This window comes from Rattus norvegicus, chromosome X, assembly GCF_036323735.1.
Source record: "Rattus norvegicus strain BN/NHsdMcwi chromosome X, GRCr8, whole genome shotgun sequence".
Taxonomy (NCBI): domain Eukaryota; kingdom Metazoa; phylum Chordata; class Mammalia; order Rodentia; family Muridae; genus Rattus; species Rattus norvegicus.
The window spans coordinates 135191986-135336164 of NC_086039.1; the positions used below are offsets into that span (position 1 = coordinate 135191986).

The 144179-nt window shown below is 41.3% G+C and overlaps 2 protein-coding genes across 4 annotated transcripts; one reads left to right on the forward strand and one right to left on the reverse strand.

The window, feature by feature from the left end:
* Window positions 1-3190: 3190 nt before the first annotated feature.
* Window positions 3191-68009, forward strand: Stk26 (serine/threonine kinase 26). Of its 3 annotated transcripts, XM_063280092.1 has the most exons (15): window positions 3191-3324; window positions 5838-5952; window positions 16796-16843; window positions 17135-17506; window positions 17627-17777; window positions 45493-45723; window positions 52841-52897; window positions 60156-60264; window positions 60354-60511; window positions 61286-61471; window positions 62465-62613; window positions 63607-63700; window positions 64309-64371; window positions 64453-64589; window positions 66184-68009. In XM_063280092.1, exons 2-15 carry the CDS (start codon window positions 5840-5842, stop codon window positions 66206-66208), a joined length of 1893 nt encoding a protein of 630 aa, XP_063136162.1. In that variant the 5' UTR covers window positions 3191-3324; window positions 5838-5839; the 3' UTR covers window positions 66209-68009. The 3 variants fall into 3 exon arrangements, with proteins under 3 accessions (XP_063136162.1, XP_063136163.1, NP_001178665.1); XM_063280093.1 differs by lacking the exon at window positions 16796-16843; NM_001191736.2 differs by lacking the exons at window positions 3191-3324; window positions 5838-5952; window positions 16796-16843 and having other exon boundaries at window positions 17401-17506.
* Window positions 68010-69286: 1277 nt separating this feature from the next.
* On the reverse strand, window positions 69287-116193 carry Frmd7 (FERM domain containing 7). Its single transcript, XM_017602404.3, has 12 exons — window positions 115860-116193; window positions 89969-90073; window positions 89042-89084; window positions 86329-86407; window positions 83566-83663; window positions 76643-76757; window positions 76353-76500; window positions 75112-75207; window positions 73609-73772; window positions 72298-72366; window positions 72104-72179; window positions 69287-71106 (listed from the first exon to the last, which is right to left on the reverse strand). The coding sequence occupies exons 1-12, from the start codon at window positions 116049-116051 to the stop codon at window positions 70045-70047; spliced, it is 2247 nt and encodes a 748-aa protein (XP_017457893.2). The 5' UTR covers window positions 116052-116193; the 3' UTR covers window positions 69287-70044.
* Between the last annotated feature and the right edge of the window lie 27986 nt (window positions 116194-144179).

The window sequence follows — 144179 nt, forward strand, 5'->3', positions numbered from 1 at the left end:
TAAATTGTGGGATTTACAATACGCACGTATGCCCTAAGGCGAGCCCAGCAGCCCCTGTGAAAGTGTTTGATCTCCGGATGAATGCTGGTTCTCCTGGTCTATTCTCCCACGGATGAGAGCAGTGCAACCAGGAAGGCTCAAGAGGACTGCACAAGGTTCAAGTCGGATAAGTAATCCTAAGTGCCAAGTCCTGGGGTGAGGCAAGGCAGGCGAAGGAAAAATGAGTCACAGAGTCAGAAACTTTAAGAGACTGAGGGAGTTCGGAATCGGAGTCTAAGATAAGCTGGGGTGAATGGTTCAGGACAGAAGTCATGAATTCTGAAAGAATGAGGGAGGCCTGTTTTCAAGTAGTGTGGGCAGGTTGGTACAGGCAAGTACCTGATAGCTTAGCAGCACTGAGCAGGCCCAGACACCCTGTATGGAATCCCTAAGCCAAAGTGTCTCTGCCTGGAGAGCTGAAAAAAAAGTACATTCTTATAATTAGAGCCGAGTTTCATGTGTGCGTTTCAGTTTCCCAAGATTGGCCGTTGAAATATCCAACATCATTAAAAAGCAAGATTCTCCAAGACCTCCCCATCCCCTCAAAATGCACGGGACGTATGAGTTCCGATCTGGAAGCCTAAATCTAAGGTTAGCTTTTCTTCTATTGGCTGGCTGTTTCCAAAAGAAAAATCCTCTAATATATAAACACGGGCAGCTGCACTCATTGTGTTTAACACTAACAGATTAGTTGCAGACAACTGCCAGGCAGTGACTTAGAACACAGCCTTTGCTCTGCACCTTTGCTGTAACGGGATATACAGCACACACTTTACCCCAGAGAGATGGCTACTTTAAAACAAGTTTGAGCTCAGGCCACCATCATCTATGTTGCTGTCTCAGGCTCCCCAGAAGGTACATAGTGGCCTTGTGCTAGGAACAGACAAGAGAATCGGGAAAATAAAAAATTTTGCTTGCACCCACCACCAAATATAGTCTCAGCAAGAAAAAGAAAATGTTTCAGGAGGAAATACTCAGGAAGGGAAATCCAAATCTGGAAAGGGTTGCTAATCCCAGTTGTTGAGCAGGGGCTCATGAGCTCCTCCCCTCTCGTGAGCTGGAATGTTGACTGGCTTGTTTTTGTGCAGGTATTATGCAGGCAACCGCAGCTGCTCTGACATCATTAGAGTGGTGGTCCTGTCATGTCTAAAGGACACTGTTTGACTTTTGTCCTTTCTGACCTTTTCAAAGATTGGCCATGAAACTTGAAGGGGGTTGATATAGATGTGGCTGCACACTCCTTGAGCACTCATTCTCTGCACTGTCATTAGTTGTGACTCTGTGTTAACCATTGGCCACTGCTCTAAAGAAAATTGTCCTAGAATTTTCTGAAAGCTGCATGCATCCACTGGTAAAGAGATATGTGTTAAGAGGGCAGTTTGACACTATGTCCATTTAGCAGAATAATTATAGCAGCTTGACTTCTAGGTCCTGTGAGCTCCCCAAACATGGGTTAATGGCCAGACTTACAGTACCAGTCACGAGTTTCCACCCGTGAAGGCCTTAAATTCAACCAGAAAGTAGTTGTTTATCTACATAACATGTGTGTCACTATTATTCACACAGGTGTACCTTGCCATGGTAGGCATTCGTTTTGTTCACAGGGGTTCCAAGTAGGTAAGACTATTGGAAGTGTTATTCCCCGAGAAGCCTGCATAACACTTTCTAGTCCTCTAAAAGTTAGGCAGCAGACAGGAAGCTTCTAGGTCAGTACCAGCTTGATTCCTCCATATCCAGAAACCTAAACGTGTGGTGGTAAAGCAGCCTTATTGTCCTCATGTCCCACAAGGAAGTGTAGACTGAAGGTGCAGCCTCACCCAGGACATCCAGACTAAGACTCCAATATACTCAAAACCTTGATGCCATGGTTCATGTGCCACGTATCATGACTCTCTGATTGGCAGATTCTCTAAGTCTATGCCAACTCAGCATCTTAGAGAGATAACTCTTCTCCTCATACACTGGCCTTTTCATATGTCATTGCAAGAAAAGATTTTTAACCTTTAAGAACTTTGATTCCTTTGTTTGGAAAATGGGAGACACAATTACTACAGAATGGCTTCAAGTATTAAATAGATGGACATACACCCAAGTGTTCTAAACTATATTTTTGTTGTTGTTACTGATTTTGAGACGGGATATCATATATTGCCTGTTGCCCTTGAACTTGTCATATATCAAAGGATGACCTTGAATTTCTAATCTTGCTGCATCCGGCTTCCATTTTCTTGGATTATAGGAGCATGCTGTCATGCCTAGTTTTTATGTGAGATCAAACTTCATATATGTTTGGCAAGCACTCTACCAACTGAACTACATCCCAAGCCCCTAAAAGGTATAATGGAAAGCAAAGGCATTGTCTACATTTTATAGATCAGGAAATACAAGTTCCAAGTGGTGAACTAACGGGCAAAAACTAATGACTGTATGAGGGCCAGAAGAGATTGTTGCCTCTAAACTATCTCTTCTTGCAACTTCAAATAAGGCACTATATTTACTGAGTATTAACATTTTTCTATTTTTAAAACTTATTTCATTTATATAAGAGCTATGGAGGGGGTTGGAGCTCTTCCCCCATTCCCCTTCCCCTTTGCCTCTGAGAGGGTACCCCCTTCCTGGGCATCCTCCTCCCTGGGGCCTCAAGTCTCTACAGGATTAGGTGTGTCCTCGCCCACTGAGGCCAGATGAGGCAGCCCTCTGCTACGTAGGTACCGGGGCCTCAGACCAACTTGAATGCTCTTTGTTCACCAGCTCCCTCAATCAGGGATTGCTGCCAAGGGAAGTACTGGCTTCCCTGCATGCTGTCAGAAGTTAAAGAAGCCAGAGGCTAGACCAATTAGCTTCATTGTTTTGGCGCAGGGGCTTTGGCCCAGCTATCTATCTACTTATACCAACATTTAAAACGACATTTAGTTCCCATCTTTTTAAAGAGGAAGATTTATGCACAAATATCCTCCTAGATCAATGATATCTTCAAGTGTTTCTTTAGCTTCCGTTGCTTCTCTGCTCTCCTAGTTGTTTGTTTCTTTTTGTATTTCCTGCCGGTTGATAAGAGTAGCAGTCTATGAACTAGGTGGTCACTCTTAATCTTTCTCCTTTTCTTTGTTCTCACAGAACATATACAGTGTTTCAATTAGGGTAGAGGCCTTAAACTTCAAGGTAGGGTGCTGGATTAGTCCAAACCAGCAGTGTCGGAGCCACAAGGCAGAAGACTGTGAGCCGGGGTGAGTGGACAGACAGGTCTGCTGCATTTCGTGAGGGCTGGTGCACCGGAGAAGCCACTATGTAAGTTTTGATCAGAGAGACTTTCTTCTTAGCTTATTTTCTGATGTTCCTGAATGCAATGAATTTGTTTGAAGTGGGTATTTAAATATATATAGGCACAAAACAACCCCCAAATAACTGCTGACTTAGATGATAGTTGCTAAACATGGTGCGGGGGTCCCTCTCTTTGGGCTAAGTGTCTTTTGGGACTCTTCAGCATGTCATCTTTCCAAACGATTTCATTTCTCCAGAGTGTAGCGCTTTGCTTTTAAATAGAAGTCTGTGTGCATAATATAATTTGCTATCAGCTTGTTGGAGTTACAAGGAACCGGTGTACTCTTGCACCACTTCCATTACAAATGCCACACATGGCCAGAATTTGGATTCATCCAGCCAAAAGTTTTAAATGGAATGTAGAGATGTATTGATATGAGAAGTAGGCCGTCATCCTCTGTGACACTCTCAGGTTGATAGCAATTTACAAGATCCTCTTATTACCATGTCCTGCCTTTTACCTTTTATTTTTTTTCTTTTTTCTTTCTTTCTTTTTTTATTATTAACTTGAGTATTTCTTATATACATTTCAAGTGTTATTCCCTTTCCCCGTTTCCGGACAAACATCACCCTCCCCCCTCCCCTTCCTTATGGGTGTTCCCCTCCCAAACCTCCCCCCATTGCCACCCTCCCCGCATAGTCTAGTTCACTGGGGGTTCAGTCTTAGCAGGACCCAGGGCTTCCCCTTCCACTGGTGCTCTTACTAGGATATTCATTGCTACCTATGGGGACAGAGTCCAGGGTCAGTCCATGTATAGTCTTTAGGTAGTGGCTTAGTCCCTGGAAGCTCTGGTTGCTTGACATTGTTGTACTTTTGGGGTCTCGAGCACCTTCAAGCTCTTCCAGTTCTTTCTCTGATTCCTTCAACGGGGGACCTATTCTCAGTTCAGTGGTTTGCTGCTGGCATTCGCCTCTGTATTTGCTGTATTCTGGCTGTGTCTCTCAGGAGCGATCTACATCCGGCTCCTGTTGGTCTGCACTTCTTTGCTTCATCCATCTTGTCTAATTGGGTGGCTGTATATGTATGGGCCACATGTGGGGCAGGCTCTGAATGGGTGTTCCTTATTACCATGTCCTGCCTTTTACCTTTTAAAAGGTAGTCTAAAGCCTCCTTGAGTTGCAATCTATAAAATTTGTACTGTCACGGGATGTGGTGAGCTCAAGTTTTACTGCCCACTGCATAGTCTTGCTTCCTTTTGTTTGTCTTGGATTGACTCTTCCGAGTTTAAAGGTCTGTGCCGAGCTCTTGCCTGTAAATAGCTTTGATCATTATTTACTCTGTCCACATCCTTCATGACATCTTTATAATGAGGTGAGCTGTGGAATCTACGTTATAAAGTAAATAGATACTGAATGATCCAGTGCCTGTATTGTGCTTAGACATGTGGAACACACGACATGTGTCCTAAATATGTGCCCACTGTTAAGGGTTCTAGCATCCTCATTAACTTTGGCATTTCTTTTATTTCTAGCTTTTGCGGTTTACTCTGTGTCTCTGTGTGGCTTCTTCTTAGTCCACCATCTTGCCGTTCATCTGTTCAGCACTTCCACATCATTTTGCCTTTTTCTTGATTTGGGATTCCTTCAACCAAACGTCGTGTTCCAGATATGGCTGCAACAAAGTTTTAATTTTTCTCCAAAGATTGGATAACATGCCATTTTTTTCTAGCTTATTTTCTATCATTGCACCAAATTTTCTTGGGCTTCCTGGCCAAAACAGTCCAGCGAGCTGAAATCAGTCCAGAAAGAACTTTCAATTCCTACATTACCTTCCAGATTCCTGGATAACAATACATTTCGTTCTTGCTATTGCATGGGTTTTTCTTTCGTAAATGCTTTGCCTTAGACAGTATGGGTTACACATCTGTAACCCTAGCCAGGGGAGGACTCAAGTTTAATGTCAGCCTGGCTGCACATAGAAGCCCCCACACAAACAGCATTTTATCATACTGAGATAACATTTTTCCCTCTGACCCTACTTTGGGACATTGTCTTATTATTCTCCCTCCTTCAGCTTCACATTTCATTGGGAAGAAGAGGTGAGTGTGCAGACACAAAAATACCATTTCTTTGTGTCTTCCTGTGTACTGGACCTTTCCTCATTTATAATAATGAACAAACATGGGCTCACATGCCCTTAGCCCGAGAAGCACCCGCTTCCCTATCCTCTGGTCAATTCTGCCAGTTTGCTTCCCTTCCTCCAAACCCCACAGGGACTCATTTACAAATAACAAAATTTCAACAAAAGAGAATCTTGTCAAGGGCTTTAAAAAAAATAGAAATTGCGTCCCTTGGTTTCTCATGTCTGTTCTGTACTTGCTTTCTCAAAGGAGCACTAATGGATTTGTCTGACAGGAGTCCTCCTCACAGAAATCCCTCTTCATTTAGAAAAAAGTCATGTTTCACTGCGACTCTAGATTTCCTAATCAGCTATAAAATAATTCTTGTAAATTTTCAGACTCTGCTTTTTGTTTTTAAAGAAATGTTTTCAGGGGTCAGCAAGATTGCCCAGAAGAGAAAGATGTCTGCTATTAAACCTGATGACCTGAGATTGAGCCCCAGGACCCAAATGGTGGAAAGAGAGGACCAATATCTGTAAGTTGTCCTTTGACCTTCACATGAATGCTGACATATGTGAACAAACAAATACACTCTTGAGCATGCATGAACATACAAAATTCAGTATAAATAATTAATCTGAAAAAGAAATATTTCTAGAAAACCATTAAATGTCGCTGCCGGCCCATGAAATCTCACAATATGGTAGCTTAAACAAGACCTGCATGGGGACAACAGCAGCTGACATGCTGACAAGTCTGAAGGAAAGCTCACAAGGCCCCACCTCTATAAAGAGCTTAAGACAATCAATGACTGCTGGAAATGGGAGAAAAATTCTGCTCCCAGGATGGATTACCTAATAGATTATCCAATTACAAGGGTCATCCCTTAACACGTATACACTAGAGCATCACTAAATGGACACAACAGAGGGGACGTGCGTGTGTAACAATAATCATTGAAGAAGAGGTCGTGAATTGGAGACGTAGTAGAGGGGCATGAAAGGAGTTGCAGGGAGGAGGGAAGGGCTCCAAATAATACCAATATGGTATGCATATATGAAATATCTCAAAAACAAAAAATAAATTTAAGAAAAAGTCAGTGTTGTGAGTCACATTCGAGACAGCCAAAATCTCTTTCATGTAACAGTAAGGAAACTGAGGCATTTGCTAGGCTTACTTTTCATCTATTAGTCAGTCAACAATTTCAGAAAAGTTTTTAACTGGATCATGCTGAACCATACTGGCAGATACAATGGGTGTGTTTTTCTCAGGAAACACACTGGATATTATTCATAGAAGGAAGTTTGAAAACTTCAGCTTGCCAGATTGGCTTCCTGCATTTAACTTATCATCTACATTGCTTTCATCTCAAAAGTTTCCTTTTGTTTTATTATTCTTTGTATGAATTCTATCTTTGAACCATACAAAGTTTCTTCTTGTTGTGAAAATCCAGCTGCCAACTTTATTTAGTATTCACTATGCACCAGACTCTCTTCTCAGCCTTTTATTGTAGAAAAATTCAAGTGTGGATTTATAAACTTTGAAGACAAAGAAGAGGACAACATTGGGCTGAGGTGACAGTGTCCTGATAGCATCTGGGTACAGGTATAATGCTTTCTGTTGAGGTTAATGACAAATTCATGGATTAAATGACTTTGTGAAAATTGACTGAGCTGTTGAACCCTTCACATGTGTGCAGCTTACTGTAGACATATCATGCTTTAATGACGTTTAAAGAAGAAGAACCTTCATTTGTAACTTTAAGTCAATTTTGAGTATTTTTATTTCTTTGTTTTTTGGAAAATGATGAATCTGTGGTACAGGTTTAAAAAAATACTTCACTGAAGACCATATGTGCATACGTGGGGTGCACATGTAGACTAAACTGAGATTTGGCCTTTAGTAGTCTAGTTCCAGACCCTTTGTTTTAAGCTAGTATCATATATACCACCTGTCAGAATTAATTCATTTCTTTGTAGCAGTTATTTGGTATCTATTCATATGATAATCTTTTTATGGTTCTTACTGAATCTACTTCTGCATAATCCCTCATCATATGTCATCACTTGTTAAAATGAAACAAAACGAAAAGAGGAAAATACTACAATGACTTCAGTTCTCTGACCTTGCCATCTTCCTTGCTGTCCATTAAAAGAGAATAAACTATGAAATCCATAAATTGCAACTCTAATAGTATTTTTTATAGGGCTGGAGAGATGGAGCAGCAGTTAAAAGGACAGGCTGCTCTTCCAAAGGTCCTGAGTTCAATTCCCAGCAACTACACAATGGCTCATAACCATCTATAATGGGATTCGATGCCCTCTTCTGGCCTGCAGGTGTACGTGCAGATAGAGCTCTCATATACATAAATAAATTTTTAAAAAGTATATTATCTATGGAAGCCACTCTAAAAATCCTCCTAACCTGTCCCTAAGAGCAGAGAATGTGTTGCAGTGTCTTCTCTACCCTTACCATGATACGAGTTCACACCAGACAAGGTGGAATCCACTTAGTTTAATTTGACCCTTGATTTTTATGTGATTCAGAGTCACACAAACTTTGGTAAATAAAGATGATTCAGAGTCACACAAACTTTGGTAAATAAAGATCAGCCTCTCCAAGACCCCTGTGTGCTGGCTAAGAGTACTAGAATCTCAGAAGAAGGGGGAAATGGACAGAAAGAAAGAAACATTACTTCTGTGGCGTTTTCAATTCTCTATCAGCTATTTTACAGCAGATCCTGTTAAGTGATTGGTGGTGTCCATTTTAGAATAGGAATATCAGAAGAAAAGAACATGGTGTAGCACTTTTTATGGACAGCACAAAGCTACGTTGTGTTAGAAGTACAAAGTGCTTCGAACAAAAGTACCAATAAGCTAATATTTTTCGTTACAGTGGATCGTGAAGGTGAGTCACACTGCTTTTAATCTCTCTGTCAGGGAACAAAAAGGAAAATGAAAGTTAAAATATTATAGACCTTATCACTTTGGAAACACAAATTCACACTAAGACATTATTAGTAGATTATAGAATAATTATAGTAAACTCTAACGAAGTCAAAGTTATTTTAAACCCATGATCCTTTGAGTCTTATCTACTAGTAGCAACTGTTTTCTCCACTCCAGATATAAGCTATGTGGCCCTGTCTCCTCTATGATTGTAGTGGGAGAAAGTCTGAATTCTGATGCCTTATTCCTTGGCTCCAATTCTCACTTCCCCTCTTAATGACTATTTTACCATGGTTTATAAGATTGTCTAATTTTTGCAAATAGGAATATATTTGAGCTTCAGGGAAATGGTCATTTTTCAGTATAAATATAGATCATTCAGAATTATGTATCATTGATATAAAATTCAAATTGAATTTTCATTCTACATTTGTCTTAGATATGCTATTTAACCTATCCGTCCTCGTCTTTCTTCACTGTAAACTGGAAATGGTAAATTACTAGCAGTACCTAATTCATAGTCCTGGTCAGGATTGAGCAGGGTTGTGTATAAATTGTAGTCCCGTCTGATTCAAAGTAATTGCCGCATCTATTATAACTAATTCCTCAGGTTACATCAATTCAAGCTTGGCTTGGGCTCTGCTTTATGGACAGTGAACGAATTACGCTGCATCTCACTGGCTATGTGTAGAACCCAAGCAAAAGACTGAGCATGTAACCTTTGGTTATGCGCACTCCCTTGGATGGCTTATATTTTGCTGAGAACTATATTCCCTAACCCAGCATTTTACAATCCAGACAGTTTCTTCTGCTGTTGGTCCATATAAATGACCTTTCCATACAGCAATAATCTTTTACGTTTTCAGAGGCTGGAAAATTTTCTTTTAAAAATACGTAGAGTTTCTCAACTTTAGTCTACTTTTATAAGCATCTATTTCTCTGTATTTGCACGGCAGGAATCTGTCTGTTGTCAGATGTAAGAGAGATGTTAAATTTAAGAGCTGGTATGCTTGTGTTTCTTGTAACATGGGGAGAAAGCCCAAACACATAATAAAATGTGGTGTACAAAACATCTAAAATACAGTCTGTTTGTATCTGCTTTCCTGATCTCATTTTGTAAATGTCTACCACTATTTTCACAATTTATATGGGAAACATGATTTATCTATGTTAATTTCAAGCTGGCAGCCAGCCCTCCGAATGCTTACCTTCCCATATTGTAAACCACAGGGATGTGTGAAGGCTCACATAAGGGCAGTAGCACAGAAAGAATGAAAGAATCAGAGCCTATGAATGACTCTGAAAAGATTGAAGCAGCACTAACAGCACCACACACTTTCACTGCAAGCAAGTATCATGATTTTACCAGTAGTCCGTGCTTTAGATTGCTAAAAATTGTTCCTGTTTTTCTTTCCATTCTGGAAGACACTAAGTTGGCTTCGTGAAACCAGGCATGCATGTCATCTCCCACCTCATTTTCTTGTGAGTGTAGGAGGGGAAATATAATACAAACTGTTCTGGCTTACAATAATCTATTTTACAGTTGCATACAAGAAAACCATCCCAGAAATCCTGGCAACATAGCGTTTAGACTTCTTCATATCATTTCTCTTTTACTCCCCTCATTTCTTTATTGTCAGTACCATGCAGTCAAAGGCAATTTAAGGTATGCAAGCACATGGCGAAACATTTAGTAACAGGGCCTTATACACATGATTTTTAACGCTTGCTACTTTGAAGAAAACATCGTTTTCTACAGCTATCCTGATAGATACGATGTCAGTAGGCACGAACAGCTTTTGACTGTCCCCAAGCAGAAATGAACTCTTTAAGAAGTGGTTTTCTAAATAGGAAGTGAACTTACTTTCTATTTTTTATGCCTTTTATTAACACTTTGTCATGGGGTTGTACAGGATTTATCTCTGCAATTGTCAAACCTATATTTGCAATTTGATTTCTTGGTATTTTCAGCAGCTCTCTGGATCTTTCCTCTTCGGTGCCTTACAGGCACCTCAGATTCTGGATCCCAAAGTTACCTCTTTATCTTTTCTTCAATCTTGTTGCTACTTTAATGTTGTCAGGTGTCACTTACCCAGTCCCTTAAGCTCCATGTTGCTGGCATCTTACATCTCTTTCTCCAGTGATGTCCATGTCGAATCAATTGATCGCTGCTTATTTCACCTTCAAATCCTTTCTAGAATCTATCCCCTTCTCTTTATTCTTTTAGCCATTAATTTAGTTCATGCCCTCTCTATGCTTTTAGGATGACCACCTAACGATCTTTTAATAGCTTCCTAGGCTTCAACTTTCCTCCATATCCAATCTGCTCTTTATGTGTAAAGGGTTTTCTTTTGAAAAAAATCTGGCTCAAATCCCCCTCTCCCTACACTCCAGGCCTTCTAAGAGCCTGTTGGATCAAGTCTAAACTCTGCAGAAAGGCATATGGAGCCCACAGTCTGCCCCTAACTTATCCCAGCCCTAATACTGGGATGCCTCGTGGACTCTGTTTCTGCCTGTCCAAAAGTAAACCCACAGCTAGACCACAAGGATAGTGTGTCATTTCTCTAAGCTAGTTGTTCTTAACAGAGTACATATTAACAGAACCTCAAAAAGGTTCTCTTTCTCTATTTGAGACGTACAAATTCACAGCCTCTGTATTAATGGATGCAATAGTCTATATTATCTAGGCTCTAAGGGAGTGTGCATGCCTTTTTTTTTCCTTCTTTTTTCTTTTTTTCGGAGCTGGGGACTGAACCCAGGGCCTTGCGCTTGCTAGGCAAGCGCTCTACCACTGAGCTAAATCCCCAACCCCGTGTGCATGCCTTTTTATGTGTTTATTCATGTCTTTCCTTCCGTCTGGAATGCCTCCTTTGCTCTACTCTTGCTTCTCAGTTGTCTCCTTAGCTATTTACCACTTATTTTTCAAGGCTTAGCTCAAGTGTTTCCTCTGTCATTTCTTCCAGAAAATCAATTGCTCTTTGGCTTATTGCCACATTCATTTTACTTTTGTTTCCACTAAGTATCTCACAATGTGGTCCACACTGGCCTCAAATTTGTGCTGATCCTCCTGCCTCAGCCTCCCAAACGATAATGTTACAGGCCTGTAGAACAATGTCTAGATCAAAGCATTTTTAAATGGACTGCCATCAAAATCAATTCTTCTCTTGAATGTGCCCACTTCTGATATTCTTGTGGAAGAAAGCAAACATCTTATATATCTTGGTGTTCTCAGTGTTGAGCATAGCCCCTGGCTTTGTGATCAAGAAATGCATCAGAAAAGAAAAGTGAAGAAAACAGGCAAAGTTGTGTGTCTTGGGCAGACTCTAGAGTCAAAGTGAAAGTACAAATACGTATGGTGTCTGCTTCTTCGTAACAACTCCAACTTAACCAACCATAGAGTTCTCACAGCAGATGTCATCACTTAGCACACGGACTCTTACAAAGTCCAAGTGGCCTTGGGAAAAAAGTTGGCGAATGGGAGATTTGGTTGTTTTTAGTGTTGAGTTTCTGTCCCTCAGATACTTGTCGGTATCTCTGCAATGAGTGCCTGTCAGGACGGTACTCTGTTCATGATCTCTAAAGTATAGCTGTAACAAAACCATGAAAGTTTTTCTCCCACAGTGTGACAGAACTCCGCTAAGCCAGTTGAAGGTTGGTAATTTTATACAACTGCCTTTCTTAGAGGTCCTGGCAACGACTTCCTTTTCCTCAGTGTGAGCTGATGGCATAGTCACTTCCTATTCGGTCTCAACTGCCAGGTTTTTTTTTTTTTCTGTTTTTAACAGCCACCTTTGACTAGAGCTGTTCACATGAGGAGCCTCTGAATTAAAGAACAAGTAGCCAATTCAGTAGACTTTAAAAAGTCAACCCAGAGGGGAAAATATCACCCAGAATGGCAGTCGAGCATCACTTCATGGTGACACATGAAAAGGCTCTCCTGTGACTAAAGTCTGCAACCCCAGGAGCAGAGAGGTACCCGATCTTATTACAAAGAGCCCAGTTTCCCAAATCAACTCTCTTAAGAAATGCCTTTCAATGTTCTTCCACAGAAGTCTCTCCACTACCCTTGTGGCAAGACAAAACTGTCATTATGGAGTGACCCATGGAGCAACCAGTGTTTCTTTTGGCACATGGAGAGCTGTGAGGGCTCCTGTACAGGCCTGTGCCACTCTACAGCACGACTCTGTCACCTAAGAGGGTGTGGGTAGACAAATTGAAACCAGGGAAGGAGCCATTCTACCTTTGGAATCAGACAGATAAGTGCATGAAGTGGTCCAGACCACATTGTCCTCTCTCAGCGCTGGAACTAATTGATGCAGGCAATGAGCTCGTTTCTTTCAGGGCCCAAGTGCAAGCATTTCAAAGAGTGTCAGTACACATGTAAAGAAATGCAGCAAGCAGGAAGCTACTTAAGCAGCATCTGCTCCCACCCATTTCGTCTGTTGCTGTAGTCCCCTCGGTAGCATCAGGAAGTGACTCTACTGACAAGATAGTGCTGTGTAGAGTCCTACATACTTTGATCTCTATTACAAATGATACTGTGGTAGACTGTCGCATAATACCCCAAAAGTACAAGGGTATTCTGGAGAAATCAGAAATTATACAGGTTTAACATTCTCTGACTAAGAATGGATTCCATAGGGGCTTTTTGTTTTTGTTTTGTTTTTTGTGTTTTTGTTTTGTTTTGTTTTGTTTTGTTTTGCAAAGGATAGTGGTTAGTGCAAAGGTTAGAGCTATTGTATCATCCATTTCCAATCTGATACCCACAAAATGTAAAGATCAGGTTGGAGATATCACACATTCTTTTACTAAATAACAAACAAATGAACAAACTGCTGGCCATGGTAGGATAGGCCTTTATCCCACCACTTGAGTTTAAGGTCAGCCTGGTCTACACAGTGAATTCCAGGCCAATCTGGGATACACAGTGAGATCCTGTCTTTAAAACTAAGAAAGAAAGAAAGAAAGAAAGAAAGAAAGAAAGAAAGAAAAGAGAAAGAGAGAGAGAGGAAGGAAGGAAGGAAGGAAGGAAGGAAGGAAGGACAGTAAGAACAGCAAAATGAAAAAGACCCTTGACTGTTTTACCTTCATGTATCTCTTCAGCGCCTTATAGCATGAATCCAAATATTCCTGTCACTGGATGGTAAGCGTCAAGAATACCAGGTACTCTGGTTTAATATATTCCAACAATGAATACAATTCTGACATTGTATCACATTGCCACTACACTTTGCACATTTCATATATTTCAACAGAGACATTAGGCAGAAAATGTGAAAGTTCATAACATGAGCCCCTTTCTTTAAACTTTGTGGACTAAAGGCTCACATTTTGTCTTGATGAATTATTGTGTTCAGAAGCTCTTAGGTAATGCCTGGCACATTTGAACATGTTTAGTGACTATATTTTAAACAAACCAATATTTTCCATAAATGACTCTGTTTGATATCACATTGAGCTAAAATATGCAAGTCTCCTGTGGGGGGAGTGGGGCTCGTAATAGTTATTTTCCTTGCCATTACATTAACTCTTTGGGAAAAGGTGGTTTATGGTACAAGGGTAGCATAATAATATTTAGTTGTTTCTAGGACCCACTTGACATGACCTCATAATTATATTTTATTACAGGCAGAGCACTGGACTAAATATACCAAAGAACACTGATTCCCAGGCATGCTACTCCATTAGCAGTTCCTCTATCAAAGGTCGTACAACACAGTCCGCCAAGCTTTGGCCCACTGACATTTTGAGTTAGATACTGCTTTGTTGTAGGCATTGTTGTGGATATCCCTCACCTCTACCAACTAGAGAGTAGTAGCAAGGCCCTCACTCTTTATTAAACCAAAATGTGCGATCTATCCGAGGTAAAACTTGCTCCTAGCTATAGACATACATATTTGCTATGAATCAGTCAGCCCACTAATTACATTAAATGTGGGGAAAGTTCAATATTTAATATTGAAGTTATGATAAATATCAAGAAATCCAATCCATAGATGTTAAATTTTATTTATTTATTTTTGCATCTCTGTGTGTGATTTTGGGCCTGCACGTGCGATACCGTGCATATGGAGACAGCTCATTTTCTCATTTCACTATATAGTGCTAGGGATTGAACTGGTGCCGATTGATGTTCAATTTAATTTTGTTTTAATTTGGAGGGTTTGTGGATACTAACATGGAATTCATTTTCTTCATGAATTCTGCATATAGTCTTAATTTCTCTAGTTGCTAAACATTCATAATTACCTGTGGTAATGGACTATACAGGCTGAGTTTCCCTAATCTGTAAATTTCAAATCCAAAATGCTCTGAAGTGTGAAAATTTTTGAATGTCAACCTGAGGTTCAAAAGTTTTATATTTTCATGTTCAGGGTGTCAGCTCTTAAGAGTTCATATCAATAACTCCATATTTGAAAAACTCTGAAATCTGAAACACTTCTCTCAAGCAGTCAGATGCGAGACACTCAACCTGTATTATTAGTATTAAAACAGTCAACCATTCTCTCTCTCTCTCTCTCTCTCTCTCTCTCTCTCTCTCTCTCTCTTTCTGTGTGTGTGTGTGTGTGTGTGTGTGTGTATGTGTGTGTGTGTACGTGTGCGCGCGCATGTGCATGAAGTCAGGAAAGTCATTTCTTCACTTGTTTAGAGTTCATTTGTTTACTAAATCCACACAACACTCTCTTAGGTAGTTATGAAGTTACAACTGGGAAGAACACAGCAGGCCAAAAGTGAATTGAATAACATAAACAAGGGACCATGTTGAAGGTTAACCAAGAGCAGTGCCTGTGAGTCTAACCTGACAACAATACAATAAAATATAATATCCCCAATATATACCTAATATCATCAAAGAATACCAAGGAAGTGCATTTGCTTATCAACAAATATTTATTGAGGACCCACTTTGTGGCACAGAACATTCTAGACTCTGAGAATAACCCTAATAGCAAACATGGTCCTCAGAAAGATATCGTTCTTCCAGAATAATTCTCATAGAAGAGAAGCTGGGTCTCTGGCTGGCTTCAGTGAGCAAATAAATGGCGTACAATTCCTAAAATACAAAGACAGAGCAACCCTGTAAATGTTTCCACATGCACACAGCCCAGTTTTGAAAATGAGCACAGGGCAGGTGCACATTGGCTGGTGGGTCTGAGAACCTTCAGTGGACATGCTTGAGGTGGGTCTTTAATGATGGAGCTTGATTCACATCGTACTAACTCAAAAAAAAAAAAAAAACCCACCCTTAGAATCACTATCTGCTTCATCCTCTCAGACCTTGTTCACAGTGCAAAGTCTTGGGTTCACTCCACACTTACAGGTTCAAAATCTTCAGAATAAGAATAAAAAATAGTTTTCCTTAAAAAAAAAATCCTTTCAGCCCAGCATGGTGGCACATGCCTTCAGTCCCAACATTCAGAAGGCAAAGGGAGACAGATCTCTGTGAGTTTGAGGCCAGCTTTTTCTGCATAATGAGTTCCAATCAAGGCAGGGCTACATAGCAAGACCATGTCTCAACCAAACAAAATAAGTAAGTAAGTAAGTAAACAAGCAAACAAGCAAACTCCCTTGAGGTCTCTATGAACATTAAAGTTTTGGTGGCACGGTATGTGTCTGGGTAGGCTAGGACATACAGTGACTTGAGCTGGTGAGAAATAGATACTAGATCTGGGCCTACCATTGGGAAGAACAGAGAATGCCAAGACTTGGGGGACTGTGAGTAAGGTAAAGTCAATGCCATCATTTAATATCTTTCTTCCATATAATAGAAGGTAGCAAGTGTCAGGGGGACCCAGACTGAACGTCTCAGATGCATTGCTTTTTAATTGCAATATTTGAGTCAAATATTTACTTGGCTGAACCTTTTGCTCTAGTTGTTCAATGGGGAGAAAGAAGTGTGACCCAAGTGATCTCTTGTCACAATAACTCTTTACAAAACACAGTGCATAAATTTTGGGCTCTCTGTCACAACAAAAAAGAAATCTATTAATAATAATCATGTTGATAATAACCAGATACTTTTCTTGGAGAAAAAAAATTATAAAAGAAAAATAATGTTTCCTGAGTGTGCCTTGGTTGCATAGGCTTCTAACAAACTTCAAGGTGAGTTCTCATTTTAAACGTGCATTTTGTCCTGTAACCTCATTAGCCCCTGTGTGTTCATATAGATGCTTCCCTGAGATTCCTGTGACTGGTATTATCACTGCCACTGTTGTGTTATTGGGTCCTCGAGAAAGGGTATGCCTCACTCCTGGAGTTGGACTTAAATTGGAAGAACGCAGGGAGTTGCAGAAGTCAAGGCGTTGTATGCTAAATTCAACTATCTATACTACAAAAGATTTAGTCTCATGCTCCTTGCGTCTGTAATCATTGTTAAGTTTTCTGCCGATACATGATCCCTTTTCCAATTTGTTTCTTTCACACGCGCAGAAATTGTGAGAAATTTCAGCCAGGCCATTCCACAACTGACAGCCTAAGGTAAGAACAGACTCAGGTTAAACTAACTTGAGGTTTGTCTAGGGGCAAGGAAGCTGAAAATTGCAAGAGAGAAGTAACTTAGGCACGAAAGAGCAGGTGTCTGGCTTGGTGGCCCCACCCTTGGCCAGGTGGGGGAGCCAAGCAAACTTTTGCAACTCCAGACCTCTGGGCGGCTACAAGCACCCTAGCCTCCCAAGCCTGTCTGCAACGTGGCCGTGTTCGTTCATCTGGGTCGCCCTCATATCCCCCACCCCACTCTCGCTCCCGCAAACTCTTCTGTTCTTTCTCCAGGACCAGTTATGTTCCAGGTTTTTCGATCCCGGCCTTCTGTTGCTCTCCGCAACCCCTGAGAGCCCCATGCTTCGCCAACTCTGACTACTTTAGCCAACCCGGTTTGCAGCTTGAAGCCTCAGCTCCCCTGACACCGCCCGGCAGCGGGGTGGAGGCAGGGCCAACTGCGGAACCGCCCCCGGCCGCCTCCCAGCCTAGGCGTTCGGGCGGGTTGCTGGGGCGCCTCCACCTCCTCTTCCTAAAGCGGCGAGGCGCAGCAGAGCCGCATCACTGGAGCCCAGGTCCCAGCCACTGCCGCACGCACAGCTCTGCATTCAGGAAGAGGAGCGGCACCGCAACTGTCCGAAAGCTAGGCGGGCGAGCGTCAGAGAGGTAAACTGAGTCCGGGAGAGCAGCGCCGCGAACCGCTCACCTCCCCGCAAGGAGGGCGCAGTGGGGGAGTGGAGGCTGCAAGCACCAGCCCACTAACTCCACTTCTCTGCGTCCCTCCAGGCCCCGATCGAGAAGCCTGGGAGAGCTGCAGAGCTACCCCCGTAGGAGGAGCCAGTCTGTGCCCCAGGAGCCACCACCGCAGAAGCAGCGCGAAGTAGCAGCCGCCTCCATGGCCCACTCACCGGTGGCTGTTCAAGTGCCCGGGATGCAGGTGAGGAAGCCCAGGCCTTCCCTGCCGCCCACGTGACTGCCCCAGAGCCCCGCTTTGGGCACGGGGCACCGGGGGACCAGGGGCAGCCACGGAGCAAACCTGAAGGCAGGGCCGGATCTCTCACCAGGTGACCCCTAAGTGAAGCTCGAGGTGTTTTCTGGCGTCCTGGCTAGAAGGTGTTTTGCTTGGGAGAGATTGGGGTGACCGAGAAGCAACAGAAAATGGGGGTTGGGGTTGGCGCGCGGGGGTGAGGAAGGGGGGGCACGTACAAAAATAGGCCAGAACCTTAGGCACCTGTACTTGTTGGCTTGTTAATCGTGGCACAGTTGAGGACTCAGAGTGGGGGAGTCCCAGAACTTAACCTAGTTGAGATGAAGGCATCTTGGACTATGTGGGTTAAAACACCCAAGCAGTGCCCCACACGGTACACACAGAAGTTGGGGCGGAGCGAGACCAGGAGTGGTGGTGGCATTGAGTTGGGTGCTTCCTATGTGCAAAGGGAGAAGAGCAAGATGACTTCTTTTTCCCTTTCGGTGCCATTTACAAGCAAACTTCTATGTCACTCCCCTACCTAGCCCAGTGGGCAGTGCTATGAGGAATGTGGCATCCTGTTCTGAGGTGAGGACTGCTCAGGCCCTTCGCCTTGTCTGTCTGCTAAGGTGGTTGGTATTTAAGCTTTTGTTCATTGCAAAGGAAAAAGTGTGGGACCCAACTTCTTACTCAAAGGCTATGCAGTTCTCCTTCCACTATATTATCATTTCATTAAAGAAAAGTTATGTCAACAAATGTTTTACACATCTCGTTTTTTTAACCACTCTAACATTTTAAAGCATTTACTTGTGGGGTACCCCCCATGGTCACCTAAACAACCCTTTATAAGTAATAGATTAGAGGCTAAAAACACTAAAAATGGGTTCCTTATGATATTCTAAATATGCTAAGTCAAATGAATTATTTCAAGTTATAATTATAATGTCGAGAGCCCTGCATAGCCTATGCTTTTATTAGGAATCAAAACGTGGTAGATTGGAGTCTCAGCCTCCTGCCTCGTGCATGGATTCCATCGTTTGCCTTGGAAATTGGTCTCATTTTTATTCATGATAACAAAGGTGATTTTTAAAATATCCTTTCTCCTCAAAGGGGCCATGTGTACATCTATCCTGCGTTTAAGGACAGGTCTGGGTTGAGACTCAAGAAGGGGAAGGAAAGCAGTGAAAAGGAGAGTTGGGCTTTTAATGGCATTAACCCATTTAAGTTTTTCCTAGGGTCCCAAAGTTTTTTTGCTCATGCACTCTCATTCTCTGGCTCTCTTTTCCATAGCTACTCTGTCCCACACCCCATTCATTCAGTGCTAGCTTTGCCTGTATCTGGACAAGTAGTAGTTTGCAATAGGAACTTTTGCTCTGATCTGGAACAGCATGTGAGCATTTCCCTTTGTGCACAGCTTTCTATTATGTGGAGAAGTCGAAGTTTACATATGGTTGCTGCTTGAGGGCTCCATGCTTCTCTCTCCATTGTGAGCAGGCGCCTGCCTGCCTGCAGCCACACTGGTGCATCTCCTTCATCAACTTTGTGCGATTCTGGGGAACTCTGTGTGCTCAGGAGAAAAGAGTTTCTGCTCTTTATTTCATTTGCCCTGACTTTATTTGATTTATGTGGTTTCTGGTCTTTATTTAATTTGTTCTGACTTTATTTGATTGAGATGGTTTGCGAACTGCTCGCTGTTCAGCATTGGCGTATGGCTCGCTGCTTTGTTTAATTATGTGAGCTGGCTATCTCTTGGAGGTTTAGATCTTAATTAAGGTGGGTTGAAGTGTGAATCACAGATTTGGAATCATCAACTTTGCCTTGCGTCGTATGCTTTCCCAAAGTTGTTCATTTGTCAAGCAAGCCTTAGCGATACAGGGGTACTCATCTCACACCTAGCAAAGATTATTGATTATTGTTCTGCCACTTTTCCTCTAAGTGAAATAGCACATTCTCCAATTATTTTCATTTCTATTTCTAGATGTAGTTCTTAAGCACTTGCTGTGACCTTTACAAAAAACACAACTTTTCCATTTTTAAAATTATACAGGGACCTAAAACACATTTATAGCATGCAGTGTGACCCTTGAGCCTAAAGTAGGTTTGTTTCCTTTTCCAAAAACTATAATGTAAAAATATATTCTGAGATCATAATAGCTTCCTAGAGTTTTGTTAGAGTTAGGAGCAAGCAACTTTTAGGTTGTTTAACTAGCAAGAAAACTTGATTTTGCCATGTGTTCTTTAAATTAATGTTTCCCCAAGTCACGGTGAAGTGATTGACTGGCCCATACATTTTTAACTGTTTATGTTGGAGAGTTATGAAGATTGATGGGAAAAAATGAGTTTTCCAGAAATTAAAGGGGAAAATGACTTTCTCCACAATGTTTTCCTCCCTCTGAGCAGAGATGCAGTGCATAAACAGAGCTACCTGCTGTCTCACCCAAGTCTTCAGCATTGCTTACTTTCAAACAAAGACATTCTTGTTGCCACTAGTTTAAAATGTAAAAGAAAGTTGCAGTGAAGGAAGAAACCCCAGGACTTGGTCCAATTCAAACTCATCCTTGTGAAATTAGTTCCTCAAAACATATATTGTTGATATTTCTCAATGCTGTACTGAACATTTTTGCCCTACTACACCCAATGTCGAGGACATGATTTTTTTTGTATTTAATTTGTGTATATTTCATGTTTATAATGAAAGGGATTTTCCATTCAAGGAGCTTTTCTCTTGAACCACATTTAAAGTACAACCTTAACAAGGTAATAAACCAATAAACTGTCTTTCCACCCAAATCTTTACTCTTTAGTGATTTAAAATCTGTTTTTGACTTTGAAGTTGTCAGTTAAAAATATTTGAAAGTTTATTTCCCTTAAAGCTTAACATTAGTGTTTTAAAATAAATATTTACATATTTGTCATTTTCAATCTTTCCTAACATTTAGGTAAGAGAAAAAGTTAGATGTTCAACCAAATTTAAAATGTTATTGTGTTTCGTATGCTTTACATGGTATGTACTAGTAAAGAAACATTTTTTGCTTAAAAGAATTCTAAAATTATCTCTCTTATACCTTTAACTGTGAAAAGGGTGGTACAGCTTAGCAATGCTTGTTTGAGATCTCAGTGGAAGTGAAGTTTTAGTATTAAGAAACACTTTATTGAAGACTTTTAGCAAGGAGTAAAAATATTATCTGACATTGGTGAACTTAGTAAAAGGTTCCAGGAAGGACCAATAGAGAGATCTATGATCTGTGCTTAAACAACTATCAAGTCTGTGACCTTACGTCTGTAAGTATCAAAAGAGTGTCTGACTAGCAGAGTTGAAGGTTTCTAGAAGGTCAAAGTGTTAGGATTTGAGGTAGGTATTTCCACATAAAGAAACCTTACATGTATAGACAAGGGCTTGCCTGCATGTTTAAGCACACATACACATACACACATACACACATATACACAGTCTTTGAAAACAGAATAAAACCACTTAAGGGATTATGAAATATTCCATGAGAGAAATAATAAGTAATAACTTTGGAAAGCTAGAGTGGAGGCCTTTAAATGCAAGGGAAGGATTTTAGCCTTTGAAATGGCCATTGAACCTTTCTGTATAACGGACAAAATAAACAAAGTCCTGCATAGGAAAATTCCTTATTGGATGAGTGAAGGTACTGGAAAGGTATAGTATTTAAGACAGTTTGATCTATGCAGATTAACAGGCTGCCTTCCATATCCTTGGGTGCCATAAGGAAAAAGACATCACTTGATTTAATAATTTGCTAGTAACAGCAAGACAAGTGAGGTAACACTTACATCTGAAGAAAATGTAATGCAGAAGGGCCAGACCTGACAGGAAGCAAATGATTTTCAGGGAGCAATGGGCTGACAACTTAAGATTGTCCAACACAGTCTGGAGATTTAAAACTGGAACTTTATTCAATCGTTCATTGTTGACCAAGCAAGTACTGTATACCAAGCACTTTACTTAAAGAGAAAAGATGGAAAGCCATTAAGATGGGAGAGGTCTATAATATCAGTGAGAATATGTGAAAGCAAAGGCCCTCGTGGGATAGGAAACATGGCCTGTAAGTGAAGATGCATGAGAAGATGAGAAAATAGTCTAAGCTAAAGAGGGAGTTATTAGCTAAGGCAAATTCTTTATTAACTGTCAGATTTGCTGCATTAAGTAGCAAGACATTGGAAGCATCGCCTTGAACATAGGACCCCTTTGTTAAGCAGCTGAAGCTGAATCATTAAATATGATATCGATAATAGCTGGAAGAAAATAACCCAAGAAACTGGTGTACTGGAGAAGGAGGTGTAGTTGTAGTTTGGAGGCTTGAAAATAGGGCTTACAGGCTGGGGCCTATTGTGGAAAGTAAATAGGAATAGGGCAGAATATAGCATGTGAATTAGATGGTAAGGAGGGCTTGAAATGGTGCTTGAATAAAAGAGGTCCATCATGTGCTTCCACTGCTTGAGCCATAGAAAATGAGAGCTTATAATTGCATGGTACTTGGGAGCCAGCGAGCACTGCGCTGTGCTGCTTTTACTCTGCCTTTCATCTATTCAGTGACCTTGTCCAAATTGTCTACATAATTGGGAAAGTAAAAGCTACATTTCCTTTGCCTCAACAAGAGATTATTATGATGAATTAAGTATCCTCTATGGAGTATATTTGGAGTTCACGTGGACAGTTCATACTGCAAACACCATATCATCTCATCTCTCTTCAGCTTAATAACCCATTTTTTTTATTAAACCAAATCCTGACTACCCCACCTCCCCAATCAGATCTAAAACCCTATGCTCAGTTTCTCTATAGATATAACCTATATAGTTTCTATATAGATATAGATATAGTAGTGTAAATACTTCCCACCAAGAAATCCTGTTTGATCCACTGCATCAGTTCCAAATCAGTAATCACCACTCGGCCAAATCTTACCCGATTTTTTCAGGTCATATTTTACTTTCTTCAAGGATTTCCTGAGAGTGTGCCAAACTATAGGACCTTCCATTTTTATATAATTTGTATCTGTTGTCAGCAGCCCACTGTGTTCACTTTATATCCTGCCTTCGATTTTCTTTAAATATGTTTGTTCGGGCTGGAGGGATGATCTAGTGGGTAAAGTCTTTGTCATTGGAGGACTTGAGTTCATATCCTAGGACCACATAAATGCCAAGTGGGTGTGACTGTCTGTCTGTAATGCGATTAGTGTTTGGGATGCGCACGCATGTACAAATGAAGAAAGAAATAAGCCATATATGTGTCCAAAAGTAGACTGTAATTTTTTGAAGTTCTGGAAACCATGCATTTTAATTTTTTATGGCATTAACTAACTACTTTTACATAGATGAAATAATAAATATAAATAATAGATATTAAAATATATCTACAAATCTTTATACACAGGGTTGGCTAATAAACATAGTACAGACTTCCCTGCCTTTTATTGTCTGACTGCTTCTTTAAGTAGGTGGTGGAATGCTTATGTTGTGTAGACTGTAAAGACTAATTTGAATGTGTACAATAGTGACTTTGCTACTCATTTAAATGATTTTAATGCATAATACTTCGTCCAGCATAATATACTTCGAGACTAGTTGGCCGTCCCAACTCTGGCTCTCTCACCCACTTGCCTACCCAGGTCTTTGAGATGAAAAGGAGTCTCATAGAGTCTCCTTCTGAGTGGAACTGATTTCAGGCAAACTTTTGTCTTTGGGAAAAAATGGCTTCCTCTGTTCTTATCTCTTCTGCTTTGGGTTTTCATTTGAGTTGTAGTTTCCATTGCTCCTTTTGGATTGTTTGCCTGGTGATTCGGACCTATCCATCTCGTTTGTGTCTTCTCCATTTGCCTAAGCTATTTTTGAGATTCCTTTATTTTCTTATCCCAGCTATCTATTCCATTGGAATCTGGTTTCATTCATATCAGTCTACTTTTAGAATATGTCTATTGTCATGTGTATGAGTGTCTGCCCTCATGTATGTATGAGTACTCTGTGTTCCCGGTGCCCCCATCGATGGCAGATACCGTGGAGCTAAAGTGGGTGGTAAAGCTTCCATACAGGTATTGGAAACAAAACCTGGGTCCTCTGAAAGAGTAGCAGTGAGCATTTCTTCCACCTATAGTAAGGCAGTTTTGGGTGATAGTTGAGCGTCTAGACTCTCTTCCAATGTTCATATTTTCTAGGGAATTGTTTGCTCCTTGGATAAATGGAAATAGAGTAGAATTTCAGACATCTTGATACTATTTTTCAATTGAGTTGTGTCTTTGGATAGAGTGGTGATATAACCGAGTCTGTTTGGTGGTAGAAAATGGAATTAGGAAAACGAAAACTACCATCGTTATGAGGTGTGAGACAGCACATGGACATGCAAGGAGGAAGGCCATGAAGTAAATAATTTTACTACTTATTTATTCACTTAATTTCTGCCGTGCCAGTGCTAGAGCCTATGGGCTTCCCTATGATAAGCAAGTGCTCTAGCACTGTGCCATACTGCCAGCTCTTCCTTTCAAAATTAACATGAATCTATAAAATACTCACCGCTAAAATTTTAAGCCCATGTTAGATATATTTCTCACTTGGTCATCTGCCACTTTACGTATGATGTTGTGTGGGAGTGGGTTACATAAGTGAATTAATGATTGTAGACATCAGACATTTCTTTAAGATGATATCTAATTGCCTTCAACATGATCAGGAATAAGAGTGATTGTGTGAAAAAATGCCTTCAAAATGAAATTTAAAAAAAAGGGGGGCTGTCATAACCCTGTCTAAATTTGTTCGTGATCCTCCTTATTGGCCTCCCCCTAAACTTCATCACAACAGGCAAATCACCTCGTTCCCATGTCCATAAAAATGGGGAGGCTTATTTTCCACAGCAAATCCTGTCTTCTGTTCCTGCCTGCCTCTTCCTAACACCTCACCAACACATCCCTACTGGGGATAGAGCACTGCAGGGTGCTGCCAAGAACTCCTTAGCCTGTGTTGGACTTGTTCCAGCAGTCCCCTGACAGAAGCCGACTGGCTTTTCTTCTCCTTCATTTATCATAAGATCATGGATTTAAATGATTCATATCCCCAAACATCAGATTAGCCATTAGAATGGCAGACTTTTGGAAAGTCAGGCAAAATTAGAACACAGTTGTGGTTCCTACTTCCTGAGTCTTAGAGGGAAAAAAAAACAAAGAAACAAAACTGTAGACAGCTTAGATGAAAGCAATGAGAGATTTGAAACTATTCTCTCTTGCTTGCTTCTCCTCCTCCCCTCCTCCCCATCCCTAGTCATCATCGGTCAGAGTGCCCTGTACATGCTAGCTCAGGGTTTCACTATGAGCTGCATCCCTAGCCTCCGATTTTAAGTGCTGAATCTCCGCCACTTTGCCAATGTGTTGCTGAGAAACCAAAGCACCACGTCTTTGTGCTTTCGTCATAGACAGTATTTACAGAAACAAAACAATGCAACTTTTCAAACCTTTCTATGTGGTCCTTATATCAGGGCTTGTGTGTTGGTGGTAGTTTCCCTCTTAACCTGTTGAGGAGAAAGTTGGGGGAAATCTGTAAGAGCTTCCTGACATAAAATTCAAAGCACTGAAGTCAGGGACGTTGAAATCAACCATGATGACTTAAAACTTTTGTTTATTAAAGAACAGCAAGGTGTCTAGCCAAATAATAACAGTTGCTTTGGATTATCGGAACAGCTTCCTAGTATCAACTTAATGAAGTTTCAGGGGATTTGAAATGTATACCGCACTAGATGGGTTCAGACATTTCTAAGTATGCTGGTGAATTACTCTACCAGATTTCAATAGTGCCTGGTAACATTATCCTAGGAGTGAAGTTTTGGCAGGTGGAGGAAATGCTTCAAGGACATCTAGAAGCATCCAGAGTTTTCTTTGAAAATGCATTTTTGAGCCACTCTGTTTCAGCAATTTTTTTTTAAAATGCTCTCCCCCAGATTTCCATTAAACTGATGGATTTGGGGCATATCACTTTACAGAATGTATATTAAGCTAGGCTTAGCTGTTTGCTGGAGTAGGGTTAAAATAACAGAGCAACAGGTGATGGGGGAGGGGTGGGCAACATAGATAATCAGGTCGGGTGTAGGTTGTTATTAATGCAAGGAAATTGGGAGAAGCAGAGCCAGTAGAAACCATAAAGCCAGCATTTCTTCCCAAACCTTCTGCCTTCCAAAGCTGGGAAAGTTTTTGGATTCCTCAGTCTCAATTTCCTGCTGCCTGCCTTAACTTTAAGCAGAAGCACACACAAAAAAAGCCAACAAGGAAAGCATGCACGCATTGTTACTAAGTATGGCGACAGAAAATAGAACTTTGACCTCTTGTGGTTAAAGAGACTATAGTCAGAGTGTCTAGCCACCCTGGGGAAAGAAACATTTTTCAAATGTATGCTTTTAAATGCCACTGACCCCATGGGGAAACAGGTTAGCAAACTCATTAACTCAGTCCTATTTACTTCTCCAGGTTACATCCAGGCTGTTTGTTTGAAATTAGCTCAGAGCCTTTCTATGTGCCACCCAAATAAATGGAAATATATCAGACTTGCCATGCTGGGCTCGACTGCCTTGGGTTTAATGTTTTTATATTCTCAGTCTTCAAGAAACAACTGGTTCTGACTTCAGGTAGTAAGGAGTCATCAACTGTTTCCAAAGCTTATTTTCTTTGGGGGATCGAACTTTGTGTTCATTATTCAAGACAGCAAACATATAAGAGTTTCTTTAGAATGATTGGCCATCTATATGTTGAGATTGAAACCAATGAATCCTAAATGAGATAGAGTCTGATACAAACGCATTCCATAGGAGAGAGACTGAGATAGAATACTGCCATTTATACAAAGAAGTTTTTGAGAGAAGAAATGCATATACCAGAGGTTTAAGGCAGACACCAAATAGTGAACTGTTTGCCCACATAGTACAAAGCCTTGAATGCCAGTCGAAGATCTTTATTTACTTGGTTTATCTGTAGTCTGTTATCAGAAGTTATTTAGCAAGATGAGTGTGTCTTTGGACTGGCTTAAAACTTCAACAATCCCAGCAGGCTGGATGGAGGTAGGAAATATATGCATACGGGTATGATCGAGAGCAGTGGTTCTCAACCTTCCTAATGCTGCCACCCTTTAATACAGTTCCTCATTCTGTGGTGACCCCAAACCATAACATTATTTTAGTTACTTCATAACTGTAATTCTTCTGTTATACAATGCAATGTAAACATCTGTGTTTCCCAGTGGTCTTAGGTGACCTTCGTAGGGGTCGAGGCCCACAGGTTGAGAACCAGTGATCTAGGGCATTAAAAGTCAAAGTCTAGCCTTTTAATAAACCACCTGGAGGGTGTTTTAAAAACACCTAAGTCTGGTTCCAGCCATTCTGTTTCTGATTCTTGAGGTCTGAGGTGGAGTCTGGGAATTTGCATATCTAATAAGTTCCCAGCTGCTATGTTGGTTTGGGGACTCCTCTGAACACCACTCAAGGTATTTACAGACCTTGGTGACTAATTGAATGTGGGAATTGGAGAAGCATGATGAGAGGGTCAAGAATGAGAGATACAGCTGAGTCTTGAAGAGACTCAGCACAAGGCCAAATCTGAAGTGCTAGTTCACACACAGCCAAGCAGAAGCAATTAGTAGCCGGTTTTGTTCAGGAGAGAAAATGGAAACCGGGAAGGAACTGATAGAAGGTAAATGTGTGAGAAATGAAAGAAGCAAGATTTCCAGTTATCCCTGCAAGGATAGGAACACTGCGTCCGAGTTGTACAGCTCAAAAAAAAAAAAAAAAAAAAAAAACAAAAACAAAAAACAAAAACAAAACAAAACAAAACAAAACAAAACAAAACCTCTCTTACTCTTCTTCGGTGATTTGTTCCCATTCATGGAGAGGTATGTTTGCATCTTAGAACATGCCTGTTGTCAACTTCATTCACCATCGGCTCATGTGTGCTGTAAGTAAAGAACTTCTGTTTTTCTTTATCAATTTATAACTTAAATTTTGTTATATATATTTAAATTCTATTTGGGAAAAATTTCACCGGGTGACATTTTCATTTAGCCTGGTATCAACCTCATTGACTTCAATGGCACCACACTACAAAACTTTCTCACCCTGGGTAAGATTTCTCAGGTGAGAGAGTCTTGCAAGGAGATGCTTTCTGTGGAATTCTGACTCTGTGCACAGCTCGGTTCTATGTTTTTTTGCAGTCAGCAAATTCTCTTACTTGGGATGCAAGCATTTCATAAGAACGTGAAATCTGGTTAAAAGGGGTAGAATGCCATTATTATAAATGCCAATACATGACAATGTTTCTCCCTAAATTGGAGGCTGTTAAGCCCTTTTGCAATTCTCATAAACAGGATCAACGTTCATTATTCAGAATCTTCCTCCAGCGCGCTATTGTGCTCTCTCCCACCCACACAGAGCCCCTCTATCCACCAAAGTGAATCTAAATTATCTAGGCTGCTATTAGAAAAACTGTTTATTCATAATCATGCCATTCTGAAGCCAACCGTGATTAATATGTAAATTTCTGGAAGGGAGAGGAAGTTAATTCTGACTCATCAAGGAAATATCAACCCCCTTCCTAAATGGCCTTTCTGCTCTGTCCCACCTTCCTGTTACCTGTCAGGTTACATGCTTGCCACCAGGCAGCATGGAGGAAAACCTAGAGTCAAGTTCAAACAAAGGATTAGAGCCAAAAACAAAAGAAGCAAATATTTAATGACTTTGCCAACTTCAAACAATGTGAACAAACTTGATGACCCACCTAGGTACCAATGTCTAAATGAACACAGGTTAGTAACAACAACAAAAAAGAATCCATTATTCAGAAATAAAAATTGACCACTGATAATGAAGCCCTCCCCCAAAAAAGCACATACAGGAATTTCTCTTAAAATGTTTAAATCTGTGTTTGTTCATCATTAGGATAAACCCCTAGATCACCAGATGACCTGTTTTCCCTTTGGAGAATATAGTTTGTTAAGGTATAAAAAAAATCTATGTTTACCCTGTGCCCCATGAATTAGTGAACATGAATTAACTAGAAACAAAGATGGTTACTGAAAATGATTGATATATGTATAGGCGAGTGCATACCTGTATGTATATTTACACATACAAGGGTGTTGCAAGGAAATATATTTTGAAAACACTTTATTTGAAAATAATGCTCATTGTTTGCATATGCATATGTTGCTAGTTTTAAAACACAGGAATAATGAGTCCTCAGGGTAAAGTGGACAAAAGGTGGCATGGTCCCTAAGTTCAAGAAACAGACAGGTATGACTTGACAATGACATTTAAGAAGGTCTGCACATAATGAAAGTGAGTAAAGCTTATTGAAAGATTGTGGCATCCCAGAGCATGTAGACTGTCATTTAGAATGTTTACTGTAAGGCAAAAGTGTTTACTACCTGTGTTGAAATTCTAGTCACTTTATTGTGACACATTTTAGTTACTCTTTGATCGTGGCTGGGTCTTTCTGGTTTTGCTTTTTTGTTACTTAAACCCCTGTGATTCTTAAAGAAATTGAGCTCACAGCAGGCTGTTCCATACAGTGTACAGATCATGAGAATTGACTTTCAATGAAATTCGATGCCAGTGTTAAGCAGTTTTAGTGAATTAGAATTGAATATTATGTGGGATTACATTTATCAAGATTTCCAATATTCTGGTTAATTTTTCCCATAGAACAGTCTTACACAGAATTGTTGCATCAAAGGAGCTGCCTTTGATAAACACAAATCTGTTCAACTGTGGGCAAAATCAGAGATAGTGGGCAGTATGCAAATGATTGGTAGTTAACAGAAACTCGTAATCATTGCCCAAGCTAATTCTGAACTAAATGTATTGTACATGCTTCACACTATGGAGTCGAAGCTGATAGGGAATGGAGGGAACCAGCTATTGGAGTGTGACTCACTCACAAACAAAATCTTGTAGCAGGAAGCTGCTTTTTCTTCTGTTTATTTCTTTATGAAAAATGGTGACTGTCACTGAAAGATCTTTTTTTACTCTGTCACCAGCTTTCCAAAGGGCACATAAAATGAAAACGTGTGATTCGAGTAGCTAAGAATGACTCAGTCTTGAGAATTTAGTATAGGTGACACGTCCATGGTTGTCTCTTCAGACTGTGAATTCTAGCAATAGCAAGGAGAAAACTCTTACCTTTATTGTTGTGGGTTGTCTGTCTTTTGAGGCTCAGGCATCGGTTTTGGAAACCCTACTTAGGGCAGGTAGCTTTCCCTAGTGCCAGGGGATTACAGCTGCCTCGTGAGCAACCAGAAAATGTAGGTGAAGGAAAACGCTGCTGGACTCAGGAAACACTGAAAGACGGGATTTCCAAGGAAGGAGATAATAATCCTTTGCTTCAAAGATTGGAAAGTTTGTCTACCCACTTTTTTTAAGAATGGGAAATTTCCCTACTTTCTGCAGAGTGGAGAAAAAGCTAACAGAAAAGGAGATTGAGGAGGTAATAGTAATTCTTTTCTTTTCTTGTTGCTTATGACTCCTGTGATGAAAGTTATATTTGCATAATTGATTTGTGATGCCAAGAATATGTCTGTAAGAAGGGTTCTGTGTGTTTTGTTCTGTTTTGTTTTGTTTTTGCTTGAGAGGAAGCTTGTGAATGACACGAGAGAGAAGTAATGACAACAGCATGGTGATTTTTAGCTGCTTCTCTATTTGAGCTGTGCCATTTTGCTTGTACGCGTATCGATCTAATTAATTGTTTCTAGACACTTGTAATCATGTTAGGGGGGTGTTTTCCATGTGTAGCTTAAGGCATACTTTTTTTTAAGGAAGGAAAAGTGCCAAAATAGCACAGATTTTATTTGATTCATTTATACTGCTGTTTTCTAGGGAAAAAGAGCAAAAGAACGGTTCTCACTTTCAAATGATTGAACTTAATATAATGGTTACATTTTCAATAGGTCCTGGCATTTAAGGTCTCCCTAGAGGTGGGAGTAGAATAGTTTCCTGGAGTATGTTAGGGCTGAAGAGCGTCTCTGAGTTACTTTGAAATAGGTTTGTCTAATGCCTATTTCATTTGTACTTTGGTTAAGAAAAGATTTCAAACTGTAGTCACCCAGTTAGTTAGTTAGTTAGTTAGTTAGTTAGTTAGTTAGTTAGTTAGTTAGTTAGTTTGCTTGCTTGTTTTTCTAGGAACACCCAACAAATATTAACTATTGCATGGTTTCTAGGACTGAATTTAAGTCTGCAGTAGTTTAAAAGGTATAAATGTCTTTATCCTTTGGAAAGTTGAAAAGCAAACAGGAAAGGAAACAAGACAGAGCCCACTTGTTTTCCAGGGGTTTCAGGCTCTCCTGTTGCTCAGCTGTATGCCTGCCTTGCTCCGTCTGGATAACAAGAAGCATTTTAATCTGATTGCTCCGCTGTTCATTTTTTTGACAGTTTGACATCCAATTACAGTGTCACGGGAGATTCTGGCTGATAGATAAGACACAGTTTTAGATTTGCTAAAATACTGTTAGCTGAAGAGATGTGTTGATTGTGAAGGAATATTCTTGGTTAATAGAACCAAGTATTTCTGAAACTTAAGGACTGAACTTTTTAACCCTAGGAGGGCTCTAAATTGTTTCCTTTTAGCTCTGAGGATGAAGGATGCAGTGCATTCTCTTCACTGTGTTCTAGCATCTTCCCGGCTGTCATGTGAGAGGATTGCACCAGTAACACTTAAGCTATGGCTTTGGGGGACCCTGATTAGGACTCAGGACCTGGATGCTGTTGTTGTTGTTGTTGTTGTTTGTTACAGGCAAGGAATTAAACCCAACACAAACTGGGAAAGTATTTTAACACTGAACTCTATCCCCAAGCCCCACTTGAAGGTAGAAAGGGGAAAAATGTTAATGCTTTTAGAGAATTGTTTTTAAAAATATGACATTCAGAATAACATTCAGAAACTGTAGACTTCATTGGATTCACAAAGCCCCTTTTCGAAAACTGTTTCCCAACTCAACCTTAGGACTTTGACCCCACTAAGAACTGCTGGTCTAGAGGAAGAAGGGGTTATTGTTTGCTCTGGGGTTAGGTGTATAGTCTTTGCAAGAAAACTGATTTATATGTAGCCCTATTATTAAGATGCTTACCTGAAGGAAAGACCTCAGCTTATAGTAACTGTAAATATTTTTCTTCACTTCTTAAAGATACATTTTACCGTTAAACTGTATAGGACATTGAATTGATAATAATAACGAAAGTCAAGCACATGTGCTTTTTATGGGTGCATTTTAATAATTTTTCCAATTTTAACACAGAAAATAAGGGTATGTATTGTAGGGCAGAATAAAGTGAAGGCAGAAGAGAGCACTAATTGCTTTTATTAATATTTTAATTTCAACAGCAATATCTATTCGAGACGGAAATTGAACCGCAAGTGTTAAGTGTCAGATATAATCACATTTGTTTCTTCCTTGTACTGAATAAGTATCTCCCCCTACAATTAACATCTCAGGTACCTCGTCAGCAGTAAGGAGAATAATACTTAATCAAAAATGCATTAAAATTATTAGATCATAGCACATGAACTAATCAGGCTCTACCAAAACCCACTTAACCACTTGATTTCATAAGGGAGGTGACATCGGCCATAAAGCATGTATTGGCAAATCACAAAATGATGGAGAGTAACAGGCATTCTGTATAACTCGCTGCAGGTTTCTCTTCTCTCCACGTTTCGTTAATCATGAGTCTCTATCAGCATTTCCCCCCTGGAAAGTGTCAGATATCATCCTTGCTTTTTATCATGCCATTCTGGCTTTTTTCAGTAATTCAACTCAAGACCGTGTGCAGACATGATGGAATTACCTGAAATACAACATTTATTTTATCCCTCATCTGCCGAAAACTGTCAGTGGCTCCGTACCAACCTAATCGGAAATTCTGAGGAAGAATTAAGCCAGACCAAGCTATAGAAATGATCAGGAAAGCTTTTGTCAGGTAGCTGAATTAGCATTAAGATTATTGTGAAGAAGGGAGGACCCAGGGAGAAAGAATTTACCCGCAGCAAGGAAGAGCAAAGAGACTTCCTCTATTGTGTTTTTAAATGGTTTCATGTTTTTGTTTTTCAGTTTTTTGGGGCGGCTGTTAGAGTTCCTTAGTGACTTTCTGGCAAAAGCTCTAAAGTGAGAGGCCAGAATTCAGCTCAAATCAGAGATTGCAGATCTTGGATAGATGCTGCTGAAAGCGTTTTAGTGACTTTGAATCAGTCATCAAGATTATGTTAGGAACAGCGATATAAGAACTGATTGAGGGATTTTATCCTTTGTGATCAAGCAGGAATTGTTCAGTACAGCCCACGACACCATCCTCTTACCTAAGATCTACTACTAAGTCAAAAGGGCAAGTGGTTTTCAAGGCTCTAAAATCTTACCATTTTTCAAAATCCATAAATAGACCATATGGCATTTTTGAAGGGAGAATCTTTTATTTTTATGTATATAAAGCATTGATATGTGCTATTGTTTATTCTATTTAGAAAATGGCAGTTTTGTTGCATTGAGTGTTAAATAGGAAAAGACTCCTAGGTTTCAAAAGATAAAGTGGTTTGCATTTACATAGCACAGATGAATCACATTTATCAAGAAAACAGGGAAGCGGCTCCTTTCCTATAATATTTGTTAAAAATTAAAAACTTATCTCATTATTATGTAACTCATTACTCAGTGCTATTTTCCCTTTATTTTGGCATTTAATCTATCCAAAGGTTTAAATGGTGCTTCGTACCAATTTTGGTAATACCAGTAAGACCAATGGGTATAAACACTGGCAAATCTGTACCTGTAGAGTGGGATATTTGATGTCCAAAATGCTAATGACAGTTGGGATAACCATGGGGTTTTGAGAAGGATGAAGATAGGTTTGAAAATTTTGGGTTTAGAAAATGTTGGCTAACTTCCAAAGGGGATTAATTTAAAAGAAAAGGAATAGGATTTTTCTCAGCTCCATTTCTTTGGGAAGATGTCTAGTACTTTTTCTTAATGAATGACATATCCTATGCTAAGGAAATGACAATAATAAAGTCATCATTAGGAAGGAGGAGCATGTCTGACATGCAGAGTGCAAAGCTAAGTGTTTAGCTCAGTTGTAATAGTTCTTAGCCAAGTATTTCAGGCATAGCTATTTTAGTTTACTTGGTTTCGGAGTATATTCTTTTTCAAAAAACATTTTTGTTGGTGTTTTTGGGCAATTTCATAATGAGTACAATGTATCTTCATCATATATATCCTCACTCTAGCTCCTGTATAGCCTCTTCACATCAAATTCATGACCTCTTCCTCTATAATTATTGTTATATTTATATATCTACATACATACATTTGTAAAACCTACAAAGTTCAATTACTAAGTGTGTTCTTACTGAATAATGGGTTTTTCCAAATCTTTTTAAGAGCATAAAATAACAAGAAACATTATTTTAAACACACACACACATACACACACACACACACACACACACAGGGAGGGAGGGAGGGAAGGAGGGAGGAGAGAGAGAGAGAGAGAGAGAGAGAGAGAGAGAGAGAGAGAGAGAGAGAGAGAGAATGAACTCCAATTGTATTTTTTTACTTCAGGAGAAATGAAACTAAATGAGTTGTCGATCATATTGGAAAACTATTTTTTTTTAGTTTAAAATGCTCTCCCCTTGCCTTCATCTGTAGTATTTTCCACAATTAAAATCAGTTGTTATCAATGTCCCCATGCCACCGGCATCATTTTCTTGTGATCATCGAATGTTCAAGCCAGCAGGACCCAAGAGATCATTTTCCTGAAGCCTAAGATTCCTCTGGGCAACTCCTTGCAAATACTGTTTGATTAAATTCATTCCGAGGATAGATTTGATTAAGGGAGAAAATGTTGAAGTAGAATTATTCTGCAGCCACTTTCTCATTAAGAATGAAAAGGTAAGGCGACAGAAAATTCTACTTTTTCAATCAGTGTTAATTTTTTAAAAGAACTCGTGGTGTTAATAATTTAGTGCTGTGCTTACAAGCTTCAAACCTATTGATTTTAATTGGAGTTCTGTATCTAAAAGGAAGCCAGGGCATGAGCAAATCAATTTTGTTTTAATTCAGTGCATTTTAATAAGTGTGCTAAAGATTCATCATAACATTACCCGAGATGGCTCGATATCTGCTCTAACAGGCTGGTGCCCTAGATGGTAAGCAAAGGTGTGTGTTTCTGGCAGTGCGAAAAACGACATCCTTTAGTTAACTCTCATACAGATGGCGGAATGAGTCTCTTATTGTCCATCATTTGAAAGTGCCCTGTGTGGGTTTGGTGAAATAATAGCCTGAATAAATTAGGCTACCTTTTTTACCATTTATATATTAACAGAATCCCTGTCTTCATTTCACTATGTGGCCTTTTCCTCCTTTCTGAGTGAATATTTTATAGTTAGAGCTTATTATCAATCCCAGGCCATATTTATGTAACATCCTGTCTAGTCAGTAATAATCCCTCTCATTTTAACATTGATGCTCAGAGTTAAGCCTGACCCCAACTGAATTGTGTATTTTTCTATGTGTTTAGCCTGGTCAAATTAAGAGATGTACAGCACAGTGATAATGTAAGTCCTGGCTCTCGGAGCATCTAATCTTTACATTAGAGTATAAAATGTAAGACAGCTCCAGGACATGCGGGCGTCCTGAGCTTTCTCTAATTGCTGTGGCAGATGGGCTCCTAGAATCAGATTTGCACATTCCCCTGACAGGAGTTCTTGTGTTTGTTTCAACCCCCAGCTCTTCCTTTGCTATAGATTTATACTATTTCCCAAACTGCTCTTTTCCAACTTGAAAAACTCAACTTTAAGGGAAAGTTAATCGTACGTGTGAGCACAGGGGTTACCTGAAATTTTCATATCTATTTTAACACTTTAGCTTCTTGAATGTATCTTTTCTACAACAAAAGCCGGAAACCCAATCCTAAATAGCAGGATAACCTGATGCCTAGGTGGGCCCTAAATAAATACTTGGTGAAATCCAAAGACAAAAGTGTAGAAAATACAGTCCTGGGCCCATGTGAAGCATACCCGGGGCTCAAGGGGAAGGAGGCCTACCCTTGAAGTTAGCTAATGGATGGAAAACCAAAGGTTGTGGTAATGAAAGAGAACAGAAGCCATAATCCAATGCACACTCTAATTGAGGTGCAAAGTGTTGTTGTTGTCTTTATTAAAGTTACGTGATATCCAGAAATAGGCAGGCTGTCATTCATTGAGAAAACCGTGTCATCCAAAGGCTCGAAAAGAAGCCAAGAGCATCATAGGCTACTGGAGCATGGCATTACAAGTCATATTTCTAAGCTACTATCTGAAGGAAACACTGGGCTTGAGATGTGGTAAGATATCCCTGGAATTTTCTCCTTGAGTGTGTGTTTTTGCTGGATGTTCTATTTATGCTCAGTCTAGCTGTGTTACCTTTATGAATACTTTCTGAATGAATGTCCTTCACAATTAAGACAGAAGTTACTCTTAGGTTCTGTATTTGTTCCAATCCTGGCTGTCTTGACTTCTTTGGGGGCAGTCATTCATATAGATACATACATTTGTATGAAGGGCTCTGTACTGCTCTTTCCCTAAAGCTAGGGGTAGGGAATTGCAGTGGCCTAGTGATGTTGATTTTTTATTTTTTTGCTGTCATGCTTTTTACTTCACTCACTGTATACTGCTGTAGAGCTGACTATGTGGTCATTGCCAATTCATCTCTTTTTTTATTGAACATTTTATTTATTTACATTTCAAATGTTATCCACTTTCCAAGTTTCCCTTCCAGAACCTCCTCCCATCCCTCATTCCCTTGCTTCTATGAGGGTGCTCCCCCTGCCACCCACCCACTCCAGCCTCCCTGCCCTGGAATGGGTCATGGAGCCGTCACAGGTCCAAGGGCCTCTCCTCCCACTGATGCCAGACAATGCTATCCTCTGCTACATATGCAGCTGGAGCCATGGGTCCTTCCATGGGCACTCTTTGGTTGGTGGTTTAGTCCCTGGAATTTCTAGGGGGTCTGGTTGGTTGATGTTGTTGTTCTTCTTATGTGGTTGTAAACCCCTTCAGATCCTTCAGTCATTTTTCTGTATCTTTAGAAACCGGGTTTGGCAACTGTGAGTGAGAAAGGGAGAATAAAGGGACTTGGCTTCTAATACTTCATAGACACTCAGCATCTGAGCAGTAAGGAATTTAAAGTTCATTGTGTCCACCCACTCTCCCTCATTAGACAGATGGCGAAGTTGACATTTAATTGTGGATGTCTTGTAATTTTCAGGATAAGCAAAATTAAGCCAATTTTGCCTGACCTCTCTGCTCTACCTCTGTAATGCTAGGCCTCCTTTTCACTCCAGACTGGATGTAAGGTCAGAGAGAAAGTAGCTAAATGACACAATGGAATTTGCATCCAGCCAGACGGGCCTTTCAGTTTATCGAGAGCAGAGTGTGATTGTTTGCAGGATTCCTCTTTTCCCTTACCCACGGCCATCATCAAAGGTTTAAGGAACTTGAGATTCCACAGTTAGTGAAAAAGACGAAATTAGTTATTTCCTTTCATTTACAAGCACTTAGGCCCAAGGATGATTTACTCGGCTGGACAAATGTCAGTCAGAATAGCAGGGATAGAGAGACCTCTCTATCTGGGAAACAGAGCTAGGAAAAACGCTGCTTCCTGCCTGAGCATCTCAAAGGTGGGATAAATGTGGTAAAGCGCGCTGCTCGTTATTTCTGTATTTCATCTTTCTTTCAAAACATGTGCAACAGTGACAGGAGACTCAAAGAAAGGCTTCATCCCCGCCCCCCACTTTGCAAATTGAGCTGCCTCCCAAATGTATGTAAAGAGCTTCATTCTTCGAATCTCTTACTGTGTTCCACTTTACTCCGTTTTCCTTTCTGTGATCCGAGCCCTGGGGAAAGAGCAGATAGCAAGTCAAGAGTAGAAGAAGCTCTTCTCTCTCTTATCCTGTCCTGAGTAGGCGGAATTAAGATGAAGGGATATTATCAATTATTCTTTTGTTCTTAGTAGACTCAGAATTACTAATCAAGGGAAACTCCTCTAAATGCCGTGTTCTATACATGCAGCTATGTCACAGCCTTTGGTAATCATTTTAATCGAGTTATCCTTTACCCATATACTTATGCTCTCAGTATGTTTGCTAATGAGATGCACTTAAACCTCGGAATAATAAAATCAAGGGGAGGTGAAAAAGTGCTTAAGAATGTAATTGTATTTCTGCCTTATGAACACATTTTTCTTGTTGCTATGCGCAGAATTGCTGAGAGTTTAAACAGTTGCCTTAAAAGTACAAGACAGTGCTGCTCGAGACCTTTGACTCCATGCATTGCCACCAAGACCAGGGCTGCCTTGCCTCTCTCATCCATCTCTAGACTGGCTTTTAAGTGGGTGTATAAAGAAAGGAACTGGACCGTGAGTGATTAAATGCTTTCTAATGACCACGGGGAAGCTCAGAGTTGTCGTAACCGCATTTCTGACTGCATTCCATTTATCTCATCGAACCCCTGTGAAAGATGGCAACTGGATCCCGGCTTTATTTTGCAGAGGCAAGTTTAATAACCTTTGAGAGAGACATAAAAATGTAAGTACACTATAAAAATAGATAAACGAAGAACATCTTCCTTATACACCTACATAAATATTTTGAAGTCTTATAAATGTAGAAAAGCAGACCGAAGCAACTGGCTACCTAAAGGAATCTGACCTCAAGCCAAATTCCTTATGTTTAATTAGAAACATACTTAATTTTGATCTCAGTTCTTATTCTGTCACAGGTAAAATATAGTCAGGCTGAGTATTTTACCTCACAAATATAAATCATAGAAATCTCTTCAAGTTTCCATAAAATTTTATCAGATCCTTGTAACATGATCCTGAGGTTATGCACAGTAGAGAAATGTTCCACTCACAGCACATTCTTCAAGAGTTTAGCAAAATTTATGGGGCGTTTGTTTAATCCTTCTCATTAGTGAAGTAGCCTGAAAACTCGCACAACCATCGGAATCATTCTGGACCTACACAGTACTTAGCCCAAGGTTAATAACTGATAATAAATATTTTTAATCTTGAATGAATCCATCAATTTGAGGGGACTGTTTATGAACTGAACTGAAATATGCAATAAATCACTGATCAGAGCTGTTGGCACACTGACATTGGATCCTATGGGAATCATGAGATAGAATATCACTACTTTTGAGAGGTTTGCTGCTTCCACAATCATTATTGCCATGGGAAAAAGCCACCAACTGCACTAACCTTGACAGAAAGTCAGTCAAGATTATAAATGGAAATATATGATAGTTGCATATGTGTACCGGGGTCAGGCTAGTGCAGATTCATTTACAGATTACTATAAGGAATTATATATTATTTAACGGTATCTCCTTGATGCCTACTTCCGTTCTCACCCATGGTCCTAGCCCCCAGTAACCATTCCTTTACATACAAAGTCTGTAAAATCTTACCTATTTTTTAAGTTCTACACATATGAATGGAATATTTTTGTCTTTTTGTCCTGAGCTTATTTCACTAATATCCTCCAGGATTTGCAATGCAGGGTTAAGTAGTTTGTAAAAGGATATGAAATTTCAGTTAGCTATGAGGAATAAGTTTATGTGATCTATTTAGTATATAGTGGATTTTGGAGATGTTTTGCTAACTTCCTATTTATCTCAAAGGTTCTATTATACTTTTTTTTTAACCCTGGGATTTTGTAGAGCCCTTCACCTCTCACTATCTCTGCCCCCATTTTGACAGCAATGGCCTTAGATTTCACTGGCTCTTCTGGGTGACTTTGGGACACAGCAGGCACACAGCACTTCCGTATTGTTGATAGTGGTGCTAAGAGATGAGGTTGTATGACCTTTGCATTTCCTGCCTGCTCAAAAAGCCAGGGACTGAAGCCGAACTCAATTGTACTTCTGTATGTTCAGTCCTTGCAAAAGATAGTGCCCCGTGATCTTGAACTCTGAAGTACTGCCTGTCTATGCCTGTTCATTTTCAACCAGTTTATGTCAGTATCTTGTATGGGAAATCCACCACAAACTTTTTTTTTTCACAATATTCACAGAGGAAAAAAATGTAACATGAGGGAACAGTGATTTGGCTCACACAGCCAGTGGAGAATCCTTTTTATGTATGAACTTCATACTCACTATGTAGCACTTATAGACATGAGAATAACCCAGAAAAGCCTATTTTTCTATCTCACGAGAGCTCATCTATCGACTATGTGCATGCTTGGCTTTTATCACATTGTAAGGCACAGTGAACACAGACTTCCTGTGTTTGTTGCTTACCTCTGGAGGATTTCTAGAAGAATAAATGGTGTCTTTACTTGTCATCATGGTTGGAAGGCCAATGCCAGACTTTAGGACAGCGGCTTTCAACCTTCCTAATGCTGTGACCCTTTAATACAGTTCCCTGTGCTGTGGTGACCCTCAAACATAAAATTATTTCATCGCTACTTCCTCAGTTTGCTACTGTTATTAATTACAATGTAAAGTATCTGATATACAGGATATTTGATATGTGGCCCCTGTGTGGGTCGCAATCCACAGGCTGAGAATCACTTTCTTAGAGGTGTTTGCATCTCTAAGGCTGTACTGATGAACATGAGGTACAGCCAAGATGGAGTACATTTCAAGAACCTTTCAAAGTTCTACTGGCACTCTGTTTCTAACTTTTGAGAATCCAAAAAGCCTTCTTCCACATGGCCCCAGGCAGGTAGGTAGGTTTTCACTGCTTTACTTTAAATGCGTACCACTTATTTACGTAGCTTTGCCCTTTTTAAAAAAAAAAAAAAAGAACGAGAAGAAAGTTGTGCAGGATGGCATACTCCTCCAGTCTCAGCACTCAGCAGGCTAAATCGGAGGGCATCTTGGGAGACATACAATTCCCGTGCCAGTCAGGGCAACATGGCAAACCTCTACCAAAGAAAGAAAGAAAAAGAGGGTGGGGGAGGGATGAATGGAGGGAGGGAGGATGGAAAATGATGGTACAGAAAAACAAAACTAAACAAACAACCAAGAGAGAAGTCTGTCTTTGTTAGGGATGCTTTGGTAAGATGTTAAAGTGGAAATTACGAACTGGGTGTTTGTTTTTAATCGGGGATTCTGGAGTTGGTGGTGGGACTACCCCTCAGATAGTTAAGAGAGTGAGGTTATGGTAGAAAAAAAAACTTGGTTTCAGATTTCTTCTCCTTTGAATGTTGGTGTTTTGCAGAAGTTTAAAGCTCAGAATTATAGCTGAAATATAAACACCGTGTAAATGATGTGTCTTTCTGTCTCCAACTTGCTGTTTCTCAGTTTTAATTCTTTAACTATATTGATAGGCTAGGGTTCACTTCACAGTTTCCTTAAAATGTGACTTGCTTTTTAAATCTATGATTTACATATTTGCAAAAGTCTATTTTATAGAAAGCAGGGAGCAGCTGTGTCCTCCCTAGGGTTAATAGCTTCAGTTAAAGCCTTCTAAAACACCAATTAAGAAGAGTAGAATTTAATTTCTGTTTCTTAACAAGAGAAGATTCTTATTAGTAAGTTAGCTAATAGTATACTCCTCAGACTGTATTATTAGAAGGTACATCGAATATGTATTCCTTATCAAGTTTGTGTTCCCAGAGTCCAGAAGTATTTTATATCACAGAACACTGAGGGGCTGAGATAATAGCTTCAGTGGTACAGTGCTAACTCTGCAATCGTGAGAACCTGAGTTTGAGCCTAAGAACCCATCTAAAAGCTGAGCAGGCTGGATGCGTGCTTATAATCCTTGTTTTGGGGAGGCGGAGATGGGCAGACAGATCTCCGCGGCTCTGCTGGCCAGACTGCCTAATCTACTAGGTGAGCCTTGTGTCTCAGTGAGAGATCGTGTCCAAACCAAGTTAGGGATCAGCGATATAGCTTAATGGATAAAATGCCACGTTGACCTGAGCTCAGTCTTTGAAAGCCACATAAAAATGAAAGGAGAGAAGTACTCTGCAAATTGTTCTCTCACCTCCATGAATGCACTGTGGTACGTGTGCCTGCCCCAGTGGTGATGGTGATGGTGATGGTGATGGTGATGGTGATGGTGATGGTGATGGTGATGGTGATGGTGATGGTGATGGTGATGGTGATGGTGATGGTGATTTTTCAAACTTAAAAACACAAAGTTGGGCAACTCCTGAAGAATGACACCTAAGGTTGCCTTCTTGTCTCCTCATGTAAGTACACACACACACACACACACACACACACACACACACACACACGCATATGTACCTATACTCAAAGGTGAACCCACACCCATTCACATACATGTACACGTTCACACTCCAAATGAAAGAAAACAAAAACTTGACAAGTCCTCTGTAGTTAGGAAGTTATAGAGAGATGAACTAACCACCATATTATTTCATGGCTATTTTCACCACAAGCTACTACAAAGAGAAGAATTATCACATGAAGTAGAAGAGGTAACTGTGGGTTAGCCACCCCATATATGATAGTAATCACAGGACAGGGTTGGTAAAAGGCAACACCACTGGAGCTGTGCCAGGTTGCTAACACCTGTAATATTAGCCCTCAAGAGGCCGAGGCAGAAGGCTCACAAGCTTCAGGGTAGCCTGGGCTTTGAAGTGGGACCAGGTCTTCAGAACATCAACAAACAAAAACAAAACAAGAACAAGACAAACCGATAGTGCTTCAAAAAACATGTGATGTAGGTACTCCTGTCTTTGAGAAAAATACTAACAAAATGTGAGCTTTGAAGAGTCACCTACTAGAAGCCTGTTTGCAACTCCTTTGAGAATGTCTAGTTGTACTGGCTCCAAGTAGAGATGCACCCTGGAGATGGAGACAGAAGCTAGGTAGGGAAGCACACTAATCTTGAACTAGAGAAAAGGACTGAAATAGAAAGTGTATCTCCAAGAAAAGAAAATTAAGCCCAAACAGGGGAATAGGAGAGCCTTAGAGGTTAAATAGGTCATGTTTTAACTTTATTTTAGGCAAGAAAAGAAAGAGAAGTCCACGAAATTCTTCAATTGCAGGGCAAAGAACTTGATAGGAAAACTTCAGTGACTACTTTATCTAAAGAGGTGAAACACAAAGGATCCATAGACTCTGTAATTGTCTCCTGAAATTCAGGTTAAGACAAAACTTGGGGAAATTATAGTAAATACACTTTAGGTTTAGGTCTAGTTGACAGATTTGATTAAGTGACTAGAATCAGATAGCATCCTTTAGGGGAGGCCCCAACACCTGACACCATTACTGAGGCTATGGGGCACTCACAAAAAGGGATCTATCATGATTGCCCTGCAAAAGACCCAGCCTGAACCCCCAGATCTCTCAGACACTGGAACACCAACCAGGCAGGATACACTAGCAAATATGAGGCCCCCAACACATATACAGCAGAGGACTGCAGGTCTGGGTTCAGTCAAAGAAGATGCACCTAACCCTCAAGAGACTGGAGGACCCAGGGAGTTTAGAGGTCTGGGGAGTGGTGGAGTGGGGAGGACATCCTCGTGGAGACAGGGAGGGGTGGGGGGATAGTTGGGAGGAGGTATGGGAAGTGGAACAGTCCAAGGGTGGACTGGGAGGGAAATAAAATCTTGAGTGTAAAAATGAATGAATGAATGAATGAATGAATGAATAAAGCTCAAAGCTTAAAGTAAAACCTAGCAGAGTCCTCAAGTATACTTTCATAATGTTCTGTTTGGAAGGTCTTGATCATCAGTGTCTTGTCTCTTTAGCAATATTAATGAGAATATAAAAGGTTGTCTTATGAAAGTCATTTTTACATCTTTTCATGCAAAATCTATTTCTAGCATGAAAGTCAGTATATATATATATACACACACATATATATATACATATATATATACACATACATACACACACACATTTGAGTTATGCCACTGTACACATTTATGTATTGTCTAAATCTGTAAGGCAACTTGGGATATCTTTTATAGTTTTTAAAAGTATTGTAATTATACACATAATTGGGTGTTAGGTGATAATATGGTACACACTTAATAGTATGTAACAGTCAAAATGGGGTAGTTAATATTGATATGTCCTGTAACATAAAAAAATGAGACACATAACAGTTGTACATTATTATGTGGTATGATATAATATCTCCATGTCTGTGTGCTGTGTGTGCAGAATATATCAGAGTAATGAACATTCCGATCTCTTTATCATTACTTTGTGTTTGGAGCCCTTGTGATTGAATTATTAATAAAACATATTAGTTTATTGTAAACTATAGCTCTCCCACCCCCACAGATGGTACCCTAGAACTCAGAAACTTCCCAGTGCTGTGTTTGGATACCCATCATCCAACTTCTCCTGTACCCTCCTCCTCTATTCTCCCTAGCTTCCAGCAATCATTATTATATATTCCGATTGCCTACTTAAAACATACTCACGTAAGAGCATGCAGAATTTGCCTTTTTGCATCTGTCCTACTTTATGTAATGCCCTCTACTACCATCCATTTTGCTATAGAGTACATCATTTTTTATATCTGAATAATGTCCTGTTTGTGTATATGTGTATATTCATCGCATTTTTCTTATCGATTAATCTCTTGATGGTATATAGACTAATTTCATATCTTGGCTATTGTGAATAGTGCAGCAACAGGCATAAGGGTACATGTCTCTGGTAAGGTTCCTTCATTTCTTCATAGGATAAACTCCAGTGTGTGATTGATTCACATTCCTACTAACTCTGTGTGTGTGTGTGAGTGTGTGTGTGTGTGTGTCTGTGTTTGTGTGTGTGCCTGTGTCTGTATGTCTGTGTGTGTGTGTGTGTGTCTGTGTCTGTGTGTGGTGTGTGTGTGTGTCTGTGTGTGCCTGTGTCTGTATGTCTGTGTGTGTGTCTGTGTCTGTGTCTGTGTCTGTGTTTGTATGTGTGTGTGTGGTGTGTGTGTGTGTCTGTGTGTGCCTGTGTGTGTGTGTGTGTGTGTGTGTGTGTGTGTGTACCATTCAGTTTGGTTGAAAGATGGGGAACTCATACTGAGCTGGCCTTGCTCTAGAAGCTTCTTACCTGCTGACTAAGTACCAAAACGTCAGAACAGGCCTGTGTGGGGAGAATTATCCTCACCAACCTTACCCGTGAACTTTGCATGCTGGACTGAGGTCCAGCCAGGCAAGGTGTGTTCACTGGTGACTGTGATGTGGGTAACCAACCACTTATTGAATTTTAGAACTGCTTCATGAGAAAAAAATTCTATCTGATAGTATAAATCTGTGGCTGGGAAGATAATAGGTCTTGGTGGGAAAGTTATTGCTGTTGTTTTCCTCGGTTGACATTATGTATTCATCCAGTTACCTTCTACATACTTAAGTTTATCCCCAAAGGCTGCTCCAGTTAGCTTTGATAAAACAAAACAAAACATCTTTAAAAAAAAAAGAGCACTACAATAGCTGCTCTTGCTGGAGATACACATTCAGTTCCAGCACCCACTTGACAGCTCACAACCGGCTATTACTCCAGTTGCAGGGAAACCAATGCCATCTTTGTGCCTCCACAGGTACCAGACACACATGTGGTCTAGGTGCCCTTACATGTATGTGGGCAAATAAAGGTAAACACACATACAAACAAACCTAAAAGAAAAAAAAATGATTTCGATAATTGAGGTTTTTCCTTTTTTTCTTTCTTCCCCTTAGAATAATATCGCGGATCCAGAAGAACTGTTCACAAAATTAGAGCGCATTGGAAAAGGCTCCTTTGGAGAAGTTTTCAAAGGAATCGATAACCGAACTCAGCAAGTGGTTGCAATTAAAATCATTGACCTTGAGGAAGCCGAGGATGAAATAGAAGACATCCAACAAGAGATAACTGTTTTGAGTCAGTGCGACAGCTCATATGTTACAAAATACTATGGGTCCTATCTAAAGGTAACATGCATGCTATATTATTTTATAAGTTGTTTTCATTGTGCTTTGCTTTCTTTTAATTCTGTTTTTGAAAGCTAGTATCTTTTTAAGGTACTGTATCTTTAATATTTTAAATAGCAGATATGTTCTCAAGCTTCCTTTGTACACTTTGTTATTCTTCTTCTTCTTCTCACCATTATTTGGATAGAGAACGTCAGCCTAGGAACCACAGCTTTCTCGAGCTCACCACAGACCGTGTGCTGCGCCTTTATCTTTCACTCGTGCTTGCTGCCTATACTCACTTCACACTAATTGATAGAATCTGCCCACTTACTACAAAGAGCCAAAAACAAGGACGTGTCTGGCAGATTCTTCACCATCCTTGTCGATGTTCCTAGTAATGGGTATTTGAAAGTATCCTGTCTTAATACTTCATTTTAAATATTAAATACATGCAGGTGTTTATATGTCAATTCTATTTGAGTGAATCTTCTTACAGAAAACAAAGTATTTCTTAGCAGAATTAAAGAGAAGGATACGTTTCTGGGCCTTGAGGCCAGCTCTACTTTCTCTTTCCCATTCTTCTTTTTCATTATGTTTCCTGTTCCCAGGATCTTGGCTTGCACCGTCAGAGGCTTTCCTCTATGCAGGCATCACTAGGATGTGCTGTCAGAGCTTGCTGGCTCATCTCAGCTACAGAGAAAGGCAGTATCTTGTTTACTTTTGAGACCCGATCTTACTAGGTAGCCCTGGCTCTCCTGGAACTCACTATGTAGACCAGGCTGGCCTTGATCTCAGAGATATCTGCCTGGTAGGATTAAAGGTGTGCAACACCGTGCCTGGCTCAAAAGGCAGTGCCATAAAATAGGAATCGTCAGTCTTTATCCTCTGGGCAGAATCAAGTACCATTTATAGTGTCAACTGAACCACTGTTAGAGTTAACAGCCACTTCTGGAAAGTACACCAGTGTTCATATGCCCTCTTCCATCCCTGAACTTTTGGTACAGTGGAAGAGAAACATCAGTGATCATTAAGGCCTCTTTGCTGCAGAAAAGCTGTACCTCTGGGCTTCCACATTCTGCTCTTAATAGGTTAATCTGTCTCAACCTCAGAACTGATGGCGTACATAAGTATGACCCTTAATATATTAAGTTATAGTGGTTATCTATGCATTTTTCTCTCACTGGGTTGTGAATTCATTGATGACAAGAAGTTTAGCTTGACTAGTCCTAGGTGTTATATCCCTTAGTAAAGCAGAGTAAGATACCTAACTTAGCAAGTCCTATTCATTTATGGGACTCTTCGGGGTTATCTCTCGATCTCAGGACCTTCAGGTTCTCCCCCAGTTCTCACAATTGGCCTGGTTGCAGGCAGTGTTCATAGGTGTTAGTGCTCTTTCTAGTTTGCTCTTTCTGGATTGAATCCTGGCCATTCCAGACTCTCTCTAGAGCAAACCTGAACCCTTGCTATTTTTAGGCACTTAGATCAGATAAGCTAATTTGGGTGGCTGGCTTAAAATATTAAATCAACCCTGTGTAAAATCGGGTTTTTAGATATATTTTATTTTAAATCAGCAATACCATGGTAGCAAGGATTTATTTGATACTTTAAGCCTTTATTCATAGCCCTCTCATAGACAAAAGTGCTGCAGCTGCATGGGCTTTTATTTGGAAAAGATCATATTTTAAAATACTCCCTTCAGCCTAGCCTAGGAGTATCCACACACTAGTCATCTATGAATGACTTCATCTCTTCATAGTGCAAACTAATACTTGATGTTTTCCCCAAATACTGATGGGAAAATGTATTTGGAGCAGCCCATGACAGAAAACTAGTTTGCTAAAGGCTAAAACGGAATTTTTATTTTTTATCGCCTTTACCAATTCTTTATGGAAGTCCTGTAAAGGGTATTTGAAGAACCCTTTTCTTCATGATAAAACTGTATAAATGCTGTTAGAGGTGAGTGGATATTCATACAATACTTAGAACTGTTTTCTGATTTAAAATTACTTTAAAATTGAGTCAGGCCCATGTGTGCATGGGCTGGGTGCCCATGCATGCACGTGTGTGTGTGTGTGTGTGTGTGTGTGTGTGTGTGTAAGGATGAGACCCAGAGTGTTGTATTACCACTAAGCTAAATCCTATTCCTTAAAGTATAGTCTGGGCTGGCCTTGAATTTGTGATTCTCCTGCTATTACCCTGTGCAGCTTTTTGATTACCATTGAACCACCCTGGTGGGCTAAGTACTTCACTGAAATTAACCAACTCATTATTTCTCATTTATATTTTCATACTGTGATTGCATAGGCATGCATTTTTATTGTAAACTAAAACCACATCAAATATAATAGGGTTCTGTTTAATGCAGTCAGCATAACTTAAGACCACATCCTGTTAGTACCATGAGGGAACAGCTTTGTCAACTGACTTAGCTATGTACTGGGGGCCTGTTGGTGCATTTCAGATGGCAGTGGAGTTTGTGAGTCAACTTAATTGAGCAAAACGGGATATGGGATTTACACAGGATATCATACATAACCAAGGCTTCACTGTAAGCTGGAGTAAAATTTACTGCATTTGGGAGAAAATTATACGTTCTCTAAAACTGTGTGTAGTTGTCGTGATCTCCTTCAGACATGCAAACATTTACTAGGTATTAATTTTGACTGAGCTCACTGTAGAACTCCATCTTTAAAAACAAGAGTAAAAAACCAGACAAACACATCAGTGTGACCACAATGGTTTCCTTTCCTCTCCGTTCACTGCAGCTTGTCTTGACAAAGTTAGTCTTTATGAAGACTTCTACAGTCTGCAAGCCCTTTTCTTCTGACTTCATACTAATTGAAGAATCTTTCATCATCCTTAAATATTTTGTTAGTTTGATGTAAATTTTAAAAAGAAGCTCATTCAGGCACTGAATGGAATTTGAATCAAGCCTGTATTTGCTGCTGAAATTACCTTTATGTTAAGGGAATATGACCCCACCCTCAGATCCATATTTATTACAACCAGTAATTTTTTTAAAAAAAAGAATGAATGAAGTGAAGTGTTTCAGAGTAAAACCTACAGTTGTATGGCCTTTTTATTTTTTAACCAAACCTTCATGTGTAATTGCATGTAGAATATGTTCAGTGCCTCTGGAATATTGTTTTATTTGAAAATGTGTGTAGGGTTTTCTGATAAAGCTTGATGGCCATTTCTTTCTCCATTGTAAAATGTTCTTTTCTCAAAATACAAATGGCTTTAGGCTTAACGTAATCCATCTCTAAGAAACCCCATATTTCAACAGACATGTATTTATTGAATATCCTACGATGGGTATTCTCGGTCACTTTATTCTGACAACTTCACAGTTCAGTCTCCCTCCTCAGCCCCAGGTTTCAAAGGTTTCTCCTGTCACCTACTTACATTTGAGTATTGTCAAGTGCAGGAGCTCTAACACTGGGGAAATAGCATTTGAACTACTTCATATATAACTTTGTAGGGCTTGGCTTATAGACAAGGCATTCCCAACTGGACAAAATTGTCTAGAGGGGATAGAGTTCCAGTCCCCATTCTTCATATGGCTAGCTCTATTGTCCTCCGTCATTCTAGAAAATCATTCATGCTACATTTTAAAATCACGATTAAAAATAACACAAACTTACCTTTTTAGCTGCTTTCTGGGTTTGTTTTTAACAATGGTACTATTCTTTGAGAAATTAATACATTTTACCTTTCCCCTCCCCCAGCTTCTCCCAGCTCCTCCCTTCCTCCCCATCCCTTCCTGTCTTCGTGTTCTTTCTCTTAAAAATAAGCACAAAACATGTCGCCTAGTTTGCATTGGCTGACTATTCCTGAGAATGGCCTCTGCCCTGGAGGGTAGTTGACATACTTAGCATCCGTTTTAAGTGTGCCATTTTTACATTGTTGTTCAACTGTCACTCACTATTGTTGCCAGTGTACCTTTATCAATGGAAACTCTATACCAATATACAGGTTTTCCCTATTGCTGGATTCCCTGGCAACCGTTTTCCTTGGGCCTAACTCTATGATCTTAACCACTCTAGGTACAATGTCTATCCTTTTGTGACTGCCTTTTTACATTTATACATTCTAGCTTTTGTCATCAGTGTAATAGGCTATTGGAATAATAGACCTCCCAGTCGTATCAACTTGTACATAGTACAAATAATCCTCATGGTGTGTGTGTGTGTAGGTGTGTGTGTGTGTGTGTGTGTGTGTGTGTGTGTGTGTGTACCCATGTGCAATAGACGTCTTAAGGACATTTTTATATGAGTAAATTCTAATTTTGTAGCAGCATTTTCCCCCGCTTTGCCCAAGTGTCTGATTTAGTGGCAAATAATTGGAGTCCACCACCATCAAGGAATAGCAAAGGGATAAGGCTTCTTGGCATTTCTTTTTCTGCTGTACTCCCTCAGGCCTTGCCCTGAATCTAGATGGCCAGAACATCCTCCAGTGAAGCTCGTGTCTAGAAATGGAGTGACCTAAAGAAGGTAGCCATAAAAATCTGTCAAGTCTCAAATCTGGTTGTCTCAGAGTTCCAGTGAATAGCTTGCTTGATTGTACGAAGCCCTGTTTTCGATGTAGAAGTTATTTAGTTGGGACTTGAGCAAACTCAGCTATATATACCGCTCTCTAAGGTCACAGCTTAAGGTTTCTCCGCATCCATTTTGGTGACAGTTGGAACGATTTGAACCGGTACAAACAAAATGTCATGCATTGTTTTTTAACTTGAAAAACAGGTGCTTTCGTTCATGCAGAACAGCAAAATAGAAGCATATTTTACAAGGATTGTTTTTAAATGTCAGGCACACAGGAAGCATTCTGAGTTCGCATGATAGAGAGGGTACTTAGTTATTAGGAACATGTTTGTGGCAAATGAACAAATCTTAATTTGTAAGTCATTATAAGAATTTTTCTTCCTCTTGGAAACATGTAAAGGTGTATCTGTTTACAGTTGTCAGGTTCTCGGTGCCCAATTGCTATACATAAATGCGAGTAACAGGAATCGCTCCTACAGTGCTGCTTCTCCTTCACTGCTGTGGGCATTCATTTCTTTCCTGATGTAGATGTAGGAATTTCAGTGCTTTGCTTCCTCAGTTCTCTAGCAGAACAGAATGGATGTCAAGATTATTGGAGAGGGAGCAAAATGTCTGGGAGAAATGCTTTCTCTTATATACCCCGTCCAAAAACACCATCAAGGAAAGTATTCATGAGGTTGGGGAGATGGCTCAGCAGGTAAAACACTTGATATACAAGCATCAGAGCCAGAGTTCAGATCTCCACAGCCTACATATAATATGGGTAAGTGCTTCTGGCCTGTCATCTCAGCCTGCAAGGAGGAGAAACACAGAACCCCTGGAGCAAGCTGGCCAACCAGACTAACCAAATGGGAAGCTCAGACTTCAGTGGGGGAAAGGCTAAGAAACCTGCCCCTGTGTATATGGAAGAAAGCAATGTAGGAAAGCCATCCAATATCCATTTCAGTCTCTACATTCAATATCTGCACATACGCACACATGTGTTCCCAGACACATGGACAGAGGCATTATATAATCTTTCACCCTTCCTCATTGCATCTTTTCTCTGGGAGTCCACTCCCTGCCTTGATAAGTATTTCTCAGTCTCAGGGTAAGGCTGTACATTTTAAACTGATCCAGTTATGTTAGAGTATAAAGGCTAGCAGAGGAGGTGTGAGAATTTTCCTCCTACAGGTAGGCTTTTAAATGATTAAAAAATAGTCCTTGTGTCATAAGTTGAAGCACAGCAGTAACTATTTCTCTCTACAGAAACGGTTAATGTATAAAATTGTAGGTAGTGTCTGAAGCCTTTAGGCTATCCTACTATGGATGCCTTTATGTTAAAATTGCCTTTGGAAGCACTGTCCCCCAAACATAGACGTTATTTTAATGAGGAAATGCAGGCTTCAAAACCTAAATATTTTACTTGGAAATGGGCTTACAGCGCACAATTCATTCATAGTGTGACTGCTGTTAGCGTACTTAAACCAGCTTTCTACCTCTAGTCAATTCTATGGTCTCACAGAGTTTCAGTGAATACCATTCATAAAGTACTGTAGAGAAAGGAGCAATTCAAGCTATATCTGAAAGAAAGAGGAAGTTGGTGATTTATTTAAGAAAGGTTTTATTTGGGGGAAGGTGTTTGGTGCTGGAGATCAAACCCAGTGTCTCATGGGGTCTAGGCAAGCACTTGACTAATGAACTGTTTTCCTAGTCATCCAATAGAGCTAGATGGTGTGTGAGCATGTGTGCATGCATGCATGGGTGTGTGCACGCATTTGTTTTATAGTGCATTTTTTTATATTTCCCCTATAATTTTTTTCTTGTTCAACTTACAAGTTAATTTTATCTGCAGTGCTCATATTAAACTACACACTCTTTTTGGGGGTAGTTTTTTTCTGGATTCCATGTGTGTGCAAAAATATTATGGCTGGTAAAAGTTTTAAAGTGTACTAAAACAAGTGGAACAATGCAAAATGCCTAGGATCTTCCAACTCTAAAATTACACAGAAAGCATTCAAAAGTTTCCACCCATATTCATTTTAATGTAATTATACTTTCCCATCTTTCTTTTTTAAATTCTTAAAGATTGATTGATTAATTGATTGACTGATTGATTTTACAGCAATTTGTTGTCTGCATGTATGCCCGCAGGCCAGAAGAGGACACAAGATCTCATTGTAGATGGTCGTGAACCACGATGTGGTTGCTGGGATTTGAACTCAGGACCTCTAGAAGAGCAGTCAGTGCTTTTATCCATTGAGCCATCTCTCCAGCCCATATTTTCCCTTCATTATTATTCAAGATAATGACTTAAAGTGATTGTTCATTTTCTGGATTTTATAAAACTTAGTAATAGTTAAATAATGACAAGTACTAGTTGTGTATGGATAGCTGTATCGTTGAGGTAGATTTGAAAAAGGTGTAGGCTTAGAATTTGATGCTTCACTCTGTAATTTTCTATGGAAAGACAATATATGTTCTGGGTTCCAAACAATCATGTTAAAGCCTGCATTTCATAACCAGTACACTGTTTACTATGTGAGATCTACCTATTTCTAGTAGGTTATTATGGGCCAGGCATGTAACTATGAAATTGTTTTATGTGTTTACAGGGTTCAAAACTATGGATAATAATGGAATACCTAGGTGGTGGTTCAGCATTGGATCTTGTGAGTACTTTAAAATAATTATATATAACACAACACACATACATAAAGTTATTTAACTCTGTAATTATGTAAGCAGTAACTTTGGGGCAAGTGAACTTATTAGGGTAAGATGTTCAATTTTAAGTCTGCTTAGAGGGTGCTTCTACTCTGTGTATCACAGGTTAGATCATGATGCAGACAGTCTTACTCTATGTAAGAAATAAATACTAATATCTCAGTAAAATAAAGTCCAGAAATTCAGAGTGATTGTGCGCCAATGTCAGTTTGACACTTTTATGCTTTCCTTAATACTGAGTATATTTGGATCTTTAAAAAGTACATATATGAGCTGGAGAGATGACTTACTGGTTAAGTATACTCATAAAATAATTTAAAAAGAAAAACTTTAAACTACATTGAGATAACTGTAGGTAACAGTGATCATAAATCTAAGGTTTCAGTCTTTGAAAATGTATGCGTCAATACCCTCACCCCACCCAGACATGATGACATTAGGAAGTATAATAAAGCCACAAGAGTGGAGTATTCAGGAATGACAGCAGTGTGTTTATCAAAAGGCTCTCAGGAGTACATTCTAACTCTACTTTTATTCTTATATGAGGATACAGTGACAAGGACCATCTTCAAACCAGGAAGTGTCTTCTCAGAGATACCCATCTGCTTAGATTCTCTAGCACACAGAACTGAGGAATCAGTGTTAGCTGTTTCATTCAGCCTGTGATGCTCTGTTAGAGTGGCCTGGGGTGATCAAGACTGATGGGAGGGTTTAATCATGTTGGCCTGTAGAAATAACTTTCTATAGACGTTTTTCTTGTTCTCAGTAGGTCATTTGAAAATGTGGTTGGGTATTTTTTGGGGGAGGTTGTTAAAATAATGGAAAAGTATTACTATCATTGTGATTTTTACTTTGTAAAATATCTTGTCTGTCTGTCTATCTATCTATCTATCTATCTATCTATCTATCTATCTATCTATCTATCTATCTATCTATCTGTTTAGCTATCTAGCTACCTAGCTATAAAGGTGAAGGGATGCACACAGTCCGTGGGTCAGAGGTCAAGTTATGGAAGTATGCTCTCTCCTCCTGCCGTGTGGGTTCTGGAATTCAAACTTAGGACACTGGGGTTGTTGGCAAGTGCCTTTACTCACTGAGATAGCTGCTAGCTTATTTTCCTAGACAGATGTTTACAGTGCTAAAATCTGGTGGGGTGTAAGAAAATAAGAACATGATCACATGGAAAATGTCTCTGAGAAAAACTGTTTTTCCTAAGTTATTGTGATGGTACCAAAATTGATCCCTCCATTGAAAAAATATTAACCTGCACCTACATTTAAAATTCATTATAGGCTATAATAGTCAACTTGCTACAGATTGACTGTTAAATGGACAAATAGCTGTTCGAGGTTCTACAAGCATCTCTACTCATCAAAGTCTCTGACACATGGACTCTTTGGACTTCGGACCTATGGATCCTATAACACAAAGAACTTGTACTAAGTTATTTCTAAGTTCTCTTACATCGTTAATACTATGTGATATATTTGTTTATTTTTTATTTATTTTTAAATTGTTGAGGACCAGATGCCCTCTAACTTATAATTTTTCTCCCTCAGCATCCAGAGTGATCCACTTTGATTTGAGACAGGATCTCCCATACACTCATTCTTACTCTCTTCTAGTTCATGGCCTCTTTTGTCATTAATTGCTGTTATATGCATATATGCATATATATGTATATATACATATGTGTTACTAAATATACTTTCCAACTACTACCATTTTCAATTTCTTCAATATTTAAAAATTGGAATTGTAGAATTCTTTCACTTCCTAGGTCAGGTATTTAAATTCCAATTCTATGTCTTTGAGACAATAGTAAATGAAATTAGTTCCCTGGTTTTTTTTCTCAGCATGTTTGCTCTTTGGTAAATATACCAGACGTTGATTTTTGTGTATTAAATTTGTATCTGCTTCCAAAGCTATAGGACTGGGAAGATGTCTCAGTGGTTAGGAACACTGTGTGTTTTTTCTAGAAGACCTGGGTTCAAGCCCCAGCACCCACATAGCAAGTTATAACTGTTTGTAACTCCAGTTCCAGTGGGATCCAACACCCTTACACAGACATGCATGCAGACAAAACACCACTATGCCTGCACATAAAATAAAAAATAAAAGGCCTTAGCCCTGACTGCCAGTGAATTAAAACTTTAGATAATTTAATGACGAGGAACGTGTCTAAGAGATTTTTTGTGCCATAAGGGAAGGTGATCCATAGTTAAATTATTCCAAAGAAATGATAATTAAACTCAATGGAGAGCCACACCGCCTAGGAATTAATGGTAGCTTATGGAGTTACCCAATTGGGTCTTTAGTTTACTCTCTATTTCTGTCTCCTCTCCAAAAAGGCATTTTTTTATAGAAAGAAAATCTTTTATGCATTCCCTTCTTGAAGTTAAATGATCATATTTCTATAGTACAGGGTCTTGCAGTTACCCTACTCTACCATTTGCATTTCTTTTTCTTTCTTTTCATTCTTTTTTTCTATTTTATGTATGTGAGTACAGGGTAGCTGTCTTCAGACACACCAGAAGAGGGCACCGGATCTCATTACAGATGGTTGTGAGCCACCATGTGGTTGCTGGGAATTGAACTGAGGACCTCTGGAAGAGCAGTCAGCACTCTTAACTGCTGAGCCATCTCTCTAGTCCCCACTTGTATTTCTTAAATATTGATAGTCCTTTACAAATCCACCACTTATTTTATTGAGTCCCCTAAGATAGTCTCTGTGCCTTTCCCCCATTCTATAGGCATTAGGAAAGCTATAATCTGTAATAGCAATGTTACTCATGGACTGCTGACACTATCCCAGCTAGCAACCCAAGCTGTATCCACTACTAATACTTTGCTCAGTTTAATGTTATGTCTAAGCAAAAGAAGCATATTTTCTCTATCTCATGTTGCTGTCCACCTCTACGTAATAATTAGACAAATGACAATTAATATATATTTAATGAATTAAAATGTTGTCAGTACCATATTGGTTCAAAGTCGAGTAACCTAATTCTAGCTCTACTAAATGGCTGCCTGATACTGAGTGTGTCAGTCACTCTGTGACTTAATTTCCTCAGATGTTAAATGAAGGAAATGGGTTAGCAATGTCTGGTTCTGCTTTGCTAGCTACACCTAAAGAAATGTTCAACATCTTTAGTCATAAGGGAAATGCAAATCAAAACAACCCTGAGATTTCACCTCACACCAGTGAGAATGGCTAAGATCAAAAATTCAGGTGACAGCAGATGCTGGCGAGGATGTGGAGAAAGAGGAACACTCCTCCATTGTTGGTGGGATTGCAGACTGGTAAAACCATTCTGGAAATCAGTCTGGAGGTTCCTCAGAAAAGTGGACATTGAACTGCCTGAGGATCCAGCTATACCTCTCTTGGGCATATACCCAAAAGATGCCTCAACATATAAAAGAGACACATGCTCCGCTATGTTCATCGCAGCCTTATTTATAATAGCCAGAAAATGGAAAGAACCCAGATGCCCTTCAACAGAGGAATGGATACAGAAAATGTGGTACATCTACACAATGGAATATTACTCAGCTATCAAAAACAACGAGTTTATGAAATTCGTAGGCAAATGGATGGAACTGGAAAATATCATCCTGAGTGAGCTAACCCAATCACAGAAAGTCATACATGGTATGCACTCATTGATAAGTGGCTATTAGCCCAAATGCTTGAATTACCCTAGATCCCTAGAACAAATGAAACTCAAGACGGATGATCAAAATGTGAATGCTTCACTCCTTCTTTAAATGAGGAAAAAGAATACCCTTGGCAGGGAAGGGAGAGGCAAAGATTAAAACAGAGACTGAAGGAACACCCATTCAGAGCCTGCCCCACATGTGGCCCATACATATACAGCCACCCAATTAGACAAGATGGATGAAGCAAAGAAGTGCAGACCGACAGGAGCCGGATGTAGATCGCTCCTGAGAGACACAGCCAGAATACAGCAAATACAGAGGCGAATGCCAGCAGCAAACCACTGAACTGAGAATAGGTCCCCTGTTGAAGGAATCAGAGAAAGAACTGGAAGAGCTTGAAGGGGCTCGAGACCCCAAAAGTACAACAATGCCAAGCAACCAGAGCTTCCAGGGACTAAGCCACTACCTAAAGACTATACATGGACTGACCCTGGACTCTGACCCCATATGTAGCAATGAATATCCTAGTAAGAGCACCAGTGGAAGGGGAAGCCCTGGGTCCTGCTAAGACTGAACCCCCAGTGAACTAGTCTATGGGGGGAGGGCGGCAATGGGGGGAGGGTTGGGAGGGGAACACCCATAAGAAAGGGGAGGGGGAAGGGGGATGTTTGCCTGGAAACCGGGAAAGGGAATAACATTCGAAATGTATATAAGAAATACTCAAGTTAATAAAAAAAATAATAATAACAAGACTGTGATTTAATGATAAAGGATAGGGGTCGCTGGGAAAACATGTTTCTTTTCCGTGTATATTCATAGATAGATGAATGCAATCATTTTGGGAATCTAAGAATTTGTTGTAGAGTAGCAAGAGAAAACAAGATGGTTGCTAAGCAGAGCTTTTTTTCAATTCCAACTGGCACGCAGCTTATAGAATAATATGTGATTATGAATGGTGTTGCATGTTGCAGTTATACAGTATACATCAGATTCATTGTGTGGACTTTGGCCATATTAGATGCAGATTTATTGAATGTATTACTTACTGTTTCTGTCTAAAAACATTTACAGTGTCTTGCACTAAGACATATCATTGGGTAAATAGGCTAAAGCGTACACACCATGGAGAGTTGGGGACAGTACACTAGTTATAAAAGCCAGCCCACTGTAGCATGCTGCCTTAGGGACTGGCAGGAAGTGAAAGGAATGTAGGTAAAATGTATAAACCCACAAGTGCAGGGTCGTTAAAGGAGTAATTGTCCCTTTTTTGCATATCCTTACTTTCAAACCTGGGCAGATTATAGAAGGCAGGTATGTTGCCCCGGGGCAGAGAGTTAAAACACTGCAGCGAAATTTCAGTTAAGCATTCCAAGGAATGGAGTCCAAGACCTTGGCATAATCTCTCCCAAGGGTGTATTTAAAATTTGAAAAAGCAAAAGTGTGCAAAACAAACAAAGTTTCCCTTTTATAGTCTATGTGACATTCCTGCTACTTCTGACTTCCTTCGTTCTCCTTTTCTCATGACTCCCAGCACACATTATGAAGCATGTGCACCACAGATTTGAGGCCATTTTTCATATGTTGATGGTCCAGAAAAATCAAACCACATTGACCATCCGACCTCCATTCCCCCCTAATCTGCCCCCATCCCCTTTCAGCTGACAGTTGAAGTTTTACTTTGAATTATCATCCAATCTTTAAATATATGGTAATGAATCTTTAAGGCCCTTTTTGTTGTTCTTACTGAAATGCTTTACAATTTTTATATTAGGCAGTGAATTGAGCTGTCTATTCCACACTTAAAAATCCTTCAGCATGATAGTGAGTTCTCTTAAATTGTCATTGTCCAGTTTCTCAGGTAATGGACTGTATGCCGTGCTAATATTTTATGATCATGTAAAGTTCAATCTTACCTCATATAATATATATCCTTCGGTTATTTGGTAGTTCCAAAGAATTTCTTTGTTAGCCATCAATAAAACAATGTCTCATTTTCACCATTAGAATCACATTAATTACTAACCTTTAAATTAAAAAACATCGAGGTGGAGGCTGATAAATTTGAAAGTAAATAGATAATGTTCCCTAGCAAAGGGATCTATTGAATTACAGGCATCCCTGGAGAATACGGTATACCCAGACTACTCTTAATAGCAAATGGTGAAACCAAAATACCAGGTCTATTTTTAAGCTGTTCAATTTTGACATGAAAGTGCCCTTTATTCAGTATAAATATGGCATTCATGGAAAGATGAAATACACAAGGTGCCAAAGAGCTGTGAATCCCTCCCAGTGTAAGGCAGAATAGGCAATGTTTGATTTGTACCACCTCTCCCCTCCTTCCAGCAAACAGAACTCTACCTCGCCTCTGACTTCTACTTCCCACCCTTTCCTGTAATAATACTGTACAGTCCACTGTTTGTGCTTTATGAGGTACCAGAATTTTAAAATGACCATTTATTTTAAAGAGAGATTTTTGGGTATTCCATTCCAAGTTCTCCTGAAACTTAATGATTGCCTTCCTTGTCGTCCAGTTGGGATGACGGGCTTTGGTACAGGGGTGGGGAAAGAAAGGGAAGTGTGTTACATTTATTTGAAAAAATATTATTCCTCCATGATTCATTTTTTTTTACAATGAGAGTCTGAATAGTTTAGTTATTATATTCCTGGCTGAATTTAAATTAGGAGTGTCTGATTGAAAAACCAGTTCAGTGTTAATATGTAGTGAATGTCTAAAAGCAATTGCAGAATTCAAGTAGCTGATTTCTTCATGATTTTGGCATTCTTATTTTATGTAGTCTTTGTGCATAGTATAGTGCAACATGAGGAACCACCACACACACATATATTATACATTCAGTGTATTCCCTCCGTCACCCCTAACTTCCTGCTCTTTAGTCTTCCCGTTAGACCCCATCGTTCCCCTGGAGAGTTTCACTCCTTAAATAGCAGATTCCCTTTTTCCCATGTGATAGCCATTCTAATTTCATTCCCACGTATTGAATCTGGGATGTAAATTTTAGAACCCCCAGAGTTTGGAGCTAGTATCTAAGCAAAAAAATGCTTCTCTGATCTTTCAAGATAAATTTATTTGTGTGTATGTGGATGACTTGTTTTTAGACAGATCTCCTAGAGCCCAGACTCTCCTGTAGCTCAGGTTGTCTACGTAGCTAGAGATGAAATTCAACTTCTGACTTTCCTGCACCCATCTATCAAGTGCTGGAATTACAAGCGTGTGTGCCCACACCCAGTTATGGGTGTTGATCTAACTCAGAGTTTTACTCATGTTATGGATGAATTCTACCAGCCGAACTGTATCCCCAGCCCACAAATAACCATTAAAATCCTGTACAGCTATTTGACATGGCTCTTTTATTGTCTTTTTCCCTTTTAAGTTTTTTTTGTTTCTCATTTGTTTAAATGCTGGTTTAATAGGCTATTTCAGGTAACTAAATGATTCCTGTGTTTCAAAAATACCAATTTTGAATTTTATTTTTGCAAAATTTAAAAAGTGTGTGAATATGCATGTGTTTTGTCCTTAAGCTACGGGCCGGTCCATTTGATGAATTCCAGATTGCCACCATGCTCAAGGAGATTTTGAAAGGTCTGGACTATCTACATTCTGAAAAGAAAATTCACCGAGACATTAAAGGTATACAAAAGTCAAGTAGAAACCTGAGAAAAACAGATACATTCTGGGGAGACTGAGAGATATTCATTTTGTTTTTCTTTGCCACCTAGCTGCCAACGTCTTGCTTTCAGAACAAGGTGATGTTAAACTGGCTGACTTCGGAGTTGCTGGCCAGCTGACAGACACACAAATTAAAAGAAACACCTTTGTAGGAACTCCATTTTGGATGGCTCCTGAAGTTATTCAACAGTCAGCTTATGACTCTAAAGTAAAGTATTCCCTATGTAGATGGAATTAATTAGATAGAGCCTCATTGATAAGCTCCTTAACTTCACCTTCCCTTACATGTGCTTCTAAAAGAGAGATGTCATATTTTGTTTCTCGATGGGAAATCTCATTGGTGTTGGTAATAGTTGAACTCTATTTATTTCGATGGCTTTTCATTCCACTTGGAATGAAATCTGAAGCCTTACAATGACAGACATATAAGGCACCACATGATCTGGCCATTGTCTGCCTATCTAAACTTATCTTCTACCACTGTCATCTGTACTCCCTTTGCTTCAGCCCTTGTGGCCTCATTTTGACCTTAGGACCTTTCTGTGGCTTCCCCCTGGGTCTGGAATAGCCTTGCTATTCACTATCCAGTGAACTCTCTCTAAGCATTCCCTGCCTAGAGATGTCTCTCCCAACCATCTTGCATCAACATGGAGCTCCTTTCCCGGCTTTGGCCATTATTCCCCTATTCTGCTTTGTTTCCCCACAGAGCTTAGTCCCATATGGCATTATGTCATTCATGTATCTGTCCGTCTTAGTAGAATCTGAGCCAGTTGAAGGCAAGGGCTCTCGTCTGGTTTATTTAGCACTCAAGTAGTACAGTGCCTGTTACAAAACATGAAATTTAAATTTCTAATTCTTGAGTTCCATTAATTAAAATTATTATAATTCGCTACATTTCATGAGATACAAAGTTTGGGGGGTGCAGCATCCTCGAATGGAGTTTCAAGATGATGAACAGGTTTTGTTATTGATTTTTTTTTAGGCTGACATATGGTCTTTGGGAATTACTGCTATTGAACTTGCCAAGGGAGAGCCTCCGAATTCTGACATGCATCCAATGAGAGTTCTGTTTCTTATTCCAAAAAACAACCCCCCAACGCTTGTTGGAGACTTTACTAAGTCTTTCAAGGAGTTTATTGATGCTTGCCTGAATAAAGACCCATCATTTGTGAGTATGCGTTGTTATTGCCACTTTGGGTTTCCTATTGCTCCATCTACTTCTAACAAAGGTGGCTTTTCCTGTGGTGGAGGAAAACATCTGCGGACCATCCGAGAAGCTGGCTTTTGTCTTCTGTATTGCTAATTCCTCCCTGTTCTTAACTAGATCTTTGTCCTTTTTTTCCCTCCTTCCCTACATCATCATTTTAATCCCCAACTATCTGATCATTTCCTATTTCAAGACAATTGGGGAACTAAATCATGTTTTATCACTTATTATTATTAAAGTTCATGTATACCTGTTAGCAATGGAATTGACTAATTGTATTATAATTGTTGGAGTGTTAAAAATAAAATTGCTTTTCACTCCTGGTGACTACAAATTGCACCAGCACTGCCTAAGATTGATGTAACTATTTTTTGTTGACAGTAAACAGTCTACTATTAATGAAATACTGAAAGGAGCATATTTCCCACAGCACTCGGTGTTTGAATTTATATAAACAAAAATTAATGTTTGATAGAAAAGTGTATATTACGATATGGGCAGACAATGGCAAAATTAGGGTTCCAGGAGATGTGTGGATGATAACAAAATTACAGCAATTTTGCTCATTTGCATGAATTTTTTAAAATTACAGTCAGTGTGGTAAAAGTGTCTTAAATTGTTGTTTTGACACTTTTAGATGTTTACTTTCCAAGTTCTACCATTTCTGAGAAGGCTTTGCCTCCTGGTATGCTTGTGTGTATCGTAGTTTCTGTCTACTGTGCTTTAATACATTAGGTAGCTGAAATGCTGATTTTAATGTGGTTACCTTGAGCTGCTTTAAGAAAATAGAATTGTCTGTTCTCCTCTTACATTGTAATTATCCCCATGTATATAAACACGATATTTTACAGATTTCAGTTTAATAATTCAATCGTCATTTTACCACCTATCTTAATCCCGAAGTTCCTTAACATAGTCATATGTCCTTCATTTTTTTCTGTGTTTGCGCCTTAGCGTCCTACGGCTAAAGAACTTTTGAAGCATAAGTTCATCGTAAAAAATTCAAAGAAGACTTCTTATCTGACTGAGTTGATTGATCGATTTAAGAGATGGAAGGCAGAAGGCCACAGTGATGAGGAATCCGATTCTGAGGGCTCTGACTCGTATGTATAAATTACCACAGGTTTTTTCTTAAAGGCAGGTCCGTCTGCATACTCTTTGCCTTTTCACAGTGACCTGGGATGCTTACTTTAGACTAAGTGATTACTCATATTTCAAGCAGTCACTTTGGCCAATGGGAAGTTCTTTACAGTCTGTGGACTACAATGAATTTGGAAACATGCTTTAAAGGGGAAAGCTCTGCTTTTAAATGGTCTTGGTCTAACCCCTAGTGGATACTTGAGTATATTACAAAATTTTGGAATATGATTTGACTGTAGGAGTTCTAGTTCACAAGAAGCAATAAGGAACTATGTTTTCTCATATTGTGATGACAACCTGTGCGACCCTTTCGAGAACTGATCTAATGGCCTCTCCTACTTTCTGGCCATGGACCAAACTGTGATCAGCCTGAACTGTGAACTGCTACACCTATTTGCTTATGTATGGTTTTTACCCCATGGAAAAGTTTTTATGTTAATAGTTCTGCTTCTGTGCGTTTATCTTAATTTGAGTAGGAGAGTGCAAGGGCTGCACCAGGATTTCAGGAGTTCCACAAGGCAGCACTCCAGTTCTCCACACAGTGTTCTCAGGCACCTGCATCTATGAGAAACTGCCTAATATTTGAAATGAATAAAACATCTTGATAGTTTGTGCCCAATCTAAGGCTTGTTAACCATAACTTCTCGGTGAAACTTTAAAAACACAAAGCATGCCACTAGAGATCGTGGTTCAGGCATGGGGAAATGGCAGTATGGACACAGATGGCTCTCCACAGAGGGTTTGGGTGAACATGAAGAGCTGAGAAAATACTGCTGTTGTTGCGTGAAATAGTGGAACCACCCGAAACTGAGGTGACATGTTCTGTTAGAGAGCTCTTCCGAGTCTTCTTTCACTGATTCGGTGGTTTGGTTTTGGGTTTTGGGGTTTTTTTCTTAGTTTTTGTTCTTTTGTTTTTCCTGTGCTGAATCACTTATGCATCCTTGGCATTTCTTTAGGGAATCCAGCAGCAGGGAAAGTAATACCCACCCTGAATGGAGTTTCACCACTGTGCGTAAGAAGCCTGATCCAAAGAAACTGCAGAATGGGGAAGTATGTGTATGGAGCTAATCTATCTATCTATCTATCTATCTATCTATCTATCTATCTATCTATCTATCTATCTATCTACTCACTCACTTATCTATCTATTCATTTATTCACTTATTTATTTAGTGTGCAAAGTAATAATCTTCATCATATAATCTTCATAAACAGGTCATTATATTATGTTCTCATCTGATCATGACCTCCTGATAGACTTTTAAAAATAGTGTTATGGTATAGTAACGTGCAAAACTGCTACAATTTCATTCCCCTGCATACCTGTCTTCCTCGCTATATATAATCAGTTTTATTTATTATTAATTGTGACCTAATTAAGTCACAGAAGTCATCGAAATGGCCACTGTTACTTAAAATTCATTCCATGTAGAGATATGTGAACCCACGGAATCAGTTATCTGTTGCAATCCTAGACGTTTGGGGACTTACCCTGATGGATGACAGTTTGTGACAGAAAGAAAACATAGGGACCGGCTTTATCTTCTGTCTTTTGAAGGAGGAATTCAAATTGATTCACATTTGTTATCACGTAACTCAGGGAAGCCATGAAGGATTATTTTAATTTCGTATGTATAATCTGTATTCTTTCTTCAAAGGAGCAAGATCTTGTGCAAACCCTGAGCTGTTTGTCTATGATAATCACACCTGCATTTGCTGAAGTAAGTGTGGGTTATTTAGTATCCACTATCTCTCTCAGGTGGCAGGGTATTTTCAATGTTAGAGCCATCACTCTCTTTCAGCTTAAACAGCAGGATGAGAACAATGCAAGCCGAAACCAGGCAATTGAAGAACTTGAGAAAAGTATTGCTGTGGCCGAAGCTGCCTGTCCTGGCATCACAGATAAAATGGTGAAGAAACTAATCGAAAAATTTCAAAAGTAAGTTTGAAGGGTCATTTTCAAACTTCTGTTGGCATTTTAGATGTGAGTTTCTGATGTAATAAAGTCACTTTTATGTAGCCATTTCCTACGTTTTTCCTGCAAGATCATGTTTTAATAGTTGTATGCTTGAAAACAGAATTGTTTCTTGCCAAACGTAAACATCTGCTTTGAGGGGGGCGGGACAGAGAGACAGAGAGACACAGACAAAGAGAGAGTTAGTTATTTACATGGGTGAGTTATCTCCCACATGGGCCTGGGTTGAAAGGATGTCAACCTTGGAATTGTTCCTCTACTTCCTCCCACCTTATATTTTGAGGCAAGGCCTCTCATTGAACCTGAAGCCTGCCCTGTTTAATGATTCCGAGAACATTCTTCTCTGCCCTCCAGTGCTGAAGTTCTGTGGACTCAGTCACACCTGACCAGAACACTGGTGCTCGAGATCTGAATTCAGACCCTTGTGCTTGTACTTCAAGGATTTTCCCACTGAGCCATCTGCCCAACCCAGTGTTAGCTTTTGGAATGATTTTATTGAGCTATGGGAAGGTACATTTCTACTGAACCAGACAGCCCAGGTTTTGCCCTATCTTTCCATGTTAGGATGAAAAGACAGAAAATGTCACTGACTACGTTCTTATTCGAGTACATGTAACATTACAGGTTTCCACTCCTTTTTTTTAGATTTATATAAGCTGATTGTTTATTAGTTGTTATATTTCTTCAGGAAGTACCATGCACATCCGAGGAGTGATTATTAAAGAATATGAGACAGTAGGCTTCATTATCTGTAACTTTCTGGATTAATACAGGTCCCTTATTATAGAATAGTACAAACATCTATAATAATAGGTTAAAGGAAATTTGAGGAATGCAGAGATCATTTTTGACCATCTTTGACATGGTAGTAAGTTTAGCATTAGCAAAGATTTTAAAGCAATGACAGTCCTCTTAGCTTTTACAGAAACACCACTGTTTTGATTGTTGCCAGTAGCAAATTTTCTCCATTTGATCCCTTCTGAAATGCCTATTAAAAAATTTGGAGAAAACAGTCGAGGGAGTAATAGAGCCATTTGATTGCACTTAGTTTCTGTCTCATCTCCTAGTACTTTGATTTGGCTCACCAAGTTCTTACAGTTGATTTGAAATTTCTTTCCTTAAACAACACTTTTGTATGCATGCAGTCGTAGTCATTAACTTTAGCAAGTTCAAGCATAGTTGTACAGATTTTAGCTTTAAACCCATTATATCTCTTCTCGTCCCATCTTTTGATTTCCTTAGCCAACTAAGCTCAAGGTGAAACTAAATACGTGACCTATAAAATCCCCCTTAATTATCTTTCCATCCAGTAAAGCCTACTTGGGACTCTAGAGCTAAACCATGCTTAAAATCCCCCAGTTCTTTTCTTATTTGCAAACAAATCCATTGCAAGTTGTGAAATCAAACAGAATTTTTGATCATTCTTTTACATCTTTTAACACATCTATGGAAGATTCAATGGAAATAATTTGGCTTCATTCATTGTACAGTTCATGAGTAAGAAATATAGATGACTTTTATAATTATACATTGAGCTATACTTGTTTATGTTTTGTAGGTGTTCTGCGGATGAATCCCCTTAAGAAATTTGTTGTCATTCTTTTGGCTTCTGTTTCATGTGGACCAGGAGAAACCCACCAAAGCTATGTCAACCTTAATAATGCTTAACTCATGAGCTCCATGTGCCTTTTGGATCTTTGCCACATTGAAGATTTAGAGGAAGCTATTCAACTATTTTGTGATGGTGGCTATCATTTTGTATTTTAAAGAGATTATTTTGTATGGAATAATTTTAATACTATAGTTTTGCCTGTATTGTAGTAAATGTTGAGATACAGTGTTTTTGTTTTTTGATTTTTTTTGTTTTTTTTTTGTTTTTTTATTTTAGGTACCGTTATTTCTTATGTTCTTGGAACGAATACTGTTTGGTATGGAATTTAGTTAACTGTACACTCATAAACATACAGGTCTTTCAACGTCATCCTAATTATTAAATGTTTGTAAATTATCAAACTTCAAAATGCATTCTCCCCCCCCCCACTAAAAATGACAATTTGTAGTGAGGTAGAAATACGTAATACCTTCTTAAAACAAGTGTTTTTTAAGAAGCTCTTGGGGGAAAAAAACACCTAGAAAAGTATTCATTTTCCTAGCAAGTTGTTCTGAATTCAGGCAGTTCCATGTCTAGCACTTGGAGAACCTTGTGTGTGAAGCATTTCCCATGCAACATGTAGCAGCAGACATACCTCTTGGTGTATCTATCTTCTCTTTCAAATGGAAAAAGCAATTCAGCCGTATTTAACATGGTTAGACGTTAAAGTAATCTCATTTAGCCAAGAATGGGGGGTTTTGTTAGAATGGTGGAGTTATTCTGGCTTCAGTCTTTAAATCTTCAGCTCAAATCACATATTATATGCTTGAATTTAGCAAACTTTTAACAACTTTTTGTCTTGTGATTAAATACCTGATCAATAGGTATGAGCATAACTTTATACCAGCATTTTTGTCATGGTAATGCATTTTCATAGAAACTATTTATACATTTTTCTTTGTAATTATCCACACATACGTATAGTGTGTTCAATTCTGAAGGGGTATTTAAACGAACATTGTCCAGCTCATATGAAAACCATAGGGCAGGATCATTTCTCGTCATACAATAGTAAGATAGACTATGCAGTTAATTTTCAGCTCTATTTATGGTACTGTTCAGTGAGTAATGGCCTTTTTTAGCCATATATATGGCTAAAAAAATAATATATATGATGTTTGCCTAAGTGCTGAACTAGGGCTATAGTTTTGTAGCTGTAGAATTGTTGGTACTGATTAATTTTGACAGTTAAGATGTTAATGTTTGTACCTTCACATTTGATTTCAGCACAAACCATTTGAAAATGTCTGAGCAACTGCCAAATGTGAAAAAAGAAAAATGTTGTATGAGTAGCTAATGCAGTTTTTAATTGCAATGTCAATTACATACCTTCTTTTAAAAAAGAAATACAAATATTTTAAAGGCAGGACATCGCATATGCCAAGAAAATTCTTTTCATTGGTGCCTATCCTCTAACTGTTGTTTTCAGTTGCCTGTACCTTGAAGTAATGACTTGGTTAGTTTTTTCATCCATGTAGTAACTGAAACTCAATTGCAGTTTGTTCTTCATAGTGCTGTACAAATAATTGTGTGGCTTGAATAATGGGTGACATTCATATTTTTGTGAAAATAAAACAAGTTCATAAATTGATTATGGAAAGCCTTACCCCACAACTGCATCCCGAATACAACTGGTATCGCTTTCTCATTATAGTGTCAGTTCTGTAGACCTGTTTCTAGGTAAAGTATATGTCAGTGTTTGGGGGATTTTAAAAATAAATATTTAAATCTTATGATCCTCGATGTTTGTTTTCTTGAGGGTGGGTCTGATATATTATTCTAATTAGCCTAAAATAGTTCTTTTTGGATTATCAGAACATTACCCAGGCTTCCATTGAAACTAAAAGTTACATAGAACTGGCTCTATTTATAGCTGAAGACATGTATCCTGATTTCTTCCTCATACCCTAACAAAACTATTAATAGTACTTTTAAAACTCTCTTCAGACAGTTAATTTAATGATACCCCTAATTACTATTTTAATAAAAGTTCATGTACATATTTGAACTTCATAGTTCTTATGGAAAATATACATTTAGCAAAAGTTTTCAAATGAAAATGAGATGAGAAGTAGCATATAACACACAAGATTTTGAGTTTCTCCTGGGGAAAAGATTATAGGTAACTTTTTAAAACAGAAAGTAAGAACCTATAGAAATTATGTGTAAGTAGTCAAGCTTCAGTATAGTCCTAGCTTGAAATAACTACTCTATACTTGTGTCTTAATGAATTGGTGTCCAGGAACAGAAAAAAGATGTGGAATAAACATTTGTTTACTGATGTAGAGACAAAAGAATTGTATAATCTACTTTTTCTTATCAAATCACACATAAAATTGCTTGTTTATGTAATCACTTCACTTCTTTGACATTTACACTTAACATGGTCTTGAAAATAGGTTCTTCAATTCCAGGAGGACTGATAGACAAATATTTCATGGGTCAAGAGTGGAATTTTGAGTGCTAAGAGATTGCTCAGTTCTTCAGATCACTAGCCCTATCAGCCGAAGACGTAGGTTGGGTTCCCAATGTCAACATGGCAGTCCACAACTTTCTGTTATCTCCCATTCCAGGGGATCCCACCCCATCTTCTGGCTTCTACGGGCAGCAGGCATGCACATGGTGTCTGTATGTGCATTCAGTTAAATATTCATGGACATAACATTTCTTAAAGGACTCAAATTGAGTTTAACACTGTGGTTCATCACCAGGATCCCCAGCACATAGAAGGCTAAGGCAAGAGGATCACGAGTTGGAGCCCAGCCTTAGCTCCTTGTAAAAATCGAAAACAATAACCCTACACAACAGAATTTTGGTTCTCTGTCTGAGCCTGATGTCCATGCTGCTGATTTTCATACCATTTCATACCATGCCTATTTCTACTTCTTCATCCCTGGCCACACCTTCTTTTCCCCTTGACTCTGTCCTTTTTCCATGTTCTGTCTTGTTAGATATAGGCCAGGACCAACTACCTCTGAATTTTGTTAAAGTAAAAACAAGGCCATACTTATTACTTCTGTTTCAGTGGATTTTCCACTACTCTTTATTAAAATTACACCTTATATCCTTACTGCATGCATGCAACAAAGTTATGGCAAAAATAAATTCTGGTAGGAGAAATTAATAAACAAGCTTGCCTGTTAACATTGATCATACCTTATATAATAAGTAATTAAGAGAAATTAGACATCAAACACCGTAATATCCTCATCAGGCACACATTTCGCTTGAAAAACGGGCCTAATCCATGAATTTGCTGAGAGGATCTATGTCACTCACCTATGCATATGTTTAAAAAAAATTGACAATCTTAGTATATAACAAGAATGTTCACTGGGTCCCAAACAAGTCATGGAGAGAGAAACCATTGTTTAATGTTACCTAATCACAAAAATAACCAACATAGTCACCATACTAAATCACAAGGTGGTTTTAGAAGCCAGTTCCATGCTGCAATCCCCACCATCATTCTTCACCATTGAAGAATGGATCTTCATGGATAATGTGTGCTCAAGAAAATGTATAATGGTATGACATATACTGCCCTTGCACTACCATAGTGCTGGGGAGAAGAAGGCATGTTCCAGTGTCTTTTTGGAGGAAATGAAAGAAAGAAGCTCCTGGAAAGAGACAGCATCTTACCACAATCTTCCACACCATCTTTCCATCAATTAAGATGACTAAGGAGAAGACGAATCAAAATGACTTCTTATGTCTTAGCTAAGGTGGTAACATAGAACTGGACCAGGACCACTCAGAGTCACTCTTTTAAGCTAAGAAATAATTGCATGGCTTTAGCAAAGTCCTATCTTCAGCACCTGGTGTGCCAAAAGAAATAGCTTCATCCTCTTCCTCTAGCTGTAGACTACCAGAAGACAAGCGGATGCGGGCCCTGGGTGACTTTGTTCCTTTGCCATACAAAGAATAGTAGTCTGTTTTAAGAATTTCTGATTCTGAATCACTGGACTCACTAGCTACATACCTTTCAGCTGAGCTCTGATCCATTAGAACTGTTGGGAACTCCTGCTCTGCAAACGTACATGTAAACAGATCGGTTTTACGAGTCAGAGCAGGACATGGCCCTAAAGGTCTAAATTCTGATCCAAAAGGAAAACGGATAGTTTTCATGTCTGATTGGCTTTGAGATCGTTTAGGAGTTTGCTCTTGAAGGTTATATGCAAATGCATCATCTAAATGTGGATCTTCCTCCTCTGGCTCTACATTGATATTGCTTCTACCACTAGTTCTAGCCATAGCTTCTTGGAGTTCTTGAAGGTCTTGCTGTAAGCTTTTTATCCTCATATTCCTTGGGCTCCTTTTGGCTGGCTTTATTGCACTGGGATCTACATAGCTGTCTGGTCTCATACTTTCCTCTGCCATCATCAGAGACCGCCTGGGTACCTGGGGTGGCTTATCCACATAAAAAAAGACTTGGGGAGGCATGATATCAACCTTCTGACTAGTACAAGGAATATAGGGCACATCAGTGTATGTTAGCTGCCTCGCTGGGCTCACTTTGCTTGTGTGACCATCCACAAACTTGGAGTTTGTTTGGAAGGAGCTAAGAGGACTCCGCTCCTCAAAGAAATCTATGGGCTCAGGGTCAGTATTAAAGACAGGATCTGCATAAATAAAGGTGAAAGAGGAACTGCTTTGGGACGGATGGAGCGATGCGGCCTCTGCCTCTGGTTTGGAATGCTCCAGCTCAGCTGCAAATGTCACTTCAACTGCAGAGTTCCTCCTCCTACCGTCTAGCATAGGCTCAGATGCGTGCACCCCATTCACATTTCGGTAGTAACTGCTGCCATACGTAAGTCTCAGATCTTCCACCTTGAAAAAGAAGACACATTGATGTCAGATGAAAAAATGCTATTTAGCTGGACTTGGGGAGGGTCTGAAAGTTAATCTCCTATGATGAAAGGCTGATTCCAGAAAGTGATTTAGATCTATTCCACAGCTGAGAAATAGGTGTATTGAAAGGGTAATGTGACTTATACCCTATCCCAAACCGTATGTTAGAAAGTACTTGCAGCATTCGTCATTCTCAATGACATCCCATTTCTACACTCCATATTTTATGTGTCCTTCATGTACCATTGTATTTCAGGCAGTTCAGTTCGGTAGCTCTATCAATGAAGTAGTAACCCTGCCCCTGTCTTCCTCAGACTGCCTGTATGGACCTTGAGCACCACAGTCTAAGATTCCTACTCTGATTCCTCCATATTCCCCATTAAAAAGGTAGAAAGGAAAGCTGTTAATGGCCCCAGAGGTTCATAATCTAGATGGTCCCTTTTGCTGTTTTATCTCTGATACCTTTTGGATAAAAATCATCTGATTTGAGTGAAGGCATAAGAATTTATGACACCTACACCTACACTTTTGTAGAGAGTGCCAAAGAAAAGTGATCAACAAGTTTTCTGATCAAAGTCTCAAATGTATCCATATCTTACAGTGCTGGGCACAATAGAGTATCCTGACATCACGCTACACAGCTAAGCAACTACGCCACACAGCCGTTTTTAAGCCTCTACTAAAGAAGCCAAAGAGATGTATTGGTATCTGATTTTCTTTCGCAGTGTTACCAGTACAGATTGCAATTTGGAGGTACACCAGGGGTTTCCATGGTACATAGTACACATTAGTTGCAGTTTACTAAATAGTCCATTAACGGGAATGACTGTGCCAAAAGCCCTCTCCAAGAGGCTAACCTCACATGGAGTGACCTTGAGACACACTGGAAGGTTCTGGCAAAATAAAGATTTGGAAGCATTTGAAGACTAGAAGACTTATACTTATCTAAAGAAGTAGGGCTTTTCAGAAACCTTACTTGTTTTGACACATCAGAGAGAATGTCTGGTGATGATCTGCACTGCCGTTCATGATATTGAGATGGGTATTGTTTCCTGTAATCCCCAGAACAGAGAAGTGGTTGAAATGCTCATTATGCAAATTAGAGAATTCATAGAAATCTCTAAATTCAACTTCCAATCGGCATGAGAAGGAAGGAGGAAAAGTATTCACCTTTCAAATGGCAGGCTCTTTAATCTCCCCTTTTTCCCATATTCCAAAAGTTGTCTTTGAGTTCTTCCACTATCATAAAGAAGAGACAAAAATCATTAATTCCATCATAGGCCTATATGCTCCTAAGACCTCAAAGCCTCACCTTGGTTGAAAGCCTCAAGTTTCTGGATGAGTGTCATTCATTGTGGCACCCTATCATATTGATGCTATCTAAACCTACTTATGTGGACACCAAGAGTAGAAAACTTCCACTATTCAAATCCTAGGCTTAAAAAAAAAACCTAAAACACCACAGACTCTTATTTATATGCTCATTCTAATGAGGCTGCTTATTTGGATTCCCAACCCAAGGTAGATGCAAAGCAGCTAACTAAACAGTAGGGAAAGATGGCTGCAGTGAGGTTTATACCTGTAAAGGAATTGAGCTCACCATTGGGAGAAACACAAAAGGCAGAAAAGAAATTGCAATAATAATAAAATTCCCAAAGTCTGGGCCACTTAAAAAGTTCAAGGGCTGACATGCCTCCTGTACTCTCAGTCCATTGCTTCACTGCAGCTGCCTGCAAAGGATAATGGGGGTGTTTACAAGAATTCAGGTCAGTAGGAAAGAGCAAAGTATGCTCAGTATCATCTATTAGAGAAGATAGGGATTTGTAGAGTACATGTTGGAAACATTCCACCAAAAATACGTGTGTGTGATTTTTTTTTCAAATATCTATTCTTGCTTGGGCAAGTTTCCACAGTCTGAAAAGTCCCTTAAGTGGAACCATTTGATTAGAATTATTTTTGTATTCACTAGAGTTTTGTAAGCTTCTTTCATGGATTTTGAGGTTAGTTCAAATAGGAACAAGATTTAAATTCTACCTCACTTCAATTCCTCTACCATGTGAGCACTATTGAGAAGCGTCTAGAGCAGGATTGCTCCATCTTTTTAATCCCTCCTTCCCCTCCAGTGTTTTATCACTCTATCTTTTCCCTAAATGTCATTAATTTGGGCTCTTGAGCTTTCCTTCCATCACCTGCATATGAACTGCCTTTAAGGAAGCCAGGAAATTTCTCGAATACATTTTTTTTTCAAACTCTCTTTGCTACCCTATATTCTCGCTGTGATTCTGATCCAACAACCCCTTCGGTTAGTAAATACCAACTTAATGCAATATACCAAAAGTGAACAAGAAGGAATATTTATAATCTTTCAACTGAATTAAATGGATTCTTTATTGCTCCTAGAATTCAGACTCCTCCCACTGATTCCCATGTTATTGACAAGAAGCAGTGTGCATGGTCTTCCTACATGTGATGTATAATTACCTGTATCGGAAACTGGAACCCTTACTGCAGAGTAGTGTTTTGGGCTTTGATTTGGGCTCTTCAGAAAGCCTGAAGAAAGCATGGTACTCCACACAAGTCTTCCAGAAAGCCTTGCATGCATCTCGGCTGGCCATGGTGAACTCCAAAGTGTCTTTGCACAGCACCTGTAAAAATGATTTTCTATCAAGCATAACATCCTGCAAGAATACCAAAGACCTTCTGATCTCAATGCCTTCTAAACAGTCAGTCCAGTAACCCCATGCAGCACCTGATTTTCCATTTAGCTCCCCATGGGCTCCACGGTCACTGAAACTAAATGATCGGCAACCTTTAGAAGCTCAACACAGCCTCCAATCACATGCAAGCCTCCCTTCATCTTACATGTTTTTCTGCCTTGCCTCTTTGCTTCCAGAAGCTTTTTATGAAGTTGTAAGTTAGGCTAAAATGGCCATCAAAGGGCTTTTTTCCAGCAGGGGAAGAAATTATAAATAATGAACAGGAAAGGAAAGGGAGAGATTTCTTTTTCCTCTGAAAGGATGATTGCACGCACACAAGTCTTTTCAGTGTCCCAGGTAGAAACACCCTCCTCTATATGCTCTTATTCTACAGTGCGTTGTTTTTCCTTCTTGGCATAGTCCCCATTTTAATGTGTCCTAAGGGAATTTGGATTTCCAGTTCTAAAGTACAAGCTTTCCCCACCCTGAGTCACCCCGTGCCCTCGTTGGCCCAAGGCTCTGTGGCATGTTCCTAGCCTACTTTTCAACAGCCCTACCAGGACTCTGAGCTGACTGCTCCTTCTCTCACCCATTTCCAGGTTCCTACATATAGCCCCTGAGGCTCTCCACAAGGCTTACACTAGATCTGGTCCCATGAATGATTCAAATGAACATGTTTGCATACTACTAAGATCCAGGCAATGGAATCCAAATTGGATCTTCTATACGTTCAATTATTAATGCAACTGTATTTTTCCCCTTCATGGTTAGTCATTAAAACATCTTTTCTAACACATTTTTTCTAACCATGTGCAGTGGAAAGTCACCAAAGAATCCCTTATCTTATTTATATGAACACTCACTTATTGTATTCTGCTCAGCCTACACACAAGGTGATGGCCAGTAGTTTCCACTTAAGGGAAGTGAGTGGCGATACTTTTTAAAATAAAGAAGAGACCATCAAATAATCATTTCCCTAATCCTAGATCTGGTGACCCCATTTGACTCATTAGATTCCTCACAAAATGATATCCACTGAGACTTGCCTTTCAGCCTAGCTACCTCATTTTCCTATAGTATCATTTATTCTGAAGTGCAAATCAGATGCCATAGTGTTTTGCCTTTAGTTAAATATCATTTAACATCTCCTCAGTTTATATGGAGGACAAAGAGGGGTCCCATCAACCCTGGGGGCCAGGCACCTTTCAACACTTGTATTCAAACCAATTCCAGAGCAATTACAAAATTCTGATTGAACAGAAATACCACTTATTAGAAATGTACTCACCAAAATATTAGCATGAAGTTTGATGAGAAAATGCTTTCTCTTAAAACTCAGCTTGCGAATCTTAGCCCAGTTGAAAGTATTAATCTTTGTGTTTCCCTATAAGGAACATAGTCAGTTTCAGAATATGTCAGCAGGTTGTGCCATAGTAGAGGTATGATGGGAAATACTCTTCACAAAGATCATCCAAGGCTCTCCCTTACCCAGAGAGATCCTAGGAAAGTAAGCAGAGGCTGCCCTCAAGCAGTGCAGTTCCTCCAGAATATAAGCAAGAAGGAGCTTCGTGGAGACTTTTAAGCCAATCTAGTGAGACTGTAATAGAATGGATTGTTACATTGACTTCTCAAATCTCACCCCTGTCTGTTTTCACATGTAAGTGCTGAAAAGGAAATGTCCATTTATTCTGCTGCCTCATTTACCCAAACACCTTTATTAGCTCCCCTCTAGACATATCATCGAATCTGGCTTGGGTTTCGCTGTTCAACATGTAGCTATCTCTTCTACTTCTCATTAGTCCAAACTTTGGTCTCAATCTATACCTTCATTCCTGTGGTTGCTTCTCCCCGTGCTCCAAATGCCTTCTCCATCACCAAACTTCACCGATGATAGCACACACCTATGATATTCTGATGACAGCCCACTCAGTTTCTAGTTCCTCTAAACGGTATTTATTTAAGCAGACCAGGAAAATCAGAATTGCTTAGAGGAACTGGGGGAAGAATGGTGATAGAAGACAGTGGGACCTCAAGTTGATTTCTACCTTGAAATACAAACTCCCGGGAAAACACTGATCTGGTAACCAGCAACAGTTGCTGGCAGGGTTGCTGGCAGGATTCAGCATTAATTCCCCACCAGCTGGCACTAGTCACTTCTAATGTAAAGATAATGAGTGAGGGCAGATCATAGTTTGCATCACTGTAGGTGACTTTTAGCAATCTGCAAAGTACTAGAACCTGTGGTTTTTGGATATCCAAATCTACAGTCTCTAAGAGCTTCTTTATCACTTCACCCTGCTGGCCTGACTCAAAGTGTCATGGCCTCAAAATCCAGGCAGAACATTACTGACTGCACACAGAGGCAAGCACGTTGTGGGAAGAGGGTTTATGCACAGAGTTTGCAACTACCACTAACTTCCCTTCTGGTTGGTGATAAGGCAACGCCTTATCTGGGGAACCTGTATTCAAGCTGAAGTCACACTAACCACCCCCAGCACATGGAAGGGCAGGCAAGGAAAGCATTGTTACCCTTAACACCAGTACTCCCATGTGAGCAACAGCCAGGTGAATCTGCATCCCTTCACCGTCACTGGCGGGCTGCGGTCTGATGCCATACATATCCAGCTTCCTTGCTATGTCCAGTAGCAGAATGTCTGATTCCGCTGGGCTCCGGCCTCTGCAGTGGGAAAGGATTAATGAGCCAAATATATGAGAGGCCCCACAAGGAGCTTCTGAGACTTAAAGGCTTGCTTTTAAGTCATCGGCCCTAACTTTAGTGTCCTCCATTGGGAAGCAGGCGGCCCAGAGATAGTACTTACATGTGCTGCTGGTGAAATTGCATGATCTTGCTCTCTAAACAGGCTTGGCTTGGCAAGTACTGGGTTTGCACCAGATGCTTCCTAACCATTTCTTCATGGAAGTCTCCTAATTCTGCTGTACAATAGAAAAGTGACGTTCTTTCACAGTTCCATTGAAGAATTAAACAAGGTACAATTCAAGAAACTTCCCTCAAACAGCCATTTCTCCACATCTGGTGTATCCCTATGTCCCAATCCCCACCTCGTGCTGTGTGTCCACTTGTGTTTGCCTACTGCAATGCTAACAGACGTGTCCTCAAACCATAGCCGTGAGTTTCTGGGAAGTCTCAGCCTGTATCGTGGATTACACACGCAGAATAGACCTTAAAAGCCCCCAAATCACACTTGAATATTTTGTTAGGTTTGCCATCTTCTAAACTCTGTTTGTACTTTTGCCTACTTCCAGTTAGCCCCTATTACAGACTGGATTTTGTCTTTCCCAAATTTGTAAGTTGAAATTCTATCCCCTGGTGCCACCTATGTAACTTTATTGAGGACTTATGTTGATACTGAGAACATAAGCAGGGGGCTATAGCTCAGTCTAACTGGTATTTGTTAAAAACGGGATACCCAGGCATCTTGGAACTCTAGGTATGAGTAGACATGGTGATGTGCAGATACAGTAAGAAGACTGCCTCTATCAAACTGAAGAAGGAAACTTTGGAATTAAGCAAACCTGCCAACTCCTTCATCTGAGATTTCAAAATGGTGAAAATTTGTTTTTTATTGTTGTTTTGTTTTTCTCATTTAAACCACCCGGTTTCTGGCATTTTCCTATGAGAAACCTAGTAAAAACCATTATAGCCCCAAAGCTATTTCTACTGTGATGGTCCATTATCAGAAGCCGAGCATAAAACCTCAACGATGGTTCAAGCCAGCTACAGCCAAGTCACCACTCCGTAGTCTGGGAATTTTGTAAATCCCCAAGAGTTTGAATCCACAATAGACAAATAATCCTTTGCAAATAGCTGGCAGTTTATCTATGAACGTGACTTACTTGTTTTAGATGTCTCCAATTTATTGGTGGAGACAACCATTGAAGGATAAACCCATGCAGCTGCTGCGTACTTAGACCTGTCTCCCACTTCTGTAAATGGCCCTAGACTTCTTTGACTTTTGTTTTCTTCATAATTAATTGTTCTTCTGTCTGTCTAAACTTCACACGCATTTCCTTCTGATTATTTCTCTTAAAGTCAAAGTTTAGAACTTCGTTCTGCCTTGTGATGTTTAATCTAGGGCGAAGTGGGTAGGAAGAGGTATAGCCATACTTGTTACCCATATACATTCTTTTGTTTTAGATCATAACATAATTAGAACATTTTCCCTTCTACTTCATCTCTCAAATACATTTCCCACTTTTCTCCAAATTCATGGACTCCTTTTTCATCAGTTGTTATTTCATGCATATATATTCATATATGCATATATATGAATATACATATATATATATATATATATATATATATATATATAGTCTTTAAGAGTAACACACTCTGTGGAATCCTGGGGTGCTCTCATATTAGGAAAAATATATGTACAGTGCTAAAACACTGTATAAATAAGGAATTGAAGGAACCATATTCACCCTGATATACATTATCTACGAGAAGCCTGTGACTGACATGGAATTATATCACATGGTGAGAGAATCAAGACTTTTCCTGAAACTCGGGAATAAGATAAAGATGTCGGCTTTTCCACACTGCTCAGCATTTTACTTGAGGGTGTGATAACCTCAATCAGACAAGAAAAAGATAGGTAAAAGTTTTGTAGTGTACAGTAAAAGATAAAACTGTTTCCTTGGAGACACAAAGATCTGATATTTACAACATTTCAAGAAATCCATAGAGAATAGTGTGGTATGAAGGGTCAAGAACCAACTCTCAGAACTGTCTTTTAACAGAGGTGCCAAGATAGTGCAGTGGAAAACTAAAAATCTTTTCAATGAAGTGTTCTAGGACAAATGGAAATCAAGGAGAAAAAAAATACTACGTTGTAAGCCAGTTATAGTCAAGGTATCAGTCTGTACACTGGGATTCTGTACATAGGAAATAGGCAGCAATTCTACCAGAATCCCTAACAGACAAATCTTTCTGTCTTTTACAAAAAGCTGGCAGTTTACCTATGACATCACGCTGCACACCATACAAGCATATGAAAAATGAGCTCAAAATGGATCAGAGACCTAAAGCTAAAAGATAAACATCAAAAAGATCTAGAAAAAATAGAGAAGACTGTTTTGTGGCTATCAGAATTTGTTTCATTTTGTTTTGTTTTTTTTGTTGTGTTTTTTTTTTTTTTAGAAAAACTATTTTAAAATCCAATGGTAGGATTGAATTTAAGGGCGTTGACCAAAAAAAAAAAATCATCGCTTGGTTGTGAGAACAATGCTAGTTTAAATTTTTATTTAGAGATTGGAAGATCTCAGCGGTTAAGAACACTGTCTGCTCTTCCAGGGGTTCTGAGTTCAATTCTCACCATCTATATGGTGGCTCACAACCATCTATAATGGGATCCAATGCCATCTTCTGGTGTGTCTGAAGAGAGTGACAGTGTACTTACATATGTAAAATAAATAAATCTTTAAAAAGGAATATTTATACCCAACCACCTGACCTCAGCTTTGGTCAGAGAAACCTCCTTTTGCATTGGGCAGCTGCTAATGAAGTGATTAGCAATTTGTCAAAGCACTGTGTAAATAGGAGATTGGGTGCTCTCAGCCTGAAGTGGAATATTCTAACCACCACCACCACCACCACCACCACCACCACCACCACCACCACCACAGTTCATGGAACATAGAAGAATAGGAAGCGAGGAGGCAGAGAGAATAAAAGCTGGAGGATGGGATGCTATCTTTCGGACACAACAAAGCTAGCACACAATGAACTCACAGCACCTATGATTGCCTGCAAAAGGTCAAACAAGCCAGGGTAGGTGGTCTCTGGGCCTCAGGCTTTATGAGAGGAGCTTCTGGAGAAGTGAGACTCATTCTTCTTTGGGGTGTGGCCACTGGTTTCCCATGTTCCAGTGAGTGGCCCCATATTCATGTGCATGGGGGCAGTACTAGCTGGATTTATCAAAAACTGGGTTACAAAAAACAAATTAAAACAAGAAGAGAAGACATAAAGTTGGGAGGGGGATATTTTGGAAGATACAGAAGAAATTGGAGTTGGAAATCAATAGGGTATACTGTATTTCATTGAATACATGTATAAAATTAATAATAATGATGATAATAATAATGAAAAATGATAGTTATATAAGTAATGAGATATCTCTTTATACTTACTAGGGTAGCCATAAGATAATACCAACTGTTAGGGAAGGTGGGGAAAGCTAGAAGTTTCATATATTTTTGGTCAAAGGATGATATATGCATTCTTGGAAATAACACAGTGAAATAAATTAATTTGTTAAGTTAATTATCATTGATAATTATAATTATAAAGCTGTATCACACAACTGGGCAACACCTTTCTAAGAACCTACACAAGAGTAAAAAAGCATATATCCACACAAAAACAAAACATGTATGCTAACATGTACATTATTATTCTTAATATCTAAACTAGAAACTTGACTAACTAGCCATGAAAAAGTGACTAGATGAAAAGTATAATAAATGGAATGTTATTCACTGATAGAAATGAATAAACTGAGATCTGTATAGATTTAAAAAAAAAACACTGTATTAAATGGAAAAGCTAGATGCAAAAGATCACACTGATAATCATTCCACTTCTATGAAATGTCAAAACAACCAAACGAAACTATAGAACAAAAATTTAATCAGTAATTTTCTGAACTTGAGAAGAACAGAACATAGCAAAGCATCTTTCTGTCTATCGTCTCTCTCTCTCTCTCTCTCTCTCTCTCTCTCTCTCTCTCTCTCCTTCTCTCCCTCTTTCCCTCCTTTCTTCCCTCCATCCCTCTCCTTCCCTCTCCCTTTATGCATTTTTTTGTTTTTTTTTTTGTTTTTTTTTTGTTTTGTTTTTTTTTTTTTTCGGAGCTGGGGACCGAACCCAGGGCCTTGCGCTTCCTAGGTAAGCGCTCTACCACTGAGCTAAATCCCCAGCCCCCCTTTATGCATTTTTAAATAGGTAAATTTTTACAGCAATTTCTCTTTTGATGCAGGCCTAAAACTTGCTGTATAGAGAAGGCTGGCATGAAGTCATAGAAGCAGGGGGAGGGGATATGGGAGGGGGAAGGGGATAACATATAAAATGTAAATATGTAAAATATCCAAAAAATAAAATTAAAAAAAAGAAAATTGAACTCACAGAGATCTGCCTATCTTTACCTCCAAGATGGGACTTGGGGGAAATGCCCACCACCCTCAGCTTTGTTTTTGAGACAGGATCTTATATGGCCCAAGACAGCCTAGAAGTCATTATCTGGCTGAAGATAGGTTTAATTGCTGATCCCCTTGCCTCTGCCTGCCCTGTGCTAGGACCACAGGAATACACCATCATGCTCAATTTTATGCAGTGCTAAGGATCACACCCAGGGCTTCTGGCAAGTAGACCAGCAAGCTACCAGCCAAGCTACACCCCCAGCCCTGAGAAGTTTCTATTGACATTATAGAAATGATCTAAAACTGGACTGAAGTCATAGTTGGATGGACATTAATTAACTAAAATATTACTGGTTTATGCATTTAAATAGTTAAATTTTACAACATGTTCTAGTCTTGAATGTGCTTTTAACTCCTCTTACCTTTCTCACGAAGGCTCGGGCCAGCCACAAGGCTTCCTGATGTTTCTCAAATGCTTCAGGCATATTCTTTCTCCCCTCTGACATTTTTTACTGACTATTCCAGGTGTGTGGACCTCTCCTTGCTCCTTGCTTTACTTTCCTGCCTCCTTCAAACCTTCCATCAACCGTCACCTTTCCAGCTTGCTTGCTATCCTTATATTATTGAAATACTCAGTACCCACACCTAGAACCCTCCATCTCCCTTCTATGCGCTATTCTTCTCTCCTGCTCTTATTACCTCCTAACATCATCATTATTTTGTTCATTCTCTGACTCTCTTACACTGTCAAAATGCTAGCTCTGTGAAGACAAGAGTTATGGCTCATTGGTAGGCTCTCACTGCTTACAACAGACTTTAACGCGGTGGTGCTTAGTTGGTATTTTTTGTTGTTTAATGAATGACAAAGAAAGATAATACTCTGAGTTTCTAAGAAGAAAATCGCATTTGGTAGGTAGTATCTAGCTAGAGGTCCTTAAAAGAGGTGTATGTAATTAAATGGCAGGGCCAGAATGCTCAGGTTTCTGAATGTCTAGCCTCTAGCAGGCACTCGGCAACGAATGAACAGGTGAATGAATGGATAGGTAAGCGAGCACTGTGATTCTTCACATGACTTTGAGTCTTGACTGGAATCGATTATGAAATGCTAACTCACTAGAACTGCAGCTTTTTCTCCATAAAATAAGCTTCTGTTGACCATATATCCTCTGGAAAAGCAGAAGTATTTTATGCTATACTTGAAATGGCCACTAGGCCATGCCCAACTCCATAAGGCAGATCTGTTAAGAATAAAATTGATTCAAAGAGGTCGCCTGGAGTCCCACCCTCTCTACTGCTGTCTGAAGAGGTAACCAATGAAGAAGGATGTTCCTCTTACCTGCCCTACTCCATGTCCCACGTCTCAGTGCCAAGTATGACATTGGGCACATGGCCATGGTCACTCAAGACCTTTCGAGATGATGCTTCATTTGCCACCATGTCTCCTAGATAGACACTATTCTTGAGCTATGTGTGGTCAGTCTTCATCCCCTGTATATGGAGTTTCTTGTAGTACCATGATTTTTCTGCATTCTCTTCCTACCATCACATCCAATTCCCTTTAAGCTCCAGTAAAATAGCCACCTCCTCCATCAGCTTTCCTTGATTCTTACAGCTTTTTCCATCTGCTGCCTTTCAGAGAGCCTGGAGCTCTCTTGTGCCAGCTGGTAGTCACTTGATACACTGCCGAGGATGTGGTCCCTCTCCAAGTACTTCATTGTGTTGTTCTCAGTGAAATCTAAAATCTACCATTTATGGATGGGTAGAAAAGTAATGAACAAAGGTCAAAATGAACTTAAGAAATAAACAAAAAATGAAGTTATGATTCTTCAGGATTATCAAGGAACAGGGTATTCTTGGGAGGCCTCTCCAAAATGAGGACGTCCAGCTGGCCTTAGAAGAGATGTTATCTCCTGCTGTCTAGACCCTACTCTCCAGGATGTAGGAACAGCATGGACTGTTCTGTTTAAGTCCCTTCCAGGCAGGCCCCCACTGTTCCCTCCTCTAGCCTACCTTCAGTGTTCCTTCTAGTCAAACCACTTGGCTGCCAACCCTTGGGAAACACTAATTTATGCCTGGTACCTTTTATCTTTTTAGACCCTTTCCACCTTCTCCATCCCATGATTTTTTTCCTCTGGATCCATCCTGCAAGAAATATGGAACTGAGGTATATCCTAGAACATGCAGAGGGAGTGGGGACTACTTGGTCAAATTCATGGCAATAATTACTCAAGTCAGTTCCTGGACAGCAAGACAAAGGACAGTGACTGCAAGGTAGATAGACTGAGGTAGGAGAAAAACAGAAGATTCTACATTTCAAATAATCAGAAGCACCTCCAGGAGAAGGTATTCTTGTCACTACTTTAAATACAAGGACATTCAGAGGAAGAGAAATAAAGGAGTCTGCCTTACAGTAACGGAGAGGTAGTAAGACAAGAAATTATTCGGCTCTCAATGAATGCAATTAAAAACAACTTCACTATATCTGAAGTAAACACTCTTTCCTCTTAAGGCAAATTGGAGGTGCTTGCCCCCTTCACTCTGCTCCATCCCTGGTGAATGGGCTGAGAAGTAGAGGTTTGGTACTTACATTGTAAAATGTGCGACACCATTAAAGCTGTACAGTTGTCACTGCATGGGAGCCTTCCCAGAGCCAAATCCTTCTTTATTTGAAGAGTAAAAAGATACCTGCCAAGGATTTGATGAAAAGATCTTGAAAAAGAAGCAGGAACACAGAAGAAAACTTTTCTTTCTCCCAGACCCAAGATAATTCAAGGAAGGAAGAGCTTCCAGTCAGTCAGAGGCCTTTTCAAGGGTGGCAAATCATGCATAAGTTTTCCTTCAGACGCAATCTAACCCCAGCCCACAACCCGGCTGACCCAGCACATTGGCAGGTTCTGCAGCTGCTAGAAATTGCCCTGGCTGTAGTCTGCCGCCAGCTCTAGAGACCTGGCCAATCGTCTTCTGGTGGTTTCTGCCATGGAGACAACCACATCCTGAGCTAGAGAAATGGGAACCTCAGCAAGCATGAGCAGATTCCGGGGGACACAAAGAACTGTCACGTAGGCAGAGCTGTAAGGTCAGCCAGTGGAGCAAGAGGAATCACCTATTGTATAAGGATACACAGACGGGGCCAAGCCATTCTGACCAGGAGGTATCACTCGAAGACCCTGAAGAGATGGCTAGCCCCTAATGTGTGAACCCAAAGAGCATATTTCAGGAATTAAGGCTATCAAGCCATGGTTGTGCCCATCTTACTCCCTTGCCTGCATCTCCATGTTACTAACAGCCAGTGCCCAATGTTTACAAACAATAGCTATGACGCTAACGGGCGATGCACTCAGCGCTGCGGAACCTTCATCAAGGAACAAAAAACTGCAGGCTTGTGTCTAGGGCTCTGACAAATTGAACATTTGCCACACTTAAGGCCTTAGTAAGGAAGAATTCATGTGTGTGAGTGTGTGTGTGTGTTTGTGCACACGTGCGCGCGTGGGCATAGGCATGTGCACATTCATATGTGTGTGTACAAAGGTCAGAGGACAACCTTGGGTATCAGTTCTTGCCTTCTGTCTTATGTGACATAGGATTTCTTTGTCATGTGTCACTATGTACATCAATTTAGCTGGCTTGCAAGCTTCTAACGGTGCCTTTCAGCTCACTGTAGTAGCACTGAGATTACAGATGTGTCCCAGTCCCTGATTAATGTGGGCTGCAGAGATTTGAACTCAGGGCTTCACACTTGTGTGGCAAGTGCTTTTCCACCAAAACACCTCTTTGGTCCCAGAGTCCACTTTGTTGTGTATAAGTATGTAAGAAAGACTTCATACTATATGCTTTCCTGTCCAGAGCAAAAACTAGCGCTAGTGTTTTCTTTTATATGTGCAAAAACATGCATTATCTACTGTGAGTGTTTCACTGTATAAAATAGAATTTTCTAGACTAAGTTCTAGGTGGATTGTTCAAATGTAGTAAAAGATAGCTAGTTGCAAGTGATAAATGAAAATTTGGTCTGAAGAAACTTGTCAAGCAATTATTCAGTTCATGAAAGCTTTAAGTATTATGTCCTTTTAAATCATGTGTATCTCTAGTACACTAGAAATAATTCAGTTAAAATGATTATTTTTATATAATATTCTCAGAATTCATTGCATTGGCCCCAAACAAGGCATAACTGTAATTTCTACAACAGGTATTATTCCTTTTAGTTATTGTCGCAAGGTCACTGAATGCAAAGTGATCTACATAGCAAGCTGCCTCAGCAAGTGGATGACAACAAACAGATTTTGAGAGAATCAGGGGAGGGAGGGGAGGAAGGCATCTTGTGCAAAGACCCCACACTACAGGAGTAAGTCAATGTGCTCCATGAAGAAGGGCCAGATGCCAGGGAGATTAACTCTCAACCACTCAGTCAACTTTAGCTTGCAGGATGCATTCCTTATGTGTAATCTAAAAGAGCTCGATAAGAATATTTCCTAGGGGACTGAGAAGATGCTCAGCAGTTAAGAGCACTGACTGTTCTTTCAGAGTTCAAGCCCAGCAACCACATGGTGGCTCATAGCCATCCGTAATGGAATCCAAGTCTCCTTCTGGTGTGTGTGAAGACAGCTACAGTGTACTTATATGCATAAATAAATAAATCTTTAAAAAATATTTCCTAGACCCATTTTATGTGTATCAGTGTCAACTTAGAAAGCAGAATAAGTTTTCTGGGGGGAGTGTTACAATGACATTGTCACTTTTCTGTAGTATAAGTATATATTGCTGTTACAGGTGTTTCCCTTTCTGCTTATGAGACATATCCATACGGACATTCATTTTCAATGATCACAAGCAGTGGCTGTCTTCAACTTTATGCTGATTGAATCACAGATGGTATGAAACAACATGGGTGATGTTGTGATAGTTAATGGATTAAGCCACTAGTTCTAGAATATCATCCCTTCTTTGTTCTGAAATTTGGAAAGATTAACATTTGGAGGATGTAGCCAGCTTCTTCTTTCTAGCCCAGTGGGTTTCCACCTTCCTAATGTTGTAACCCTTTACTATAGTTCCTCGTGTTATGAAGACCTCCACCCACAAAATTATTTCCATGGCTACTTCATAATTGTAATCTTACTACTGTTATGAATTGCAATATAAATCCCTGTGTTTTCCAATGGTCTTAAGTAACCCCTGTGAAAGGGTCATTTGCCCTCAAAGGGGTCATGACTCACAGGTTGAGAACAGTTGTCTAGTACCAGAGAGTAACTGCAACCTAAGCCATGCAAGAGAGAATCAGAGCCCTTCTTTCATCAATAGCTGGAGAATGGGGATTCTCTAGTAACATCATTCAGCACACAGTGAAACACGTTACCTTGTGAGTTCTTCCCGAAGATGTCCAGGGTCCACTGGGAAAAATTTCACGATAAATTTGAAAACAACCTCCTTAGGATCTTAAAACACAATATTTCCATAAGTTTTATTTAAATTATCATTACAACAGTTAAAATAATCTCATATACATACACTCATGCACACACAAACACAACATGCATGCACACAAACATCACACACACACACACACACACACACACACACACACAGTGTTCTACTTCCCTCCCATCTCCATTACTCCTTCCCATAGATTTATTCTACATTTCAGTTTTTCACATTTACTGTTATTATTTTGGGATTGTGATGCTTTGTGTAGATAAATTCAGAAAGTCTTCCAACTCATCTCTCTTTCACATCCTTTCTCCCATTGAGTTTCTTTTGTAAAGATGTGTCCATGTGAGGCCCATTCTGTCCTTTAAGAAGTGAGGAGAAGTGAGACGTCCAGAAAGATTATTTACAACTTGCTGTTTGTGACTGTTCAATTATGCCTGAGAAAAGGGCCCAGCTTCGGTGCAAGCACATGAATGGATGTTTTAAAATTTTCATAAAATAATGTGGAAACTTAAGGGTTCTTTGGAGAGTCAGTTGTGTTGGATGGTGTTTTGCCAGGCCAAATGCGTGAAGGAATGTTTTCCTGAAGTGGACAGAGGTGAAAGACTAAGGCAGACTGGTGAAGAACATTTCACTGAAGCAGACACAGGTGAAAGGATGCTCTGCTAAAGCAAGCACGTGAAAGGATACATGACGAAGGATTCTTTGCTAACAACACCCATGTATTGGTCCACCTTACATTGTGTAGTTGAGCTCCATTTGTCAGGACTCCAGAGAGTGAAACACGCTCAAATAAAACTTTTGGCGGTGTGCTGAAGCTTCCTCAAAGTTGGGCTGATTGGCAGAGTGATGTCTGCTGAAAAACGTGCTTGCTGAGGCAAGACCCATAAAGGACAAGTGATGTTTGGAGGGCATTAAAAAGGACTTGATGGACAGTGGCTGAGGCTGAGCTAGGCTTGCTGAAAGACCTAGCTGTGCAGTGCTTGTTGGTCTTGCATCTTCACTGATCTTCCCTTCGCTGAGAGAGGCACAGCTGAGACCTTCTCCTGGAGTCCCTCTGGGTCCCTCCTGCTGAGGCAGAGGCCTGCCTGTCTCTGCAAGGTAGTGCCACCACTGCTGATTTGTGTTCGCTATCCCAACTCTACCAAATGAGACTGTTGGTGTATCCATAAACTGAACTGCTGATTTCCTGGCAACACAGATAGGATTTGCTCCAAAGAACCATTTCTAAACAGGTCCACTCCCCCATATCTTTTCTTTTCCACTACCTCTGTGGCATGGTGGACTAAAAGGGAGCTTAAAGCATTTAACGACCATATTAAAAATAGGCTTTTAAAAAATTAAAGTTAAAATAAAAGGAATGAGAAACAATGTGGACCAATGTCTCTATCAATCTTAAAATATATCCCTGAAAAAACACATCTATTTTCACACCTATTTGCATTTGGAAATGAGAAATTTGAGGCTGGGAGTGGAACTCAATGGTAGGATATTTTGCTAGCATGCACAAGGTTCTGGGTTGCATCCCCAACACCAGCAAAAAAGAATAAAGTCTGTAAGATCAAAAGTAACCACATACAAGTAGCAATAGTGTTATTTAGTCAATGTACCAGCTGTTGTTCTAAGCCAATACTGGAAGCTAAAAGATACTCAAGTGTTCCCAATTTCATCGGAGAGACAAATAAGTAAACAGAGCAATTTGAGTACCATGGAGCCTAGACTCAGGAAGCCTCCCTTGGTTGACAGCTAAGTAGGTTACCAGGGGCAGGAATTGAAATGGTTAGTGTCATGGACAAAGCATTTAAGATAAAGTCCAGAGCTTTGCATACCATACTAATAAGCTTGAACTTTAAAGGTAATTAGGGAGCCAGGGAAATATTTTAAGCAGGAGAGAGATGTGGTCTGGGTTGTATGTTTCACTCAGTCCCTTGGAGAGTCATATAGGTGCTTAATTGGAGAAAATCAGTACCAAAGCTAACGGAATTATGTGATATAATCACAGAGTTGGGAGAAGCAGAGTCACAAGATACATCAACTTTTGAATGGCAGAGTAGAGCAAGGAACTAGGAAGAGACACTGCAGCAAGGTCTCCCAACGTGTTAAGACCTATTTGCAAAATAAAATCTGTAGGATTAGTTAAATGCACATGTCCCTGAACCCTTGCCCCAGGAATGGGGTCCAGGGATCCGTGTACATTTTAACAGAAAATCCAGATGAACCTTAATACACATGGAAATGTGAGAAGCCGTGTTCCAGAGTATGAGACACAGGAGTCCCTTGAACATAAGCTGAAGCAAACAGCAAAGCTTGTGATGGCCTGAAAGGAAAGACTCTTCAGGTAGAAGGCTCACATTATTGCAGATTGACATTAAGGATACTTGAAGATTCGCAGCATCAGAGAGTGAGATGCATGCAATCTCCTGGCAGCATAATTACCAGAACTCTTCAGATCCAGCAGTATGAGCTTCTTTGTTCATCTCAGACAAAATTAAGACAACGTTCTCTACTGCTAAACTTACTGGACAGATGAAATCTATCCAAGCACCCCTTTCCCTCTTTTAGAAAGTTTCATGGGGCTATAGGAGTGTTTCTCAAGCATGAAGAGAGAGGCCCACATCCCTTGAGTGATCTTCCATACTTACTTTTTACTTGCTTCGTTATGGGCTTCAGAAGTTCCAACCAAACCTGTAATAGCATCAGTGAAACACAGCAGCAGTGAGCACAGCCTTTTTTCTTTCCTCTTTGGTACCAGATAAAGGTCAACGTCAAGTGAACAAACACCAGGACTATTTAGATTTCTAAAGATAGTTGGAAATGAACAGCCATGTCAAAGAGTACCTTCGCCATTCTCAGTCAGCCCCCTCATAGTATACAGTAACTGTGTATGCTGTTGATCTATAAACTCTGGGTTGTTGATATGTCAATCACTGACTCCCTGGTAGCATGCTAGAGGTGGTACAGGCAGGGCTCGTGAGTAGCTACAAAGACTCCTAGAGGCATTTGGTTCCACATTTACGTCCTACATTCCCACTACCCTTACCTCGCCACTCCTGCCAATGCCCACTTAATAATGAATGTGCCAGATTAGAGATATGCCAAGGCAGGATGCAGCAGAAGAACCCTGTGAAAGTTAGGGCCCAAGAAATAAGGAAAGAAATCTCCCTAAATACTTATGAGGTCAAGAGTCTTGTTGTTTCCACAGCTGAGGACTGAACCCAGGGCCTTGCGCTTGCTAGGCAAGCGCTCTACCACTGAGCTAAATCCCCAACCCTGAGGTCAAGAGTCTTAACTCTGTGGACTGAGGTCCAACAAGTTGAGGTAGATAAAACTTAGATAGTTAATTAAAGAGGAATAGAAAAGTATCATGTGGCAAAAGAATTTGTTTGGCAAACCAAGTTAACTCAATATCCCAGGCAGGAGAAAGGAAAGGCAGTTTTAAATGCAAGAATTTTGTAAGGTATAAACAAGTTTTGCATTTTGAATCTGGGATTGAGCCCTACACACCTAGGGGCAAACTGCATTTGGAAGCATTTCCAGACACACAGAACCCTGTAGTGAAACCCACTTACATTATGTCCAGAATGGCTGCAGAATTCTAATCCAAAATATTCCTTTTCGGCAAGGTTGAGGTGGCTGCAGCTCAGGTTAAAGAGTGCCTTTCCAGATGATTTTTGCTAAACAAAACAAAGAGATGGTGGCCCAGTTGGGTTCCAAACATATTATGTGATAAAGCACAGAAACAATGCCTTTCTTCAAGCTCTGCCATTTAGAAGACCTGCATACCCCTAAAGATGCCGAGGACTTTACAGACACAGATGCAAATCTACCTATAGATGGTTTTAGCCACCTCCCTAAAAATGCCTCAGATGACTGGCAAGCCCTTTTGGAAGGGTTAGCCTTTGCATGTAATTATGGCTAGATCTGCACGTTTATTTGTCTCATGAAAGTCCTTAAGTCATTTATCCCAGGCAGCTTGCAGACTGACAAGATGTTTTAATCAAGACGTAAATCTGACCCTAGCCCAGCCCCGCTTCAAATCCTACAGGGGCTGTCTTTTGGGTAGAGCTTCATTGCTTAGCAAGGGAGGCTGATGGCCCTCTCCTTTTACCCTGCCGGCTTGCCTCTCCAGCTGCATTTCGTGACCCCTCTCCCTGAAACATTGCCCTCTACTAATCTCAGCCTGCTTGCAGTTCCCCCAATATGTCAAGTGGTTTCATGCCTCTGTGCCTCTGCTCCCGGCATTCCTTCTCTATAGCCTGTCCCCTTCCCACCTTTCTTTGGCTTGGCTTACTCCCACTCAGGCTCAGATGCCATTGCCCTAGGAAAGCTTTCCTGATGCCATCCATCTGCAGCAGGTTAAACCAAGGGCAGAGCCTAAGTTCCCAATCATCCTGGCTTACCTCAACCAGGAGGACACATCTAACCCTGCTCGTCTACCTTTCCCCCTATGAAAAATTCTTTCATAGCAAGGACCAGCCTCTTTTCCTTGTTATTCCCCAAGTCTAACCAGAGTTTGATGTACAATAGAGGCTCTTGAGTGTTTCTTGTTATAACAGGAAGTTGACCAAATTCATCATAGGAGTTCTTTGAGTAAATTTCATTTTGTAGCTTTGCCCACATTCAGCATATTCTGTTCACATAAGCCACACATATTTTTCTTCTTAAAGCCCACACACGCTGTGAGCACAAAGTGGTGCCTTTCTTAGGCTTCCCTGGGAACAAGCACTTTGAAGAAGGCTCTGCGCAAATCTCTTTTGAGCTCAGCGTGGCTTTAATGGCCACCATCCCTGAACCCAAGTGTCGCTGTTGCGGAGAAAACGCTGATGGGAAAATTGGGCCCTGGCTGATAGGCACAAAGACATGCGGCTGAAAACCTCTAGTTAAAGCAAAGTCAGAGGGTGCCCAGAGTGCTGAGAGAGAAGCCAGGTGTGGGTGCACGGAAGTGGAGCTGGAAGTCACTGAGCCATAGAATTAACAGCAACCATGAGAGGGCAGAGGTCACCCTGAGGCAGTGACATATTGAGCAGAGCCTACATCTGCGATTTAATAGTTTCCAGGAAGGCAGCCCACCTCCCCACCACTTCCCTCAGTGACCAAAAATATGCCCCTCTCCCCCAGCCCATCCCTCCACTTGGTTACATTGCACAGAGCTCCAATTTAAGATTCATTTGGGTTAACCAGGGTCCTATTTTTAAACTCAAATAGGCCACAAAGGGCAAAACAGATTGCACCCCCTCGCACCTGGAGAAAAGTCTGCGGGCTGAGGGAAGTTGAGTTTGATTTGATGTGGGAGATTGTGTTAAAACTATGGTCCAAGAAAAGGGAGGCAGGCTGGAGCTGGATGTGGGGGTGCAAAGGGCATGGGGGGGTCTGATGGGAGGGGAGTGTTGGCTAAGGGAGATGGGAGTGGGGGTGTTTTGTGCCTATGTGGCAACCTTGCCTAGGGCAAGTGCTGACACAGACCATTCCAGACAGATGAAATCGCTCCTATTTTTAAAGTCGTCCAGACAAGGAGCTGCCACGGGATTTTATTAGAGAGAGAGAGAGAGAGAGAGAGAGAGAGAGAGAGAGAGAGAGAGGGAGAGGGAGAGGGAGAGGGAGAGGGAGAGGGAGAGGGAGAGGGAGAGAGAGAGAGAGAGAGAGAGAGAGTGTGTAGTATTTTTTCCAACACTAATGAAACATTTCTGTCATGGGGACTAAATTCTGTCATAGACTCCAGTTTCTTTGCAAACAATTTTTAAAGCTTGAGAAAGTTTCTCTCTTTCTCCCCCTTTGCTTCTATCTCCGTCCCACTTTCCTCCCTCCCTCTCTCTTTCCCTACTTCCTTCTTCTCTCTCTTCCTTCCTCCATTTCCCCCCCCCTCTCTGTTTATTCTGATTTTCCTTTAAGGTACTTACTCCCAATCAACTACCAACACTGCCACACTCTGTAACACATTTTTGTTACATGTGTTCACATACTTAAATGCTTCTGTAAATATGTATTTATGTCCATTCATGGAAGGTTTTCAAATAAGGCTTTCTTTTCGTTCCCTTCCTTAAGATCCCCTACCATGTTTATTACTATAATCCACTGATGCTTCCATCCCTGAAAATGTTGCCAAATGGTTTTGAAGCCTTTGACATTTTTACAGTTGGAGTCTGGGCACTCCTGTGGCTCAAACACTCCACCCCATCTCAGGCCAGGCATTTCCCTTCCTAGTGTCCGCTGAAATTGGCCAGCCCGTGGAATGTGTTACATACTAGGTAGGATTTTGCTTCTGTCTCGACATGCAGCTTTAAGAATTTTTTTTACCATTAAGATCCAATTCTTCAAATTTTGCATTCTGAGTTCTTTCTCACAATATCTGCCCATATATGACTTTCCTGTTTTCTTCTTTAGGACTTCCAAGGGACTGCCTGCTCTTGGCACATTATAGCATTCTAATCAAGCTCCTTTTTAGAGCTAAAGTCTCTGCTGCTACTCAGTCCCCTTACCCAAGAAATTGATGCTTCAGTCCTGATTCCTCATCTTTCTTGGGTAACAGTATAGCACTGCCTGCCTTCTAAACAGAGCTTTTAATTTTGATATACCAGAGGCCAAATCTAGGTGTTACAAGTATTGTGTAAGTGTTCTACCAATGGTCTCCATCCCTAGTCCTGGTATTATTTTAAGCAAATGTCTCAGGACATAGTTATATAATGTCCAAATTACTGGGTCATGACCACTGGCACTAATTTCTGGGGGCTTCAAACTCATGGAGGCAACAATATTTTTAACATTTAATTCGAAAATCCAAGTTACTCAGTATCCTGTGTGCCTAGAGCTGTCATAACCAGTTTCTTAAAAAGCATCTGAAATGCAGTAATTCTCTTCTTGCTTTCTGACTAGATGAGTTGGGGCGTGTCATGTGGCCCAGAGATATATCTACGCATTCCAGGTACCTGAAGTCAACGTCCACGGATTGAATATCTTGCTTTAAGCACTGTGTCTGGAAAGATGGACATTCAGTGTTTACTGAGTACATAGATTGCTTGACCCAAACATTTAACTGGATTGGCGCACCTTAGTAAGATGACCCTCTCACAAGGAAAGCAAACATTGTGTGAGCTATAGGAAATGAGGAAACCATTTCGAGCTTCGATTTACTAGCCTATGAAATGGAGATGTTAACAATGAAATTATCTCAGAGGATTATTATGAGGACGAAGCAAGATAACTCACAATTAGACCTTAGTCTAGTGCCTGGCACAGTAAAACATACAAGCATGTAAGTATGTAAAGAAGGTGTGGATATCCTATGGAAAAATATAGTCAAACATGTCTGGAAGCTACAAACCAAACCGTAACAGAATTATTATACCTGCAGACAGAGTGGGATTGGGGCTGGGGGACAATTCCTTCAATGTTTGCTCTGTAGATGGCTGAATATTTTCAAATAAGCAAGGCCAGTACAATTTCTCTTGACCTAATTCCACAATTCAGACCGTGTTTTCCTTCCCCTCCTTAAAGCAATGCTTACATGTCACACTATGAGAAAAGCTGACAGCTAGTAGGACACGCTAATACATGCGTGTGTATGTTACCATACAGCAGTCAAGTTCCATGCTGATCAGTAAGTATTTTCTTTACCATCATTTGGGTAGTTTGACTGGTTATTATATTTAAATAACTTAACTAAACTATATGCATATAGTAATTATGAACAGTAAGGACACATTTCCATGAAAGTTAAAGCAATCCTTAACAAAATTACATAAGGAGCATCCCCATGTGCTGTATAACCTGTTTTAAATATGAAAACAGTGGCCTATGGGAGAAGAAAATACGTCAAAAGCTGAAAGAATTCTGTCCTCAATGTTGTTTCCCAAACATCTATGTTCTATTGCCATATTAAATAAAGCAATATTGGAAATGGTAGATTTATGGGCTTGGAAGGGAAAAGACAAAGAAGAACATAATCTGAAGTCCATACCTACCAGAAAGGCTTTGACCCAATGGGAAATTATTGTAATAAATATATGCATAGACTATATATATATGAATATATATAAATTGTAGGGCTGGAGAGATGCCTCAGGGATCAAGAGCACTGTCTGCTTTTTCAGAGGTCCTGAGTTCAATTTCCAGCAACCACATGGTGGCTCACAACCATCTGTAATGGGATCTGATGCCTTCTTCTGATGTGTCTGAAGACGTCGACAATGTACTCACATATACTCATACAGAAAATAAATAATTCTTTAAAAACATATAACAATGTTATATGTCTATAAACAAATAATATAATATATAAGATTAATATATAAATGTATAATTTTGTTAAAATACATTTAAGTTATTGGTGCAAATATGTAATAACTGATCTTTGTTTTAACAAATTTTGTCAGTTAAAAGACTAACAAGTACTTTAGAAAAGATTAAGAAAGGGATTCTCACATATCCCCACGGAGTGCATACTTTAATAATGTAATTACATATAGACTATTTAATTAGGCTTCCAAAAAAGGATACATTGGAATAAAATATAACATTAACAAAGTATAATAGGTTATTTTCACTTTTGTCTTTTGTTATATTTTTCTAGAGATTTCAATAGATGTAATAAAAATCAAAACACATAATATTACATGAAGTATTTTATAGATATTTTCCATTTCTACTGTTGGCTCTAGCATTCAAAATATTTGGGGAGGGTCCTGGATGGGAAAGGGGACACGGAGGTGAAGAGGGGAATGTGATCTGGTATTTGGTCGGGGGAAAGGACTGAAGCCTTGAGAGCCTGCAGAAACAATGAAAACAGGCAACCTCGGGAGGTAGGAGGTGGGGGAACCCTTCAGAATGTACCAGAGACCTGGGAGGTGGGAGACTCCACTGGACTCAAAGGGGGGGACCTTAGATAAAATGCCCTACAGTGGAGAGAGGGAACTTGCAGAGCCCACCTCCAGAAGAAAGTGAGGGATGGGGCTGCCATCCCACAGTCAAAAACTCTGACTCATAATTGTTCCTGTCTGAAAGAACTGCAGGGACAAAAATGGAGAAGACACTGAGAAAATGGAGGTCCAGTGACTGGCCCAAAATGGGATCCAGTTCAAGGGGAGGCACCAAGACCTGACACCATTACTGAGGCTATGGAGCACTCACAAAAAGTGAGCTATCATGACTGCCCTCCAAAAGACCCAACAACCAGCGGAAAGAGTCAGATGCAGATATGTGCATCCAACCAATGGACAGAAGCTGCTGACCCCTGTGGTTGAATCAGGGAAAAGCTGGAGGAAGCTAAGGAGGAGGGTGACCCTGTAGGAAGATCAGCAGTCTCAATTAACCTGGACCCCTGAGATCTCTCAGACACTGGGCCACCAACCAGGCAGCATATACCAGCTGAGATGAGGCCCCCAACACATATACAGCAGAGGACTCCGGGGTCTGGATTCAGTCAGAGAAGATGCACCTAACCCTCAAGAGACTGGAGGCCCCAGGAAGTGGAAAGGTCTGGTGGGGAGTGAATGGGACATCCTCATGGAGACATGGGGAGGAGATATGGGATGTGGAACAGTCAGAGGGTGGACTGGGAAGGTGATAAAATATAGAATGTAAAAAAATTAAATAAAATTAAAATTAAACAATAATAAACACACAAAAATATTTCTTATACTCTCCTTAGGAAAGTGTTCTTGACATCATCCTACTTCATGTTCACACCCACATTTTATCTCAAAATATGACGGTCTTTTGTGTGTTGTAGATGATAAAAATATCATGACTGGGAAACTTAAGCTAGAGAAATGAATGTTCTCACAGTTCTAGAAGCTGACACTGTAACCTGAGGCTGCTGGCACAATCTTTTCACCACGTCTTCACATGTAGAGGAACAGGGAATAAGAAGAGAGGACGGGTGGAGTTTTCTCTTGCTCATAAAGGCCACTAACCGTATTGGAGAAGAGCCCCACCCTTATGGTCTCAACTGTATCTTCTAAAAGTTCTGTCTTCTAACATAGTCACAGCACAGATGAGAGTTTCAACATATGAATTTTGCAAGGATATAAGTCAATCAAAAGCTACCATGCATCTTGATAATCCACTTTAATTAGTGTGTGTGTGTGTGTGTGTGTGTGTGTTTGCGTGTGTGTGTGTACCTCAGTGTATGCATACACAGATATGTGTGGTGGGTATGGAGATGAAACAACGATGATTGCGGAATTGGTTCTGGGGATGGAGAACAGATTGTCAGGCTAGCATAGCAAGCACTTTTACCCGCTGAGCCATCTCACTGTCCCACCAAGTTACCATATTTGTTCTTTATCATTTTAGCTTTGTATTTGCCTGTTTGGGGGGGGGGGGCGGAAATTGTCTACCCATGTAGCCCAGGCACGGCTTCAACTCACAATCTTCTGACTGGGTCTCCAGAGAGGCTGGCTAGAATTACAGATGTGTGCCACTGCACCAAGCTTCAGACTCTTTTTCTAAAGGTTAAATGAACTCTCAGACAACGAGAATTTGTAAGCATTTTGAAACTAATGCATGTGCAGAGCGACCCAGAGGATTTCTAAGCATGCGATGAGTGCTCACGGGCACGAGGGCAGGCAGTGTGTCATGGTAAGGATGCAGGGTTTGCAGCCCAGACACACCTGAGCCTAGTTTTGACTCTCCTCCTGGGAGAGGGCTGATCTTAAGCTACTTCGTCTCTCCTGAGCTTCAATTTCCTTCATTGGAAAGCAATACAATCAAATGTCACACACAAATGACCAGTTATTATAAATAAGTCCATTAATTTGAAATATCTTGAATCAGCAAATCTAAAAAGACAGAAAACAAATTCAATATTTTCAGGGCCTGGGGTCCAGGAGGGTTGAGTTGACAGTGACTCTTAGTTTGTGATGTGTTTATCAAAAGATAAAGAATATGGTCTATGGATGTGTGGTAAGGTGTGGGGGAAAGGGGCGCCTCTGCAGGCCCATGCTATTGCGTCCCTTCCCCCTGAGGGACCAGCCATATGATGGTATAGTATAGAAGAGAGTTTATTCAGGGCATGGGGAGGGGAGTTCAAAAGGTAGTAGAGGTGGAGAAAGGCACAGAGAGTGAGAGCAAGAGAGAGAGGGGGAGGGAGGGAGGGAGGGAGGGAGGGAGGGAGAGAGAGAGAGAGAGAGAGAGAGAGAGAGAGAGAGAGAGAGAGAGAGAGAAGTAAAGACTGGCCATGAGCACTTGGAGAGAGAGTGCGGGGAGGAGAATGGTGAGAGAGGGCGAGCAGGAAGGCAAGAGCAAGAGAGAGAGGAGGGGCAAGCAGCCCCTTTTATAGTGAGTCAGGCACAGCTGGCTGTTGCCAGGTAACTGTGGGGCGGAGCTTAGACAAAATACTAAAAGTTTGTATAAAATTTCTTTTCGGAGTGATTAAAAGAAAAATGTCCTAGGATTACATAGGATTCAGTGATGTGCAACATAGAGAACTGTTATACACCATTTATTTGTACACTTTAAAATTAGGAATTTTATAGTATTTGAATTATATCCCAACTTCAAGAAGCACGAGGAGCTCACGAGCCCTGAAGTACTTTATATGGTCCCTGAAACAAGTACTTCACAGTATCTGCAGTAAGTGCTGACTATTGTTCAGTGGCCACATAATTTATCAACCATGCTTGGGTACTTTTAAGGTTGACAGGGGTCACTAATAATAACTACAGTTTCACAATAGGCATGATCCACACTGTCCTGGGCAAACCGGTGTGTGGTTGGATAGCACTTAACATCTGGATCCCTTACAAGGTCTGTTCTTTCCGCAGAGGTGGTATTTCTTCTTGTTATCAAAATCTGCATCGTTAGAGCCCACATGCACGGTCATTAGGTTTCCCCTAATGGTAATGAATGCCTGTTGCTCATTCCCACACTGGCAATTGAATGAATGATCTTTGTGGTCATTTCATCCCTGTGATTTCATTTCTATCCATAAAGCCTATGATAGTGAGAACAGAGAAATATTTCACCAGTTTTACGGCTGTCCTTAACACTTAACTTTACATCCCAAACACCCACCTCACTCCTCCTTTGGCGTACTCCTCTGTTACTTACTCTCTTCTCTGGGCTCTTTTGGTTTCCTTTGTCTTCACCCTGTCCATACTCTAGAAGTTTATGCTTGACCCATTGCCTTTGTCATTTTGTATATAATGTTACCCACTTTGACCCTGTCCATCTTCCTTTCAGTTCCGTCCACAGTGTTGAGACCCTGCTCTGTGCAAGGTGCCTTCCTCCTCTCCCGTCAGACTGATGGGAGCAGCATATAGGTATCGCCATGAAGGAAACATAGACTCGCAGGCAATATGGCACACTGAGACTTAATCACAGCAGTGTGAAAAGCCAAGTGACTTGGGATCTGAATGAAAGCTAGGTCAATACAAGATCTCATCTAAAGCACCTACCCTACCTGCACAAAAATGGGAGAATAGGTAGCACAAAGGACTCCTGGCAGAGGGGATAACCAATCGGGTACAGAGCAAGATCTGGCAAAAAAACAAACAAACAAACAAAAAAACCCACCAAACAAACAAGCAAAAAATCTCTCAGAAGCAGAAAATACTAGAAATTCTTATCTAGACATTTGCTGTTATTAGGAAACCAAGTAAGATTCGGTAGGTAACAGGCAAGCAGAAACCAAACACTTCAGAGAGTGTGTTTACTAGCATATGAAGCCAAACTCCCAAATGTGGGTCCGGGGAAGAAGGGGAAGACATGGACTTTAAACAACATTATTGACATAAAGTCTTTTGTTTGAGAAATGCAAGGCAGAGAGTAGAGCACAGTGCCTCAAACTATGGATTCCATGGGACGCCCGTTGTGTCTCATTCAGAAACACACCTTGATTCCATCGGGTCTGCCAGAGCCTGACCATCCGGCATTTCCCACAGTGCATTGCTGAGAAGAAGTGCTGCTGCCTCAGCCTACTTGGAGAAGCAAAGGTGGAAGGCAACCTTTAGGGTACTGTTGCTTGTGATAAGTGGAGACAATGGGTGTGAAGTAAGCAGATAGGCATAACAATAGAGAAAAGCCAGTTGAGGGATAGCACCACAATGGCCACAAAAGAGCAGAAGCAGGGAAGGAGCAGAGTCCATTACTGCTGCCACCTCCTACCTGGAAAGGCTGTGCTGACACCACCACTAAACTCCGGTCACATTTAGAAGTCAGCTGAGGTTTTCTTTTCGTTTTCTAAACTGGTTTGTAAAAATTATTTGTGGTGTGTGTGTGTGTGGGGGGTTTGTATGTGATGCACAAATGCTTGTATCTATGTCCTTCCTGTATTCACAAGCCCAGAAAGAGAAGCCACCTCTGCTGGCACAGTGACAGAACAGTCAAAGCTCTCACTTCTCCCCTCTGCTCTGCAACTAACCCCACCTGGTGTTTCCTGCTTCTGGGGTGAACTTCAGAGATTTATTCCCTACCCCTTTTTCAGATCACCCCCATCCACCTCTCCGGAACTGCTCCAAACCAGTTGCTACAGAACTCCAAAGCAGTACAATCGTCTTGGATCCTTATGGAGACTGTTGTGATGGCCTTCTTTCTGGATACTCTGCTTACTCCTTCTGGGTTTCTCAAACCCCTTCAGGCCTGAGATCCATATAGCAGTGGTTCTCAACCTTCCTAATGCTGTGACCCTTTTATAGTTTCTCATGATATGGTGACCCTCAACTGTAAAGTTATTTCATTGCTCCTTCATAGCTGTCATTTTGCTGCGGTTATGAATCGTAATGAAAATATCTGATATGCAAACCCCGAATGGGTCGTGACCCACAGGTTGAGAAATGATGCCATATAGTATCTTTGGAACCAAGAGCCAGAGAGCTCCAGGTAGAGGATGGGATATGCTCTAGGGAGAAGAGGAGACTTGCGAATATTTCTGTATTTGGTCCTGTTTGGTGAGCTTCTGGGTAAAGCAGGGCTGTCGACGGTGCAGATTTCATTCAGTATTGTCCTGGACCTTTCCATCCACCCATGCCTGTGTTGAGAAACAGCAGCAGCAGAAGCAGACCCTTCATCCTCACGGAGCTTCCCCCCAGGGACCTTCCAACAAGAAACCTTTCTCATTTCTTAGCCTCTACTGACCCCAAAATCCAAGGGCTCCTTGAAGATTAAACTCCGACACTATTTACTTTTGCATTTCATCAAAAATACAGATACTCCAGGCCCAACGAGATGGCCGAGCTGGTAAAGGCACTTGCTACCAAACCCTGGTGACCTGGGCTCATCTCTGGGACCAACAGGGGGAAATAAGAAACAGACTTCCTTGAATTGTGCACCACATGCATGCTCCCTCCCACCTTTCCTCTCTCTCTCTCACACACACTAAATAAATGAATTAGTTAATAAATAAATAAATACATAAATTTAAAAAATTTTCTGAAGAGGAGGAAAAAAATTTCTAAAAACTGCCCAAAGTTGCATGCATCTTCCTTATAACCTTCATAAAAGGCAACCTGTTTTCTAAGAAGTAACTGGAAAAAGGAAGTCGTCACACTGGGGACACTGCCTAGAGATGTAGGCACAAAGCCTTTAGGGGAGGACAGGAAAGCTTCACCCTTCTGGGGGTTAACTCCTGGTAAGAAGGAAACTGTCAGAGCCCAGAGGAGCTAATTAGCAGGCATCAGCAACTCATTCTAAAATGGAACTCTCCTTAGCAGGCAATCTTGTCTTTTCGCATTTGGTGGAGAGCAAGGTGCAGTTGCACATAAAACAACAAAGACAAAAGTAGGAAGTGAACAGGGGCCTTTGCCTAGAACCCACTAGACTCTAAACCCCGGGGAGGGAAGCAGTTTAACTGGATACTTAAGGTGTCCTCATGGGAGGAAACAGAGGGAAAGACCCCTCTTAGAGTTGCTTGTGCATGTGTGAAATTCACACCAAATTACAACTGCTTTTCATTTGGCTTCGGAAAAACTCAAAGCTGTTCAAAGTGCTGCATGTGTGAAAGATGGGGCCTTCAAATGCCTAGGGATTAACTGCTCAGAGAGAGTTCCGGCCATGTGACTTTCACTGTCCTGGGGCCGTCCTGGAGACTCATTTGAGTAGCTGCCTATCACCCCTTTTGCCCTTGGCCACATTGATGCTGAGGGAAAGCAAATTGCAAAAAGGACTCTGGAATTATGTAGTGTAGTATCTGATAGGTGATACTTTCTGGCAGACATCTTTTGAAAACTACAAGGGAATGAGAATGCATTCTTGCCTGGGGCTTAACCAAGGCCTGCCCGTGACCTGGACAGGTTGCATCTGAGTCAAGTTGCTAGATTAGTTGCAAAGAGTCAAGCTGGCTCTCACCTCTCAGTCACCCCTTTATACTAAGAGGAGAAAAAAGGGGAAAAAATAACCCACAAGATTACCACCCTAATAGCATCCATGCTCCCCCCTTCCTGGGACATTGAAATTATCATGCTTGTACTAGAAAGTCTGTTGCAAAGTGACAGGGTAATAACACCATTCTCAAGACAGAGCTCCCAGTCTTCTCGAAATTACTAGCTACTCTGGGTAATTAAAACAATTATAATTGTTTGTTTCCATGAAGTGCTTAGCACTAAATCCATGCACTGTGCATGAGGCACAACCAGATTCCAAATGGCTGTTGGGAGTTTTCTTCTAAACTTGAAATCAATTCTTTGTCAAGAACTATGATACAACAGGGCACAACAGAAGCCATTTGAACCCCATACTCCAGCTTTTTTTTTCCCCCGGGGCTGGGGACCGAACCCAGGGCCTTGCGCTTCCTAGGCAAGCGCTCTACCACTGAGCTAAATCCCCAACCCTTGAACCCCATACTCCAAACCCTCACTCTACAAAGGTGGATGCTGAGATCCCACCCAAAGTAAGAGACTTGCCTTCGGGCTGTCAAGTGAGTAGCCCACCTAGGAGCGTGACCTAGCACTTCTGACCTCCGGTAATGTGCTCACGTTCAGGTCACCAAACTGTTCCTTAAATGTAAAGGGAACACTAACAGCTGAGCACATGAAAGATATGAAAGACATGAATGAATAGCTCCTTTTGTATGTGATGCTAGAGATGGGAACCAGGGTCTTCTGGATGTGCTTTGCTACTGAGCACGCCAGACATCCCAACACCTGACTGACATCTTCTAAGTCACTCTTTTATATTCCATCTGGCTCTCTGACACACTCATTCTTTCTCCTCAGTGGACTGTATTACTGATTCTCCTTTCTTTTCTCCTGCTTAGATCTCGGATGCCTCTTGTCTTCCTTGACACTCCTTTTCAATTTCCTGTGGTTCAGACCTCTTCCATCCTGGAATCAGCTTTTGCTTTGTTTGGCTCAATGGCCCAGCTGGGAGCTGGGTTGGAAAGCCACTCTGTTGGGCCAGACTCTGAACTCCACTAGAGCCCTATACCTAACATACTATGGATACTGAGGAAAATCTCATCTCATCTCATCTCATCTCATCTCCTTTCTTTCTCCCTCTCCCATTCCCTCTCCCTCTCCCTTCCCCCTCTTCCCCTCCATAAATTAATTAATTCATTCATTCATTAATTAATTTGTAGACTTTGCAGACTCCAGGCTGGCCTTGAACACAGAACTCTCCTTCTACCTTCTCAGCAAAAGCAGAATATGGATGAAGGGGTCATGGTTGAATTTTTTTTTAATTTTGCACTTACTCAAAGATTGAATTTTTTTGTACTTAGCTTGGGTTCTATCATTTTCTGGAAAGTGGATATGAAATTCTTTTCAATAAGAAAATCCCCTCCGGGGGATTCTGAGTGATGCAGCGACAGATCAGATGAACGATTACTCTCTTCCTGTGACAGTGTGTCTCATTCCTTCATTCTTTCCACACCCTCTCATTAGCCAGGTGTGTTTGCTTATTGACAACTGGAGACCACACTAAGGGGACCAGCTCTATCCTGGAGCTGGGAGCCCCTGCCTCTGCCTCACTTGGACTCTTTCCAAGCCACACCCACAAAACTCCTTTAAGGCCTGTCAGTTCCCTTCTTTTGCCCTATGATATATGTGTCTGAATTCTTGACCCCAGCACATGTAGTGTCTCCCTATGTATTTGGCTGCTTGGCACTCATTTGGACCTAATATAGCAGCTACTTAGAATCCAGTTAGCTCTACTTGCCTCTTGACTGGGTGCTGGACATGTTGTGCACACTGTAGGTGCTTTTATTATTTTTTATAAAGATGAGATAAACTTGAGGCAGGGCAGTATGATTTCACTTGAGGCCCTGTCTTCAACTGCCTGGACCTTTCCTTGTAGCCTATACTGACACGTAACCACCCAAGTCATGACTTAAATCTTTGGGAGTCTTGAAGTCATCCAGACTCTACAACCAAATCCTAGGGCTTACGCATTCTTCTTAGTCTGGGTTTGGTCCCAATACAGTTGACCTGTGCCACTTCCCACCTCAAGAATATTTAGATACGGCAGCTCTCCTGTGAGGGTGGGTATCATAACTCAAAGCTGCTTTGTCATGTCCACATCATTTTTAATTCCTATATTTCCTTTAAATCCTACCCATACCAAAACTCTAAGGCACAAGAAAGAGAAGGCAGGATTTAACTTGCAAAATGTGAAATTGTGGGGAAGCTGAGAAGAATTTGTAAGTCGTGAACAATGATTCCAATAGATGCTAACCTTTGGGTCTTAATCAGTCAGCCATTCCCAATGCATACTTTCTGATACCTATCCTGATTGTTTAGGTGGAATTATGTGTAGAAGAATCTGGTGAAGCTGACTCATTGCTATTTATAAATCAAAGCCAAAGATACTCCTTTTTCCTGAATGTTAAATTTGACTTTCGCCCCTCTGCATTGTTTCTGAAGCAGGAATGTGTTCTGGGTATTATCCACACAAAGACTTCAGGGGCCATTGTGTTTTGTCAGAGTGAGATGGCCTCTCTCCTTATCATTTCTGGTATCTCCATTTCAAAGAGTCACTGAAGATTTACTGAAACCACACAATAGCGTATCTGCATAGAAAAAAAATGTAACTCGAGTTTTCGAACTATGCATGCCTCATCCTTCCTGCCCGAAGATTTTGCCTCTAAAATCAACAAGCTGGCATTTGATCAGCTAACCCATTTTACCAGAGACTCAAGATGCCTAGCAGCTGAGAGCATGAATTGTCTCATAGATTTCTATTTACTGAACATCTACTATGTCCCAGATTAAGCAATAATAATTAAACAGACATACTTTTGCCTTCACAGAATGATTAGCAGACATCACGGTGTATGTATTAATCCTACACACAAAGACCTCCCCCCCACACACACACAAAAGACAACCTTTTTGTGTCTTCATGTAATGCTTAGAGGACATATCTTTCTGATCTCTCTCTGAATTGTTTTTATTGTTCATCCATCCTATGACAGCTCCCTAAGAGATCCAAGAGCCTGCTTCCTTAAACTCACTTCCCCTACCACCATTCTCTGTGCCCATGACAGCTAACTCCAACACAGTGACTCTGAAAGGACAAGCCTTAAAGAATTGGTAAAGTGTAGTTGGGCATTGTGGTGCACACTTTTAGTCCCAGCATTCAGGAGGCAGAGGCAGGTGGATCTCTGAGTGTGAGCTCAGCGTGGTGTACAGAGTGAGTTTCAGTATGGTACAGCTAGGGCTACACAAAGAGGCCCTGTCTCCAAAAACAAACGAACAAACAAACAAACAAAATTGGTAAAGTGGCCGTATCTATAGGCTCTCCACTTATATACCACCCCATCCAAAGCTTCTTTCTACTGTTTACCTAGTTAGAGACATTTTTAATACTAAGGACTGAACACAGGGCCTTACACAAGTCTGGCAAGTACGCTATCACTGAGCTATGTTCCCAATACTTTTAAATTTGAGTGTTAGGCAAAAAGATCTTGCTAATTTGCCTAGGTTGCCCTTGAACTGGCTCTGTGTTCCCAGGCATGCCTTGAACTTGTCCATTTCTTCCTTAGCCCCCCAAGCAGCTGGAATGAGAGGCATGACTAATCGGCAACCTTGAACATGTTGCTCTTCTCCCCATCGCTCATCTGTTAAGTAGAAGTGTTCCTATCGCCTACTTTATTGGGAATTTCAATGAGGGAATGTGTGCAGAATTCCTAGCCTACCACTTGGAATGCACATTCTTTCAATATATACCAGCTATTATCACTACAAGGTAGGTTGGGAAAGGGGTTGGGTGTCATGGATAGCTTGTGGGCAATGGCTTTCTATTTAGGGGTAGGTACCTAGGGTGTCTGCAGGGCACATAACTCACATAGCAGCTTTACCAATGTAGGAGGAACTGTGATTCTGAGACTTATGCAGAAACAGAACGTAAACTGCAACTGTTTTAAATTTATTATTTGTAAATGAACAGGTAAAAACATTATACATATTTATCATGCAAGCACGACATTTAAGAATATGTATATACAGTGGAATGATTAATTTGAGCTAATTAACACATGCATTACCTCACATATTTATCATTGGGACAGCTTTTTTAAATGAAGTTTCCCTTGTTTTGGTTCTGGTTTTTGGCTTTATCCCAAAACAATATGCTTTTATTAAAAAGAAACAGGGTATGAGGCATGATGGTGCATGGCCGTACATACTTTCAGTCTCAACTACTTAGGAAATCCCAACTACTTGGGAGACCCACCTGAGTCTGAGGGTTCCAGATCATCAGTAAGATATTATATCAATAACAAATGGATAAACAAAGAGGTCTGGTATGAGCTAGATACGCTAAAGCACCTCTAGAGACCCAGCACTTGGGATGCGGAGGAAGGAGCATCCAGAATTTAAGACCAGCCTCCACTAGATAGCAAGTTTGTTGAGCCTAATGATGAACTGGGCTAGATGTGATTCTGTCTCAAAAGGAAGTGAGGAAAAGAGGAAGAAACTATGTGCTCTTAATCGCATTGGGCTCAGCCAATCTATGGACCTTATAGTAAAGCTTTTAAAATAATTCTCAATGATCGTGCATGTAAATATTCAGTGTCAAACTTTTTCAAAGCTCGGTATTGTACCATGAAGGCCATTGGAAACCACCCTGTTGACCATGTAAGCTGTCTTCTCCTCTTAGCAATTGCAAACAAAATTAAGAGAAATATCTTTGTATAGAAAGAAGCACACACATCGACAGTATACAACACAACCTTACCCATTTCCATAGGACACATTTCTTTTCTAGAAATGTAATTCCCCCAGCATGAATGTAGGGCCATTGTTGATGCTGGGTGTTTTAGAATTGCTTGACACATACACCTAAATAAAATTGGCCCATTTTAAATTTATCTTTTTAACTGCTGAACTCCAAATTCAAATTGTAAAGAGGAGTCATAATAGTCAATAGCTTTGCTCTTTGTGAAGCAAGGCCAAGATTTTCTGACCCCAAGCTGGGGCTCTGGGCAGCCAGCACATTACCTGTAATTCCTGACTTGTTTTACTTGTAACTGTATGACTTTGGCTCACATGTAACCTATGCTAATTTCTGCCTATGAACCCTCCACCCCCACCCCATCTCTTGCTTCTCCTTTCTGTCTCTACTTCCCAGCATTCTATTCCCTCACCACTGACATCCAATCAGTGAATCTGTCTGATGTACACTACACAGGCCTCCCCAGCTTCCTCCATTGTTCCTAGACCAACTTCAACTCCCACCCCTCTGTCCCCAACTCCCTGGCACATTCCTAAATAATTAGAACTGGTCACTTAAGGCTCAAGTCAGACAGAGCTTCCTTTAGAGAACTCCATGTGGCCATCTCCATGGTGCCAGGGGGAAAAGCCTATTATAGAGGTGGATGTATAGAAGTAGATGTTTTGTGCAGATTCCACACTTCGTACATTGTTAATTCTCCCACCAGGCTATGGACTCCTTCCAGGCCAGTGTGTGCCTGGAAGTAGTAAGGACTCCAGAGTTCTAGTTAAATGAATGAAAACGCACAATCATACCTATCTCCCAAATTTCCTACGTACTGATTGTGTGAAACAAGCGGGACCTCCTGGAACAGAGCTAGGTCAGGAAGTGATATCTCATAGCTTCAAAAGCAGTTGACAGTACCCTTGTGACAGAGACTTCTCAATCACTTCAAACATCCCTGAGTGTGAAGTTCTGGGGAACCTTTGTCTTTCTCTAGGTCTGCTGAAAGGTGAATTTCATCATCATGAAAGGAATCTCCGAGGACAAAGGACTGCTTGTTTAAGACAGCTAAGCCCCAAGATTAGCAGTGAGGCGCCAAGCTTAAATGCTTCCAGGGCCTGGGGTCAGTTCACTCTAGACAGACCTCAGTCTTCTGGCCCCACATCTTGGACCTAGAAGTGGGGGAGGAGACTGGGGACAGAGGAAAAGAGGGAATAAAGATGCTGGTAGCCTGTGGAGCAAAGGAGGGAGCTTTGCATAGCTTATCTATTAAGAACCAAACAAGCTATGCCCCAGCCAGTTTCTCAGTCTGTATAAGTGCTTCCCTAATGCCTATCCCTTCCCCATCATTCTTAGTGCAGCAGATCTTATGAGGAGTGCTTTCCCCTGGTGCCCCGAGGACCAATCCTGTACTACCTACCTCCTATACAGATGCACTCTAAAGGCTGGGTCTCTCATTGGTTACATACTCTAACCAAGTGTTTTCCAACTCTGTCATCAGCACAAAGCTGCTGAGTGGCACCAAGGATCACGAAGGCTGGCACCGCTCACTGACACTTGGCTGGCAGGCCTCAGGCCCTTATAGGAAATAGCTAGGCCATGCCTGTCACCACCCCCAAGTTGGTTCTGCCCCCAGGGTTATGCCCCTTTGACCCCAAGACATTAGACTCCCCACAATCACTTTGAAAACCTATTTATTGCAGTTGTCAACTTCATTGTCTTAAAGCACAAGTTAAAACTAAATTCTTGCGACTATTTGTGTTCCTGACAGGTCAGACAATGGCTCTGTTCCTGGAGAAGAGAAAAATGAGTATAGAATTCAGTGGAGTGCCCAGTGACGGTTGGGAAATGGCACGGGAGCCACAGGCAGAGGCCCTGAGCTGTGGTGAAAGTGGCAAGGCCTCAACCAACTAAAAACTCTTTCCTGAGCTTCCCACAAGTGCAGACTTGAATAAACACCTAGCCATCACACACCTGACTCCAAAGCCAGTTCCCCAGTCTTCTCCCCACAAAGCTCCCTTCAGATCTTCTCAGGACTGCTCCCTCCTCCTTTCAGATGTGGAGAGTGAGAGGCTGGGGAGGGGCCAGTTGCAGGCCAGGCCTCTCCTCTGAAAGCTGCCAAGAAAGCAGCCTGGCAGCCAGGTGACAGCGATGAGGAGCCTCCAGGTGGGGGGCATGGGGGGGATGAGCAACACCCTAACCGCATTGGTCTGTTGGCTGCTTGACAGACAGAATACAAGCAATTTCTTTCTTTTTCAGTTCAATTTATTTTCCGAATCAACAAACCTTAGGCTGTGAGGGACAGTGAAAACTCAGTTCAAACAAAAGCATTCACCGGGCAGCATTGCCCCCCCCCGCCCCCGTAACGACAAATCAATCCCTGGCAAAGACCCTGCTAACATTGGCTAGGCTGGGACTTTATGATTCCCAGCTGACTTTTTGTTGTGACCTGACTTCCAAGGTCCTTCCTTTGGCCTTCTTCGCACAGCTGGGGGAGGTAGTGAGCTGATCCCTGTTTTTTCTGTCAGCAAAACCTTCGTTTTGAGGACCCAATATGCGGATATATGCATGGATCTACCGGGCAGATCACAAACTCCTGAAAACTCAGGAAACTTCACTAAACACAATGCGATTGCAGAAAAGACCTCCTGCCCAAATGCACAGATCGCCCAAGAATCTGAAGCTAGAGAGTCTATGACTTGAATCTCAGTTCATCTATTACGCAGGAGTGGGCTCTTGGGAAACCCAGTCTCCTGCTCTGCATCCATGTCCATGCCTGTACAAATGGACAGGAACCTGATATTTCTGATCTCAACAGCTTGGGTTACTGTCCCTTAAACATAAGTCTCATGATGTTTGCTCAACATTTAAACATGGGTGAGCCAGTGAAATGGTTCAGTGGGTAAAGGCACTTGCCACCCAGCCTGAGGACCTGAGTCCAATCTCCAAGACTTATCTGGTGTAAAGAGAGAACTGTCCCTGCCTCCCACCCCCCTACCCATTATCATCTAGACATTAGACAGTTAGTATTGACCCTGGCAGGATGGATAACTCTAGGAGGGGAGCATATCCCCTGGGGCTGCTCACTACGCACCAGCCATAACCTCCACTGGAATGGCAGGATGAATTAACCACCCCCCAAAGCTCCAGAGAAAGTGAAAAGCTAGGGGAACACAGCTTTGCTCAATGAAGGTGATTGGCAAGCTCGAGGATTCTGAAAAGAAATTCCCATTTGTAGGCCGAAGCCTGTTATTCTCTGCTGCTTTGTAAAGCCAAGAAATGATGGTTTTATGAGCAAGGAGTGGGTGGTAAAGAAAGCTCTGAGTTTCTACCCAGTGCCAGGAGCCCCACATCTGCTATCCCTTCTATCGTCCCAATGATGTCCCAAGCTAGGCGATATGACTATTATTACCGTCTGACTGATACAAGCTCAGACTCCAATAGGACACTTGCCCTTCCTGAAGGCCCACTCTAAGCTGTAAGCACTGAGATTAGAGTGAAGGTTGAAGCATCTCCAGATACGTTTTGTTCCATAATTCCATCGAAAATCCAAAAGTAAAATTGATCTTCGTCCCTCCACAGTGTACTCTGGTTGCTCTGTTCTCAATCTCAGTGCTCAATCAACTCAGGCAGAAACAGGAAGGTTGTCTGCATTCCTTCTTACTTGATCCCTTATCTCCTTCCTTCCAAATCTAAACAGGAGTCATAAAATAGTCGCAGATATATTCTGCCTCTGTAGCCTCTACTGTACCCACAATGTGTCTTCTCTGTATTCACTACTATCTAAATTCATACTTTATAGGAGAGAGGGAAATGGGTGTCAGGAACCCTCTTCCTCTCTCAGTTCTTGTATGAGTTCTTTCGATGAATCCAGAAACCTAACTTATACACTAGCTGATTAACTACATAATACATAGTAGTTTTGCAATTCTTACATGTACACGGTGATCTTCACAACAGTGAATTCTGAAGAGATGATCAAAGCACAGAATAGCCTTACTATTTACACAAAGAACAAAGAATCTGGGAAGTAATGATGTGACAGTTTGGTATCTGCACTAGGGTGGTAAATTCTTGGGCTATCAATACAGAGATACCTGGCGGATGGATGTAGATACCATTAGAAGATTAGGGTTACTTCAAAGAGTTTGTTTATTCAAGGTCACTGCAGCCTTAATGACCAGTCTCTTGTGACCATGGCCCTTTCCCAGGTTTGGTATGTGAGGGCCATCTCTCCTGAAAGAACCATTATGACTTACTCCATGTTGAAAACACAGGCCATATGGCCCTTCTCAAAGTTACATGTCCTCAAATGATTTTAGTTTGAAATAATCAATAATCCAGCCTGGCTTATTTTGAAATTGGATATGGATGCTGCCTGGTTGGTGGCTCAGTCTCTGAGAGCTCCTAGGCGACCAGGTTAGTCGAGACTGCTGGTCTTCCTATGGGGTCTCCCTCCCTTTCAGCTCTTCAATCCTTCTCCTAATTCAATCATAGGGATCCTGACTTCAGTCCAATGGTATCTGCCTCTGTCTCAGTCAGTTGACGGTAGAGCTTCTCACAGGGCAGCAATGCTAGGTTCCTGAGTCTAAGCAAGACATAGCATCAGTAATAGTGTCAGGCCTTGGTGCCCTACTATGAGATGGACCCCAAGTTGGGCTGGTCATTGGAACACCTTCCCTTCAGTCTCTTCTCCATTTTTGTCCCTGCAGTTCTTTTAGACAGCCCTATCTTCTTTCTAACTCCACCTACCAAGCTGACCTTTTCCTTCTGTGAAAGGACCATGTTTTGTTCTTTTTGACATATTGATCTTTGTGTTTTTTCTTTTGCAGATATCATCTCATTCTACTCAACAACCTAAATATCTTACTCTTTGGGGAAATTTCCTGATCTTTTTTTTTTCTTTTTCTGTTAAGTCTGGGTTTTGACAGTTGTGATTCAGTTGAGACCCAGATAAGCTCCTCAAGGCCCCACAGCTCGTAAGTGCAGATTCTAATTTATCCTGGTTTATCAGCTTCAGATAAACATTATCGCTTTTCCATTGCTCCCCCATCACAACAGCTAGAGGAACAAAGAGCTGTGACTGGCCTAATATTACAGGGTTTGTAGCCTGAAATCCAGGTGCATTTTTATTATAGCAGAGCAGTCCCTGTCACTGCAGTTGGGAAGACATAGCCCTGTAATGTGGGACAAGAGGTTATCCAATTCTCTATTGACCGAATTACGAAAGTTCTCTCATCACTACAAACTGAAAAAGAAATTCCCAGACAAGCATCTATAAACTAAATCCCGCTGCTGATTCAAAAAAGAAAAAAGAAAGAAGTCATTGGGCAGTTCTTTGCTTTTCCATTTGGCTTAGACAATGCTTAGTCTTGACACTGCCTACCCTTTGTCTTTGTTAGCAAATGAGACCTTTATTGTGGGCTCCTGAGGGTATCAGCTGATTCATTGTGTGCATTTCTGGGTAATCACTGGATGGCCAGTAAGATCACCTAGCAATCAGATAAACGGTAAGTAAGTGCAGACATTTTTCACTCCTCCTTTTTTGACTTTAGTGTCTAGAAACTATCAAGTGAAGTGAGTTTTGAAAATCCAGAAACAGTAGCTTCTATGAAGACAAGAAAGCAGTAGAGGGATTGAGTGTATAGATGTCAGACCAAATTGCATCGACTGTGGTCTTGGAATAACTGTTTTCTAAAGCTCTCCATTTAAGCGTAAGGGAGCAAACAGCACTAGTTACAAGGAAGTTGAGGCACAGAGACACTCTTTCACTCCTACTGGTGTATATATGGGAAGTGTATTGGGAATTTGTAGTCAATATAAAAACCTTTAACAGTTCAGGAAAGTTTAGCTTTGGTCATATGCTTTCTTCGTTTTCTGGTGCTTTCCTCGAGGAAGCAAAATTGAATTTCCACTAAAACTTGTAATCACTTTTTGAGCCATATGATATTACTCTATATCTCCCCTGTCCACTCACTCTCACCGTTATCCAAAAGGCCACCCTTATCTTCTAAGGATATTAATAGTAGCCCTAAGGATGGTGCCAGAGTATAACAATGATCAGTTTTATGAAATATGTATGGCATCTTGAAAAGCAAGATGAGGTTTTTACTCTGTGTTCTTCCGAGGATCATACTTTAGTAGGCACGTTCTGACAGCACTAAAGTTCCCTGCCTTGCCCATACTTCCTTAATTCTCTTTTAAAAATTCACAGTGGAAAAGGGTGACTAACATTTTCAGATGCTTCATCTATAAAATCAACACACATTGCCTTAGAGCAAAGAAACTTCAAACAAACAGGATGTCTCTGGAGCCAGATGTTCTTCCTAATAATCTAGCTAAAGGGATTAACACGTTAAGGACAGAATAGGGCAGGTGCACACTAATCACATGAACAATTTAACAAGGGGAAAAAGAGTCACCCAAGCCAAGTAAATGTCCAGCTAACACTGCTTAGACTAGAATGTTCCTTGCTGAAAAGAGCTTTATGTAACCCTGTGCTAGCATTGGTTGCATACAAAACAAGGCCTGGACTTAAGAGATCCTAAATAATTTTTAAGTAAATAGCTCTATTAATGAATTAATAAATGTCAACGATGGGGCTTTGGTGGTTATAGATGCATCACCAGCCTGTTAAGTATTAGTACTACACATCTGTTCTTAAGATCTGATTTTCTGACATCATTTGGCCTTCTCGTGATTAATGAGGAGACCCCAGTGTACCTAATCTTATTGTAAATGGTGACCTTGGCATATGAATTTATAATAAGTCTTTGACTTAAATTCCTTGTGGAGTTTTGACAAATCAGATGTCTCAATCTATTGGTCTGAGCCCGATCTTGAATATTGAGAATACCATAAAGATAATGTCACTGGAATTTGGATAAAGGGTTCTGAATGTTGAATAATATTTCTTGGATGACATTATTCTATCTGATAATATATCCTTTTTTACATTTCTCCTGCTATACTTGCTAAAAATCAACACAGATGAGATTTTAGCTTGTGTAATAAATTACTTTCTTGAACCTTATCTTTAGACAATCTCCCTTACCTCTTCGGACTTCAGTTCACTACCAGAATCCCTATCACATGGCTTCCCTGAGCTACTAAATGGGCTCTTCATTATAAGCCCATGCATTACTCCAACCCGTTCAAAATATTAGGGCTAATATAAGAGGACTTTTGTCGACTTATTCTTTTGTTTGTTTTGAGCCAGAGTCTTATGTAGCTGAGGCTGATCTCAAACTGACTACGTAGCTGGTGCTGACCTGTAATCCCAGCACTTTGGAGATGGAGGGGTCATAGGATTGCACCATTCAGTTGCTCTTATGTATCTACATTAAAATGAGCAAACAAAGTTCCAGCATGGTGACCCTGACTACCTTGTTCAATACTTCTTCCATGAGTAAGGAAAAATAGGACCTGCTAATGATTTACAAAAGTCAGAAATGTTCACTGTATACTAAATTTTATATTCTTTGGGGAAATACAAAACAATATTTGTAAGCAATGTTTCAGGCTTTGGCAACTACTGTCTAATGAGTTTTCTGGATCCAGTTGAGGAAGGAAGAGTGTGGGGGAGAATTCTGGATTCAAAACCCTCATTCTGTACTTACGCACTATACAATGAGAGTGTACAAGCTATCCTGTGGTCCTGCACTCCCCACCATACTCTCATCATCATCACCACCACCACCACCACTACCACCATCATCATCATTTCTATGCCTACCATTGGTAAGGAGACACTATCATGTTAAATGGCTACATTCTAAGTCAACTTTTGTGCCCTCACAACAAAGATGCTTCTAGCACTGCAGCCCATGCTATTCCCACTCAGAAAGGCACTATGATTGCTACTCATGGTGCAACATTCCTCCAAGGAAAGGGTATCAGATGCTTTGACACACGAATTGCTGGGTATCAAATCTCTCTCGTTATATTCCCAAGGAGTACAATGTGTTGCAGCTGGAAAGATTCAATCTGACTTGAAGCCAAGTCAGGATGGCTTCAAGCTGCTGGAATTGGCTCCTGGGGAGGTGAATTCTGTGGCGTTATAGTACCGCGCTCCCTACTCCCCCTATAATTGGATCTGAATTAGAACTGCACATTCATAAAACTCCTCTGTCACTTTTGGTCAAAGATTTTCTTTTTGAGTTGCCTGAAGTATCTATTAAAAACTTAGCCTAAAGCAGTATCTTTTGAATACCCAGTTCAGTAATTTGGGTTCTGGAGCACTGGACCAGTCCACCACCAGCTTGCAAATGGACAAATTACTCAAAAGACATTTTCCACCCCTCAAATACACTTCCAAGAAAGAATAGGAAATGCCCCATAACTCTAATGGAATCCATTTGCTCCAAAAACCAAATCATTCAGGCCCGTGGAACTAGAAATGCCTTTTGCACATAAAACTGAATGGAAGAGACAGCAAAATAGGAGCTGAAACCAGAAAGTCATCACCAACGAAACAGGATTCAAATCAACATTAAATGCTCATTGGAAAAATGGGCTGCGCTCACACCCAACATCACGGCTGAGCTTAGAGTAGTTTTCAGTTTACGTGTAAAGGAAAATAAAGAACCAACCCACAACATTTTTGTACAAATTTCATGGAAAATGAACTGTTTGTTCCTTGTTAGAAGTGAATGTAAATGTCGCAGGAAAGAGCGGTTTGGCTTCCAATAAAACGAAAAGCAGAACATTTCAAAATGCTCACGCATAAATTCTGACATCAAATTGCACACATCTTAAGATGTTGCAGCTTGGAGCACTAGGTGATGTGCTTAATACATTTGTTCTTTCTTGAAGAGATGAGGTATAATTGTATGCCATCATCCTACTGTAGCTAGGAATTATATTAAGAACTCTGGAGTATAAGTGCTAAATGAAACTAAATCATCTCTTATCCTTTCTCCTCTCTTCGTGGCACTGCTTCCTGAAGTTCTCATTAGAGCTGTAAGTCTGCTCCACATAACCCGTAGATTTTTCTGAGGAAAGGGAGACAGCTTTCCCCTCGTTTCCCTCAGAACCTCAGGGAGTGAGACTCCCAGATAAATAATTTCACTGAACAATAATGCCTTATTGGGTAGTAGAATTAAGTTGTTGTTGCCTTTTCACAAATATTTAGCGTAGTTTTTAAATCTGTTTTCAATGTCCCTGGAGAAAAAAGAGCATGTTCTAGAAGAAAGGTTAATGGGAAAACATGAGCCACATCGTGACATTAAATACAGACTCCTTTTCCAAATCTAAAAACCACAGTCCTCTTTCATTCGGTTCTAAAGAAGATATAACAGTGCTGGCTAATGGGCTGTCCACAAATGACCATTATTGAATGAATAATAAAGGAATAATAGCGACGTGATTTCCACTTACATCAACCACAAAAATCTTCTGGGAATCATCCAAAAACTGCACTTTTAAATGGAGCATCCTCAGCGAGGCCGTTGGGCTGTGAGCAGATTCAGAATGCTGTGGGTGCTGTGACAGGAAGGGGGTTTTCTCCAGGAGTCTCCCTCTCGTCTGGATGCTGAGCACACTAGTGTCCCCCCACCCCCAGCCCGGCATCCCTACTTTCTGAGGGGCCCACTTCTATTTGCTTGAAGTAAAGCACACCCCAGGGCGTTTGCACTGCTGAGTGCTGGGGATCAATAGCATCCAGGCAGCCTCCTCTTTGGTCCACGAGAAATCCAACTGGACTTCAAACGGCCGCCTTTCTGCAAAGAAAAAGAAAACAGGAAGGAAACAGTCACAGCTCTCTTTCTTTAAAAGAGAGCAATTTGGAAACAGTTGGTTAAACTTCGAGAAGCTGAGAATAGCCATTCTCAGAAGCCAAAAGATGAGAGTTAACCTCGTTTTATACTAGAGATCCCAGGGCTCAGCAAGAAGCCACAGGATCCATGCTTTACACTTTAAAATATATCTAATTATTTTAAATTCACCTAATTTACAAATGAAAATTGATATATCCTTGGTTCTTATATATCCTTTATCTGTATATATCAAATATATGCTTTCAATTGTTTAAACTATCCATACCTTAGAAAAGAAAAATAACATAGCCAAGAAAAAATACAGACAGCTTCATTTCCACCCCTGCCTGCTTTGTTCTATGCCACATACCCTTATCAATAATCGAAATCGATCCGTTTCTTTTTCTTCTACTTGTTTTCCATCCAGTGCTTATACAAATACGTGCAAGCCAATCCAAATATATTTTCCCTATGTAGACAACAGGCTGTTATTATGCTGTTCGTTCCTTGCCTTTCTTACCCTCTTACTGCAAGTAGATCTCTGACAGCAGTGCAGAGAGCTTCCTCCTTTCTTCACACAGAGGCGTTGTTTTGTAGTGTGTAGAAAAACCACAGTATACTCAGTTGCTCTGAAATCATTCTTTCTGCCTCAACAAGGATGAAATAATTTTCTCCATTTGTGATGGTAGGTCCGACTTTCCACCAGATCTCCAGAAGTGGAGTTGCTGGTTAAAAGTAACACCATGTTAATCTTGTTCATCATTTCTAAGTTTCCCTTCATAAGGGCGTTATTGTTGAATTGTCACCCAAAATTCAACATGTGGAAGTAAAAACACGAATAATTACGGAAATCTGGGGGTGGTATTGGTCTGAAAGAGGTCATTAAATTCAAACAAGGTTACTGAGGTGAGATTTCACCCAATCTCACTGGTGTCTACAGAGGAAAAGCAAATTCAGACAGAAACACAGACAGAATAGACCATACACCAAGAATGTAAAGATAAGGGGGAGGAGAAGATGGACACCTTGGGAAGTGGCCTCATAAGTCATGTAAACACACTGAGCCCAGACTTCTACATCTGGTATTACGAGAAAAGGAATCTGTTGTTTATGTCAGCCAGTTTATAGGGCTTTGTTCTGGGAACACAGCAAACAAGGCAGCACTCGTAAGAGCAGTGGCAGAGAATGCCACAGTTTTTTCTCAAAAATGTGTGGTGTTCAAACTGGAAAGTGACAAGAAAAGAAATGTCAGTGTAGCCCTAAACTTCAATTGGTTTACATTGTAATGTTTAAAGAGCATGTCAATTCCTCTTAGGGGTGTAAACAATCCATCTGCCCTTTAAAATATCTTCTATTATCTTTTCTCCTCTACTTCTGGGAACACTTTTTAAAGTTAAGAAGAGTGTGGCCTGGTTATAGAACGCCTGTCTAACATATGTGAACTTCTGGGTTTGATCTCTCGCACAGCAAAATAAATAAATGAGAAAATAAACAAATGGACCAATAAATACATAAATAAATAAAATCACAATCATTTGGCATATGGCTTGGCGTCAGATACATTTTCATGCATTTGTCCTCTAGCTGGTAAATTTACTTATGTTGCATGTCTCATGGGAAATTTATATTTTTGTGTAATTAAACTTATCCAAAATATATAAAGAACTCAAGAATTCAGACTCCCATAAACCAGATAATCCAATTAAAAATGGGGTACAAAGTTAAACAGAAAATTCTCAACAGAGGAATCTCAAATGGCAGAGAAGCACTTAAAGAAATGTTCAACATCCTTAGTCATCAGAAAAATGCAAATCAAAACAACCCTGAGATTCCACCTCACACCCATCAGAATGGCTAAGATCAAAAACTCAAATGATAGCACAAGCTGTGAGAATGTGGAGAAAGGGGAACACTCCTCCATTGCTGGTGGGATTACAAGCTGCTGCAACCACTCTAGAAACAATTTGCCATTTTCTCAAAAAATTGGAAGTAGTTTTACCTGAGGACCCAGCTATACCACTCCTGGGCATATACCCAAAAGATGCTCCAACATATAACAAGGACACATGCTCCACTATGTTCATCGCAGTTTTATTTGTAATTTATAATCACCAGAAGCTGGAAAGAACCCAGAGGTTCTTCAACAGAGGAATGGATACAGAAAATGTGGCACATCTACACAATGGAATACTATTCACCTATTGAACACAAGGACATTGTGAATTTTGTGGGCAAATCAATGGAACTAGAAAATATCATCCTGAGTGAGGTAACCCAGTCCCAAAAGGACATGATTGATATGCACTCACTGATAAGTGGATATTAGCCAGAAAGCACAGAATATCCAGGATACATCGCATAGACCCAAAGAAGATAAACATGAAGAAAGACTCAATCAATGCTTGGATCTCACTTAGAAGGGGGAACAAAATTATCATAGGAGACAGAGAAAGGGAGGGAATGGTTTTAGAGGGGAAGGTGAGGAAATGGGGGTTGGCAGGATGTAATAATATGAGGAGAGACTGGAGAGAGACCCAGAAAGCCAGAAGAATAAATGGACATTTTCATCTCTCCGGGGTGGGGTGGGGCAGGGAGAATCTTTTGGAAATTCCAGAGACCTGAGATGGGGGTTGCTCTCAGGAGTCAATGTAGGTGACCTTGGCTGAAATATGTAACACTGGGGACATGAAACCTGAACAGGCCACCTCCTATAGCCAGCAGAACCCCCAGTGGAAGTATAAGGACACCAAGCAACCCTCAAAACTTTTGATGCTGAATTTGTTCTGTCTAAAAAAATGGAGGGACAAAGATGGAGCAGAAACAGAAGGAAAGGCCAACTAATAACCCGCCCAACTTGAGACCCATCCCATGGGCAAGCACCAATCCCTGACATTGTTAATAATACTCTGTTATGTTGGAGGACATATTATGTTATTATGTTATGCCTCTCTGAGGACTCCACCCAGCAGCTGACTGAAACAGACACCGTCAGTCCAACACTGGATGGAGGTCAGGGACTCTTATGGAAGAGTAGGGGGAAGGACTGAAGGTGCTGAAGGAGATGGGAACTCCACAGGAACTCAACAGAGTCAACTAACCTGGACGTCTGGGAGCTCTCAGAGACTGAGCAACCAACCAAAGAACACACACAGGCTGGACCTAGGCCCTTGACACATATGTAGCTGATGTGCAGCTTGGTCTCCGCGTGAGCCTCCCAGTGACTTGAGTGGAGATTCTCCTCAAGGTGACTGTGGTATCCATTCCCCAACAGGGCTGCCTTATCTGGCCTCAGTGGGAAAGGATGTTCCTCCTCTGGCACAAAGTTGATGCACCAGGGTGGGGGGATACCCAGGAGGTCCCGACTTTCTCAGAGGAGAAGGGGAGAGAGGAGTGTTTCTATGAGGGAGGACAGTGTTGGGGGATTTAAATAAATTAATTAATAAAACATTTTAAGAATTAGCAATGTAAAAACATTATCAATTTCTTAAAATTAGTCTCTGGGTTTTATGCCTGCATATTTGTGTGTGTGTGTGTGTGTGTGTGTGTGTGTGTGTGTGTGTGTGTATAGCAAGAGAACTATAGTGAGTGTGTGAAGGTCAGAGGACCAGCAGTGTGAAGCTCAAACCTGGGTCACTGTGTGTGGTAATAATCACTTTTTTTTTTGCTTTCTTTTTTTTTTTTTTTATTAACTTGAGTATTTCTTATATACATTTCAAGTGTTATTCCCTTTCCCGGTTTCCGGGCAAACATCCCCCTCCCCCCTCCCCTTCCTTATGGGTGTTCCCCTCCCAACCCTCCCCCCATTGCCGCCCTCCCCCCATAGTCTAGTTCACTGGGGGTTCAGTCTTAGCAGGACCCAGGGCTTCCCCTTCCACTGGTGCTCTTACTAGGATATTCATTGCTACCTATGGGGTCAGAGTCCAGGGTCAGTCCATGTATAGTCTTTAGGTAGTGGCTTAGTCCCTGGAAGCTCTGGTTGCTTGGCACTGTTGTTCATATGGGGTCTCGAGCCCCTTCAAGCTCTTCCAGTTCTTTCTCTGATTCCTTCAACGGGGGACCTATTCTCAGTTCAGTGGTTTGCTGCTGGCATTCGCCTCTGTATTTGCTGTATTCTGGCTGTGTCTCTCAGGAGCGATCTACATCCGGCTCCTGTCGGTCTGCACTTCTTTGCTTCATCCATCTTGTCTAATTGGGTGGCTGTATATGTATGGGCCACATGTGGGGCAGGCTCTGAATGGGTGTTCCTTCAGTCTCTGTTTTAATCTTTGCCTCTCCCTTCCCTGCCAAGGGTATTCTTTTTCCTCATTTAAAGAAGGAGTGAAGCATTCACATTTTGATCATCCGTCTTGAGTTTCGTTTGTTCTAGGGATCTAGGGTAATTCAAGCATTTGGGCTAATAGCCACTTATCAGTGAGTGCATACCATGTATGTCTTTCTGTGATTGGGTTAGCTCACTCAGGATGATATTTTATGCGCTGAGCCTTTTTCTGGCCCCAGCCTCTGGATCACGAGTAACAGAGTAAGTGGCTTTCTTCACCTCCAAGTTTGGTCTTGCTACTTACGTGGTTTCCTTTTAGCTTAATATTTGGGTTTGGTCCTGATGTATGGTATTAGGTATAAATTCAACTCAATCTTTTTCCAATCGACTACCCAGGTTTTTAGGCATTATTAATAAGAATGTGCATTTCTACTTCCATTCATTTGGGAAGTCACACTTATAAAATACAACAATATGCCCTTTGGCCTATTTGAAGAAGTTTATTCTCTTCTATCTGTGCACAAATAGCACAGTTTAGCCTTTGAGGCTATGGGTATGTTTTAATATCTAGTGCGGTAATGGCATACTCCATTACTTTCTTTCCCACAATTCCTCCATTTTCTTCTTTGCTTACACTATAACCTTGTCCAGCTTCAGGCCACAAACATTGTATGTCATGTTAGAATTATAATTCTGCTTAAGGGTGATTGATATCTTGTTCCTGGTGACTGGCTCTGCTTTTCGGCTACTGGTTAAATCATTATGTGTTGATCGTTGTGTTATATGAGCACACAGGTTGAACTCACAGGACAAATTCCAGCAGGCAGCGATCTCCTCCCATTGTAGGTTCAGAGAGTTAAACTCAGATCACCAGGTTTTTATCTACTGAGCCAAACTTCCAGCCTCTTGTTCAGGTCCTGGTTTAGTCCCTTCTTCCCTAGAATGTTGTTGTATCTGATGCATATTTACATAAATAAAGAAGAGAAAGGAATTAGTCTTCTCTGAGGATGACACCCTTAGGGTTCGATACCAATTGGTCTACTCTAAAAAAATACAAGTAAACGCACTCAGCAGATTCTCTTTGTGCATTTATTTGTATGTCTTGACTTTTTTTTTTTTTTAAGAAAAAGAAGGCATGACTTAGGAAGTTACATAGGATGGGGATGGTATATTAATTAAAAATAAAATCATTATTATTCATCACACATAGGTATGCCATCTCTTGGTTGTGACTTGACAGTATTCTTCGTCATTATATCTTCTGATTACTAGTTGTTTGTATATGTGAGAGGAATTTAATTTGCCTGTTCATGTTTGAGTTTATAGTAGTTCTTTATTTGACCCATGTATTTTCAGGTCAAATACAATTCTATTTTTTTTCAATTCTATTATTTTAAGTAGAAACGTTTTATCTCTTCCTTTCTCATGTAACCCTCGTTCTTTTTTTCTTTTGTCTAATTGGTCTGGCCAATGTTCCAATGAGATTTTAACAACAATGTCAATAGCAAGTCTCTTGTTTCCTTCTCCTAACTAGTGTGGGAAATCTTTCAGTGCCTCCTCAGTAAGTAAAACAGTGGCTTTGGAAAGAGACATCTTCAAAAGTACATTTAGCCAGATTAGGCAAGAAGCCAAGGGCACCACCCTTTGTCTACAGTGAACTGAAGTATTCTATGTCACTAAATACACAGGCCGGTAAAATTAGACCAATGCAATGTTGTCCTCTGATGGACAAGAGTGCATACCTCTGTTAACATTTTGCCAGCTCTCAGCACAACAACTGCCGCTGGAAAGGCAGCTGCAAGGATGGTAGCAAGAGTAGTAGTTCTGCTGACTGAAAAGTCCATTATGAATCTTAGCCAGCAACATGACCTGGTCACGTTAGTTCTGAGCCTTGGAGGTTCCTAACTGATAAAGTAAGGATGCGATTCACATTCATAGGTTTGTTAAGAGGACTCATGGAGATGGATGTTGCAGTGACTGCATACAGAAGACAACTCAAGACACTTTTGCTGAATAGGTGAGTGCCTAGAGAATAAATATGATACATGATCTTTTGAGGCTGAAGTTGAGATGATCAGTAAAGAGTACATTACTTCTTCCCCTCTTTCTCTTCCTGGACTTGATCACTTTAGATTTTACTGGAAAATTTTGGGCAATAAACTATGATCCAAAACAGGAAAGCATTCTCAAGGAAGCTTATTTCTTTTCCTGTAGAGTGAAAATCCAAAGTTGAGTTCACCCTTGGAAACAGGAGCCTGGCCAGTCTGTCCTTACTTAGTCTCTCCACATGCAGGGAGGTTGAGAGGGAGAGCTAGGCAGGCAGCCAGAAGAGGAGCAGAGGAGAGAGCGGTTGTGGATTCCTGCCTTAGCAGACCGGATAGAATCAGTCTGTCAACACACAACTTACTGTTATTATGTGAAAATAAACAAGAACTTCAACAACAAAGCAAAACACAACTGCTTTTTCAAAAACCTAACATCCCAAGACTGATCTGCCCTGCTATTTGAACAACTGAAGTTAAGGGCTGCTGCCAGAGTTAGAACACTTCTTGGCATCTCATCATTACGGCCTTATTCCTGTGGGATTAAGGTTTGTTAATTTTAGGATTTCATATTTAAGTGCTAATGTTCCTGAAGGCATTTAGCCTTCCTATTTATGCATTTAACAGAATATCAAGACTTTAAAGGTGGTTTTAGTGTATATCTTGTTGTTCATTTCCTGCACCACACCCCAATAGCTTTTTTTCCAGGTTACATAAAACACACTTGTTTTGGATTGGGCATGATGGTTGTATTTGTTACTTTTCTGTCAAGGCAACTTATAGAAGGAAAGGCTTATTTGATCTTTTGTTACCAGAGGGAAGAGACTCTGTCATGGTGGAGAAGTATAGCAGAAGTGGCAGACATAGTGGCTCAAATTCTGGTCAAAATCACAAAACAGAGTGAGCAAATGAAAAGTGGAGAGTGATTATAAACTTTCAAATTGTGAAGTTGCTGACGTACTTCCTCTGAGAGGGTTCCACATCCCCAAAGTTCCATAACCTCCCCCAAGTAGGGTCATCAACTGGAGACCAAATGCTCAAATAATCTGAACCCATGGGGGCATTCTCATTCAAACCACCACAGTGGTATAGGACAATAATGCCAGAATATGGGAAACAGAGGCAAATCACCAATTCGAAGCCAGACTAGCTTACATGGCATCATCTATTCAAGCCTGGGAAATATATATGTCCAAAACTCTTGTTTGAGACACACACACCACACACCACACACCACACACACCCCTCGCCCCACACCACACATACACCTCACACACATACTACACACCACACACACACACAAACACACCACAGACACTACACACCACACACAAACACACACACACCACACAAAAACTAGACACGAACCACACACACACTACACACCACACACACACCACACACACACTACACACACTCACTACACACCACATACACCACACACACCACACTACACACATACCATATACCACACACAAACACACTACACACACACACCACACACCACACACCACAAACACACTACACACCACGCACAAACACACCACAAACCACACACACACCACACAAACCATACACCACACACACACAACACACACCACACACACCACACACCACACACACACAACACACACCACACACACACCACACACACCACACACACACCATACACCACACACACACACCACACAACACACACCACAAACCACACACACACCACACACACACCATACACCACACACACACACAACACACACACCACACACACCACACACCACACACACACCACACACCACACACACACAACACACACCACACACACACCACACACACCACACACACACCATACACCACACACACACACCACACATCACACACACACCACACATCACACACACAACACACACCACACACACACAACACACACCACACACACCACACACACCACACACCACACACACCACACACCACACACACACCACACACCACACACACATACCACACACCACACCACACACACACACCTACACACCAAACACACATACAACACAAACACACACACCACACATACACCACATACACGACACACCACACACAAACCACACACACTGCACATCACACACACACACCACACACACACACTACACACACACTACACACCACACACACCACACACAGAACACTACACACACACCATATACCACACACAAACACACCACACACACACACACCACACACACACCACACACACACCACACACCACGCACAAACACACCACAAACCACACACACACACACACCACACACACACCATACACCACACACACACACACACACCACACACACACCATACACCACACACACACCACACACACCACACACCACACACACACCATACACCACACACACACCACACACACACTACACACACACTATACACCACACACAACACACACAACACACCAAACCACACACACACCACACCACACACACACCACACACACACTACACACCACACACACCACACCACACACACAATACACTCTACACACCCACACCACACACACACCATATACCACACACACACCACACAACACCCACACACACCGCATAACACACACAGACACCACACACACCACACACACTACACACACACCACACACACACACACACTCCACACACACACTACACACCACACACACCAAACCACACACACCACACCACACACACACCACACACACACAGGACACAGCACACACCACACACACAACACACACCAAACCACACACACCATACATACACACCACACAACACACCACACACACACACACCACAAACCACACACCACACATACACACCACACACCACACATACACCACAAACACACACACCATACACCACACACACACCACACACACCACACACACCACACACACACACCATACACCACACACACATAACACACCACACACACCACACACCACACACACACAACACACCACACACACCACACACCACACACACACACACTACACACACACTACACACCACACACACCAAACCACACACACCACACCACACACACACCATACACACACACAATACAGCACACACCACACACACCACACACACACCACACACCACACACACACACACCACACATACCATACACACACACGACACAACACACCACACACACACTACACACACACACACCACACATACACACCACACACCCCACACACACCACACATACACACCACATACCCCACACACACCACACACACACACCATACACCACACACAACACACTCACACTACACAAACACACTACACACCACACACACCACACACACCACACCACACACACACCATAAACCACATACACAAACACACCACACACACACCACACATACACACTACACACCACACACACACACAACACACAACACCACACACTACACACACACTACACACCATACACACCACACACAACACACACCATACACCACAAACACACATACAATCACACACCACACACACCACACACACACACTTCACACAACACACACCAAACCACACACACCACAACCACACATGCACTACATACCACACACATACTACAGACCTAACACACACACCTAACACACCACAACACCACTCACTACACACAAACCACACACCCACCACACACACACCACACACACGCCATACACCACACACACATACCACACACACACCACACAAACACACCACACAACACACACACAACACACAACACACACGCACACCATACACCACACACACTACACACCACACATACACACAAAACACACACACCACAAACACAACACACACAACACACACAAACCACACACACACATACCACACCACACACACATACCACACACACACAACAAACCACACACACACCACACACACACCACATCACACACACCACAAACCACACACCACACATACACACACACCATACACCACAAACACACCACACACACAGCACACTCACAACACAAAATACACACACACCACAGACACACCACACCACACACACATACCACACACACACACCACACACACACTACACACACTACACACACTACGCACCACACACACCGCACACACCACACCACACACACACGCAACAGACCACAAACACACCATACACCACAAACACACACACACACCACACACACCACACACACACAACAGACCACAAACACAACATACACCACAAACACACACCACACCACACACACACCACACACACCACAAACACACACACAAAAACACACACCACACACGCACTACACACACAGACAACACACATACTACACACACACTACACACCACACACACCAAAACACACACACACACCATACACCACATACTCAAACACACCACACACACCACACACACACCATTCACCACACACACACCACACACACACCACACACACACTATCCACCACACATACATACCACACATACACAACACAAACACACGACACACCACACACACACAACACACACAACACACACCACACACGCACACCATACAACACATGCACTACACACCACACATACGCACACAACACACACACCAGAAACACACCACACACAACACACACACACCATACACCAAAAACAAACCACACACACACCACACACACACCACACACACAAACACCACACACACACTACACACACACACCACACACAAAACACACACACAAAACACACACCACAAACACACACTACACACACACACCACAAGCACACAATACACACACACTACACACCACACACACCACACCTCACACACCACACCAAACACACCATACACCACACACAAACACCACACACACACACAACACACACACCACACACCACACACACCACACACCATACACACACCACAAAAAACACACACAGACACACCACACACACTCACCATTCACCACACACACACACACCACGCACACCACACACACCACACACACCACACACACACCACACACACACCACACACCACACACACCACACACACACAACATACCACAAACACACCACACACCACACACACCACACACCACACACACCGCACACAATACACACACACTACACACACACCACATAGGCACTACACCCACACACAACACACACACACTACACACACACACACCACACACACACACCACACACACACACAAACACCACACACACACTACACACACACCACACACAAAACACACACACACAACACACACCACAAACACACACTACACATACACCACAAGCACACAATACACACACACTACACACCACACACAAACACCACACACACCACACCACACACACCATACACCAAACACAAACACCACACACACACAACACACACAACACACACCACACACACCACAAAAAACACACACAGACACACCACACACTCACCATACACCACATACACACCACACACCCCAACACACCACACACACCACACACCACACATACCACACACACCACACACGCACTACATACCACACAGACACTGCAGATCTAACACACACACCTAACACACCACAACACCACACACACACTACACACAAACCACACACACCACACACACACCACACACACCATACACCGCACACACATACCACACATACACCACACAAACACACCACACACCACACACACAAGCACACCATACACACACCACACACACATACCACACATCACACACACCCCACACCACACACACACCACACACACACAACACACACACACCATACACAACACACACACTATACACCACACACCATACTATACACCACACACACACACCACACACATACCACACACCACACACACAAACACCACACACACACACTACACACACACACCACACACAAAACACACACACAACACACACCACAAACACACACTACACACACACCACACGCACACAATACACACACACTACACACCACACACACCACACCACACACACCACACCAAACACACCATACACCACACACAAACACCACACACACAACACACACACCACACACCACACACCACACACACACTATAAAAAACACACACAGATACACCACACACACACCATACACCACACACACACACACCACACACCACACATACACACACAATGCACAAACTCCACACACCACACACACACCAAACACACACATACCACCCACATACACCACACACAGACACCACACACCACACATTCACACCACACACACACACAACAGACCACAAACACACCATACACCACGCACACACACACCACACACACACCACACACCACACACAAAAACACAACACACACTACACACACACTACACACACACTACACACCACACACACACCACACACACACTACACACACACCACACACCATACAAACCACACACACCACACCACACACACACACACCATTCACCACGCACACACACACCACACACACACCACACACCACACACAAAAACACAACACACACATACCATACACCACACACAGACACCATACACCACACACACACACCACACACACCACACACACCACACACACACACCATACACCACACACACACCACACATACAACACACAAACTCACCACACACCACACACACACAACACACACACACATACCACACACCACATACATACCACACCACACACAAAACACACACCACACCACACACACACCATACACAAAACACACACTACATACCACACACACACTACACACCACACACACACACCACACACACACACCAAACACACCACACACACCACATACACACACTACACACAAACACCACACACTATACACACACCACACACCACACACACACAGCACAAAACACACACACCACACACACACACACACCACACACACAACATACATCACACACACACCACACACACACCACACACCACACACAAACACACCACACACACCATACACCACACACACACCACACACACACACCACCCAACACACACAGCACACACACAACAGACCACAAACACACCATACACCACAAACACACACCACACTACACACCGCACACAATACACACACACTACACACACCACACACACACCACACACACACACCACACAGACACACACCAAAACACACACACCCCAAACCGCACAACACACCACACACACACTACACACACACAACATCCAGACAACACACACACACCACAAATGCACCACACACCACACACACACACCACACCACACACACACCATGCACCACACACTCACACCATATACCACACACACACACTACACACCACACACACACACCACACACACTGCACACCCACTACACACACACTACACACAACACACATCTCACACACACCACACCACACAAACACACCACACACACACACTACACACACCACACAAAACATACACACCACACACACACCATTTACCACGCACACACAAACCACACACACAACACACACACAACACACACCACACGCAAACACACAACACACACATACTATACACCACACACACACCATACACCACACAAACACACACCACACAAACCACACACAACACACACACTCACTACACACCACACACACACAACACACACACCTCAAACACACACTACACACACTACACACCACAAATACACACACCACACACATAACACACCCAACACAAACACACAACACACATACACCACACACACACTACACACCACAAACACCTCACACACACCACACACACACTACACACCACACACTACACCCACACAATACACACTACACACACACCACACAAACCTACTACATACCACACACACACTACACACACACTACACACCACACACACCACACACACCACACCACGCACACCATATACCACACACACACACACCACACATACACCACACACCACATACACACCACACACGACAGGCAAACACACAACACACACCTACCATACACCACACATACACACCATACACCACACACACACCACACACACCACACACACCACACACACCACACACACCACACACACACACCACACACACATACCATACACACACCACAAACCACACACATACCACACACACAACACACGCACACAATACACTCTACACACACACCATACACACACACCATACACCACAAACACACCTCACACAAAGCACACACACAGCACACTCACAGCACACAACACACACACAACACACACACCACAACACACACACAACACACACATACCATACACCAGACACACACACAATACACACCAAACATACACACACAACACACACCACAAACACACCACACACACCACACACACCACACCACACACACATACTACTCACACCCCACAAACCACACACACACACACCACACACACATACCACTCACACACCACAAACCACACACACACACACCACACACACACACCATACACCATAAACAAACCACACACACACACCACACACACAGCACACACACACCACACCACACACACACCACACACACACTACACACCACACACACACTACACACACACTAAGCACCACACACACCACACATACCACACCACACACACACACACACCACACACCACACACACACACCACACACACACACCATACACCACACACAACACACTCACACTACACAAACACACTACACACCACACACACCACACAACACACACCATACACCACATACACAAACACACCACACACACACCACACATACACACTACACACCACACACACACACATCACACAACACACAACACACACACATACCACACATACACCACACACACACCACACACCACACACCACACACACACAACACACACACCACACACGCACACCATACACCACACACACTACACACCACACATACACACAAAAGACACACACCACAAACACACCACACACAACACACACACACTGCACACACAACACACAACACACACACACACCATACATCACACACATACCACACACACGCACCACACACACAACACACAACACACACAAACACACCAAACACACCATACACCACACACACTACACACCACACATACACACAAAAGACACACACAACAAACACACCACACACACCACACACACACCACACACACACCACACACAAACACACCATACATCACACACATACCACACACACGCACCACACACACCACACACCACACACAAACACACCAAACACACCATACACCACACACACACCACACACCACACAAACACAACACACACACACACCACACACACACAACACACACCACACACACACCACACACACCACACACACACCATACACCACACACACACACCACACTCAATACACACACACACTACACACACACCACACAGGCACTACACGCACACACAACACACACACTACACAACACACGCAACACACACCACAAAACACACACCATACACCACACACACCACACACACACACTACACACCACACACACAACAGACCACAAACACACCATACACCACAAACATACATACACCACACACACCGCACACACAAACAACAGACCACAAACACACCGTACACCACAAACACAAACCACACCACACACACACCACACACACCACAAACACACATACCACACACACCACACTTGCACTACACACACACACACCACACACACCACACATGCACTACACACACAGACAACACACACAATACACACACACACTACACACCACACACACCACACCACACATACCATATACCACACACACACACCACACACACATACACCACACATACACCACACACCACACACACACCACACACGACAGGCAAACACACAACACACACATCCCATACACCACACACACACACCATACACCACACACACACCACACACACACCACATACACACCATCCACCACACACACATACCACACTTACACCACACAAACACACCACACAACACAAAAACACAACACACACAACACAAACGCACACCATACACCACATACACTACACACACTCATACACACACAACACACACACAAACACAACACACACAACACACAACACACACACTACACACCACACACACACCGCACACACACAAAAGACCACAAACACACCATACACCACAAACACACACCACACTACACACACACCCCACACACAATACACACACACTACACACACACCACACAGGCACAACACGCACACACAACACACACTACACACACACTACATACCACACACCACACACACCAAACACACCACACACACACTACACACCACACACACAACAGACCACAAACACACCATACACCACAAACACACACACACCACACACACCACACACACAAACAACAGACCACAAACACACCATACACCACAAGCACACACCACACACACTACAAACACACATACACCACACACACCACAAACACACACACCACACACACCACACACGCACTACACACACAGACAACACACACACTACACACACACTACACACCACACACACCAAAACACACACACACCATACACCACATACACAAACACACCACACACACCACACACACCACAAACACACACACCACACACACCACACTCGCACTACACACACACACACCACACACCACACATGCACTACACACACAGACAACACACACACTACACACACACACACTACACACCACACACACCACACACACCACACCACACATACCATATACCACACACACACCACACACACATACATCACACATACACCTCACACCACACACACACCACACACGACAGGCAAACACACAACACACACATACCATACACCACACACACACACCATACACCACACACACACACCATACACCACACACACACACCACACACACACCACACACACACCATACACCAGACACACATACCACACTTACACCACACAAACACACCACACACCACAAACACACAACACACACAACACAAACGCACACCATATACCACATACACTACACACACTCATACACACACAACACACACAACACAAACACAACACACACAACACACACCACACACACACTACACACCACACACACACAACAGACCACAAACACACCATACACCACAAACACACACACACCACACACCACACACACAAACAACAGACCACAAACACACCATACACCACAAGCATACACCACACCACACACACACCACACACACCACAAACACACACACCACACACACCACAAACACACACACACCACACACACCACACACGCACTACACACACAGACAACACACACACTACACACACACTACACACCACACACACCACACACACCAAAACACACACACACCATACACCACATACACAAACACACCACACACAACACACACACCATATACCACACACACACCACACACACACCATCCACCACACACACATACCACACTTACACCACACAAACACACCACACACCACACACACACAACACACACAACACACACGCACACCATACACCACATACACTACACACCACACATACACACACAACACACACACCACAAACACACCACACACAACACACACACCACACACAAACATACCACACCACACACACATACCATACACACACCACAAACCACACACATACCACACACACACCACACGCACACAATAAACTCTACACACACACCATACACACACACCATACACCACAAAGACACCACACACACAGCACACACATAGCACACACACAGCACACAACACACACACAACACACACACACCACAACACACACTCAACACACACACAACACACATAACATACACCACACACACAATACATGCCACACATACACACACAACACACACACCACAAACACACCACACACAACACACACACCACACCACACACACATACCACACACACACCACAAACCACACACACACACCATACACACATACCACACACACACCACAAACCACACACACAACATACACACATACCACTCACACAGCACAAATCACACACACACCACACACACACACCATACACCATAAACAAACCACACACACACCACACACACACCACACACACAACACCACACACACACAACACACACACTACACACCACACACAAACCACACACACTACACACACACTAAGCACCACACACTGCACACACCACACCACACACACACCACACACACACACAACAAACCACAATCACACCATACACCACAAACCCACACCACACCACACACACACACCACACAGACCACCACAAACACACCACACACACCATATACCACATACACAAACACACCACACACACCACACACATACACACTACACACCACACACACCAAACCACACACACCACACACCACACACACACCACACACACCACACACACCACACACACACCACACCACACAAACACACACCAAAAACACACACAACACAAACACACCACACACCACACACACACAAACACTACACACACAATACACACTACACACACACACCACACACACACCACACACACACTACACACACACTATACACCACACACACCACACACACACCATACACCACACATACAACATACAAACACACCACACACCACACACACACAAAACACACACAACACACACAACACACACACATACCACACACCACATACATACCACACCACAGACACAACACACACACACCACAACACACACACACCATACACAACACACACACATACATACCACACACACACTACACACCACACACACCACACACACCAAAACACACACACACCATACACCACATACACAAACACACCACACACACCATACACACACCATACACCACACACACACACCACACACACCACACACCTAACCCACCTAACACACACACCACCCCACACAAACACACACAAAAAACACACACAGTACAAACACACCACACACCACACACACACAAACACTACACACACACAATACACACTACACACATCACACACACTACACCACACACATACACCACACGCACACCACACACACTACACACACACACTACACACCACACACACCACACACACCACACCACACACACACCATACACCACACACACACCACACATACAACACACAAACACACCACACAACACACACACAACACAAACACAATACAAACACACATACCACACACCACATACATACCACACCACAGAAACAACACACACACACCACACCACAAACACACCATACACAACCCACACACACTACATACCACACACACAGTACACACCACACACTACACATCACACACACCACACACACCAAAACACACAGACACCATCCACCACATACACAAACACACCACACACACACCACACACACCATCCACCAAACACACATACCACACATACACCAAACAAACACACCACACAACACACACACAACACACACACACAAAACACACCACACACAACACACATACACTACACACATACCACACACTATACACACACCACACACCACACACACACACCACAAAACACACATACACCACTTACACACCATACACCACATACACACCATACAAAACCCACACACCACACACACACCACACACACATACCACACACACACACACCACACACACCACACACCACACACACCATATACTACACACATACACCACACACCACCCACACACCACACACACACACAACACACACAACACACACCACACACACACCACACACACCACACACACATACCACACATCACAAACACACCCCACCAAACACCCACACAACACACACAACACACACACACCATACACAACACACACTATATACCACACACCATACTATACACCCCACACACACGCCACACACACCACACACCACACACCACTCACACACCACACATATACCACACACACCACACACACCACACACATCACACACACACACACTACACACAAATACCACACACACAACTACACACACACAACACACACACAACACACACCACAAACACACACTACATACACACACCACATGCACCCAATACACACACACTACACACCACACACACCACACACACCACACACACCACACCACACACACACCACACCACACACACACCATACACCACACACACACCACACACACCACACACACACCACACACACACCACACTCATACCACATACCACACACACACCACACACCACGCACACCACACACACACACCACACACACACCACACACACCACACACACTACACACACAGACTACACACCACATAACACACACAACACACCACCCACACACACACCCCACCCACACACACCACACACACCACACAGACACAGTACACAGCTCACACCACACCACACACACACACATACCACACACCTCACACACATACCACACACACACACTACACACACCACACACACCACACACACACTACACACACTACACACACACTACATACCACACATACCACACACACCACACCACACACACACACCACACACACACCCCCCACACACCCCACACACACACCACACACCACACACAGCACACACACACTACACACCACACATACCACACTCACCACACCACACACACACCACACACCACACACACACCACACCACACACACACACACCGTACACCACACACACCACACAACACACACACAACACACACAACACACACACAACACAACACACACACAACACACCACAGACACACCATACACCACACACACACACCACACCACACACACATACACCATACACCACAAACACACCATATACACATACCACACACACCACACCACACACCACACACCACACACACACCACTCACACACCACACACACACCACTCACACACCGTACACCACACACACACACCACACAACACACACCACACCACACACACACACCATACACCACACACACTACACACCACACACACAAACCACACACACACTACACACACACTACATACCACACATACACACCATACACCACACACACACACCACACACACAACACACAACACACACATACAGACCACACACCCCACACCACACACACACCCCACACAACACACACACATACTACACACTACACACACCTCACACACACACCACACACACACCACACACACCATACACACCACTCACACACAACACACAACACACACCACACCACACACACACACACCATACACCACACATACTACACACCACACACACACACCACACACCACACTTACACCACACACATCACATACACACACACACACAGGTCTCAAATCTCTCTATATCTCCCTCTATTACATATATATATTATATATTATATATACATATATATCCCCACCCATAATCTCTATGATTTCAATGCAGCCTTGTCTATATACCAAATTCTAGTCATGTAAGGGTCATAGTAAGACTCAGTCTCAAACAACAACAGCAAAACAAAACAGGAGTTGCCCAATAACGTCTGCAACATAATACCTTAAAGCAAGGGCACAGGCACAGCTCACTAGTAGACTGCTTTTCCAGCTCAAGCATGAGTGGCCCTGGGGTTGAACCTCAGCATCAAAGTAAAAGTGAACCAAGAAAAAAAATGTAAAGAAGGAATTTAGACATCTGAAATTAACCCAGGCAAGCTGAGATAATCACCATTCATTCATAGACATACCCTACCCACAACACAGAGGAAAGTGTCACTAGGCAGAGGAGTCATGGGTCAGGAACAATGGTCTCTTTAAACTCTCCCCTCCTTGATTTTCTCTTAGTAAAGATCAACTGCCCCGTTCTTATTAATCAAAAAGGAGGATCCTGCCCTCGGGATTCTTGTCTGTCTCTTTAAAAATCACTGTCAGGGCAGTGATAAACACCGTGACCAAAGCAACTTGGGGAGAAATGTGTTTTTTTCAGATTTCAATTTACAGTCCATCATTGAGAGATGCCAAGACAAATATTCAGAGAGCCCAGGCAAGCCTACCTAGGCTTGGTTCTGCTCACAATGGTCTGGGCTCTCAGTTGGAGATTGAAAGAATGTCTCCTAGATATGTGTGAAGGTCAATCTGATGGAGTCGACTCCTCAATGGAAGTTCTCTCTTCCAAGGCCCATCAAGCTGGCAACCAAGATTAGCTATCGTATGGCCAATTGCATTAAAATGAGAGTGCTTAAGACCTCAAATACCTTTTCTATGTGTATATGGCTATCTCACTACTGGCAATACAATTGTTTAACTAGTAATTTGCTGCACATACACCAACAATTTTAGTGTGTCTAACCCATCCATAAGCATATAAGTAATAAATAAAAGAAACAGCTCTGTCTTCCCCATTCTGGTTCTCATTGCCTAGGCTACTCATATTCCTTTGTACATAAATGCTCTTTCTTCCTTACACAGACCTTCTGCTTGCTGACTCACTATCTCTCTACAAATTCCTTCATCAACAAGACCAAGAACCAGGATTGAAAGGGTCTGCCCTCCTGCATTCACATACCTTATAACATAAATGTTACATTTAAAACCTTTATACCAATGTATATGTTTTATGTGTAATATATATGTTCCAATGTCATGTTTTATCATGGGCACCATTGCCTCTGCTCTTTCAATCCTTCTACTTCTTCATGGAGCCTGTGTGTTCCATTCATGGAACTTTGTCATGTCTATAGAAGTACTTGCAGGGTTTGAGAAACAGGCAGAGAATGTGAGTGAAGAGGCTGTAAGTCTTTCTACTATTCCCTTCTATTGAAACAAATCTGACTTAATTCATTATTACTTTCTGGTACTAAACATAGATCCTAAGTCCTTGAATACACTAGTCAGATGTTCTACAACAGAGCCAAATCCTATATATTTAGATGTCTGATACAAAACATATTTTAATTGATGCCATAATTATCTACACTGTGCGTACTGTGTTCTGCGTGGGATTTCACTATTTGTATACATTGGGTACTGCTTCCTATGCTCACGTCATCTTTGTGTCAGAAACCTTCAAACAGTCCATCTAGTTCCTCATAAAATATGTAATACACCACTGTAAAATAGTCATGCATCTGTACTACAGAACAGAGCTTCTTGACGTGTGACTCATGACATCTCAAGGGGTCACATAGCCAAATGTTGAAGTTGTGGAAAATTTAGCACTCATGTCATATTGTATTGCTGTACCTTAGCTCTGAACACACATGTGGCCTTGGCACAGTGCTAATAAGTGCATGAAACACCTCAGCTCAGACTACTGTGTATCATGAATTGCAGTGTTTAATATTTTTAATTATGATTATTTATTAATGAGAGAGGACATGCTGTGCCATGGCACACATGTGGAGGGTAGATAGAGTACAGCTCTCTTTACCTGCTGAGCCATCTTGTTGGCCCTGGAATATTTTTTTCTAACTCTATTTTAAATTTGTTATTCGCATGTGTTTATACATGGTATATGTGTATGAGCCATATGTCATGATATTGCTGTGGACCACATACTTATGATATCAGTGTGGAGGTCAGAGGACAATGTTGTAGTGTTCATTTTTCTCTCCTGTATTTACAAGAGTTCCAGGGATGAGTCAGATGGTCAGGCTTGTGCAAAGAGTTCGTCTGATAACTGAGCTATCTTTCTGAATGAATTTTATTGTCTTTATTGTATATACACATAAAATTTCTGCACTTATTGTTTAATTTTCTCATAATGATTTAATAGTAAACTTTAGTACTTTCATCCTAGCATTACTCGGTATACAAGTATCAAATTAGCATACATTTGGATTATTATATTAAAATATTATATAGGAATGCTTAATTTAAAAAATTGCTGTTACCAGTGGAAGGGGAAGCCCTTGGTCCTGCCAAGACTGAACCCCCAGTGAATGGGATTGTTGGGGGGACGGTGGGAATGGGGGGAAGATGGGGAGGGGAACAGCCATACTGAAGGGGAGGGGGAGGGATTAGGGGGATGTTGGCCTGGAAACCGGGAAGGGGAATAATAATCGAAATGTAAATAAGAAATACTCAAGTTAATAAAGATAAAAAAAATTGAAAAAAAAAATTGCTGTTTGATAGTAAAAGCCAGATACAGCAAACCAGTTGCTAACATTAAACTAAATGGAGAGAAACTTGAAGCAATCCCACTAAAATCAGGGACTAGACAAGGCTGCCCACTCTCTCCCTACTTATTCAATATAGTTCTTGAAGTTCTAGCCTGAGCAATCAGACAACAAAAGGAGGTCAAGGGGATACAGATCGGAAAAGAAGAAGTCAAAATATCACTATTTGCAGATGATATGATAGTATATTTAAGTGATCCCAAAAGTTCCACCAGAGAACTACTAAAGCTGATAAACAACTTCAGCCAAGTGGCTGGGTATAAAATTAACTCAAATAAATCAGTAGCCTTCCTCTACACAAAAGAGAAACAAGCCGAGAAAGAAATTAGGGAAATGACACCCTTCATAATAGACCCAAACAATATAAAGTACCTCGGTGTGACTTTAACCAAGCAAGTAAAAGATTTGTACAATAAGAACTGCAAGACACTGAAGAAAGAAATTGAAGAAGACCTCAGAAGATGGAAAGATCTCCCATGCTCATGGATTGGCAGGATTAATCTAGTAAAAATGGCCATTTTACCAAAAGCGATCTATAGATTCAATGCAATCCCCATCAAAATACCAATCCAATTGTTCAAAGAGCTAGACAGAACAATTTTCAAATTCATCTGGAATAACAAAAAACCCAGGATAGCTAAAGCTATCCTCAACAATAAAAGGACTTCAGTGGGAATCACTATCCCTGAACTCAAGCAGTATTACAGAGCAATAGTGATAAAAAAAAAATGCATGGTATTGGTACAGAGACAGACAGATAGACCAATGGAATAGAATTGAAGACCCAGAAATGAACCCACACACCTATGGTCACTTGATTTTTGACAAAGGAGCCAAAACCATCCAATGGAAAAAAGATAGCATTTTCAGCAAATGGTGCTGGTTCAACTAGAGGTCAACATGTAGAAGAATGCAGATCGATCCATGCTTATCACCCTGTACAAAGCTTAAGTCCAAGTGGATCAAGGACCTCCACATCAAACCAGATACACTCAAACTAATAGAAGAAAAACTAGGGCAGCATCTCGAACACATGGGCACTGGAAAAAATTTCCTGAACAAAACACCAATGGCTTATGCTCTAAGATCAAGAATCGACAAATGGGATCTCATAAAACTGCAAAGCGTCTGTAAGGCAAAGGACACTGTGGTTAGGACAAAATGGCAACTAACAGATTGGGAAAAGATCTTTACCAATCCTACAACAGATAGAGGCCTTATATCCAAAATATACAAAGAACTCAAGAAGTTAGACCGCAGGGAGATAAATAACCCTATTAAAAAATGGGGTTCAAAAAATGGGGTTCAGAGCTAAACAAAGAATTCACAGCTGAGGAATGCCGAATGGCTGAGAAACACCTAAAGAAATGTTCAACATCTTTACTCATAAGGGAAATGCAAATCAAAACAACCCTGAGATTTCACCTCACACCAGTGAGAATGGCTAAGATCAAAAACTCAGGGGACAGCAGATGCTGGCGAGGATGTGGAGACAGAGGAACACTCCTCCATTGTTGGTGGGATTGCATACTGGTACAACCATTCTGGAAATCAGTCTGGAGGTTCCTCAGAAAATTGGACATTGAACTGCCTGAGGATCCAGCTATACCTCTCTTGGGTATATACCCAAAAGATGCCCCAACATATAACAAAGACACGTGCTCCACTATGTTCATCACAGCCTTATTTATAATAGCCAGAAGCTGGAAAGAACCCAGATGCCCTTCAACAGAGGAATGGATACAGAAAATGTGGTACATCTACACAATGGAATATTACTCAGGTATCAAAAACAATGACTTTATGAAATTCATAGGCAAATGGTTGGAACTGGAAAATATCATCCTGAGTGAGGTAATCTAATCACAGAAAAACACACATGGTATGCACTCATTGATAAGTGGCTATTAGCCCAAATGCTTGAATTACCCTAGATCCCTAGAACAAACGAAACTCAAGACGGATGATCAAAATGTGAATGCTTCACTCCTTCTTTAAAAGGGGAACAAGAATACCCTTGGCAGGGAATAGAGAGGCAAAGATTAAAACAGACACAGAAGGAACACCCATTCAGAGCCTGCCCCACATGTGGCCCATCCATATACAGCCATCCAATTAAACAAGATGGATGAAGCAAAGAAGTGCAGGCCGACAGGAGCCGGATGTAGATCTTTCCCGAGAGACACAGCCAGAATACAGCAAACACAGAGGCGTATGTCAGCAGCAAACCACTGAATTGAGAACAGGACCCCCGTTGAAGGAATCAGAGAAAGAACTGGAAGAGCTTGAAGGGGCTTGAGACCCCATATGTACAACAATGCCAAGCAACTAGAGCTTCCAGGGACTAAGCCACTACCTAAAGACTATACATGGACTGACCCTGGACTCTGACCCCATAGGTAGCAATGAATATCCTAGTAAGAGCACCAGAGGAAGGGGAAGCCCTGGGTCCTGCTAAGACTGAACCCCCAGTGAACTAGTTTGTTGGGGGGAGGGCGGCAATGGGGGAAAGATGGGGAGGGGAAAACCCACCAAGAAGGGGAGGGGGAGGTGGATGTTTGCCCGGAAACCGGGAAAGGGAATAACACTCGAAATGTATATAAGAAATACTCAAGTTAATAAAAAAAAAGAAGAAGAAGAAATTGCTGTTTGGTTTGTTGACTTGAGTTTGAAAAAATTTAAGAGAACTTTGGCTTGGGGTTTAGACAAAATTTTCAACAATGTCTGAAATGGTCTTGAGCATGCTTCTTCAAAATTGTAATATGTATTTATGCAAAGCAGTATTCTTGGCATTGTTGGTTATAAAATCAAAATATAAATCAACTCTAAAAGATATGGAATGTGCTCTATAGCCTGAATTATCAATTACCATCCAATATTTAATTATTTACCTACAATTGAACAGGTAAATACATCAGTCTCATTTGCCTTCATGTTTAAAAGAATAGTAAAAATTATATGTATGTATATGAGGTTAATCTTCATTATTTGGAATGACCCAGGTAGCATGTTTCTTGGTATAACTGTGGTTATATTTCCAGAGCTTTTTAACTGAGGAGGACCCATAAGCACCACAGACTGGGATCTCAGACTAAATAAGAAATGATTCTTGTGTTTTATGATGCTAATCCAAAAGATGGCCAGTGGCATCACCCCTCCCTACCCTGTACCCCAACAATGGACTTCATGTCTTCAAGCAGAAACCAAAATAAGCCCTTTCTCAAGTTATCCATCGTAAGCATTTGGTCACAGCTATAAAAATAGTAACTAAGATAGGAAGAAATCGTTGTTTTAAAATAAACATCTTTATTATCAAATGTTTGGGTGGCATATGTATTTTATATACCTGGGATTACTTAAGAATTCCTTAAGCGAAAGGGGGGGTGTGAGTAGAAAAAAATAAAGTAAA

Coding starts and splice junctions, on each gene's coding strand:
- Stk26 (XM_063280092.1), top strand. CDS start 5,840: ATGTTTTCAGGGGTCAGCAAGATTGCCCAGAAGAGAAAGATGTCTGCT. Junction 17,507..17,626: donor GGCGGGCGAGCGTCAGAGAG/GTAAACTGAGTC, acceptor GCGTCCCTCCAG/GCCCCGATCGAGAAGCCTGG. Junction 60,265..60,353: donor AATTCACCGAGACATTAAAG/GTATACAAAAGT, acceptor TTTGCCACCTAG/CTGCCAACGTCTTGCTTTCA.
- Frmd7 (XM_017602404.3), bottom strand. CDS start 116,051: ATGCCGGGCTGGGGGTGGGGGGACACTAGTGTGCTCAGCATCCAGACG. Junction 89,085..89,968: donor GCAGCCATTCTGGACATAAT/GTAAGTGGGTTT, acceptor ATGCTATTACAG/GTTTGGTTGGAACTTCTGAA. Junction 86,408..89,041: donor CATAACGAAGCAAGTAAAAA/GTAAGTATGGAA, acceptor TTGTGTTTTAAG/ATCCTAAGGAGGTTGTTTTC.